The 128,771-nt window shown below is 44.6% G+C and overlaps 3 protein-coding genes across 5 annotated transcripts in view; 1 reads left to right on the top strand and 2 right to left on the bottom strand.

The window, feature by feature from the left end:
- LOC135394464 (ragulator complex protein LAMTOR1-like) overlaps window positions 1–5,480 on the bottom strand; it is an 11,320-nt gene extending 5,840 nt beyond the window's left edge. Inside the window, exons 1-3 of the mRNA XM_064625202.1 lie at window positions 5,332–5,480; window positions 4,976–5,043; window positions 2,055–2,144 (exon numbers count right to left, since the gene is read on the bottom strand). Coding sequence (XP_064481272.1) covers window positions 2,055–2,144; window positions 4,976–5,043; window positions 5,332–5,373 — 200 coding nt within the window. The 5' untranslated portion in view covers window positions 5,374–5,480. The remainder of the gene's footprint in view (window positions 1–2,054; window positions 2,145–4,975; window positions 5,044–5,331) is intronic.
- Window positions 5,481–5,639: 159 nt separating this feature from the next.
- On the top strand, window positions 5,640–19,541 carry LOC135394463 (asparaginyl-tRNA synthetase-like). Of its 2 annotated transcripts, XM_064625199.1 has the most exons (12): window positions 5,640–5,831; window positions 5,927–6,033; window positions 6,100–6,223; window positions 6,329–6,469; window positions 6,538–6,618; window positions 6,709–6,842; window positions 7,793–7,925; window positions 8,525–8,661; window positions 9,382–9,448; window positions 10,098–10,229; window positions 14,696–14,820; window positions 19,372–19,541. In XM_064625199.1, the coding sequence occupies exons 1-12, from the start codon at window positions 5,679–5,681 to the stop codon at window positions 19,514–19,516; spliced, it is 1,479 nt and encodes a 492-aa protein (XP_064481269.1). In that variant the 5' UTR covers window positions 5,640–5,678; the 3' UTR covers window positions 19,517–19,541. The 2 variants fall into 2 exon arrangements, with proteins under 2 accessions (XP_064481269.1, XP_064481270.1); XM_064625200.1 differs by lacking the exons at window positions 14,696–14,820; window positions 19,372–19,541 and adding an exon at window positions 12,314–14,633.
- A 6,456-nt stretch (window positions 19,542–25,997) lies between these two features.
- On the bottom strand, window positions 25,998–122,830 carry LOC135394462 (sister chromatid cohesion protein PDS5 homolog B-like). Of its 2 annotated transcripts, none has more exons than XM_064625197.1 (33): window positions 122,637–122,830; window positions 120,140–120,301; window positions 112,684–112,881; window positions 111,005–111,091; window positions 110,814–110,911; window positions 106,213–106,339; window positions 100,208–100,288; window positions 93,902–94,042; window positions 93,701–93,816; window positions 93,513–93,607; window positions 75,255–75,400; window positions 75,045–75,196; window positions 74,854–74,967; window positions 74,745–74,777; window positions 73,857–73,954; window positions 62,016–62,155; window positions 60,440–60,655; window positions 57,856–58,016; window positions 57,661–57,784; window positions 56,722–56,877; window positions 54,662–54,730; window positions 52,608–52,768; window positions 44,864–44,987; window positions 44,589–44,793; window positions 43,860–43,974; window positions 43,660–43,792; window positions 41,955–42,077; window positions 41,778–41,837; window positions 40,835–41,202; window positions 37,284–37,406; window positions 34,287–34,379; window positions 31,537–31,630; window positions 25,998–26,457 (listed from the first exon to the last, which is right to left on the bottom strand). In XM_064625197.1, exons 2-32 carry the CDS (start codon window positions 120,242–120,244, stop codon window positions 31,558–31,560), a joined length of 4,035 nt encoding a protein of 1,344 aa, XP_064481267.1. In that variant the 5' UTR covers window positions 120,245–120,301; window positions 122,637–122,830; the 3' UTR covers window positions 25,998–26,457; window positions 31,537–31,557. The 2 variants fall into 2 exon arrangements, with proteins under 2 accessions (XP_064481267.1, XP_064481268.1); XM_064625198.1 differs by lacking the exon at window positions 122,637–122,830 and adding an exon at window positions 122,360–122,509.
- Window positions 122,831–128,771: the final 5,941 nt, after the last annotated feature.

Raw genomic sequence — 128,771 nt, 5'->3', positions numbered from 1 at the left:
ATCGTACAGCTTGCCCTTTTACTTTTCAAGAAGAATTTTTGTTAGCGTGCTTTTTGGCATTCCCTACTTCATCACAAGTGCCATTCTCGAAATTGTTTAGAAGTTCAACGTTCCTTTGAAGAGGAAGGGCATGATGTATCTCTTTCTCCGATGCCATTAGAAATGGCGTTCAGCTAATTACGCTAATTATGAAAGTAGGAATATTTTTCACACCTATGAGGCATGGGGTACAGACTTCAATCACAGGGTGAGAGGGAACCTTTCAGAGCTCTTTTAGAACACATTGAATCAAGTGCAGTTGGACTAGTGTATAAAACGACACTGTACGCAAGCATCAACCCTTGATCTGAGTTTCACAGCAATGAGAATAAAGACGTGAATGTCAACTCTAAGCAGAACAAAACTGACGCCCCTCTGATATTATTTTGTGCCTCTAATTGTGCTGGTTTTCTGCAGAAAGCTAAAAAAAAAAAAAAGAAGAAGCACATTTCCAAAGCAGGGAAAAAAATAGTTGAGTGATCTATACTGCTGTCTATAAAACAATACAAAACTGTCTCTTGTTCTTGCTTTCCCATTTCTGTTGTAGGTGGGCATAAATCTGCCTTTCTACCTTCTTCACTGGATATACCACTTACATCTCAACATTTTCAAGCAGGGGCTTCAAATCACACACCTTGTTCACATACATCAGCTCTCGCAAAACATTTTCGTGTGAAGAATCAATTACACAAAGAAATATGATACTATCCTTGGGTAATACTGTTTGTGTGTGACCTATTGCTCGCATCTTAGAAGGATGGGCTACATGCCCCAATGCTCGCTCCTCACAGGTGCAACAATAATACATACCAATGCATCTGCGTACGTGATGCACTTCAAAAGTAAAATTTAAAAAAAAAGTGATACCCTAAAGCCAGAGTGAAGCCTTTCAACATCTGACAGCCCCTCTCTGCTATGCATAAAAGGTCATACTCTAATTCCTCAGAGACACCAAAGAATCCTGCTGACATCAAATTACACCAGCTTCTGCAATACAGTAGAGCCCGTTTATTACGATCTTTGATATAACGATAACTCCGATGTTACAATCAAATTCTTGGCTCCCGTCAGTTCACCAATTGAAGTACATGTAAACGAGACATCGATATAATGATCGCCACAAAAGCGTTTGCTCGCGTATAGCGATTAGAATTCTTCAGGCAGCCGGTAAATCGCGTGAAAATTGGAAAGCAAGATTCCACCTTTTCACTGAAAACAAATTACGGTCACATTTTCAAGAGCTTTAGCCTTCGTGAGCATTAATGTGAGAACGCAGTGCCTTTATCCGTGCATGACTGCCGGGGGTACAAGCTTGCGACTTCGAGGAGGTTCGTGAGACATAGACGAGGTTCTCTCTCCACATCATCCTCTCAACGTCGTTTTTTTTTATTTGCTGCATGCTACGATGGCATCCGCGGTTGCAAGACGTGTTGTGGCAAGGAAAGGCACGTAGCTCGACCCGAAGTTGCAAATGCTCGACGGATTTTGTACTGGTGCAAAACGTCATTGCAAGGTGCCATGGCTACCAAAATGTGAGTTGGCAGACAGTTACGTGTCGCCACCCAAACACGTGTCGACGAATTACCCGTGGACAAGGCGTGTGCTGATGGACAATGGAGTTCCGACAGTAAGAATGATGACAAGCACAGGACGAAGTCTTCTATATCAAAAAGTGCGGAGCCTCACGTGGTATTGGCGCGTATGTTGTCCTTAGAAAATTCTTTTTTCACAACAGTAACTGTCTCCTCTGTGATGTGATCCCAACCGGCGATTTCACGAAAGCTCGTTTTTAACCATACTCTGATATAACGATCGGATTTCACACTCTCATCAATATCGTTATAAACAGGCTCGACTGAATACCACCCAGTTTTTCCACACATTCTTATTCATAATAAGCGTGCTACAGAAGTCGACATTTTGTGCCATAGGATCCTCAACGTGTACAATAGAAAAGCATGGGCTTTGCACATTTCACATCACTTCCACTGTCCTAAGGGCATGGTATCACTTACGCAGCTGTCTGGTGCAGTATTCTGCTGAGTGCGTTCTGGTCATCCCCTTTGTGATGAGAATTGGCACCACGGACACCTCCATAGCCGTCACTGAAATATTGCAGAGTGGTTTAGCGTAACTTTTCACTGGATACATCTATATTTATTGACCGCTTTGTACGCATCCAATTTTCTTACTCCATCAAGCCAGAGCTCTTGCGGAGTTTCCTAACTAGTTACAGATGCCTAATGATAAAAAAAACAAGCTTTCCTCAGTTCATGTGACATTGTGTGTTACGATTGACATTCTGCGTGTATAGACAACTCTCTACGAGCTCACGAACCACACCCCCCTGTCCTCCGCTGTCTCTTGAAACGCTACTCATGTTCATGTACTTGCCTCCGTAAGTATTTTGCCCTCAGCCGTTCTCATTTTCGTCACTCCTACACATCATCAAATTTTTCATCGAACTTTGTCCCCTCAAGAAGTGGCCAAAGCGTTTGAGCTTTGGTTTCAGTACTTGTCATTCCAACAAATGAAAAGAGAGGAAATCATAGGCTACTGTAAACTATAAGTGTAGATTTTATTTGTTTAGGGCACAACTATGAAATACAGGAAGTTAAGGTCTTTGTAGCCATCCGTTCAAGGCTCGACTAGAACTACCAAATGCATAAAGTTGATATGTGGATATGCAAAACTCCCAGTAATTTTGACTCGCTTAAATAGAAGATGGGCTTTCTCAGTTTTCTTTTCAGGAAAATTTAAAAGGAGATAAATTTAAGCTGTCATTATTCAGTGATTAATACCCCTGTCAGAAGACAAACCCTAAGGCCTTTAGGGAATTGGTCTTTCTGAAAAATGACCTTTGACAACCCCGTCAGACGGCACGGTAAAACGGTGGCGGCGGCTCTTTTTAAAAATTGTCATTATGCCCAACGGAGCTCCCCAGCGGCCTCTACGATTCAAAACAGAGTACTCTCGACAACAGCACCCCCACCACATCGCTTCTGACAATGCTGAAGTGAAAGATAAAATATGTAGATGCGACAAAAAGAGCCCAGATCGAAATTACAACCATGTTGGCAAGGTATTGGTAAGATGACAACTTTAATACGGGGGTACAGAATGAAACAGAAACTAACTACATGGTGCAAGGAGTCGGCAACAACAGACTCCTGTACAGCTCGTCTGACAGGGGATACTCCATAAGGCCATTTCAAAATCGAAAGGCCCTTTATGTTAACTGTCATTTACAATACTATCTGACAGACAAAAATAAATTTATAAGAGACAAACCTTCACCATACGAATAAAAAGTGGAATAGCTTTTGTTTGATTGAACTCAAAAATGTAAAATATGAGGTATAACGAACTCTTCCAAAAGACCAGTTGACAGGACTGTCTAAATAAACAATTTTGACCTTGTTTATGCACTACATTTTACCAGAGCTACATATTTTGCATTTTCAGGATTGGAAATTTCTGGTAACTTTTCTGACGTAGAGGAAAACGGTAAAGGAGTTTTTCCCACTTTTTTTTCTTTCGTTTTGTCGGAGGAATCGCATCGCTCGACAAAACTGGCCATAGCAGTTCTTCTAAGATACATATCCCTTCCAATTTCATGGCTGCAATCACCCTCTTTCGCAATCTTTAAGCCCAAGAATACATTAGTTATCTGGAAATGTTATTAAAACTAAATACACTTTTAAGATTTTCCCCGCTGCACAACTGCACCATGATTGAAAAACAGCTGTGATGGGTTGCAAATTTGATTAGTGTTTCCAGAGAGATCAGAGAATTTCTGGTAAATGTCCTTTGCTAAAGGAGCATTGAGGTGACCACCCTTAATCTTTTTATTTTTCACTGCGTCATGTTCTGCAACAAATGAGCTCCTGCAAAAGAAGGACGAGTGCAGGTGACCTACAGAGCGTGCGTGAGGCCTTTGTTCCGCACACCTTTCCAAAAATCTCGACTTGTGAAAGGAGCATATCGGAGAACGAGAGAACGTCGTGACGTGACGTGGTCCCAAGGCACATGGCTCGTGACATAGAGCAGCACAGCTCAAGTAGGCATAAGTGGCGCGTGAGCTGAGAAGAAAGTGCACAAGAAAGAAAAGGAAAGGGAAAAAAAAACACACACAAAAACCAGTTACCCTAAGTAGCAACCGTGGAATTGCAGCTCGTAAAACGCAGCATGCTCTGAATGCTGCAAAATATTTTGCACATTGCTATAGTCGTGTTCGACTTAAGAAGCGTCAGCTCTCAAAATATTACTGTGCTGCAGATAGGATGGCTGGACAGACAGAGGCCACACTCCATCTTGTGCCATATATTGTAATCCATCATACTCTGCATCTGTATTACCTGTTAGGACTGGCCACATGACACTACACTGTGGCAGAAAGTGACCTCCCCTGTTGATGGCGCATGGTGGCGGCACAAACATGCTTAACAATTTCTGACTTGCTGCTTTAATTATGATCTGATACATGTATTGTGTTGGTGTGTTTGTCCACTGCTCTTCTGAGACAGTCTCGATATAAAGCAACCAACTAGCATCGACTAGCAAGTAGTTGCTTACAATTTCCACACAAAACAACAGATGACAGGCATGTTTTCCAAATACCAAACATGCATGGGCAACCATTTTCTGCCTCGTAAGAAACAAGCGGAATTGATGGATGAAAATGACTCAACTACATGTCAGGTATTACTCATACGACAGGTGAGGTAAATTATAATAGAGACATCAACACAATGGCATTACATGTAAGACGTCCCAGACAAAGCAGCAAAGAAGCAGTCGAGCTGGTGGTGACGAATTTTGAGATTTTGTTGCGGTTTTCTGATTTCTTCCGCAATCGCGGGATTTCAGTAATGGGGTGTGATACGACAACTTTTGTATGTGATTGTTCGTAAAACCAGACTTAGAAAATACTCACTTGTAAGGTTGTTGCGAGGAGTTGCCTACAGGATTAGCCAGTAATCGGGATGTTTCTGTGGGCTCGTCCTAAACGAAAACGCACGGATAACAATTGAAGTTCGGTGAATGCCAAGTGGAGGGAGGGTACAAACAGACTCCGCACTGACAGCAAACTGTTTGCTTTAGAGTTCCATACAGTCAGACCGGCATTCCATGACATTTAATCATGTGTCTTAAATATAATTCGACACGACATATCTATATCACAGTTTCCATAAAAGTACCGGACAGCGATACTACCCCAATGGTTCAGCTACTGAAAGACAACAAAGTCGAGCGCGAACCTATATTTCATTAATATATTCTGCCAATTACCTGGTCGCGTTTGTCCTCGTCGTTGCTAAAGCAGCAACCCATCTGGTTATTGTTGAAACACGAACTTTATTACAAGTAAACAAACTTCACAGCCCGTACAGCTATCCATGCGTGTCACATGACCATGCCTACGGAGCTGAGTACGCCTCGCACTTGTTCTTGTTATTTCACATGAGCTTTCAACCAGCTTCAATAATGCCGCAAAGAAAAAACAAAGAAGTAATAAGTTTCGTCTGTGCACCATAATAGTATTAATTCAAATCGCTTATAAGGATTTCACTTCGTTTGTATTTCCTTCAACCGCGCGGTACTTGGGAAATCAGTTCGTCGCTACACCGCTAGTCGAAATGCTTGTGTCTCGGTCGTTCTTCTGCATAAGACAAGTTGTAGATTGCTTAAAAAACAGTAAAAGACTGATAAGTAAATCATGCACACCAGGGACGGAAAGCGTTTCTCAATTAATATCCTCCCGAAAAGTTAACAGAAATGTAGAAATAAAGGTATGTGTAACTTCGCATTGAACCTATGTCGTGCCTGCTCTTGGGTGTAGTTACACGACGCTCGCTTCGACCTTAGCCCGAATGAATTATTTCAGGGATGGGTGAAAGCACTAAGAAAACACAAAGACGTTGTCTTCTTCGACGTGGTCGACGGAAGTTCTGCAGCAAAAGTCCAAGTTGTGCATCCCGCTTCTGCCGCTCAGTGAGTTGCGCGCATCTCCTGAGGCTATGTAAGCACTTATACGCGTATTTTTTATTCTTACCACAGACCAGAATTGAGCTACGGTTGTTCAGTAAAAGTAACGGGAGAGGTAATTCCCAGCAGGTCCAAGGGACAGGACGTTGAAATTCAAGCAGACGACGTTATCGTCCTGGGTTCATGCAATGTGGAGGTATATGCACTTGAACTTTAGTTATAAAAACGAACACTCATAACGTTTATGAAGCTGATTGGATTAGTAGAAATCCAGCATAATTTGGCAAGTATGCCTTCGCAGAAGTTTCCGTTTCGCCCAAGAAAAAGTTATCCCATCGAGCATGTGCGGCAGTACTTTCACCTGCGGCCTCGTCTGTCCAAGTATGCAGCCCTTCTGCGCATCCGCAATACATCTGCAATGGCAGTTCACTCCGCTTTCCAGGTTCGTTTACGAGAAAGCAGCTTTCTGAATTCAGTTACTTTCCTTGTGACATTCCGCAACTATTTCAGGAATCTGGATTTTACAATGTCCACACACCCATAATCACTTCGAATGACTGTGAAGGTGGTGGTGACGTATTTACGGTTTCAGTAAGCTCAGTTTCATTAATGGGTTTCTCTAATGCCTTGTACATGAATTCTGTATCAAGAACACACTAATAATGCAGCTTAACCGTACAGCCTCTGAGGCCACTTGGAACCGCTCCAAGGACAACACCAGATGGCATGGAAAAGGGATCAGACAACAGACATTTCTTTGGAGACCCAGCTTTTCTGACTGTATCAGCTCAACTTCACTTGGAAGCGTTAGCAATGTAAGTTTTGCATGTCTTATGCATCATTTTATGCACACATCCACATAAATACATTATGTATAGTGGTATGCTAGAATATGCAAACTTTTGAAACTTTTATTGGCAAATGCGACTTGTTGGTCTAAACCAAGCAACCAAACCTGCTACAGTGCAACAGAATCCAGCACAGAGGGACTGAGTCCGAATCCACCAAAGAAAAACAGCTATGCTTTGGCAAGGAGCCTGGTGGAAGTCAGCACATACATCCAGCAAACTCAACGGGTCCGCCGAATGCAAGATTCAGCCTTGCAAGATCTGGAATAATGACAATGATTCGTTGGAGTTCTGGCTGAATCAGGGCTTCCTCAGCAGAGCAGAATAAGCAAACATGTGAATTCAACCCGGATTGACTACTGAAACGCACCGCAGAGCAAAAAAAGCAACTCCTGATTGACCAGTCGAATTCACCATATGTGAAACATGCATAAAAGAGCGCAAAGTTTGGTCAATTTCACCGTGTATCCCATGCATTTACCACTGTTCATAGAGAATACTTAGGTATACGGTCAAACCTCGATAGAACGAAACGCTATACAATGCAGTACAGCGAAATAATTTGCATTCCCTCGCGCCACGGGCTGCCATATTTTATCAGTCTCCATACAGCGAAATAAATTGTGTTCCCCGCGAGTTTCGTTATATCGAGGTTCAACTATATTAACGGTCAATCATAATCTGGATCAAGAATTAGTTTTAAATGTTTGCTTGTATTTGGCACTATTTCAACATATAAGACCGAGTTTTTGAGGGGGAATAACAGTTGATAATACTATCAGATTTCATTGAAAGGAAACAAAATCGTTGGGATAATCATCAAGTTGCACACAAAGGATTGGCCATAAAAAGAGACCAATAACTGTTTGCAGGATCCTGCTGGTGATTGGTAATTGACGAAATGACCTCAAATGCAGGTCACTCTCGAAGGTGTACACCTTCAGTCCAACATTCAGGGCAGAGAACTGCAACACGAGACGTCACCTGTGTGAATTTCAGATGGTAGAAGCGGAGGAGGCTTTCATCGACACATTGGAGCCCCTACTTCATGTAAGACAGTCAACAACTTTTATGCGCTTGTAGGGGTGTTGGCAGTGTGGGTCAGAGTGTTTCCTCATTCAGAAAATTCAACTGTGTGTGTACTGCATGTAGACGTTCACCGCGAGGGTTTCTCATGGCGAATGTGAGGAGATACCGGCTTCAGGTATTGCACTGTAGCTTGCACCAAGCTTAAGTTTAATACGCAGTACCATAATTTGATAGTTGACAGTGCTTGTTGACAGCTTGTCTCACCCCACTACTCTTCTCTGTAATTCACTGTGACCTGAGGGTGAATAAAGAAAGAAAAGAAGAAAGTTGCAATGTCCCCTGCATAGTCATTTTCCAAAAGGAGAAAGAAATAGTGATCAGTCATCATAAATTAACTTGGTTGTTGCCCAAGAATATCAGCTATGGGATAAACAGCTCCTTCAGCTAATGTACCCATATGTTGCAACAGAGTACATTCCCTACAGAACACAAAACCTTTCATATGTGATGATGATGATGCACGTGGGTAAAAGCAAAGCAGAAAAGGTCAATGTGTTCGTCGTCCCTTTGAGTGCATTTTGTGCGTGCCACTGTAGATGCGTATTGCAACATACTTACAGATGACAGAAAAGTTAGTGAAAAGCTCATACAAGAGCATTATCGATGCCTCTCCAGAAGATATCCATTTGGTTTGCAAGGATGAGGCACCCAATTATGTAGACTCTATAGCTAAGGCAATGGACAAGCCGTTTCATCGGTAAGTAATTGGTAAAATTTTCATGATTGCAGATAACATTTGTACCACGTGATATGAGGCACGTCATGTTTGTTTAGCACTTGCCTGCTGTTAGGCTCTTGACAGTGGGTACTCTAAAAGTCAATAAAAAAAAAGGTAGTGCAAAGGCAAGTTAAATGACAACAACAATGATCTGCAGTTACAGCTATCACGATAGTCGCCTATTCAACGTGGTATTGTGAAGGTAGAATATTTTAGCACCACATCTCTCAGTGAATATAGCGTCATCTCTATCGTCCTCACAGCTCTCCACACTAACATTCAAGCACTTCAGGAACCCCATAGCAATGTCAACATGACACCATTATTGACAGTACTTGTTTACTGTTGATGGACACATTAGAAGTTATTTTCAAAGGGCTAACATTATCCCCAACACTCAATTCTCTCAACAAGTGGCTAGATTTTTCTGTCAATGCAGGGCATGACTCACAAAGCCCTACAGACCTTTAACCTATGCATTTAACCCAGCCCATTACATACACTTCCAAAGGTGGGGACAGTGCACAGTTGAAGGACAGTCTCTGTTCGAAATATTGGTGGCTCCCAGCATAAGAGTTTTGCTTGAGCCTACCTTCACTGGATCACTGGATTATCCACCCTTACTTTAATAGAGATGCTCAGACTTAATGTAGTTGTGTTGCATGAAGTTGTGCATGAGTTGTGTGGTTTATTTTTCAGGCTAACATACGACGAATGTGTGGATTTTCTGTCAGACCAGGCCAGCACACTTACATCTCCAATCAAGGTGAATACTTTGTGTAATGCAACAGGTGCATCAACAAAGCTCATACTTAGCTTTTACTTTTGTGCTCTTTGGTGAAAGAAATTACGAGGGTTGTTGAAGGTTGACCGAGACTTTTATTTCTTTCAAAACAATAGAAAATTTGGGAAGCACCAAATTACGTCAGTTTTTCAAAGGATGCACCGTGCGCATGTAGACACTGCTGCCATCACTGAATTCCGGATTCTGCGATTTTTGCCGCTGCTGCATGCGCACTGCTGACCTGAGAAGGATTGCACTTTGTCCTCCAAAAGTTTCATTCATTTCCATTTACTCACTGATTTTTCTCGAGCAAAAATCTCAGTCAGCCTTGAACGACCCTTGTACTACCTTCAATATTTCAGTAGTCTCTTTGCCTTTAGATTATGTTACTGCTGATTTAGTGAAACAACGAAACATGTAAGTCACCAGGTGCAAGCTGTGACTGTGAATTTGTTGCAAGCCACAGTGGTTTTGAGTGCTAGTACCTCGTGAATTATTTGTAGCCATTGCATGAGAATTTTGCACAGAGGGCCATCAGGCATTAGAAATATGACTATAGACATGACATAATAAATGTCATTTTTGAGTAACATTCCGAACAACAATCCCACAGTGTTTTTACAATACGCAGTGGGGAGAAGACTTCAAGGCTGAACATGAGCAGTTTATTGTCTCCTACTGTGGCAATCAACCTGTGTTTGTCACCCACTACCCAGCTTCTATCAAGCCCTTCTACATGAAACGTGACTCTACTGGAAGAAGGGTAAGCTAAAATGTAACAACTTGTAAGCGTGCTGTCAAGCTCTTCTATATCGAAGAAAAATTTTTCTGGTACAAGTCTTGGCAGAATACATTAGCAATTTGTGGGACATGAGCATTCATGTGCAAGTTCCTTCTAATAATTACTATTAACTCTCAAAATGGACATCCTTGTGTTGTGTATGCACCCCACTTTGGATGTTGGAATGTTGGTACTATATTTTGCCCCACATATTTAATGCCACAGAGATTCTACCCAGTGGCAAACTTAGCCTATGTCACGTGACAGGTTTGTCCGACTGCCATGAAGCTCCGATTTGTGTCCATAATTCCTATTCCTGACTGTAGCTGGGGCATATCTGCCTTTCTAGCAAAATCACCGGAATATCCGTGAAAATTGTTAAACAAGACTGAGCTCCAAAGTGTGGAGTGTGGCATCCAGGTGAACATATTCTTAAAAGAGTCCAGAAAGCCATCCAAAATATTTTTTGTTTCTGACGCATTACGAAAAGATGTGACTTGACTTGACAACCAACACAAAAATATTCTCTGTATACAACATTTTTCTTAGAAGAAAAAAAAGAAAACTTTCCCGAACATAGAAACATGCGTTCCTGCTCAACTCACTCTGAAGGACGAAACGAGGAGGAGGAGGAAGAAAAACGCCACCGGTGATGTCATTACAGTTGCAAGAGAGACCGCGCTCCAATTGGGGCCAGCACTTTCCAGTCTTTTTTTATTTATTCGTTTCTCTCCTAGTTCTCTCCCTGTGTAGCAGACGATATTTCTCCAAACCTCTTAGCGGCCTGTACCGATGTAACATCAAAGTGACTTGAGCGGCTAGTTACGGGCGTTGCCACCGTTGTGCACAGTCGCGATTTTTAAAATCGAATTCTGCGAACTTTGTGCATCTGTTGAATGAATCACTTCGCATGGTGTATTTTAGCAGTCAGGCTAAAAGCTTGGTATCAAAAATAGGTAGTGACTGAAGCACTTTCTATGCTTCTTTAAAATGTGTCAGAATGGAAAGAGTGGTCCATGGGAACCTCAGTCATTCCAGGGGACAACTGACCCTACTAGATGTGAAGAAAGGTGATGTAATGGAGCTCAGGTGCCTTCAGGGATGCATGGGTCATGTACAAAGTGGTTCGTTTTTGCCAGTCATTGTGGGAAGAAATACCCAGAGATAAATTTTTGTCAGATAAGCTGCACTGGTGTATGAGCCGCAGAGTAGCATCCAAAAGCTCTTTTAACTAGTGTTCCACGTCATGCAGAAAAACACCCGCATAATATTTTTTTGGAAATTCGGCATGTTCCGAAAAACTCCGGAGTACACTCTTTCATTGGTGCTACGTGCCGAAAATTCCGGTACCCGGTTGCACTTTTCTTCCTCCGGGGGCATCACATTTTCGTAAAGTAAAAACTTCACCTCGTTTCCAGGTAAAATGTGGGGAATACCGCCCCGCAGAGCTCCTAGCTTCTGGTTGAGTGAAAAACCTTCCCCTGTAACACTTTGATCAGTAGGTCAAGAGGGTTCAAGTACAAGTGGAACCCCTCCCAACAAAGGAAACAATATTCTTTGCGTTCTCAATCTCCTCCTACCAACCTGCTCTCCCTCCATAGTCCTTCTCCCTGATGATTATAGCTGCACATTTTTCAGCATCTATTTTAGTGAAGAAGAAAAACTCCTATTGAAAAGTGTTTTGAAGCAGAATATGATGCATTTGTTTAATGGAAAAAAAAAGTTCAGTTTTGGGAGTCTTCTTAAAGGACGATGGAAGCGAAAATAAGCTGCAAGGCTGTTTACTTCATATTGCAGTGTGTACCAAAACAATGCGGAAGTCGACTTAGATTTACGTACATTAGTTGAAATGCCGCCATAATCGCAATATAAAATTCGGCCGCGGAGCACTCTGAGCCCCTGGTGAGTGTTGCCGCGCCGCCGTAGCAGACCACGGAAGTGACGCACGCTGTTTCTCCTGATGGAGTTCCTGACTTTCATTTTGCGGTTGTTTTGCGATTGGAGGTTGATTTTCGTGACAAGAAAAATTGTGCATGCTTGTGAAGTGTTTCCTGGCTGTGCTACAGCATGTTGCAGACTTCCTTTCGGCAACGCGAGGACAGAGTGTTCCTTGGATGAACAACACACGGGTAGACAGCACAAACACAGCGTGAAACATCGACTGACGTTTATTACAAAGACAACACTACCGAGGCTGGCCCCCATTCTGATCTGGAGCTCATTCTCTCTAGGGGTGAGAGTCTTGCTGCTTACAGTGCTAGATGTCTTACCTTGCCTTAGGCCAGGATATGTTTCAGAACAAACACGCTGTACTAGTCTGTGGTTGTTTCCATGGCCGTATCGACCATTGATGCTCGACTGGCAATCTAAAGATGTGTAGTTCAAATTCCGGCCGTTGTCTCACTTTTTTATTACTAATATTTCAATTGTTTCCGAAAGACAGGAAACTTATTCTCACCGCGAATCCGTCTATGCCTACTTGGATACAGGTGAAACAAGACAAGTAGTGCGCAGACATATTGTTGACGAATGGTTCAAAACAAATCAGTAGGTGCTCATTAGCCTTGGCTTGTCAACGAAGTACATCAAGCTGAAAGAAGGAGAGGTTCCATCTGTATTTTCACGGAAATGTAAGGCACACACCTTTACCTCCACTTGGCCTTCCGGAGTACATCTTATTCCGGCTGCGGGAAAAAAAAAAGGAGAAGAAGAAACATAGATACGAACCCATCTCTCATCGGATATATCACCTTCAGACTTCCACGAGATTTCCGAATCGAACATCTTCAGGCGTTCGGAATTGGCCGTGTTTATCCCATTCAACGGGCAGCCGCACATGGAGCTCGAGAGATATTTGACGTCACACGCTCCTCAGATTCTCCCGCAATGCTTTGCGGCAGCGGGCACGCTCCATGGGCGATCGTGTCGGGTGGGCGACCCAGAGGGCTCGTAATCGTCAAAATTATGCCCATCCGTACACCGTGCTCACAAAATATTGGTGGCACCATAATACGTAAGATTTACACCTTCTTTGGATCCCTTCTTGCAATTGACGAATTTCGCTTCCATTGTCCTTTAAAGGGAGACTCCGCACCAAAAACGTGTTGAGTGCGACACCAATCCATACCGTAAGATATTTCAGTGAATACAATTTATCATCCTGGTGGTGGTGATGGTGAAAGGGCTCGCCGTTGTCGACCTCACAGAGGTGGGCAACGTCACGACTGACGCCCTGGGGAATGTGCATCCTGGGCCGACTCCTGCGGGAACTGTGCCGACATATGTGTTAAAGCGTCTAAGGAAAAACAGGAAAACCCACAGACAGCACAACCGTCACCAAGATTCGAACCCAGGTACCTCCCAGTCTCGACGTGACATGGCCAGCACGCTAACCACTGAGCCACGCGAGCTGGTCATCCCCAAGTGGCACAGATAATTAGAAAAAGGAATATTTTCCGTCGAGTGATTAGGCGCTCCTATACGGAAAAGCAGCCCAGCAACACTGGGCTTCAGCTCACCGGTATTCCTCGTGTACGGCTTACTCTAGGTTTCGCTCTTAGTGCTAGTGAATACTTTAGAACGAAATCGAGGAAACAGATGACTGGTCATCCATGTGGCACGAAGAAGTTACAAAGCGCGTGCCTGAAAAACAGGCGGTGGTCCACACCAGAGTACCGGAGTACTTCGAAACTCACGATCACAATCATCTGATAAGGCGTGAGTTCGGGTCTTGTTACGAACTGACGTGAAGGTCGACATGGTGTATCGGTGAGCTCGATCATGTCGCATATTAGTGCACTCACCGGATAATATCCCACTGATAAACAGAGCAAACGTGAGCAAAAGAGAGAACATTCAGAAGTTTTGGTTTCGTTTGAGATTCCCAGCCCTTTTGGCAACTGAAGAGTTCTCGATTGCCAAACCAACTTTGTTTCTCATTTTTGAAGAATGTATCAAACTTATTTACACAGCCGTTATAATAGTTTCGGATTGTCCTGAGTCTCCCTTTAAACGTAATTTATTTAACATATTGTTCATCGACTACAAGAAATACGTAAATTATCTAGTCTGAATTATTTCCATAAAGCTAAAGCAACAATCAAAAGCAAAACCATACTACTTGTAATGTAACAGTTCCTGTCTGAACTCTGTCCAGAGCAATGTAAACAAAGAAAAAAAAAACACCTGTCGGTCAATGAGGCTTTCGGAGGACTCCGGAAGTGCCAATTTGGAGAAATGTGGTTGGTGGATTCAAAAGATTCGATTCACCGTTTTGGGCACTGGGATTCGGATTCCCGAATCTCGAATCCCTGCCTAGGATTCGTGGATTCGAGGATTCGCAGATTCGATTGGCACATCCCTACTCGTAAGCTATGGCTTATGTATATTTTTGTACTACTACATGATATCTACCATGTGACCGAGTGTCACAACTGCTCCAATTACAGGCAGAATGTTTCGACTTCCTGCTGCCTTTTGGTGGTGAAGCATGTGGTGGAAGCCTACGTGAAGACTCCTACCAAGCTCTTCATGACAGAATGCAGCAAATGGGCATGGCAGATAATTTTTCTTGGTGAGAGAACAGTGCAACTTTAATCAATTTTGCAAAGCCTGACGTGGGGAAAGGCATGTGTCACCCACCACGCTTTATTATTTCCCAGAATGCATCTGGTAAGCTATGCATATAGTTGACAATATTGACAAGCCATAACAACAAGTGAATATAACTAGGGCCAGACTTTTTCGGGTTATATTTTCAGCAACATCGGGGGACAAATATTAGGTTATATTTCGCTTCAATAATTCAGGTGTAATCGGTAGTGTAATTCAACCCAATTCTGGTTGAATTGCATTGAATGAGGTGTAAATCATCGGTTTACTCTGCATAATATGCATGACACACCAGTAGACAGAGTATTTTTAGTCCATGTATCTAAGAGTCAGCAAAGTCTCTGTATTGACAGTTCATATGAGCGTATTTATGCATTTACAACACAGTTTCCAAACTTCTGTGTTAGTTGTGATGTCACACCCCCCTGGTCCAGCAGTCTTAAGAGAAATCTCGGGTTAAACTCTGTTCTTGCTGATTTGAATTGGGAGTAAATATATGACATAAACGGGTATAACCCTAAAAAGTCAGGCCCTAAATATAACCAACCACATGTACAGAGGTCGGCACTCGTGACTGCCGCTCACCCATTCCCTGCTCAGCTCTCCACTTGCTAACTCACTCCCCACCTAGCTCTTAGTATTGCTCACTTACTCGCTGCTCAGTTCATCATTTGCTCACTCGTGCTCGACTCGGTTTCCCGTCTCTGGTTGAGCACAGGCTGAGCTCCGGGTGCTCATGCTCCCTGGCACGGAGTTACCTCCCGTTGAACCTCTCCATCGGGGCCTCTGAGTGAGCGGGCAGCTTCGGCGTTCGCGTGATGCAGTGGTCCCCGTAGGTGGGCGCCTCTGGTGGGCGCCGGGCACTGCGCATGGCGGACAGAGGATGCGATGTTCTTCATCCGAATAAGGAATCGGTGGGTCAGCAGGGTGGCGAACCTCTAGAGTGGCTCCACGAAAAGGGGGTGGAACAGAACCCGGGTCTGTTCCTCGAAGAGGTCGTGGCTGTGCACTCCACTTGGAGCGAGAACACCAGGGTACCGGAAAATCTCTCTCTACGATCGTCCACGTCGCGACAGAATGAAGGCGACGACGTTCTGGAAAGCAGTCAGGATCGGATGGGGAGCCTCCACTTCGCGCATAACAACCACAAGCTGCTTGGGCGGACGATCCAAGAGCTTTACGGCGGCCCCTGCCACCACGACCTCTGGAAGGCATTGCGAAATTGCAGGAAAAAAAGGACCGTAAACATGAAAAACTGCCAGAAGACAACTTCGGCCGGATGGATCTGAAAAGTTCCTAAGAGTGAAGTTATCGTGAAACGACATTCACGGGTACAGCCAAATCTAACCGGAGCGCTAAGTAATAGCGACCAAGCTAATGGCAAGTGCGTAAATACGAAAATATGCAGCCACAGGAAAACCAAAAAGTCGGACAGGTACCTAGGCCAGCGTGAATTGCGACCGGATCACCTGCAAGGTATCTTTAATCCTGGGCATTTCACCGAAGGGCGCGAAAAGCGCGCCTTGATAACATATCGCAGCGGCTAGAACTGGGTGAAGGAAAGAAAGGAGTCTGTGAAGGCCCCTGCTTCTAATGATACGCTTCCATACCGAAAAATCTAGAGTAAAGACTAACGGCGTTGAGCACGAACAACGCGGTTAAAACGCCCGCTTAAATGAAGATACGACTCGACAATTCGAGACGCAATAAACTCGCCTAGAATAGAACAAATTCATCACGGCCCGTCTTCGAGGATATCAAAGGTAAAGGCTCCAATCTGAAGTGACATGAAGCCCTGGCACAGGGTCAATGCCACTTGGCATGCTCCAGTAGCACTAAGACGGCTCTGCAAGAACCGCGGGGCAAAACTGGGCTCTCCTCTAAATAGGCGGTTTGCATGGCCATCTTAATTCATCCGGATGCCATACCATTAAGGCGGCATACGGCAAGATCCAGGCAGGAACGGCACGGAACTGGGAACGGGAAAAAGTAAACAGCACAGAACAACGCAAAAGACACGCGGCTACAGTGCGACTACAGTGACACATTCCGAGCCTAAAACGTTACAGACCGTACCCTCCTCTCGCCAACGGACCCGGGCCCCACGTTGGGCGCCATCTGTGGGAATCCTACTGCCTCTTCTAGGCAGGCGAAACCCACAACCAGGACCCGCCGTCCGTTTACTGGCGAAAGGAGGTACTACACGAACAACACGTAATACAAAGGCAACGATGTATTACATACTAGCGAACGCAGGAAAAAACACAAGCGATACGAACAGTTCCCAGCAAGTTCCTCAAACAGCCGTCTGCCTGGTCCAGGGGAAAAGGAGCCTCTGCCCCAAGCTAGGCCACGAGCCTCGTTTTTCACCGTTTTGGCCCTGCCCCCTGTATGACCTTGCCTAGAACTTCGGCAGGTTTCACGTCAGCCACCTTCGTTCGCGACAGTTATCAGTCCTTTGATAACAAGAGTTCCACAGTACATGTATCGGTGTTGCATCACACTGCAAGTTAACGGGGTGTGAGTGGTACTCGTTCAGTTCACCCAGTTTGAGCATCATTTCGGCTAACTCATGCTCAGCTCATTTGCTACACTGAGCATGAATGAGCATTCTCATGAGTGAGTTTTGTTCATGCTCATATCCTCGTTTGCTCATTCTATGGTCACGTGTGAATTTTGCTCATGCTCTTATTCTCATTTGCTCACTTATGTTTACATACTCCCGATCAGCTCGCCTTTTCCAGCTCTCCTTTCTCCAGCCAAGCACTCATCTCGTGCTTGGCTCTCAGTTGGCTCACTCATGCTCAGCTCATTTCCCACATTGAGCATGAGTGAGCTTTGTTGAGGTATGTGTTCTTATGGACATACAGGGTCTTTCACCAAAAGTGATAAAAATTATAACTGGTGACGTACTTTCAAGGTCACTTTATTGACATATGTATAATTTACATCATTACAATCAGGACAGCAGGGCAAGCCCGCGAAGCTGTCCTTCATATAATGAAACATCAACTCATGTTCATATCTCCTTGTGGGAACACTATATTCTTGATTTACACATGTAAATTTACGCTTTATCTAAACAAAGGCATATGGCACATACTTTAAAACAAAGAAACAAGAAAAGAGAAAAAGGAAAACAAGAGAAAAAGAAATGGTAATACAAAATCAACTCTGGTTAGAACAGCATACATGCCGTGTCACCTTGTGTTTGAAACTATGTGTCGAGTTAGCCTGTCGCATATCTAATGGTAATTTATTCCAAACCTTAGCACCTGCGAAGGCAAGGGTGAACTGTCCAAAATTTGTTCTTGGAGCAGGTAATTGCGTAGTAAGTGAATCTGTTCTAAGCGAATAGGAAGTGGAGTTTAATGGTAATGTAATTATAGAAGAGTGACATAACCGATTTACAAATTTGTAAGTTAGAACAGCAAGTTTTATCTCTAAAAATTGGAAAATACTGTTAACTGACAGCAAAGAAAACGCAAATGTTACCGACGTGAGTGGATGTAGAGATAGAACAGACCTTAAAGCCTTCTTTTGTGCAATATATAGGCCATTCAAATTTGACTTGTATGTTAAACCATACACTTCTAATGCATAGCTGATGTGACTTTGAATCAGTGCATGAAATAATGGAAATGACTGTATCGGCAAAATGTTTTTAACCTTTGCAAGTGCAAAGAGCCCGGAAGATATCTAAGCATGAAAACTTGCGGGAAGATTGTGGGACTTTCGGCAATTAACTTCTAGAAACTTTTGCCGCCATTGAGGAAGGCTTTGGACAATTTGTAACTGAGGAACATTTTTTTTTTCCAATTGAACTTTGAAAATTGCCAAGCGAACCTCACTAACCTCACTTTTTTTTTTACAGAAATGTGAAGTCCTTCACGGACAACCGCTGACCCAACAAAAATTATGCACAGTATCGCAACAGAAATAGTAAAAAAAAAAGCAAAAATTACGCTTTAGCTTTAGGAAAAAATAAATTTTCCACAATTAAAAATTGTCCAAAACCTTCCTCAATGGTGGCAAAAGTTTCCAGAAGGTAATTGCCGAAAGTCCCGCAATCCTCCGGCGAGTACGTCGCCAGTTAGAATTGTTTATCACATTAGGTGAAACACCCTGTATAGTGTACATATGTGATATGTGCATGCAGGTCTTAGTGCGATGGAGCATTCACTTTGTTTTATACCCTCTCTTCTGGCGTTATTGGTCTTGAGAGTACAGCTTTGGAATGAATACCATCAGTTTGGGAGAGATATCGCTTCGATTCGATACTCGGATATAGAATCCCAATTCAATTCGGACTTCGAACCGTATGCACAATTACTTGTGTCGGTATTTAAAGAAGAAAAATATTAGCACGGCCTTCGAAAAATGTAAAAGGAATGCAGGTTTCTTGTAGAGAAATTTGTGAGCACTCTTACTGTAGATTCAGCTAAAGAAAGTGCATGAATACAATGTCTTGAATTCACTCATCATCTTTTAATTTATCAACTTTCCTTGACAGGTATTTGGACCTGAGGGAGTACGGATCTGTACCACATGGAGGCTTTGGTTTGGGCTTTGACCGCATGTTGCAGTACATCACAGCAACCCATAACATTAAAGACCTCGTGCCTTTCCCGAGATGGGCGAACCATTGTCAAACTTAGTGAATAAAAGTTTTTCAAAGGAGAACCTTTGCTGCTGTAGTTATAAAAAGGGTTTTTGTCTGCATTAGGCACCCTCTAAAGCAACAAGCTGTCTATATGGCTTGATGTACACTGTCAAATGCTCAAGTGAAAAAGTTTAGGCATCTCCAGACTACACACTGACAGCCACTGGCACTAGCATGCACATGCAATCCTGGGTACAGGTGAATTAGAAGCAGTGATGGAAAATAGTACTCAAGAACTACTTTAAGTACATTTCTGAGTATTCGTTCCTTCAAAGTACACTTCAAATTGTGTAGTTTGTATTTTGCCTTGAGTACCTTTCTCCAGTTTTTTTCTATCAAGCACTGAAGTACCCAACTGGTAATGCAAAACAAAAACTATAGAGTGTATCAATGAATAATTTGTGTGTCTGGAAGGGGCATTTTTGAAGAAAAATTAGATTGTTTGACAGTCATAAGGACTAGTACTTTGATACTGTGCAACAATTGAACCTCTGTATGCAATAAGGGGATAAGTCGAAAAATCCCAAAATGAGAAAAGGGGCCTGATCTGATTGTCCGTCCCATTGACACACATGCATTTCCCATGCTGTAACGGGCCAACAAATCGCAATATGGTCCTAAGTTTTCATTGGCAGGTGCATACTGGTACGTAGATGTCATTGCAACAAAAATAGTAAAAAGAGGATAAGTCGACTTATCCCCTTATTGCATACAGAGGTTCAATTAAAAGTTCGAAACACACTAGGTAGAGAGCTTGGTGGCTTGGGTTTGTATCATTTGTTTCATATTCTAACACATGGTTTTGGTTTACATTTTCCATTTTTTACGTGCTAGTGACATTGTAGTTTTGTCAGTAACAACAAAGCCACAGAAAAGGAGGAAGTTTCACATTGTGGTAGCCAAGATGGCGTAGACATAGACAAGCTGGTGGATCCATTTTTTAGTGGCTTAGTTTTCGTTTCTACAAAAGCGCGATATGTCAGACGGGAACCGGGAGTGTTAGAAAACGTCACTGTTGCCATGTGCCTCTTTTGTTTGAAAACATGCCTTCTTGGTTCATGTTATACCCAGAGACTAGCAGGAGCATACCGTGCACTGGGCAGAGGATTACTCCAGAAATAAGAATAGTTTGCACTAGCATAAGTGACTACCTGTGCACACGTACAAATTGTACCGTCATATCATATCATATGGACATATAAGAACATATCATCATAGGATGAATGAATCTAAAACATGCGTTATATCGTTCACCAAACGAATTAATGCAATTAATTTTCAGTATTCTCTATTACCTTCAACGATTAAGCGTGTAATCTCTATTCGTGACCTTGGGGTTGTTCTAGTGCAGTGTTTCTCAAACTGTGGGTCATGAGCCTTTTCCTGGGGGTCATGGAGGGTCCAAGCAGACATGCGATATGCCTTGATCAACGTACGTATTGATTTGCTTGTATCAAGAAAACAAACACATCCTCCTCATTAAAATACACGATTAAACCAATCCTTTTTAAAAACATTATTATGCATTTTTGGTACCTCTGTCTGTGGTTGATGTCTTTTAAATATATCACAATGGAAATATATCTGCATCATTGAAAAAAGTAAATTTTCGGAAGGCTTATAAAGGTGGGGGGTCAAGGTAGGTTTGGTACTACTGAAAGGGGTCATGGACTGGCAAAGTTTGAGAAACACTGTTCTAGAGTCTTCTTTATCACTCGCCTCTCACCTCGATAATATCACATCTGTTGCCATGAGAAAACTTTGCCTTATCTCACAGATAACACAGGGTTTTTCCAACCCCTCATTTTTCTTCAATTTGTATTTCTCCCTTGTTTTATCCCACTTAGAATTTGCATCCTCTTGCTGGAACCCCACTACTCTTACACGCAGTGAACAAATTGAACGTGTGCAAAGGAGGTTTATCAGAACCTTCTATGACAGATACATCAGCGTCACCACCCATCATGACTATGTATAACTATTTGCTTCAAAAATTAGGAAAGGTTGCTCTTTCTTGTTGGCGGCTGCACCATGATTTTATGTTTCTGCACAAGCTCCTCCATTTGCGGATTGATTGTCCTGAGCTTCTGCCATCTATTTCATTTCATGTACTGCCTAGATCCTTCAAATGTTACCCCACCTTTTATGTCAATACACAATGCAAACTTAGCCCTTTAAAATCCTGCTTGATTTCAACAACTTTAGTCGTCAACATAGTATCGATATCTTTGCTCATACTGCTCTTTGCTCATATGTTTCTGGCCACCCTTACGGGGTTTACTCAGGACCGACTTGGTTCATGATTACTATTATTTGCTCTTGTTGCTGCTCATTTTTGTATGCCTCAAAGTCTGTGTACGCTGCGTATATTGATTATTACTGTTCAACTTCTTTTCTTTCTTTGGTATCTTTTTTCTGTTTTCATTGTTTCTAGTGATTAAGTGTGCATTGTTACCCAGGCCTTTACCGGCTGTTCACAGGCACCTCAAAAATAAATTGAAAGTGAAATATCATTAGTCATCTATAAACCACACATGCTGTTTAACTACCACTTAGCAAAAATTTTGTGACAATACCAATCGACACACATAATTACACCACCACATTTTGTCATCACTAGAGTGCTAGGCTAAAAACTCCTGAAATATGCAGCAACTATGCACTTAAAATCTTCTAAATATGCAGTGAAAATCCTGAATACATGGAATGTTTTTCATTGTATAAGAACAAATGCATCGAATGTATATTCTAAAAAAATGAGCATTTTATTAGGGATCCCACTTTAAAATAAAGCTGCCTTCATTCTGCAGTGCACAAGGAAGAATATACTTGCACCACAGATATAAATCATGCAGACAGCTTCGTCAGAAGGCAGAAGGTCAGATGCAGAAGGCTTTGCGTTCAGCACCGCATCACAGTTCCGATTAAAATCCTGTCTTCATAACGGTAAAGTGGCAAAGGCAAAGAACAGCCCATCGGTCATGCCTGCAGTGGACGGTGGAGTAGTCTGGTTATGGGGCTGAACACCGCACCTCACCCCACCGAAACATCGAAAATATTCTATTCTAACCAGCAATTTTGCGAAACAGGACTCAGAGCTTTTCAACCAGCAAAACCATCCATTAAAAAAAAAAGGTAGTTGATGATGCTTAGGGTGTTTCATTGCCAGAGACGTATAATGCCAATATATTCCAATATATTTGGGGTATATTGGTATACCAAGCAATATACCCCATTGCTCGCTGTAATTTGGTGAAATTATAATAATGCGTCTCACAGCGAGGAACAAGGTCCTACGTTTTCCAAATGACACTACACTTTCAAGTCGAGCATGTGTTACAAGCCAAGCTACACAAGTCAAGCTATACCAAGCATTGTGTTATTCACTGTGTGCCCAACTGATGACAGATTAACATAGGTTCCCAAAGGGGCCTAAACCCAGATATTGTGAGCATTATATTGGGGACAATGCATTGCAACAATATTAGTTAAGGCCTCAGTTTTCTGCTGCGGCAAATTCAAAATTCCATGGCATCGACTTGTAACTTCCGCGATTTTCCGTGGCAAGCAGTCAGCAGCTGCTTGAAATGGGAAACACTTTATTTTATTGGATAATGTGGGAACAAAACATATTTTATAAAATTGCAGATTCAAAGCACTGTTGTGGCTCAGCATTACATACATGATATCTTGTGTTCTCCTTATAGGAACTTACAGGAAAACTTATCGGAACTTTATAGGAGGAAGTTTATGATACATGCCCTGGGGAAGTTACATCTTTAGGTCACCCTTTTTGTTCCTGGGCTGTAGGCATCATTTAAGAATCCTAACTTTTTTAAGGTCACCTCCAAGACATCAAATCAAAATCCCCCACTACCACCGCTAAACTGCACACGGGAGGGACGCCACCCTTTCCTCTGGCGAAGTATGCGCAGTAAACTTGGGCTAATGTTATCTTAAGCTAAACTACAATCTGTGTGTGTTTGTCCTGCACCACGGACAATTTCGTAAAACAGGTTTAAATTTTGTAGAGCAGGCTTCACCTCATGCAAGAAAGCGTCAGGTGAAGCCCACTTTCGGGAGGTGTCGTACGTATTCGTCGAGTAGTCGAATGTCCGGAAGCCCCAATATATTGGGTATTCGATTTGTGAATCGAATACTTCGAGTGACTGGTATTGGATCCGAATTAGAGAACGAATATCCGAATATCCGCACACCCCTTAAAATACGGGATTCCTTGAAATTCTGTGCCAAACGATGGATTCCGCGATTAATTCTGAATTTCGCGAAATTTTGCAGAATCGCGGAAAACCCAAGGGCCTCAATTATAGTATAATACAAGGGGTGTGCGAATATTCGAGTTCTCGAATTCGAATCGAATGTCCAATATTCGAATTTTCGAATATTTGACTATTCCACGAGTATGAATGAAACAACCCGAAAGTGGGCTTCACCTGATGCTTCCGTGCATGAGGTGAAGCCTGCTTTACGAAATTGCCCTTGCTGCAGGACCAACACAGGCGGGATGGTGTTTAGTTTGAGATAACGTTATCCAAAGTTAGTTTTGTAGACATCGTCTGTGGAAGGGGTGGCGCCCCTCCCACGTGCAGCTTAGCGGTGCCGACGAGGGAGTTTGATCTGATGTCTGTGAGGTTGCCTTTAAAAAAGTTAAGACCCTTGAATAATGACTACAGTCCACAAACAAGAAGGGCGTCTTAAAGATGTCCTTTACGTCTAAAATTTCAGTAGTGCAACTTCCTAGGGCGAGTGCAAAGAAACTAAAGGGTGTTCATGGCAAAGCTGAGGCAGGATGCCAATTCGTTTTTTTCACAAATGGCCCGTGGTTGTCTGAAGCAATTACAGCCTCATCCGTGTAACATGCTACTGCCTGACATAAAATTTTGAAATGAAGGTAACCACTCCAGTACTCCAGTACGTATAGGCTCACCTGGAAAGGAGGAAGCACTCTCATGTAAAATTAAAGAGTAGGGGCTTTACACAGAAGAATTGCATGTCTCTCTCGTGACAGTTAATGCCAGAAAAATTACACTAAAGCCATGGGCTACCAAATGGAAACTTTTAGTGCGAAAGCCACATATTGTAAATTTTGCACGAATATTCGATATTCGATTCCGTATTCGAAATTTTTTCCCCCCATTCGATTCGATATTCAGATTCGCACACTCCTATATAATACATTTGCATGTAACACTAGAAATGTATTACTATGGGCTCCAAGAAAGTACTATCACGATGCACACTTTTCAACTGGATATACTCAAATAGTATAGTACAGTCGACCCCCGTTTATCCGGACTTCATTTATCCGGATCCCGCGGTATCCGGACAAAAGGCACGGGAACGGATTTTCCTCCATGTATTTTGTTCTCGTTTATCCGGACTTCAGCTTCCGGACTCGGACAAGAATTCCAGGGAACGAAAGTCGAAAATTCTTGTAATCCAGCTTCAGTTATCCGAACTACCGTGAGTAAGAGGAGACACTGACCCCGCTTCGTCACCCTTTTCATGTGTTGGGATTATTCCCGTCACACGTTAGGGACCTACATTCCTCCGTAGTGGAGACAACCGTGCACGATGACCCCCTTTTCTATTTGTGTGCGTTGGGTCACGTTGACCAGTCGAGTCATTTGGAAATATCTCGAGCAACTGTCCGGTTCTAGAGGGGAAAACTCCAACCCGAGGGCCTGCTGCTTACGGCCCGTTGGCCGATGAAGACATTCCCCTAGGTGAGCTGCGATCCCTGATGCAGAGGCTCACTGTGACTGCCATAGATGATGCTGCGGTTTCTGACTACGTTGACGTTGATAAAGAGATGACGCGTGCGCAGCTATGACTGATGACGGGTGTGATTGCTGCTGTTGCCTCCGATGATGTGCAGCAAGACGGTGCCGATGACGGCAGTGAGAAACAAGGCTCCGACATTGACACTTTGCGTCCGCACTGACATTCTTCGAGCAGCACAACAGCGTGGCTCAACTCTATGCAATTAGCAAACGTTTGCAGGAATCGAGTGCCTACACTACTATGTAACAGCCCGTATCCGTATGTACCCGGTATCCGACGATTTCGCCAGGAACGGCAGCGTCCGGATAAACGGGGTCGACTGTACTAGTAATTTGTAAGGTCGAGTGCTGGGACAGATGGGAACCCCTTTTGATCTTTGTGCTGCTGCGCTGTTACTGTGTGTGTACTCTTGCAGATCATGAAGCTAGTTATTGTTTTTTACTTAGATTTCTAACCTTCTTAGCCTCTTCTTTCACTTGACTGTTTTCTCGTATCTTTTTATATCAGCTGACACGAGAGACATCTTTTAAATTTCTTGAACTCCGGTTCATGAATTTCAAATACTGGTTCATTTAGAACATACTTTTGCTTCGACCCACCTTTTCCCTAAAAGTACTTCAAGAACCATTCATGACAGATTAGTAAAACGATACAACACACAAACATTGTGCTCTTTCATCGGAAATGAATTTTATTTACATTAAAATGCAGCAACCATCATTCATACAGGTCTGGACACCTGAGCAAGCAGCTGGTCCGGTATGTGTACGCGTATATATATTACTGGGATTCATGCTAATAACCCCTGACAAAAACTGAAGGAAGAAAAGTCTGTGCAGGCAGAAAATTTCCGGAGCTCGCTAAAGTTTACCCAAAAGATAAAAGAGGGACATAAACTAAAATACACAATGACAATTACAGTGGCATGATCATTCAGGATACTGATGAAGACGTGAACGAGGCTAAAATTTTTTAAATACACATCCTAAAAAAAAAAAAGGCATCAGCATACTGTGGGTCATCAGCACACAAATGTATAAGTACACATGATGTCTGCGGCTAGCAAGCACATGAGATGAATTTTGTACAGCCCCCCTATTGGCTGATTCCAGGTTTCCACGCCACATCAGCCTGGAACGAAAAAGAAAGCAATATGCTGTCATGTTGCAGATGTTCAAGATGTGCAAAGAAGTGTCATGTGCAATATCAATGTCACTTGCACAATGTCAATTGCGTAGTGCCATGACAGACCCTCACTTGGTATCTATGTACAGTTGAACCTCTACAGGGTGTCCCAGAAAACGTGTCATTGAATTATAATAAAAAAACTACGCCACCTAGAATCATGCGGTCAACAGCATTTGTTCTTATTAGGTTTTTGCCACCTCCTAATGTGAATGTCATGTACTCCAAGTTTAATTATGTAAATATTTGCGAACTGAACTCGGAAATTTGCCAAGTAAAGGTCACTTTTTTACCCCACCAATATGAAGAGCGTGCCGAATTCACTCAGATTCGTGATAATTCACGGTGATACTCACGAGCTATCCCATCGGAAAAAATAGCCGAATATCATGCTTTTCGGAGCACCGGACCATAGCGCGCGATGACTTTTTGAGCGCAATCGCTCGCAGTGCGACGAAAGGAGGTTCCGAAGCCAGCCCACAGAGTGATAGTAGAAAAAGTAACATTTCCTAAAATTGGGAGAGGGAAAGCATTATCCCAGCGAAAGTCGGACGTGATAAGCCGTGCCTGTTTTATCTCTTTCTGCGATGTCGGGGAGAGCTGGGTTTCCAACTTCCTTTCGTCGGACTGACAAAGATTGCGCTGAAAAATTCATCGTGCGCTATTCTGTGCGACCTCCGTAGAGCATGATGTTCGGCTATTTTTTCCGATGGGATAGCTTCTGGATATCCCTGTCAATTATCATTAATTTGACTAAGTTAGACATGCTCTTCACATTGGTGGGGTAAAAAAGTGACCTTTACTAGGCAAATTTACGACTTAAGCTCGCAATAATTTACATAATTAAATTTACGTTACACAATATTCACACGAGGAGGTGGCAAAAACCCAGTAAGAACAAATGCCATTGACCGCATGACTCTAGGTGGTGTAGTTTTTTTTATTATAATTCAATGACACGTTTTCTGGGACACCCTGTATATAACGGGCTTGTAAATACTGGCTCTTTGCTTCGTTAAATAGAGAAATTCGTTAAATGGAACATGCCAAAGGCGGTCAATTTCGAGCACACATTTATTTACCCTCATTTTACCCCCCGAATTTAGAAAAAATATTTCCCGAAAACTTCAGACTCTACTTATAAGAGCATCACTTAAAAAGTCAATACTTGTGCCAGGGAATGAGGAACAAGTCACTGTAATGGTGCGCACAAACACGCGGAACAATGCTGCTTACTCGTGGTAGGCAAAGCAAGGAGTCTCGCCATTTTAAGAGGATCAAAACCCTTCCTGTTAACAACATGGCTAACAAAGAGGCGTGGATAACAGCCGATATCTGTGATCGGGTTTGTGGCTGTGTTGGGCTCAATGTCGCAAATGGTTTTGATTGAGTCGCGGCTGAAGAAACAAATGCAAGCACGTGTAACGGATGACTTTCTACTCTCAGGTGCTTTGATGCTTGCCGGTAAATAAATATTTTGGAAGGAATTATTCTCTTATATTACTGGCATCGCGTAACCACGAATGTGCGGCGAGGCCTGGCGAGTCATGATGAGTCTTCAATGCAGCTACTAGCAGAACCTCGCTAATTTGATCTCGCTTAATTCGAAATTCCAGTTAATTCGAAGGATTGCGGTGGTCCCGTCTTCGTGCTTTGCAATCTGATCGCATAATTTGGAGAAAACTGGCCAGTGTCCCGCTTAATTCGTAAGTTTCCTACCGAATTTCATCAACTTCCATTGGCTTCCAACCCACGCAACGAACGACCTGCCATAAAAACCATGTGCTTTCTCCCTTGCTGACTTCCCTTTCCCAGCTGCCAGTCCCGTGGCAGTGTCCCAGCTGTGCTGCCGTTACGGATTATGCGAATGCGTTTTGGTTTGCTTTCGTTTTGTGCTTTTGTTGAGGTCCACTTGGAAGTTCACTTTTTGCCTGTGAGCTGTGGAGACAGCCTGCAGGTGAAGTACAAGACGCTGAGGATGAAAGAAAATGTGGGGATCATCGCAGCCAGAAGATCTGCAACGTGCTGTAAGCTCCTGCAGGCGATGCAAGCTCGGAGGAGGGATTCGAGTCTTTCGAAGAGTACGCCAGGATAGAAGACATAGAACAGACCTGTGCCACAATCCACAGGGGGGACATCGTTCTGAACATAGCTTGCGCAAATGAACAGTGTGACGGTGGCGTTAAATCTGCACACGCGCAGTCGTTTTTGGAAGATTAAACCAACAGCGCGCATGCAGCGATATGATGGACTTCGTAGCCCGTCTTGAACGAACGGTGATGTGCGATGTCATTTTCCGAAAGCGGCAGACGAAGATAAGTGAATTCTTCAGCGAAAATAAATACATTTTCCTTCACCATGTGCCCAGGTTCGCTTAGTTCGAACGCCCGCTTGATTCAAGATTATTTCGATGCCCAGACGACTTCGAATTAACGAGGTTCTACTGTATGCGCTGCCAACTCATCAAGCACTCAATCAGAGCAGCTCACTTTAGTTTGGACTCCGCTTTAACCAAACACATTTTTGGTCCTCTTTGAGTTTACATTAATGGTATGAAACAGTGTTACATTAAGAAGAAAAATTTTTTTTCAAAGGGAACAAAAATTTGAGAATTGAGGATCTCAGTCACAATGAAGTTTTACTGTACGTACATACATACAATAAATCAAATTGCATAATACAGTAAAACCTGATTAAGTCAAACACCAGTTGAGAACAAAAATAGGCTTAAGTCGAACGCCCACGATGTCCCGTGCACGGCCTGTATTCCCGTAATGTAAATAATACCTGCTTTAGTCGAAATCATTTAAGTCGAAATCACAGCTAAGCCCAACAAATGTTTCGTCCCAGGCGACATTTTTCATCTGTTTAAGTCGAATTTCACTTCGGATCAGTAAACACCACCTTTCTCGTGATCGGCCAAGTTCTTCAAGCCAGCCAACACAATCCAATCCAAGTCTGCCTGATCGAGAGTTGACGGGATCGAGGCTTGCGTGATTCCAAAACTAGCGCGAGACGCTGTGCGTGGGCTAGGCTAGTTAGAAGACAGTAGTGGGGAAATGTTAAAATTTTTGCAAAGGGTTCGGGGGGGGGGGGGGGGGGAATATGTTTATTAAGAAAGGAAGAAAAGAAAGGAAAGGAAGGAAGGAAAGGAAGGCTTTGTAACACACAAGATGTATAGGAAGCAAGGAAAGATATCAGACTATTTCCAGAGCTGTTAGAGCGCAACTGCAATCAGTGGTTTGTAGTAATTGCAGCAGTAGTGGCATTGTTTGTAATCCTTGAAGTACAGTTGAACCTCTCAATAACGAACGTCGATTTAACGAAATCCTCTGTTTAACGAAAAATTTCTGTTGCACGAACGCATCCCTATAGACGCCAATGTATTTTTGCATTCGATTTAACGAAATACATTCGTTTGGTCACCTCTATTTAACGAAATCTCTGGGCTCTTCTGCGCGTGTCTTTCCCCTTCACCACGAAGAAGAGGAGGAGAAACCTTCCCTCTCTGTTGTCCTTAGGCAGCGTTCACACGGGGCAACTTTTTGCAGCAACTATGAGCAACTTTGGAGTTGCTGTCAGCCGGCAACCTCCAGCAACTCGAGTTGCTCCGAGTTGCTGCGAATCGCTCCCGGACCGAAAACTTGAGAAGTTGCTCGTGCATCGGCCAATCAGAGAGGGAAGCATTGCCACGTGACTCCCGATGGCGTTGTGGATTTCGTTCGTGGGTTCATAGGTTCAAATCCTGGAGGTGCAGCTAAAAAATAACTTTTTCTTTTTTACGAACTTCACGGAAACATATCAGTTGCCACTTCTGGACGGCAATAATGATCTATTGGAGCAATAAAACTGACTGAAATTTGATAAACAGCAGCTAAAGAAAAGATTCCACCAGTTCGATTCGAACCCACATTGTCCGGTCGCCATAAGGTTGCTTGTGGGTGGAGCTACAGAGTTGCTGCGTGTGAACGCGGACTCGAAATTGCTCAAAAGACGTTGGTTTGAGTTGCTTCGAGTTGCTGGGAAAAGTTGCCCCGTGTGAACGCTGGCTTACGCGAGTTTTCATTGGTTACTTCGGTTGTCACGTGCTGTAGGCACGAGCGTGCCGACATGTGCGTCTCCACCGCCGGTAATCGTTGCGCCGACGCTGTTTCGAAACCGGCGCGAGGGTCTCTTCGCACCTGTTTTCGGACAAGAAAACACGCATTGCTGACATCTCGCGAAGTCTAATTTGCTTGTGTTAATGAAGACGACAGTACGTTGCGGTTTTGTGCCTTTTCATTACTTGTTTTTGTTCGCGCCGCTGATGCTGACGGTGGTAAAATGGGCATGATGCCGCTGCCATTCAAGGTTCCATCGGCGCAGACGTCTACGTGACATGTACCCGTTTCTCGTTCTTTTCGGCGGTGTACGGTTGTTCTTTCCGGACGTCATGAGCGCAAGTGAACCAACCAAGAAACTTCGATACGCGATCGCGTAGGAGAAAGCAGTCGAGGTCATCCGGAGTTACGAAGGTTATGAATGCTCAGAACGATATTGTGCACAAATTACGCGTTACCTAGCGTTATGTAATGAATAAAGCTTGATATTTTGTGCCCTTCTTACCTTAGTACCTGTTTTATGACAAATGACGTTTTGCGGTACGCGTGGCGCTGGTAGTCCGGCGGCCATCTTTGTTTAACTTGGCGTGTTCCATTTAACGAATATCTCGATTTAACGAAACAAAGAGCCAGCATTTACAAATTCGTTATAATGAGGTTCAACTGTATATCTGCAGAGTATTGTGTGAGTTAAGTTATAACTACAAATAAAGGTGATATTGATCCATTTGTGGACTATGCAACAGGTTAGGGGCCAACTTTTATCACAATTTGGCAGTTGCTTGATAAGTCAAAATACTGCTTAAGTCAAACTAACTGGTTTGGATGGTGGGTGTTTGAGTTAATGAGATTTTACTACAATGGCAATCCTCAGATGACAAACAGCAGTAAAACTAGGGCTCAGCTGCTCAGGGATGGAACCTACCATTGTGGGTGGATACAGAGGCTATGCTGCAGTATTCTGGGAGCCACCACCAGGTGTTGCGTCTGTTCCGTTAGACACTTTGGAAGCAGATCGTCTGTAAAATTGAACAATGCCCCTTAATCATTGTTATCACAATATGTGTACATATTCTCTTCCTCTTACAGTTGAACATACAACGAACATCAATTTAACAAAATTCTCTATTTCACATATTATTTCTGTTGCACGTGCAGTTCTCCATAGAGGCCAATGCATTTCTGCGCTTGATTTAACCAAGTGTATTCCTTCGGTATGCTCTATTTAACGCAGCCTGCAGCACAATATTGCAGCACCGCATGTGCTGGTCCCCATATGAGGGGAGGAGGATATCTCAGGAGTGCCACACGCACTCTATGTGAGGGAGAGAGGAGTAACGTCAACATCACAGCGCATTCTTATTGGTTATTGACGTTGTCATGTGGAGTGACGGAATTGGCAGATCGGGCATCCATCTCATCGCTTTTGCTATGGAAGCCATGTAGTCACTTCCCGTGCAGCTTTCGTGTTGCGATGTGTTTCCAGTGGTTGTTTGAGATTAGTGCAGTCCAAAAACTAAAGCGTTTGTCAATTGGCAAGAAATTTATACACAGCCAAGCTCCTTCACAACGAAATTCAGGGGACCGTGAAATAAATTTGCAATAAAGGTATATTTGTTTAAAAAAAAGGTCTATTATTGGACCTATAGGGCTCCAGCGGGCCTGCGAAAAAAATTCGCTGTAGCGGTATTTTCGTTAAAAAGGCGTTTGCTATAAAGGGGTTTGGCTGCAATAGATGCCGTGTCCAAGGACGAAAACAAAAGCGACGGTGCTGTCCATGAGTTACGAACATTCTGTGCTTGTATCAGAAAGGACGGTCCAGGCTAAACTTTTGTTTTGGACACTCCCGAATGGCACTAAGTACGGCAATGACTTTTGGCTCAATAAAATGTGCCTGATATTAAAGAATAAGAGTTCTTTTTTTTAATTCAGTGCTTCTCGTCGCGAGACAACTCAAGAAAGTGTTTTTCATATTTTCAGCCCGTCTTAGGGCATGACGACATACGCTGCGGGCGTGTTCAACTTAAGAAGGAAAAGAAATATACAGTTGCCGACCCATATTTCCCATAGAGTTGATGTATAAGAACGTTCGAAATTTCGGACACCGTGCAGCCCCGTTGTTCGATTCTGTTTGCCTCTGATTGCCCAACCAGCAAATTTCTCTCTTGGGGTGATGGAAAATATTGGTATCATCCGAAATTCGTATAAAAAAAAACCACCAAACTAAAATATTGAGAGGAAAAAAATAGGCAATGATTGTTCATTTTCCATTCCTCTGAGTAGAAGAGGTCTGTCGTAACGCTTTTGGGTACTCGTTTTTGGCCAACGGCTTGATTAAAAAGGCCCAGCACATGCTGTCCACCCGCAAGTCGCGCAACAGCGCTGTAAAGCGAGTTTCACCTAAAACACAGAGGCATTAGGTGAAGTCGACTTGCGGAATGGTGGTGATGGCGGTGCTTCCGTCAGTGCACAGAGATGAAATGTGGCTTCAGGAAATACGTAGAAGCTGATGTTATCAGGCAGAGCTGGAAGCCCGTTAGGAAAGTATTGACAGCCTACAAGTACGAGGGGCGTTCAAGTCAAACCGGGACTTTCTGTCTCCTGAGTGTACAAATGGCTCCCGCTACTTCTTTTTCATCATTTTCACACGCGACAGGCCTCTGCGTTCACCACGTAGTGCTCCAAAGTTTGTGCAAAACAGAAGACACGTGCTAGACAAGATGTCCAACAACAAGGTGAGCGTGCACATCGAACAGTGAATTGTCATGAAGTTTCTCGTGCATGAAGGCGTAAAGTCATCTGAAATTCACAGAAGACTTCAGGCTCAGTATGGCCACGATACACTTAGCCGCAGCAAAGTGTTTGATTGGTGCAAACGGTTCCGAGAAGACCGTACATCAGTGCAGGACGATCCCGGCCGGGGCGCCTCAGAGCCCAGTGTCAGAGTTCCTGAGAACATCCAACTTGTGGAGCGCCTGATCCTCAAGGACCGACGGATAACATGTCTCGAACTGGCTCGAAAGACGAACCTTTGTGTGGGAACGTTGAACACTATCATTCATGAACACATCCAGTTTCGGAAAGCCGGGCCTCATCACCAAAGGAGTCCTCCTCCTACAGGACAATGCACGCCCGCATACCGCGCATCTCACGACACGCACCTTACAGGAACTTGGCTGGGAGTTGCTGCCACATCCCCCTTACAGTCCAGACCTGGCCCGGCCCAAGCGATTTCCATCTCTTCGGGCCACTGAAGGCGTTCCTTGGCGGCCGCCACTTCAGCTGCGACGACGAGGTCACGAATGCGGTCCGATCATGGCTGCTACGCGTCGGTAAGGATTTCTACGCTGCTGGCATCCAAGCCCTCGTGAAACGCTGGGACAAGTGCATTAGTGCAGCTGGAGATTACGTTGAAAAATAAAACTAATTTCTCGCCTGTAAGTTCATTTTACTTTTGCGAAAAATGAAAAGTCCCGGTTTGATTTGAACGCCCCTCGTACTTAGTAAAGTTGACTTTGAAGCAAAATTCGTTTTTTCGGACTGCTCGATTATTCGGACTTTTGCGCGATCCCCACAGAGTCCGATAAATCGGATGGCGACGGTATTCTATTTAGCAAACTAAGGTATGGTCATTTTCAATTTTGTTATATAGAGGTTCAACTGTACATCACTTACAGAGGCCTTCTGAGCTGTGTAAGTGTGGGAGCACTTTCATCAGCTGTGGAAGCTTCCAAGACCGTCCCTTGTGCATGCACTTCTCCAGCTGACCTACAGAAATGAAAAAAGTGCCTTTGAAACACAAATTAATTCTTTAAGGCAAGTGTCTTAGCAAAAGGCAGTGGCACAGGCGAAGGGTAAAAGGCAAGGCGAAGCACACATGGGTAAAACACGTTTTTATCCCCCAATTTGCATCACTGTCACTTGGCATAAAACCCAGAAAAACCCGAAAACTAACTTGGCAAAGTGCCAATTCAGCCACCAATACGGGCACTGCAAAATTAAGGGTTTATAGACTTCGTTATATGGAGGTTTGGCTCATTCGTTCCAGAATATTTGTTATAGGCAAGCATTAAGAGAGACCAGAACAGAAAATAACCTAGGCACTTGCATTCGTTTCTCCAGCCACGACTCTATAGACCAATTCCAACCGCGAACCCGACAAATGCGAACATCATCAACCCATTGGAGAGTATCGAATTGCTGCCTTTTTTTTGGCTGTGTAGTCAACAGGAACGGTCTTGATCCCCTTAAAACAGCAAGGCTTGCTGGCTTTCCCGCCGACAAAAGACATTGTTCTGTGCCTGTCACGTTTGCGTGCACGTTCCTTGCTCCTTATTCTTCTGGCAGAAGAAGCACTTTTATGAGAAGTGGACTTATAGTTACAGTGAACTTTCGTTAAGTCAAACACTGCTTAAGTAGAAATTTAGGCTTAAGGCGAACACCCCACGATGTCCCATGTACCTGCAGTATATCCGTAATGTAAAAAGTACCTTTTTAAGTCGAAATCGCATAACTCGAAATATCGGCTATCCCAAACGTTTATTTCATCCCAAGGAACATCTTTCATACTCATAACTCGAAATTTCTGCAAAACCCGTCAAAAACACGAATACAGCCACCATGTTAACTGAAGGGGACAAGTGGATCGACTCGTTGCCGACGCAATCCTATCCAAAGCGGGTGTCAAACCAGGTCACGTGACGGCCGCCAGCCGCGCCGAGGGAGACGCGAGACGCGGAAAGTTGGAGATCAGGAACGCGCGTTTTCTGTGCGTGCTGGTGTTGTTTTGGGCAGCATGTCACTTTCTACGTTAAAGCAACGGAAGCTGAAGACCCTCACACTTGCAAAGAAGTGTGAGGTCATAAAAGCCGTTGAAGCAGGTGAGAAATCAAAAGGACAGATTGCTTCGGAGTTTGGGATACCGAAGAGCACGCTATCGACAATTCTGTCGAAAAAGTTGGAAGATTTTGTTGAGCGCCAGCAGTGGATCATGCCTAGAACTAGAAAAAGGCTTCGAATGGGAAAGAACCCAAAGTTGGAAGAAGCTCTTGTACGTTGGATAGGAGTTGCACGCAGCAAGAACATCCCAATTGGTGGCCCGGTCATCAAAGAAAAGGCAACGGTGCTCGCCTTAAGGCTTGGAATCAGCGATTTCAAATGCAGCGAAGGCTGGCTGGCAGGATTTAAGGCAAGACATGGATTGACAGTTCGAACAGTTTCTGGAGAGGCCAAGTCAGTTGATATGAATGTGGTTGAAGACTGGGTGGCCACAGGGCTACAGCACTTGCTTCGAAAGTTCAAGCCAGATGATATATTTAATGCAGATGAAACTGGATTGTTCTATAAAATGCTGCCTAGTAAGACCATTGCCTTCAAGGATGATCCGTGCAAGGGAGGAAAGCTGAGCAAGGAAAGACTCACGGTCCTAGTGGGGTCGAACATGACTGGTACCGAAAAGCTTCGGCTTCTAATTGTAGGGAAATCCACCAAACCTAGATGCTTCCGTGGGATACGTTCCCTTCCTGCTGATTACGAGGCCAACAAGAATGCGTGGGTCACAAAGCTAATCTTCGAAAAGTGGCTAAGGAAACTTGATCGTGTGTACTCAGCGAAGGGCAGAAAGATTGCATTGATTGTGGACAATTGCTCCAGTCATTTTACTGTGGAAGGACTTAAGTCTGTCACGCTATGCTTTTTCTCCCCCAACACAACTTGCTTGTCACAACCAATGGACCAAGGAGTTATAAAAAACCTGAAGTACCATTACCGAAATAGGCTACTTTCGAGGATACTGGTGTCAATGGATGCTGGAAAAAGCTACCAAATTGATGTCCTAGGAGCTATACACATGCTAACAGCTTCTTGGGCAGCTGTTGAACCTCAAACCATCAGCAACTGCTTTAAGAAAGCAGGTTTCCTTGAAGCAGACGTGGTACATGAAGATGAATCAACTTCAGAACCAGAGCTTAGTGACCAGTTTCGTGCCAAGGGACTCCTGGACATGGACTTCAGTCATTATGTAACCTCAGATGATCATTTGGATGTGTGTGCTGAGGAATCCCTTGATGACCTATTTGACGAAGTTTGTTTTGCTCAGGTTTTGCTGCAAAACTATGTGGAGTTAGAGGATGAAAGTGGGGAAATTTTGCAGTCCCTACAAAGGGTTCAGGGCTTTGTAAGCAGAGTTATGTACACAAAGCAAAAGAAAATACGAGATTACTTCCAGAGCTGTGAAAGCATTGCCACATCCAGCACTGATTGGCATTAAATGTATTTTGTGATCAACGGAATGGTGAAAATAAAGTTCACGCTATAAGGCAATTGATTAATCAATCTTACTGGCCAGTGCAACAGTTTTGAGAGCAGTTTGCAACAAACCTTAAGGCAGGTTTGATAAGTCAAAACTCCCCTTAAGTCAAACTAAGATAGTGGATAGTGGGTGTTTGAGTTATCGAGAGTAACTAGAGCCGGAAGTTTTCGGGAAATATTCATTTCTACATCCGGGGGGTTAAAATCGGGTAAATAAACATTTGCACGTGTGCAAGTTCACTGAGTAGACTGTGCTCTCAGTTTCACTTTGAAAATATACCAAGCTGACAATGAAAGTTTCTCTATAATTTAAAAATGTGTCAAGTTCATTAAACAGGGAAGTACGACTGTGGTGCAACTTACTTTTTTGATGGAGGCTCCTCAACTGACTGTACTTGGCTCATGGCTGCAGTTCTCCTCGTTGGCCGTAACATACGTAACATCACTACTTGTTCGTTGCCTGCCTTGGCTACTGCTGCTCCTCCGCTGCACAACACGGGCAAAATCATTATGCCAGCAGTGGCTCCTACCCTTCTATTCAAATCACTGCTCAACATTCAGAGGGAGAAGCCCTACACTGAATGATCAATGTTCTGCAAACTTAGCCACAGGGTAGCATTTTTGACTTCTTATTCATGTTGGATGAATGGTGGAAAAGACAGGACAAGATGTAAACAATGTGAGTGATGAGGTATTCCTCAGCCCTCCTTAGTCGACAAAACACCTTCTAGGTCTGTCACTGAGAAGGTGGGGAGTCTTTCAGGAACGGGGGAACCCCCTCGAAAGTTGCCCTACGAGCTTCACCGTACACTGCTCAATAAATGCTATGTTGCCCTACTTATGCCTATCATGTGCATGCCCTATAGTGTCCCATAACTCTTTCACTTCTGGAGGTTCTCCGCTTGATTGCTTGTAATAAATTTTGTCCATTCATTTTTTGCCTTTATTGTCAACTTAGAAAGCTTTGATTTGGTGACGTCATTGGATTTTTCAACTTTACGCAGATACAGGGATGGAAGTGCCTCAAAGCGTTCTGGTGTAAGAAAACTCAAGTTTTGGCGCAGCTTCGCACTATGCCATTGAAGGGCCTCGGGCGTGCACGGATACTCATTTACGATGTGGAATGAGCGTTTTTCACGTTTAGTTTCAGTTGAATCATGTACAGGACAATTTTCCTCTCAATTTAGAGGCACGAAATCGGGAAGCCGCGAGGCCAGCCTACCGTAGCCGCTTCTGAGGAGTCAGTGCAGAGCGGGCGTGATTTGCATGTTTCGTGATTACTTTTATACGAAATATGCATGCATGCATGCATGAGGCTGGGATAAAATTTCATGCACCCCTCAATCATCTACAGAGAGGTTTACTTTCTGTTCTGCCGGGCAAACGACGCATCATATCACCTGTCAGTATCATGAGGCATTGTCCAGATCCTCATTCAATGCGCAGCCTGCTATGACGACAGTGTTGACTTTGGTATATCACGGTTTCTGTTTTTGGTTTGCTCCCGCGATCATGTTCCGAATTATGTGCAACACTGACAAAGCGAAAGTGCTTTATGTGGCTGTTCCTGGACAGACTTCACGAAGACACAGTGGACGCGAGCCACGCCTAACATTGTGTGAGTGACTGAAGGACCGGATTGGATGGATTCTTTCAATTATGTATTCGAATTATTATCATTGCATATACAGGGTGTTTCACCTAAAGTGATAAAAAATTCGAACTGGTGACATACCTGCCGGAGGATTGTGGGACTTTCGGCAATTATACCTTCTGGAAACTTTTGCCACCATTGAGGAAGGCTTTGGACAATTTTTAATTGCGGGAAATCTAGTTTTTCTCAATTGAACTTTGAAAATTGCCAAGCAAACCTCACTCTTTTTTTACAGAAGTATGAAGTCCTCCACGGATAACAACCAGACCCAACAAAAACTATGCACAGTATCGCAGCAAAAATACTCTAAAAGAGTTAGTAGAAATTCCGCTTTAGCCCGCCTGCTTGATTGTCCCAAAGAAGAGCTCAAGAAAGGTGCGCGGAGAGGACGCGTGGCTAAAGAGTAATGTTTGCTTAGTGTAATTCTCAATCTGACGCATATCTGCTTCTTCATTCCCGCAGTCAGCTCTGTTCATTTGCGCTTCTGAGAAGTACGGTCGATGAATGCTGTATGACTGCAGCAGCTCACTGTGACCGTATGGCCAAGGAGAGTGCTCTTTTTAGCGCGTCAGACAGGGGCATCATGAGTCACCCCGAAAGCAGGCCGGCATTGTGGCCGTTATCAGTCAGGAGACTGACGGTTCAGTGACGAACAGTCATAGTAGCGAGGGTAAATTACACGTGTTCGCCCCTTGTTGTGCAGGGAATACTGGTCATTATCATATAAATGAAATGTCATTAACTCACAAGAGTTACATGCGGAGGACACTGGGAGGGAACGGTTCCCAAGAAGAAGGGTCATAAAGCGGTAATGTCCTATTAACGAGGTTCGACTGTATACAGTCGCTGTCCGATTTTTCGGACTCGGCGGGGATCGCGCAAAAGCAGTTCAAAAAACGCATTTCACTTCAAAATAAACATTACTAAGCACTAGTAGGCTGGAAAAATTTGTCGATGCTTTCCTGACCTGCTTCCAGCTCTGCCTGATAGCATCAGCTTCCATTTTCCCGAAGCGACATTTCATCACTGTACACTGACAGAGGCACCGCCATCATCGAGTCTGCAAGTTGGCTTCACCTAACACATGCGTGCTTTAGGTGAAGCTCGCTTTACATCGCTGTCGCACGACTCAGGGACAGACTGCACGTTTTTGAATCAAGCTATTGGCCAAAAACGAAGACACAAAAGCCCTACGACAGACCTCTTCTACTCAGAGGAATGGAAAATGAACAATCACTGCTTTTTTTTTTTTCCCTCTATATTTTGGTTGATTGATTTCTTTTGATACCAATTTCGGATGATACCAATATTTTCCGTCACCCCAATTCGCTGGTTGGGCAAACAGAGTTCGAAATATTGAGCGACGGGGCTACACACCGTCCGAAATTTTGGACATTCTTGTTCATCAACTCTATGGGACCTGTGGCCGTTCCGCGAACAAGTCCGAATAGTCGAGGATGTCCAAAAAATCGGACAGCTACTGCATATAATATAATATAATATAATCTTATATGTGCTTGCTTTTGTTTTTTCTGTTGCGACTCTATAACAGTCGTTTGCGATGTTAAGCGCAACCCAATTGCGAACCCTGCGGACGCAAATATTGCCAACACAATTTGGGAAAATATCAGATTGCACCCGTTTCCTTGGCTGCGCAGTCAACAGGCTTGCTTGCTTCGTCCAAGACGAGTAAGCGGCATTGTTCCGTGCCGTTAATAAGTAAAGATGTCCCTGACATGCCAGCAGCGGGCCAGCTGGCGCTTCCGAGCCGATGCCTAGTCCGGCGTTCCTGGGCAATCTCTTTCGAATAAACCGTGGCACACATTCGTATGTTCGAATTACCAGGCTTTTCCCCACATAGAAATACGTTTGGCTTTCCCGGGGCATGAGCATCAGTTCCAATTGTCCGGATGTTTGAATCAAGAGATTTCGAATTAACGGGATTGCACTGTATTAATGAGGAAGATTTACACAGGGAGGGAATGGTTCTCGAGCAAAATGGCCATAAAGAGAGGATGCCAAATTAACGAGGTTCGACTAATTCCACTAACGTCTAATTAGCGCCTAATTTCTATGAAGCAGGAACCATATCCATTCATGACCCATACTTTGGACAAAGCTTCGCATAAAGCTTTCCGGAGTACATTGTGTGTAGGGCAAGTAGAAGACAGGCGGCCAATCTCTCTAATAACGTGATAACTAAAGAAAAGAATGGAGCCGTTAAAGGATCATATTACTGCAAAGTGTTAGGGATACGAACCCCTGTTGTTGCTCCTGCAACGTTGTGCCACCAGGTGCTGTAGATTGCAAAGTTGTTGCCTCTGTGGGAACTTCTGTTGGCACAGTGGTTGTTGCAGGCATAACCTCCAAATTCATTTCCATAGAGCCTTCTTCGGTTGGTGCCCCCTCTACATTAACAGTGTCATCCATGGCTGAAACGGTTACTTCCTGGACTTCCAGAGACACTGAGTTGTCAGGCAGTGGAGCTGCTGCATTCACTGGCTGGACAGCGGGGACGGCGGGTCGCATCGGTGCCGGTCGCCGAGCTGCGGAGGGTCGCTGTTGCTGGCGTGCCAGCTGGGGCCGAGGCCGCCTGCCGCCGTGCACTCCCATGTCAATGCCAGCATTCTGCAATCACATTTATTGCAAAGTTATGCACGGATGGACCTTGGAGCATCATGCCCTTCGAATGGGCAGCACCTGTCTATCACGTAATGACTGCCTTCCTTCCTTTCGCTTCACAGGTTGTGCTTTGTGGCTAGACACCAAGCACCTGCTTAGTGTAGATGCCTTACATCTGTGCCCCACTCCACCCGCATTACCGCAAGAGTCACAGTAATGAAGATGAAAAGGCAGAGCCCTAACTGTAAGTGCATTGTGTGACAACGGAGTTTATGGAATCCCACATCTTAGAGTATAACATTACAAATCAAGATGCCAGATTACCTGACTGTTACAAGAGTTCGTCGATTACTAGCATGAGATGTGGAGCCTGCGTACACAACGAAAAAGTAATGTGTGTACACGTTTCCGTTTGCTTTCATGTTCACGTCGTGATACCTAAGTTGCAGTTGGTATAGCGCATCTAATTTGTATTCTATTATTGACTTCAGATGCCTGAACAAAGCCTGATTAGACTATCAACACTTTTAGAACTCCTCTTAGGAAGTCTACCTTCCATGTCACCTTATGAAATGTCCTACCTTCGGAGTTGGGAATATCAGCTCAGGTGGCAGGTAAGTTTTCACGTTGGGCATTTGTAACTGAAATTGGATGCCAACAAATAAGCAAAAGCACAGCTCCATTCAACACATAACACACACTCTTCAGTGTCTACAGTTATTTTACAGTAGTAACTTAGAAAAATATATGACACTCACTTTGTCTGGCAATGTGTACAGTTTGGAAGGCAACACGGGTTCTTGAGGGAAATCTTTCAACACAAAGCTGGTGGTTTTTGTCATAACAAGACCCAGTGCCAGGTCACACACTGCATACAGCTTCTGCTCGCAACATGGGTAAAAAATAACAACTATGTTATAAGAAAGAAAGGAATACAATGACAACATACTGAAGGCACAACAAACTACAGTCAAACCTCGTTAGAACGAAACGCGATATAACGAAATTCGCGATAGAGCGAAATAATTTGGATTCCCCGGCAGAGGGCCATAGAGATCAATGTATTTTATCTCCCGCTACAACGAAATACTTTTTAGCCGCCTCCTCGATACAGCGAAAGAACGAGGTAAGGTTTATGACCCCAAAGCCGATTTCAGGGTCACGAAAACAAAGGGCGCAAGCTGCGCCCTGTTCCCGCGGCGAAGGATGACACGCGCGATTAGTGTCGGGAGGAGTCTGGTGCCTACAAAAGGAAGTCTGAGTCATGGGAAGGTTTGGAATTTTCCTTCTGAAGTTCCTCCTTTTCACGCTGGTTTTGAACTGTCTGAAAAGAGTACGAGACGCGAGGCGCCAATGCGCGCGTGTGGGATACACTTCGTTCGCATGGTTACCTATGTGACGAAATCAGCCAGATTTTCTTGACGGGGACAAACATGTTGTAGCAATGAAGAGCCTTACGGAAGACGCACTGTCACAGGCGTGCTTGGAAGGTGTGCGGGATCGCGACACGATATGGAGAACGCTTCGGAGGCTTTGGCGGCGTGCGAATAATGCGTGACAGCGCATCGTCTAGGCACGACGCAGGTGCGAGTAACTGGCTATTTCACGCACGAATGGAATACCGTAGGTGTTGTTTGGCTATGTATTTGTAGTTGTAATTTTTCAAGAAAAACTTATCCGTATCGTAGCGGGAGTTATCGACGCTTATGTACAGTACGCGCCCTCGCGAAGATCGCTATTCGTGACCTTCAATTCGATACAGCGAAATGTTCGATACAACGAAAGAAACTGCGGTCCCCGTGAGTTTCGTTATATCAAGGTTCGACTGTATGTATCCCATGTTGCCGAACAATTTTATATGTTGTGCAATAAAATGAAAAAAAAATAAGACAGACTTCATGTGACATCAGAGACATCACACTCATTGTCTTAACTACAAGGGACAACTCCATATTGCTGTAATCCTTATGAAATCATGATTTGTGATGCAACTTGAAGATCAAGGCTTAGATGTTCTTTCTTTGCATTTTCATTGCTATGGATTCAATGATGTGCTTTGCAAGTATGAGCATCTATTGAAACGCATAGCTGATCGATAATTAGGAGAGTGTGAGAACAACATGTAAGTAACATGTAGTAACATGTTGAACGCGTTCTTTTGCCACCCTTGGTGCCTTTTGCAATGGTGAAACATTGACAGAACGGCGCCTGTTATAGTGCACTGGCGAGAGTCGTCAATTTCGGGGAGTTTAGGGTTTTACCAGGTTTAACCCAAAAACACAAGGCTCTACGATTAAAGAGGAAACTGTACAGGTGCTACACAATCTCACCCCAATCTTCATCGTACATATATGAAAACTCTCTACTAAAGCTCTACCCCTGAATAAGGCACGAAAAGGTACAGGAATTTTACCACCTGTTCTTTGTTACGAACTAAACCATAGCTGCGACGGCAACACTTACCAACTGAGCTTGTCGGTCATCAGAACATTGACTGTCCCTCGTCTGCTTAATATTCTCAATGAGGCGCTTGAAAAAGCTGAAGCTGTAGTTCTCATTTTTGGTGATCAAGGGCTCCATGAGGAACCATAGACACCTGCGATAAAAATTAAAATGGCCCTTAAATAAAAATCCTGTAAAAAAGTGTAGTGAGCAACACTCACTCTTTAATCTCGTTGAGTGCTGGCACGTCGTCGTACGTTATTAGGCATGGGTTGTGGGCCAGTAGGTGAATGGCATATGGAATGATGTAGTCCGGTAGAATTGTGAATAGTTTCACTGGAAGTGCACAACAAAAACTGAGTGAGGCGACTAATATACGGGGCGCTATTCAGGATGTCTACCAAACTGCAGCCTTCAAATTTCCTGACTTTTCCATGTTTTCACTGACTAGGTATCGAGCGAGTTCCCTACCCAAAAGAAAAGGGGACTTGGTGCCTCCTGCTACATTTTCATACAGGTCCGTCATAAAAGTTATCCCTAAAAAAAAAAAAAAAAAAAAAAAAAACTGATCGTGCTGTGTGATTTGCGGAAGTCACTATCCGCTCATCCGCGTACTTGCAGATATTTAGGTCACAACGTCTCCACTTTAATTACGTAACGATTAGCAGGCCAATTACAACCAGGGTTGTAACGGGCGCTAATCATTGTGGCGATATGTTGTCGCTGCACTATGGGGATGTACAGATCTCTCATAACACTTATCCCTTATTGAGTATTAATGAGGTTGCCCTACTTTTCTGCCTCCGTGTGACTATGACGTGGAAATATTTTCTACTGCCGCGAATACGGGAAGCTATTGACGCTTAATCGCGGTCTTCACTAGGCCCAACGGTAGCGACGAACTGGTTCAACTAATGAGTGCTTACTGAAATACAGGGTAAACACAGTACCTGTGGTGATAGGATGCTGCTTAAGGTAATCCCTCCGCTTGCTGATGTTGGACAGAAGGTACTGTTTAAGCTGACTTTTAAAGGGACGTCTTTCTTCCATCCCACCCAGAGCAAATATGGCCATGAATTGCAGTGGCAGTCGCATTGAGAACAGATGCTTGTGCAGTTTAGCTGCAAATTTATCCCGCACATCCTCACATTCGTCCTGCCAAAGAGGTAAAGAAGTGCACTTGCGTTAACTTAACACTGTTTCTCTTTCTGGTGGAGCTACTTACCCTCAAAACGAGGGCTAGCTTCTGAAACTGCTCGTGGGTAAGCACATCTGCATAGGCAGGGCAGCAACAAATTTTAAGAATACAGGTAGCTGCAGCATATCGAAACCATGACTTCTCTACTGCACTGTAAAAGGGAAAGAAACAAAATTTGTCAAAACCTCTCTCCTGTGCTGCGGTGGTTCTGTGATTAAGACAGCATCACAAACGAACACTTGTAATCAAACTTAACCTATACTGAAAACTACAACTGTAACCTTTAGATGTTCACTGATTTTTTTTACGTAGAGCTCGGTCATTCTTTGCAGTACATATGGGGTGTCATGAGCATGGTCGGCGAATTCACTCATGATGGCAATCACCGGCATCTTTCACCATCACATACTTACCAGTTGGGAACATCCGAATTCAGGAGATTTCAAAAGCGGGAAAAGGGGGGTACATTTGTTGGCAAGTGGACTTGCTATGTTATATAGGAGAAAGCCGATGTTGGGAGGCTTTTATTTGCACATGTAACAGGGGCGCGCTTGACCCCAGCAGACACATCAGGCACAAGTTTTGCAGCAACAGACTTTGCCCTCTCCAAGAAACTATCTGGGTCTCTAGCTGTGACGAGGCCATGACACTTTCTCAATAGAACGTGAAGACACGAAACTATGTCCCTGTTCTCTTTGCCATACTCAACTGCCTCAGATTCGGGACTACTAGTTCACCACTGCCTCAGTAACGTGGCTAAACTTCAAAAGCCCATCTGGACTGCCCAGGAGTGCTACATAGTAGTTGTTGAACAGTTAGTTAACAAGTCATTCTAAAAGTAGATTGCATAATACGTCAGAACCATCAGTTACAGTTGTACATCGCTGTCGTCAGTTACATGAACAGCGACTGCAAACACTTTCCGTTCAGCGCGCTTATCATGAGCTCTGGTGCGCGGTTTCCCATTTCACCGACAATTGCAGCCGGCTTAGTTCGAGCACACATGTGCAGCTTCGCAACGTCGGGAGTTGCGAACACGGAGGAGAAGGGCCCGCACGGGTAATATTGTAGTCCGGCCCTTGTCTCGATTTCGGAAAAACTGATGGAGCTAGTACAGCTTGTATTTATATTTAAGGTGGTTCTTGTTGCTTTGGCTAGACACGAATATGGTACCCCAGTTTCAGTGTACCTGTCCTCGCGTCCTGTGATAATCTGGGTTTACCGGTAGCTGGGAGGTTCCAGTCGTATGCGTGACCTTGCTTCCGGTGGGTGGGAGGGAGGGAGGGGAAGGGGTGTTTGCTGTTCAGTGTTGTATTCAGACTTTGGAATCAGGGTCTCAGTTGGTGGGGCGGCACTGCACATGGATGGATGGCATCCTTAAGAAGCAGGGTTGACCTTGATGCTCTCGTGCTATTAGTTTTGCATCGCAGGTGTGGTCACTGTAGTGTAGAGTTTGCTCCAGGATAAAGACGCGTCTCGTTCGAGCTGTTATATCGGATATATCAGGCGTGTGGGGGTGGAGGGGAATAGACTTGCCGTTCAGCGCTGTATTTGGAGTGGGGGACTCAGTCGCGCTGCACTTGGATGGCATCCGCAAAGAACAGGAGCCGAGGGCTGACCTTATCGCTCTCGCGCTATTAGTTCTGCATCGCTTCAGAGCAGGTGTGGTGTGGAGGTGGGCGCCAGCGCATATTGTGGCGGCGCATTTGGGCTGTTATATCGGTTATGTAGATCAGAGTCTTCTGGCGCTCGCTTCTCTTTTTGTTACTGCTAGCACAGAAACATACCTGGTGTCTGGGCAAATGAGCGAGTAGATGAAAAACTGTGTGTGAACTCTGGATAGGTCACTGTCATGTGAACAAAATGATGTCAAGTGCCCAACATTGTTTTGGGCAACTAGAGCACATCATGCTTCCGTGCCATGATTTTACGTTGACGTTGCCGCACAAAATTATGCTTCCAAATAGCGTGACAGCTTTGTCTGATAATAATATAATTGCGGATAAATCTGTACTAAAAACTCCAGAAATATGCAACTACGTAGCAAAAATAATATGCGCTGAATATGCCCCTCGAAATATGCATTAAAAAGTGTTAATAGAAGTATTGTTTTCAACATTGTTAGTGCGAACTGTGAAGTCAATGACTTTTTGACAAAATCTGAGTACAGTGAAACCTCGTTAATACGCACCCGCTTACGCCGTAATTCCGCTTAAGCAGTAGTTGCGCTGAATCCCCGTCGCGACTCCCATTGAAACCAATGTATTTGCTACCCGCTTAAGCCGTAGCTGCTCGCAGCCTCAATATCGGTTAATGCGTGCTTTTAGTCCTGAAACAGACCGCACAGAACACAAAAACAAGCTCCTCCCCTACCAAGAACGAAGATATGGAAGCACGTGGCTCCTAAAGAGAGGGGGCGAGGCAGATACATCGCTCCTGCGAGGAGGAGAGGCCATTCTCCTGCAGAGTGGAGAGGGCAAGTAGGCCACAAACCTCCTTCCCCTCCTATAGTTTCATTTCTCACTTCTTTATCGCTTGTGTTGTGTCTCACTTTGTCATGGTGTGTCAAGGTTCAACAGTCGCCGAAGCTGCACAAGCATTGGATGCACTGCGGCAGTTTTCCAGAAAACGGGGACTTCTTGAACAGCTCGCCAGCAATGTTGGTGGACTTGAAACCGCGATCACTGCGTGCAAAGCCGCCTCAGCATCAAGCGAAAATCGGACTATCTTGTTGCAGAGTGCATAAATGGCGATATCTATCCTCATTTTGTGGAACATGTTCCATTTTTCTTCCATTAGGCAGGTACGTGGATTTGTATTTTGAGTTTTCGGTTAAGCCGTACTACCGCTTAGTACATAGTTTTTTCGCGTTCCCGCCAGGTACGCATTAACGAGGTCTCACTGCACTGTATCAAGCAGTAACAGGTGTGTTTAACATCAGGGTGTCTACGAAATAATACTTCCCAAATTCCCCGACCTTTCCAGGTTTTCCCTGACTAAACACTACTGACCATAGCCAAGGTTTCTGTCTATCGGTAATAGACGATTTCAGAAAATCTCAGTGTTCCTTGCATACGCATTGCATCCTGGGAGATTACTGGAATGAACTGATCTTCACGTTTTCACTGACCTTGACTCCTCGTGGACAATCTGCCTAGAGAGAAGGAACCGAAACAGCTTGGAGACCTTCTCCTCCTTTCTTGCCAGCAAATCTCCATAGTTCAAAGTGGCGCTAAGCGTTCTGGGATTTTCTGAAGTCGACTATTGCTATCATGTGATTAAGATTAGCTGCGTTGTCAAGCATGAGCTAGAGTTCCAGGCAACGGCCAGTGTGATAAGGTGTGTAAACGTGCGAACTTGCGCACTTTGGCCCAAAAGAGGAAAAGCATGGTGCCAGTCTCCCATGTGACTGAGAAGAGGCCCCCGAAATGTTCATCAAACATCATGTACATACTTGAAAGAGGAGCAGCAGTCGAGAAATAGAGATGCTGCTGAAGGTTCTTGAAGATGCCAATGTAATTTGTTTTCAGTGAAATGGTGCAATCTTGCTTTCTAATTTTCACACGTTTTACCGGCCGTCGTGAGAATTCCGATCGCTTTATGCGAGCAAGCGCTTTCGCGGCGATCGTTATATCGATGCTCTGTTTACATGTAGTTCAATGGGAGAGCTGACGGGAACCAGCAATTTGATCGCAATATCAGAGTTATTTTTCTATCGAAGATCATAATAAACAGGCTCGACTGCATAGAAGTTGTTCACAATGGAAACGAGGCACATTCATTGAAAAAAGCAGAACCCAAAACAAATTGGGGACACTCCAGGTGAAATTAACATTTCTTTAACCCTTCGAAAGGAATGGACGCACCGATGTGTTGGGAGCGACCACGCATCCAAAGGTCTCAGTTTGCATTTTCGTGCCCTCTCTTTATGCTGCTGCGGCGGTGCTTTGGGAGTGATATTATGACATTTTAATGGGTGACTTCAATTTGCCTTCTATATGTTGGAACACACTTGGACCTGGTTTACGTGATGGTGTCATAGGGCAGTCTCTAATCAATCTCGTGACAACCTTAGCCCTAGTTCAGATTGTCAACTGCCCAACCCGTACATAGCTTGGTACGTCATCAATCCTGGACTTGGTGTTTCTTACATCCAATATTGTTGTCAAGGGCTACACCTGTGACATCGTTGAAGGTCTTTCTGACCACCAAGCTGTTTTAGTGCGTGTCAATCTTAGAGTTCCCTCAGTTAAGAGAAGGGTGACCCAAGTTCTGGATTTCGCCAATGCCGATGACACGGCGATCATAGATAAGTAGAGCCTGAAGTTTTCAGGAAATATTTTTTTTTTAATTCGGGAGGTAAAAATCGGGTAAATAAACATGTGCACTAAGTTAATGCGAATTCGGGTGGAAAAACTTCCAGTATGCTAAATTCAGGGCAAAATCGGGCTCAGTTACTCAAACTAACTGTAGTGGTTTAGTACAAATGGTGATGTAACTGCATCTACTACGAAACAATTCAGTTAGTGCCTTCCTACAGACGTCCCAGTGAGGGCAGTTTGCCGGGTAAAAATCGGGTTTCACCCTAAAGAGGTAACCTTCAATTCGGGATGCAAATTCGGGGAAGAATCGGGTAGAAAACCCTAAAACTTCAGGCTCTATAGATAAGCTCTCCTTTGCCTTAGATAATTTTGTAACAATGAGCACTACATCTGATATCAACACCTTATACGAGGAATTTCCGAAGATTGTCGCTTCTTGTATCTCTCGCTTTGTCCCAGTAAAGTTTAAAAACCATATTACTGGAAAACCTTGGATAACACGAGACATCTTGCATCTTAGGCGTTGCCTCAGGAGGTTAAGGCGATCGCGTATTAGAGGTTCGCTGAATTATTCACATGACCTGTTTATTTCCTTAGTGCAGGATCTTAAAAGTAAAATGCAAGCTGCTAAACATTTTTACTTTAACACTTCTCTGTCTAATTTTTTGCGATCTAACCCGAGGAATTTCTGGCACTCAATTATTCCCAAGGAGCAATCACCTAAATCATTCATAGTAGGTGACATTCCAGGTTCAGATGATTATGCAATTGCTAATCACTTCAATGAATATTTCTCTTCGGTTTTTAACCGAGGGAATGGTTTTGCGAATGAACCTGAATTCTCAGATGAATCTACGATCCCTGAGATCAGCAACATTACTTTCTCAGCTTCTGGCATTTGCAATCAGTTATTGAAAGTAGACTGTAAGAAAAGTAGTGGCCCCAACACGATTCCGAATACATTCTTAGTGAGATATGCTGAATGGGTTTCTAAATATTTACACATAATATTTACCAAGTCCCTTTGTACTGGCAAAGTACCTAATATCTGGAAGAAGGCTTCTGAGTGGTGATAAGCAACTATTTACAAATTACCGTCCGATATCGTTGACTGCTTGTACCTGTAAAATGTTTGAACACATACTGTGCAACCATATTACTAGCTTTCTTGAATCACACTCTCTTTTGTCTCAGCCTCAACATGGTTTTCGTACAGGATACTCCACAGTCACCCAGCTCATTGAATTTGTTCATAGCTCAGCTTCCGGAATTAATGCTAATAGTCAAACTGATGTTGTATTTATAGATTTTAGTAAAGCGTTTGATCATGTCTGTCACCTTAAGCTAATGTATAAATTAAGACGCTTGTTTAACAACGATGTTATCGCTGCGTGGATTGAAGATTACTTTTTGGCCGCACGCAGAATGTCTTGTATAATGGCTGTATGTCTAATGAAACGCCTGTTCTTTCTGGAGTACCTCAAGGATCCGTTCTGGGGCCACTGCTTTTTTCTTTATTCATCAACGATATTGTAAAGGGGGCACCAGCAAAGATGAGATTATACGCTGACGACTGCGTCGTTTATACAACAGTCAATTCTTGCAGCGATCAGATCCTGCTCCAAGAATCTCTTAATAGAATTGTAAGGTGGTGTGACCAATGGGGCATGTCCATTAATTTCAGTAAATGAACAACTATGAGTTTCACTTGTTGCAGGTCGCCATTGTTATATCAGTGGAAAATCGATGGGGTATCGATAAGCAGAGTAAACTACTACAAATATTTTAGGGGTTACCTCAAATGCTAAGCTTTCTTGGTCTGAGCACATAGATGTTGTTTGTTCTAAGGCAATAAAGAAACTTGGATATCTGAAAAGATCACTGAAGTCCGCAAACACGGAAACTAAACTGCTGGCATATAAGACAATTATTCGTCCCGTTCTAGAATACGCATGTGAAGTGTGGGGACCCTATCGTAGATCTGACATTATAAAACTGGAATCTGTTCAGAAAAAGGCCATGCGCTTTATTTTACCTAGGTATCATCCCTTGTTCTCACCCAGTGCCGCGCTTCCGGGGCTTTCTCTAAGTCCACTCGAGACCAGATTCCGTGCAATTCATATGAGGACATTTCATGCTATTGTAAATCAGAACGTAATAATACCGACTGATCATTATCTCACCTTTGCTGGTCCTTCCTCTCTAAGAAGTGCGCATGTGTTAAATATCGTTCCATTTTGCTATAGAGTTGATTGCTTTAAGTTTAGCTTTTTTCCAAGATGTGTTGACGATTGAAATGCTCTTGAAGGTTCTGCTCGCGAGCTACCTTCTAACCAGTTCTTTCAGGCACTCCTGCAATAGTCTCCATTGAGACTGCGGTATATGTAAATAAATAAATAAATAAAATAAATAAATAAATATTTGGCTGCTCGAGGCTTCTCCGGGGAACTGTGGCGCTATCCGTGGGCTATTATTACAATTATACTGGTAATATCGTTGGAGGGTGAGTATCGCCCGTGCCTCGCACGGCCGCACAGGGAAGCCAAATGCGCAGGAGGCAGCGTCACGGTTGTTGAGACGCGCGTGCCAGATATCCGCACGCGAAAACACGGGTGCGCAAATTACAACATTTTTGTTTTCTTTTAATTTTTAGTGCTAAACTAGGGGTGTGCAAAACATGCGAATAAGTACATCAAAGGGTCACATGTACCTTGGAACAGTTGGGAGCGTGCACAGCATGCGCGTTTATCTGACACTCTTATGCGTGTGCGTGCAATACTTCTCCTGAGACCCTGTACATCGTAGTAACCGTCCACATCGCACCAATTGCGCCCTTCGACAAAATCCATTTCCTCAAAATTCCGTGCAGAAAGTCGTGAAATTTCGTGCGAAACGAAGGATTCCGGACTCCGCGAAATTATGCAGAATTGTGGTAAGCCCGGTCCTTCTCAAACAGCTTCAGGTTCCACATTTCTCATGACGTCACAACATCATCGCTACTGTGCCACAAGTGGCCAATGGAGCTATAGCGTAGAATAGATATTTGTACCAGACACACGTCTACATGCCTTGATATGCCCAGTCTCTGTGGGGAGTCAGGGTCTTGCAGAAATAAGTGTGAATTCTGCTTTGTACATGCACAATTCTGTTAGTTTCAATGCTTGTTCGGTTATTCAGTACATAAGAGATCCCAGACAACATTGAACTATGCCAGCGCAAACATGCGCACACATTCTATGGGAGATGAGAAACAGAAGTCACGACATCCTCAAGGTGTGAAGTACAGTAATTATGTTACGCTTACTGGGCCCAAAAAGTGCATGGTAGTGGTCCTTGTTTTTTTGTTGTTGTTATATACTTGATTTGAAAGCAGCATTTTAATCCTCACATTTGACTGTACAAGAGAAATCTCCCTTTCCACAGTACCACTTAATTTCAACTGCACTTACGATACATGGTCCCGCTCCATGAGGTCTCCATTATGAGTCAGGACCGTAACCAGTAAACGAAGGGTGGAGGTTGCCGAGGAAAAGGCAAGTTCGTTAGCTTTGCCGGTGCAGGTTCCTTTCATGCCTAGAAGCCACCGCACCATCATCTTCATGCCCTCCATCTGAAAATGATAACTTCGTAAACCCTGTGTTTCACAAGCAATACTACATGGACCATTTATAGGAGTCACACTCATGGCAAACACCACACAATGAAGGTTTCACCTGAAATAAATTCAAGGCACAATCGAAACTCACAAGGATCACAATTTCTTTCGTTGTACTGAGCCTAACGAAATATGGTAGCCAGTTGCTTCAGGGAATACAAATTATTTCGCTGTACTGTGAATTTCGTTATACAGTCAAGCCCGCTTAAAACGGCCCCATTTATAACGAACTTTCGTTTATTACGAACAATTCCTGATGTCCGTGCAACTTTTGCACAAACTACGGCAAGCTTCCCATTTTTAACGACCACCTTCGGCCACCTTCGGCCACCTTTTCGGTTAGTATGAACTGGACGAAGCGCAGATGGTCAGATTTCTCTGGCCTCGAAGGCACGCGCGGCAGAGGACGCGAGGGGAGGAGAGGGAGAAAGAGGAGGCGCTCCAGCCATGTGGGTGGTCTGTGCCTGCATGCATGCATGAGATGGCGGTTTGTCAGTTTTGGAACTTGTAGTCCGGCTGTGTCGTGCTCGCAAATCGTGATCGCAAAGGATCAATTCTATTTCTGAATAAAACATGCAATGGGTCACCATGTCAGAGGTCGAATCGCCGTCGTCGAAGAAACGCAAGTCCATAGCTATGGCTACAAAAGCTTTGATTATCGTAGGTGTCAACGCTGGTGCGAAGAATTGCGATGTGTATGGACAAGTATGGACTCTCAAAGCGAGCTCCTCCATCGCTCTCAGCTCTTAGCCTGCTCAACCATTTTGGAATGATGTTTCATGTTGGAGGAAGGAAGCGCATTCTTTTCAGTCTCCATGACGACGTAAGCTGTTGTACAGAGGGATACGGCCGGGAACTTCGGGCAAGTGTGCACACGTAAAACGTCACTTCCTCTTTGTCTGCCAATGTCTCTCAGTGCTGTTCAGTGCCACCATCGACGGTGGCTTGGAAAAAATGCCATTTTAAAAATCTAGTACATATATTAAAAAAAAAAAAAAAACACTCAAGTGAGGAATATGAGACTTTGCGTGTCGGCTCCATGGACTGCAACGTATGAAATGATGCTGTACATTTAGTGGGTTGCATTTGGTTTCTCAACTCCTTTATGTGCAAGGACCATGAATGTGCCAATCAGCGGACCAATACTTCTTGCCAAAGACTTTGCATTTTTGTTGGACATCCCCAAGTTCAACCCTGGCACAGCACGACATTGTCTGGTCCCCGTACGCCCAGTGTACACGGAGGGCTGGATTATGTGCACGTCGAGAGTCCAGTGAACCTTGAAAGTGCTGTCACTGGACCAGCATTGTTGAGGCAGACCAATATTACAGATTTTTTCCCAATAAACAGTGCACTCAGCTTTTGTGACTCGCGTGTGCAGTCAACTGCATTTTATGGTCACTTTTCAAAGTAAGTCCAGCTACAACGAACTCTGACAATAGCGAACACATTTTCCGTGACCGTGAGGTTCGTTATAAATGGGCTCGACTGTATCGAGGTTTCACTATTTCTGTCCACAACGCCTGCAATACTGCACACAGTGCAGCCTGAGTGGCATTGCCAGCACGACGTGGTGGTTCAAACCACATCCATAATAAAAGAAAATAATAGTAAAACACCCAATTTCACATGGGCATTATTTGTTATCCTTGGTATAAAAAGGATGACAAAAGAATCATAAGAGCAAGTGACTGAACAATTCACAAACATGCGGTTCCCAGCATGTGTTTATTTTCCTGCTTAAGTAAGCAATTTTGCCTCTTTTCATGGTGAGTATATTGTAGTGTAGTGTTTACTATAGACAAGCTGCCCTGTAATAAACTGATTATGAAAGGAAAATGCACTCACTTTAACTTTAGTTTCCTCTGGTAGAGACTCAAACTCATCCCAGTTTGTCTCTGTTAGCCTTGGCTCTTCCTAAAACAAAGACCATCAGAATTTCAAACACAGTAGAGCATCATCTCAGTTATTTAAGCAATAAGGCCCCTGGTTTTCTGCTGCGGCAAATTCAAAATTCCACAGCATCGACTTGTAAATTCTGCGATTTTCCGCAGCAATGAGTCAACGGCTGCTTCAAACGGGAAACACTTTATTTTCTTAGATAATGTGGAAAAAAAAGTATTTTATCAAATTACAGATTCAAAGCACTGTTGTGGCTCAGCATTATATGATATTTTGTGTCCTCCTCTGACAGAGAATGCTGTCTGTCGCCTACAATCATTTTATACCTGCTGAAAGATATTTCAACATCTACAGAGCTCATAGGACTTGACAAATACTTGATCGTAATAGACGCTAAATTCAGAGCAAGCACCCTCATTCCATTCCAAAACCCTATTTTGTCGAAGGCTTGAGGAGGTGCACTGCTCTGGTTAGACACTGATGAAGCCAAGTCCCGGTCCGCAGACTTCAGGTCCTTGGCTGTCTGCAGATAAAGTAGCCACTCCACCAGGAGGTTTGAACCTTCTGTTTCTATGGCTGGAATGTTCTTGAATTCGGTGAGTTCATGTGACAGAGACTTGACTCGTAGTGGTTCCAAGGCCCTCACGCTTTTGAAGAACTGCCAGCTCTAACTGTTTTCAAAGATCTCTTGCGCTTTCTGAGCTGCCTACTGCGTGCCTCTTTTTACCTTCTCCCGCTTGGATAGCTTCTTCCTCTTCTACTCCTTCCTGCCTCATTAGGGCAACATAATTCTCCAGCGATGCGGCTTTCAGATTTCCCATAATGCAAGCATGGCATTGAACACCTTGTGGGAAGCAACTTGCTGACCCACACCTGCCCAAAGCAGACCTGCGACCTTTTTGCCAAATACCGCTATGCAACAGGTAGAATACTCGAGCTCTTGCTGAGATGAGCACAAGGGCACACTTTGCTCTTTGAATGCCCGGGCTTGGGGCTTGGAGGGTCTGGATCTGCCCCTGCCTGGCAGGGACTAATCGAGAAGGGACCGCACGCATCGTCAAGGTTCGAGCGTCAGTCCTAGCACGCGCCATAGACAGACTGCTCACTAAAGTTCACCAAAGTGCTGATGTTAGCCGCACGTTACCGTTATGAAATAATTGCGTCGTTCAATCCAAACAGATTTCCGTGAACTTCCTGCAAAACCAAGAATTCAGCGAGATTTCAAGCAAAATATGGGATTCAGTGAAATTCCGTGCCAAACAAAGGATTCCGCGAGACTTCGCGGAAAACCGGGGGCCTTAGTAATATAATGCACTTTTAATGCAAAATGGTTTGAAGATTTCAGTTTAGTAAAGCAGTGGCGAGGATAAAAAAACATGCGCAGGGCACATTAACGCAACTTTAATATACACCTCTAGTTCCTGAGGATTGATGCGACAGGAAAGAAACTGCTCTGCGTAAACTCTGTTACTGTTGTCAGTGCCTGTCATTCTTAAACTTACAGTGCCTGTGGAATGTCAAGAGCATGCCCATACAGAGTAAAAGTTGAGCCTGAAGTTCTCGGGAAATATGTTTTCTAAATTCAGGGGTAAAAATAAGGTAAATTAACATGTGCTCAACATTATTGCGAATTCAGGTGAAAAAAACTTCCCGTATGCTAAATTCAAGCTCTAATAGGGGAAAAAAAAAAAAAAAAAAAAAAAAGAACTCTAGTGTATTGGTATATATGGTGATGTAATTGCATTTGCTGCCAAACAAGTTAGTGTGCATTCCTACTGACGCCTCAGTGAGGGCAATTTGCCGGGTAAAAATCTGGTTTCACCCTAAAGAGGCAACCTTCGATTCGGGGTGCAAATTTGGGGGAGAATTGGGTTTAAACCCTAAAACTTCAGGCTCTAAGTAAAAGCTGATTGTGGGTCCTCGCACATTTGTGAAATTCTGTACATTCCCACATACATTGAAAAGTAGCTTTTAACACTACACAGACGGAAACTAGGAATGCTTACCCTGTCAACCATGAGGAGCTCTTTGACCACTACCTTAGAGACTATACTTTTTATCTGTGCTCCGAAGAGATCGGGGCAGTGCATGGAAATGTGGCCGAGTGACACTAGGGCTGTCCTGAAGTACTGAGACTCCAACGTGAAATGCTGTTTCAAATGCTGAAAAGTCAAACGTGCCTTAGTCAGTCACAGTAGATATTGTGTGAACTGTCCCGATGAATATCTCACATACAGTATCCCATTGCAATCCTGCCAATATGGATTTGAAGGGGGCAGAAGTTTTGGTTGAACAAAGCGGAGTTTGAACTATAAGGGAGTTGCTCTGAATGAGGGCTTGATGCGCTGGCAGCACATATCAGATCAGGGACTCATCATGGCCCACTGGGCCTTGCTGCACGTTCACGGCCATGCAATTTCGGACACATAAGAGGCTCATCCATATTCCAAAATAGTTATTGACAGGTAAGCAACAAAACATTGCAGGGCTTAAAAATCATTTGTGATACACATTCTCATTTGTTTCAGAATAAATGAAGGGAGTTGGAATTAACAAGATCGCACTATACTCTTACAAAAGATTTAAAGAATTCCGTAACATACCGAATGATGTGACTCTCACTACGTGGAAGTCCTTTATTTCACAAAGTTTTTTTTTTTTTTTTGCATTTGTCCCCCAAAATTAACTTAAGTTCTTGCAAATATGTATGTTCATATGGCAACTAGACACGTTCAACACCAGGTATTAAGATGAGCTATGTTTCAGATAAATTATACGCTATTAGCTTTAGCATACTAGCAGAAATCTTTTCCACAGAACAGAAGCAACCATGCGGAAATGTGCAATATATATATCACTCAGAAAACAGCCACTGTAGCTCAAGCTCAACTGCAGAAACTATCACCACCACAATTTTCTGACAGGAATCAAAAGGCAAGACATACATCGATGACTTGACTGAAAATCCGCTCCTTGTTGGTGACAATTGTGTTGAGGCAAGCCACAGCATATTTTGCCTGCCGCACAGAGCCGTTCTCCACGAAGTTTTGCACTACAGGCAGGAGGCGCCTACCAACAAATGGAATTCATAATTCACTGTAATGCAGTGACATGTTGACAATTAAAAGAGTGCAACTCACAGGGCAATGTTTGGATACCGCTGGTCAATCTCTGTTCCGACATGAGTCAGAATCTGAAGAGTAAGCTCAGTGGCTGCCTCATCGTCAGAACTTAGAAACCCAAGCAGCTGGTTATATACTTCATCACCCACGAATGCAGCCGGAAATACCAGGGACAAGATCTGCGTAAAAGGTGCCATGCAGCATTATCGAGCAACCTTATGTTGCAAAACAACTGCTTGGAACACTTGCAGTCACAGCCCCGCTTTAGTCTGAATCAGTGCTTTCATTTCTGGGTGTCTACTTCTCTGGATTACATTTCTGGATGTGGCATTCTGATCAAAGCTGTAAACAATAACCGTGAAAAGATTTCTTTTTTTTAAAGTTTAGTGTTAGCACCACAAAGCAACTGTGGTTCCGAGTGGTGTACACAGACATGGACAGATAGAGGGAGGACAGCAGGAAGGAGTGGGGGACAGGGGAGGGGATTACCGTATTTACTCGAATCTAACGCGCACTTTTTCATAACTTTTTTCGCGAAAATAAGGGGTGCGCGTTAGAATAGAGAACGACCGCGCAAGATGGTGCAGCACCCGCACTTTGATCACGTTCACGTGGTGAAAAGCGAATACACGCGCCCTGTGGTTCTCTCGAAGATAGCAATCTCGGTTCACAGTTTTCTGAGTTCGTCGTGTGGCAAAAAGCAAGACCACGCATCTCGAAGTTCTCCCGAAGATAGCGATTTACGTTCCCCGTTTTCTGCGAAGATAGCGATCTTTACTAGTTTCAACCGCACCGGCTTTCAACAAACATAACAAAATACAGTTAACGTTTCGGGTCCCATTCGGGACCCATCATCAGAATGACGCTGTCCTGGTCGTCACCGGGTATTTACGTAGAAGAGGAGCGTAGCATCCTGGGAGGGGGCCTGGTTGTCGATTGATAGCTTCTTTTGTTTTCTTTATGTGCCATGACTCCAGCTGTCTCCTCACCCCCCCATTTGTTCTTTTTTGCCAGAATGCATGGGTTGTCCAGGTCTAACACGTGTCCTGTTTTGCGCGCGTGTTCACACAGTTCTGTTGGGTTTGTTGCTGACTTCATACACATACACGCGAAAAATGTACAGGCGGAAAGTAGTCAAGAAAGACCCACGTACGTTACCATCCCCTACCTGAAGGGTGTGTCAGAACCAATTAGACGGGTGCTCTCCCAGGTGAACATTAAAACTGCATTTAAGCCCACGACAACACTGAGGAACGTACTAAGCCACCCCAAGGACAGAACACCACCGGAAGAAGAACGAGGCGTTGTATACAAGGTATCGTGTCAAGATTGCCCTGCCGTGTACATCGGAGAAACAGGAAGGAAGACACGAACAAGAATGAAGGAACACAAGAAAGATATCGAGAAATCAGCAACAAACCCAACAGAACTGTGTGAACACGCGCGCAAAACAGGAGACGTGTTAGACCTGGACAACCCATGCATTCTGGCGAAAAAGAACAAATGGGGGGTGAGGAGACAGCTGGAGTCATGGCACATAAAGAAAACAAAAGAAGCTATCAATCGACAACCAGGCCCCCTCCCAGAATGCTACGCTCCTCTTCTACGTAAATACCCGGTGACGACCAGGACAGCGTCATTCTGATGATGGGTCCCGAATGGGACCCGAAACGTTAACTGTATTTTGTTATGTTTGCTGAAAGCCGGTGCGGTTGAAACTAGTAAAGATGTCTACTCCCGGCAATTGGACTATATTCAGAAGATAGCGATCGAGACCTGCTCCTCTGTCTCCTTTTTACAATCGGTTAAGATGGAGCAAGGGTGGGCCCACTACAAGGCCCCGTTTAAGCGAGAAGTCATTGATGTTACAGAAGAAAACGGGAATTATGGCGACAAGAGCTCTTTCAAGAAATATTGCGTTACGAAAGCGCTTAACGACACGGAGGATGACATGCCATGATGCAAAGTGAGTGGTGACTCTCACGATGACTGCGTGTAATAAATAGGTACTTTTCTTGTTGTTATCTACCTTATCCCTTGTGTTTACAGCGTATTTTTGCACCCTCAAGGATAATGCACGTTAGATTCGGAGGCACATTAGAATCGGGTTATTTCGCTTTTTTGTAGGTGCGTGTTACAATCGGGGCACATTAGATTCGAGTAAATACGGTAGTATGCATCCTAAGCCGACTTCGGGGGACTGAGCTGACATTCGTCTGGAAAGACTGCCACAAAACCCACGGGAAACCCTCAGACAGCGCAGGCAGTGGCAGGATTTGAACCCACTACCTCCCAGTCTTCAGCATGACCTTGGCTGCAACTAACGAGCAGATGCTTTTACCCAGTCTGTCACGTAGCGGGTGCAAACTATTATAAGGGCTACATTTCTCAAAATTTTAGAAGATGGAGCCAAGCCATCTAACTTCTTAGCCATTTAGCTACACAGCAATATCAAATGCATCACTATTGCATTGCCATGAACCCTTCCATCTAAGAGGCAGTGTGTTTAACACTTGACATTAAAATGTATTAGCATGCACATTTCAGCTCCACCTTTTCAATGAAAACAAATGATGGCACAGAGTTGCTTGAGTATACGAACATGCAAGAGACGCAGCCCTCTATTTGCAGATGATGTGACCCCTAGCTGCAAATCGATGTCTCCTGGACCAAGAAGGGAGTCACGCACATAGGACAGGACCTGCTTGACACCCGTATGGTCTACCATTACAGGGGCCACTCGTTCCAGCATCTGCCTAATTATCATGTAGAAACTGTTGGTCTGCACTGGATAGCCCAGAGCCTTGAGCACCTCTTTCTGCAAAAACAATTATTATCAGCCATAGACTAAAGTGTTGCTCTGCACCAACACTGTGCATGCTATTCCCGTAGCTAGGTACGTGATCATGAAATACAGAAAGGTATTGAGCGTTTGAAAAATATTTTCCCATAAAACAAGGGATCTTAATCAATAAACTTAAACCAGTATCAACAGGTTAGGTGTCACATTGTTACAGTCAATGCCACAGGCAAGAAACTTTTCGGAGCTAATTATCACGACAGATAAATGATTGTTCAAATTATTTCCCGCGAAAAAGCTCTTTCTAAGTGTTAGTCAGTATAACAGAGCTTTGCCATTTAAGAGTTTTGTAATTCATCAGTGTTCTCATATCCAGTACAATTGAGGAAAATGTGACCAAAATGCACTTCTCAATGACACTTGGACAAATGTGTAGGCTACATTTTAGTGTACTATGAACAGCAAGACTACGTAGCCCACAATGCCAGTACAAACAAAATGAAGTGTTGAGCAGATGGGACAGTGAAGAATCTGCCTTGGATAAGGGCCCAATGCCAGCTATTAACAGATTATGGAGATGTGTACAGATTTTGGCTCACGTTTTACACTTATGTATTGGTACCACAGCATTATGTTAGTTGTTGCTCCTTTAGGCATGGTGTTGACATTTACGAGTGGTAAGATCAAGGATAGGGACACACACTCACAAACAAATGTGCCAAAAGTGCTTGGGTGGGAGACAAATCCTTGTACAAAACCATGTCCTTTATAGCCATGAAGGCAACCCAATGCTAAGTTGTTGTTCTGGATTATGTTCAGTTGCTAAGGGCACAAAAGGTCTGTTCCTAGTGAACACTTTCCCAAATTCATGGGTTATAAATTTCCTTGTGAATCTACAATCCCCCCCCCCCCCCCCCCAAAAAAAGTGCATTTAAAATTGCGGGGATGGATTCGTTTTGGCAACTACTGGGATGGTCATGGGAATACTTTAGGACACGTCAACAAAAAGTGTCTAAGGCCCGGTTTCACCAATGCCGATGAACATTTGAACCGAGATCAATGGTCCCTTAACTTGAATTTAACGCTTAACTCTGCTTCATTAGAGGGAGTTATTGTCACTGAAACATTCATCATATCACCAACTAACTTCTGTAAAAAAGAATTGAGTGTTAAGTTTTAGCAACCCTTGATCTCGGTTCAAAGTTAACCAGCGTTGGTGAAACCGGGCCATAGAACCACATCGTTTTGCAGTCAATCTCTCAATTCAAGGCACTGCAAATTTTGTTGTGTTGTAGAGGTAATGCAGTTGTACAGCATATTTCCCCTTAGTATTTTGTCCTTTTCTCTGCGACTGGAAGGATACAAAGTAGCCACTTACAACACTGCGCTCTGCTTCTGCACACGAGGCTCCACCTTGGAGAACATTGTTCATGTGAATACGCAACCGTTGATTGTTTTCTAGGACATTGCAGAACTTCATGAGATACTCCTGTGCCTTCACAGAATCAGGCAGGTTCCCTGTCAAAGCAGAAAAAAGAAAAAGAAAAAAATGACATGTAGTGATAGGACAGGAACCGTTTTGTTACACTTACCGTATAAGCAACATTCAAATATTCAAATAGTGGGACACAACACTACTGATAACTGGTTCATCAATTGTCCACAACATTATGCATGAGTAATACTAAGTAGCACATTCTTCTTTCACTTTTCGGCATACTGCAAGTTCACATTCATGCTCGGTGATGCATACGTCTATAGAGTTGCACCACTGTGTATCGGGTGTAAAAAATACCCAGGATGTAAACACTGAAGCTTTGGTAAAAATTTTATTCAGCAAAGTTTTGATAAACAAAATACAGAAGCCGACACTGAAGATTTTTGTTTAAGTTTAATTTGTACAAGCTTTCGCGTGGAGGTCCACGCTTCCTCAGGTACAAAGTGAAGTGGTGACACACATAAGTATATATAGTATAGACACTGCTGTACAAAGAAAGGGAAGAGGAAAGGAGATATGGTGCCACATGTCTGTGTACAATGAATAGCTGGGCAGACGGATAAGTGACCTCTAACCGTTTAAGAACAGTAAAAGGTGTTGTTGTGAACAAAAAGGCTCGCCAACCCAGTTTCGCGGAAGGGGGGTCAGGAGTATGGGAAACGAGTGGCCCAGAATGGACAAAAGGGAAGGTTACGGATTATCTAACGGAGTACCAGACGATGACTGAAAGTGGGGATTCAAGAATTGTGCACAAATAAATATAGATATATAGCTACTAAATTTACATAAGCGGATATAACGAGCCAGGACTAAGATTCAGACCATTTGGTGTGAGACACTTGAATTGCGAAATTAAGTAGGACTCTCTATTCTTACGTTTAATGTCGGTGCGGAACCCAGATTCTAGCAATATAATTTTCAAATCAGTTTCAAAATCGTGATTAGGTTGATTGAAGTGAATGGCGACAGGAGTTTGGCGGGCATTTAGGATATCAAATTTGTGGCCATAAAATCTTTTTCTCATTGTGTTGGAGGTTTCACCGATGTATTGTGAATTGCACTTGCTGCAGAATATCAAGTAACAAATATTGGGTGAATTACAGTGGAGTGAATGACGAATTTTCAAACAGAAGTCACCCAAAGTGCTACGGGCAATGGTGGACGGCGCGATAAATTTACAGGTCTGGCACCGTGAACTACCACAGGGATAACAACCCGGCGAGCGCTTCATCATGCATGATGACGTGAGGATGTCGCGCAAATTTTTCGATCTACGGAATGCTACTAATGGGGGAGTGGGAAAAATTTCCTTTAATTGCTCGTCAGCATGTAATATATTGAGGTGGCGTCTAAGAATGGAATTGGTATTGACAAGTGATTTATGATATGTGGTGGATAAAACTACATTACTTAAGTCCTCTTTACGTTTCGGGGTGAATAAGGACTCCCTGGATAGGCTAGATGATTTGGCAAACGAGTCATGGATGAGTTCAAATGGGTAATTTCTTTTTTCGAAATCAGATACCATTTGCTGAGCATGTTTTACAAAATCAGTCTGATCTGAGCAGATTCGTTTCAGGCGCAAGAACTGACCATATGGAATACTCCTTTTCTGGTGATTGGGATGATAGCTTTCATAGTGGAGATACTGGCGCTTGTCCGTTGGTTTCTTGTATAGTTCAGTGGTCAGCCTACCAGATTTACATGACACTGTCACATCAAGGAAGTTGATGGATGACCTTGAATAGTTACAGGTAAATTTAATTTTGCTATGCAGAGAATTGAAGTGATCAAAAAATGACTGCAGAGATGCCTCATCACCAGACCAGAGGACAAAAATGTCGTCGATGAACCTGAGATATATAAGTGGCTTAAGGGGGAAAGAATTGAGGGCTGAGTTTTCAAAACGACCCATGAATAAATTGGCATAATTAGGTGAAACCCGGGAGCCCATGGCAGCGCCATGAATTTGGACGAAGTGTTGATCGTTGAATACGAAGTTATTACAGCTAAGAACTAGTTCTAAAAGGGGGATGATAGCGGGCATGGGAAGAATATCGGAAGGGTGAGAATTAAGGAAGTGTTCAACAGCAGAGAGACCTTCGTCATTGGGAATGTTAGTGTATAGCGAAACGACATCCATTGTTGCCAACAAAATGTCACTATGGTTACTGAAATGGTCATGGACAGCGTTAATTTTGGAAAGGAAATCGTTTGTGTCTTTGACAAAGGATGGGAGAAGGGGTGGGATATGTTTGATGCAGTGGTCAGCAACTAAGGATAATTTCTCTGTCGGTGTGTTTATTCCTGAAATAATGGGTCTCCCAGGGTTATTGGGTTTATGAACGTTGATCAAAAGATAAAAATTACCCGGTGTAACGTTCTTAGGACGCAAGAATTTGGAAATATGGGACGGGATAAGTTTACTAGTGACGAGTTCATCAATTTTCTTATTAATAAGAAGACAAAAGGAAGGGGTTGGATCCTGATCGATAGCTCTGTAGAATGAGCGGTCACTTAACTGCCTGTCTGCTTCCGCGATGTAGTCGGATGTATTGAGAACAACTATACCGCCACCCTTGTCCGCTGGTCTGATAATAATGTCATTACGGGCTTTAAGATTTCGTAGCGCTACTTTCTCACAATTAGACAAGTTATCAGTGTGTACAATAGATTTCGAATAATTTGTCTTGATATCCTTGTGAACGGCCTTGATGTAATTGTCAATAAGGGGGCTAGTTCTAGAGGAGTCCGGCGTCCAGCTAGAGGGGTTTCGGAAGGGCGCGGCATCTGAGCTAGGTTTATCGTGAAAGAAGGTTTTCAGGTGCATTCTCCTACCTAAGTTGTGCAGATCGTGCAGAATTTCAAATTCATCAATATTACGCTCCGTAGGTACAAAACTGAGACCTTTTGAGAGAACACCAAGTTCAGCCACGTCGAGGGTCACATCAGAAAGATTAAAGACGGTGTTATGGCCAGCCTTCGTGGAAGATGGTTCAGAATTTATCACGTCACAAATGCCATGCGCCAGTATCTCCACTATGAAAGCTATCATCCCAATCACCAGAAAAGGAGTATTCCATATGGTCAGTTCTTGCGCCTGAAACGAATCTGCTCAGATCAGACTGATTTTGTAAAACATGCTCAGCAAATGGTATCTGATTTCGAAAAAAGAAATTACCCATTTGAACTCATCCATGACTCGTTTGCCAAATCATCTAGCCTATCCAGGGAGTCCTTATTCACCCCGAAACGTAAAGAGGACTTAAGTAATGTAGTTTTATCCACCACATATCATAAATCACTTGTCAATACCAATTCCATTCTTAGACGCCACCTCAATATATTACATGCTGACGAGCAATTAAAGGAAATTTTTCCTACTCCCCCATTAGTAGCATTCCGTAGATCGAAAAATTTGCGCGACATCCTCACGTCATCATGCATGATGAAGCGCTCGCCGGGTTGTTATCCCTGTGGTAGTTCACGGTGCCAGACCTGTAAATTTATCGCGCCGTCCACCATTGCCCGTAGCACTTTGGGTGACTTCTGTTTGAAAATTCGTCATTCACTCCACTGTAATTCACCCAATATTTGTTACTTGATATTCTGCAGCAAGTGCAATTCACAATACATCGGTGAAACCTCCAACACAATGAGAAAAAGATTTTATGGCCACAAATTTGATATCCTAAATGCCCGCCAAACTCCTGTCGCCATTCACTTCAATCAACCTAATCACGATTTTGAAACTGATTTGAAAATTATATTGCTAGAATCTGGGTTCCGCACCGACATTAAACGTAAGAATAGAGAGTCCTACTTAATTTCGCAATTCAAGTGTCTCACACCAAATGGTCTGAATCTTAGTCCTGGCTCGTTATATCCGCTTATGTAAATTTAGTAGCTATATATCTATATTTATTTGTGCACAATTCTTGAATCCCCACTTTCAGTCATCGTCTGGTACTCCGTTAGATAATCCGTAACCTTCCCTTTTGTCCATTCTGGGCCACTCGTTTCCCATACTCCTGACCCCCCTTCCGCGAAACTGGGTTGGCGAGCCTTTTTGTTCACAACAACACCTTTTACTGTTCTTAAACGGTTAGAGGTCACTTATCCGTCTGCCCAGCTATTCATTGTACACAGACATGTGGCACCATATCTCCTTTCCTCTTCCCTTTCTTTGTACAGCAGTGTCTATACTATATATACTTATGTGTGTCACCACTTCACTTTGTACCTGAGGAAGCGTGGACCTCCACGCGAAAGCTTGTACAAATTAAACTTAAACAAAAATCTTCAGTGTCGGCTTCTGTATTTTGTTTATGTGATCTACAGGACTTGACTCCCCTCTTCGTATACGCATTTGTTACTTACCATGTCTCGTCCTGCGACACTGGAGATTTCATCACGCATTGCCATAATCGGCAACTCTCTTATCAAATTGGTGCCACAGTTTTTGAGTTCAACCAACATCTACATCAAGTCGGTGAGTGGCGGAAGAATTTTGGATTTCCTGAAAGTGGTGGATGATCTCCCTGGTGACTTTTCGGCGATTATATTGCAAATTTGCTCTATCGACGTGGCCACAGAACCTATCGCTACGACCATTGAGAGAATTGATTGCCTATTGTCGCACATCCGATCTTCACGACCGCAAACGCTGGTTGTATTCTCCAGTGTTCCACCTAGATTACCATCCTTCTACACAACCCGTGACCAGAGCCAGTTCCTACGGAATGTGAACCGCAACATCAGTCTCCTCAACCACCATTTCTGGTACTTATCCTTGCTAAACTCCGGAGTGGGAAGCATCCAGCACTTGCGGATGGACCAGTCACCTTGGAATTTCCTGGCTCTGGACGGCCACCACTTGAACCTTCGGGGCGCGAGGTGTTTGGCTTCCCACTACCGTAACTGCATCCTCACGCACATCTTGCAAGACCTCCCACCCCCAGCTGTGACGTCTTCCCCCTTTGAGCTGCGCCTGGAAGATTTCCCCCCCTTCCCCGTCGATCAGAGACCATCCACTTCTACAACCGACGCCACGACTGCGCGCTATGCCGACGTTCTTGCTCCACTTAACTCGTGCAACGACCAACCAGCCCCTTCTGCTTCCCATCCTGCGTTGGTTCCTACAACCCCTGTGCCCAAGACCTCTTCTCCACAAGCTCCAGCTTCACCCATCAACAGTCCCCCGGCCTCTTCTCCAGCCGCTGACAACGTAATCAGCTTCTCTCCTGCGGAGTGTGCTAACCATAGTGCCGGAGTCCACCTGCGATCCCCACTTCACCCCGATGCATCTCCAGGGGTGTCTGACTGTGTGAACGTGGGTTCTTCACCAAGGACTTTTTCTACTTCGCGTGGTGCGTCTGCTCAAGTACGCTCTTCTCCTCCAGCCAGGCCACAGAGGAGAGTTAGCCGTCGCTTCCCTATGACAACACGTAAGCAGTCTAGACAACGCAGGTCCGGCCGGACACAATGACTTGTACAGAACATTGAACGTCATTCAGTGCCCTTCTTGAAAGCGCGTAAACTTTTGGCTAGGAAAGCTAGATTCCTGTCTAATTTTAGTTTTTATACAGATTGTATATCTCAACGTATAATTCCCAAAGGTTTATCATTGTCCATCACGCCGTCTTTTAAGTTCCATTCCCCCTTGAGCTCTACGAAGTGGGCTACCGCTCTCAATAATGCGTCGCTCCAACTAGTTAAAATTCTCAGACAGGAAAGTTCTTACGTCTTGAAAGATATTGATAACCAGCTCAAACAGCTTGCTAACCAACTCTCTCAACATGAAGTTCTTAATCTCTCTGAATTCACTGCCAATAAGCTGAAGAAAATTCACGAAATCAAAACCAAAAAATCGAAACGTGATGATCTTATTCTATCTCCCATTTTAGCGCATGGCATTTGTGACGTGATAAATTCTGAACCATCTTCCACGAAGGCTGGCCATAACACCGTCTTTAATCTTTCTGATGTGACCCTCGACGTGGCTGAACTTGGTGTTCTCTCAAAAGGTCTCAGTTTTGTACCTACGGAGCGTAATATTGATGAATTTGAAATTCTGCACGATCTGCACAACTTAGGTAGGAGAATGCACCTGAAAACCTTCTTTCACGATAAACCTAGCTCAGATGCCGCGCCCTTCCGAAACCCCTCTAGCTGGACGCCGGACTCCTCTAGAACTAGCCCCCTTATTGACAATTACATCAAGGCCGTTCACAGGGATATCAAGACAAATTATTCGAAATCTATTGTACACACTGATAACTTGTCTAATTGTGAGAAAGTAGCGCTACGAAATCTTAAAGCCCGTAATGACATTATTATCAGACCAGCGGACAAGGGTGGCGGTATAGTTGTTCTCAATACATCCGACTACATCGCGGAAGCAGACAGGCAGTTAAGTGACCGCTCATTCTACAGAGCTATCGATCAGGATCCAACCCCTTCCTTTTGTCTTCTTATTAATAAGAAAATTGATGAACTCGTCACTAGTAAACTTATCCCGTCCCATATTTCCAAATTCTTGCGTCCTAAGAACGTTACACCGGGTAATTTTTATCTTTTGATCAAAGTTCATAAACCCAATAACCCTGGGAGACCCATTATTTCAGGAATAAACACACCGACAGAGAAATTATCCTTAGTTGCTGACCACTGCATCAAACATATCCCACCCCTTCTCCCATCCTTTGTCAAAGACACAAACGATTTCCTTTCCAAAATTAACGCTGTCCATGACCATTTCAGTAACCATAGTGACATTTTGTTGGCAACAATGGATGTCGTTTCGCTATACACTAACATTCCCAATGACGAAGGTCTCTCTGCTGTTGAACACTTCCTTAATTCTCACCCTTCCGATATTCTTCCCATGCCCGCTATCATCCCCCTTTTAGAACTAGTTCTTAGCTGTAATAACTTCGTATTCAACGATCAACACTTCGTCCAAATTCATGGCGCTGCCATGGGCTCCCGGGTTTCACCTAATTATGCCAATTTATTCATGGGTCGTTTTGAAAACTCAGCCCTCAATTCTTTCCCCCTTAAGCCACTTATATATCTCAGGTTCATCGACGACATTTTTGTCCTCTGGTCTGGTGATGAGGCATCTCTGCAGTCATTTTTTGATCACTTCAATTCTCTGCATAGCAAAATTAAATTTACCTGTAACTATTCAAGGTCATCCATCAACTTCCTTGATGTGACAGTGTCATGTAAATCTGGTAGGCTGACCACTGAACTATACAAGAAACCAACGGACAAGCGCCAGTATCTCCACTATGAAAGCTATCATCCCAATCACCAGAAAAGGAGTATTCCATATGGTCAGTTCTTGCGCCTGAAACGAATCTGCTCAGATCAGACTGATTTTGTAAAACATGCTCAGCAAATGGTATCTGATTTCGAAAAAAGAAATTACCCATTTGAACTCATCCATGACTCGTTTGCCAAATCATCTAGCCTATCCAGGGAGTCCTTATTCACCCCGAAACGTAAAGAGGACTTAAGTAATGTAGTTTTATCCACCACATATCATAAATCACTTGTCAATACCAATTCCATTCTTAGACGCCACCTCAATATATTACATGCTGACGAGCAATTAAAGGAAATTTTTCCCACTCCCCCATTAGTAGCATTCCGTAGATCGAAAAATTTGCGCGACATCCTCACGTCATCATGCATGATGAAGCGCTCGCCGGGTTGTTATCCCTGTGGTAGTTCACGGTGCCAGACCTGTAAATTTATCGCGCCGTCCACCATTGCCCGTAGCACTTTGGGTGACTTCTGTTTGAAAATTCGTCATTCACTCCACTGTAATTCACCCAATATTTGTTACTTGATATTCTGCAGCAAGTGCAATTCACAATACATCGGTGAAACCTCCAACACAATGAGAAAAAGATTTTATGGCCACAAATTTGATATCCTAAATGCCCGCCAAACTCCTGTCGCCATTCACTTCAATCAACCTAATCACGATTTTGAAACTGATTTGAAAATTATATTGCTAGAATCTGGGTTCCGCACCGACATTAAACGTAAGAATAGAGAGTCCTACTTAATTTCGCAATTCAAGTGTCTCACACCAAATGGTCTGAATCTTAGTCCTGGCTCGTTATATCCGCTTATGTAAATTTAGTAGCTATATATCTATATTTATTTGTGCACAATTCTTGAATCCCCACTTTCAGTCATCGTCTGGTACTCCGTTAGATAATCCGTAACCTTCCCTTTTGTCCATTCTGGGCCACTCGTTTCCCATACTCCTGACCCCCCTTCCGCGAAACTGGGTTGGCGAGCCTTTTTGTTCACAACAACACCTTTTACTGTTCTTAAACGGTTAGAGGTCACTTATCCGTCTGCCCAGCTATTCATTGTACACAGACATGTGGCACCATATCTCCTTTCCTCTTCCCTTTCTTTGTACAGCAGTGTCTATACTATATATACTTATGTGTGTCACCACTTCACTTTGTACCTGAGGAAGCGTGGACCTCCACGCGAAAGCTTGTACAAATTAAACTTAAACAAAAATCTTCAGTGTCGGCTTCTGTATTTTGTTTATGTGATCTACAGGACTTGACTCCCCTCTTCGTATACGCATTAGCAAAGTTTTGAGCGAGTCGCCACACGTGGTGAAAGCTTCTTGCAGACCAAAATAGGGTGACCTTTACTGAAATGTTCTGACGCGTATTGTTGAAGACAAATGACAACATGCTAGGAATATGAGCATACAGGTGCCGTACTTCTGAAGCGACAGCCTGCACCGAAAAACCAAAGTGGAGACAAAAATAAAATAAAAATAACTGGCTGTCACATGCTCTCAAGTAACTGTGCAAAATCTTTCAACAGCGTTTGCGGCAAATTTTTTATAGCCATGGTTTCCCCATCGTGACGTCATTGTTGGCAGTTTCCAGTCATTGTTCTGCAACGCATGGACGCCACCTTTACGCGTCAAAGCTTGTTCATTACGTTTCCCAAAATGATATCTCAAAAACAGTCTTCAATCACCCTTGCCCCACAACTGTGACATCCACAAAGATGCAGCATCCGCTGTTGCTTACATCACCGTACAACCGAAACCGGATGCAAACATGTGGCGCATTGCCTCGAGTTTGAGGTAAAACACATGAGAGGAGAGTGAAGAAAGCAACCAATGTCCAGAATACAGTAAACTTTGTTTAAGTCAAAAACGGTTTAGTCGAAATTCATGCCTAACTCAAACCAATTCAAATGCACCGTGCACATGCCGTATTACCTCTTTGCGAATAACCTACGCTTTAGTCGAACTAGCAGAACTCGAAATGACGCGTATCACAAACAAAAAGCCGGTCCCGAAGCACATTTTTCATACTTTGAAGTCGAAAACGACAGTCCTGACTGTACTGACTGCATAGTTGTGCAAGATTGCATAAGTCAAAATACTGCATAAGTCAAAAAGACTGCTCTGGATATTGGAGTTTGAGTTATCAGTAGTTTACTGTAATAATGATATGCAGCAAATCCAACAATGAAGCCTAAGTAGAAGTAAACAGGCCACCAAACATTTCTGAAATAATGATACCCCATGAAAGAACGCAGATCATAATACCCAAATATACATTTCGTTCGGCTCGTGCCAGCTCATTGACCCGTATAACTGCTTTCAAAGATGAGTTACCAGCGAGCCTCTCTCCACCACGCATACATCACATGGCTACGTAGCGTTTTGCCGTCCAATCGGGTTGCCGAGCTGCACACATGACGTTTCAAATTACCAATCAATACACATACTTCGTTATCAGCTGTGAGTCTGAGCGCTCAGTTTGTTTGTGTGAAACGACGTTTTGCGCTCCGTGGTTACGAAATTAACGTCATGACATCTTCAACATCTCCGGCTGGCGCAAACGTCAACAGTTGGGTTGCCATCACATGACGCGATTCGAACCCGGGTTCCTCCCAGTCACAACGTGACACGGCCAGCACGCTATCTACTGTACCACGCGAGCTGGTGACGCGATGCCGCGTGGCTCAAACCAAAGTACGGCAGCACAGTTGTCGGAACCATTCGAAGATGACGAAGATGTTCCATCGCGCACCTGCCTGATATTCATTCGCGCTCGTGGTGTGCTGCGTGCTACTGGCCAGAAAACGTAGTGTGCGTATGATACCTAAATTAAACGCATTTTTTTTTTCAGTTTGAGGCTGTAACTGTTTAGATTTTGAATAGAAGACGATTCACGTTCATCTAGTCAGATTCCGCATTTGAAATAAGATCATACGTGGAACACTCGATCATAATTGGTGAGGAAAGCACTACGTCAAAATGACGTAAAGTTAGAGCGCGGGGCGGAGCTAAATGCGAAAGAGTGCAGTGAATATTTCATCCGTATGCAAGCGCCTTTTGTTTTTGAGCGTTAGTAATTGCAAGGAGTTTCCTAAATTTCAATAATATAACACAAAGAAATGTGCACCTTTTGTACCTGTTTACGGCCCCTTTAATATTCACAAGCCACCCTCCCTTTCATGTAGTAGTCTACATTTCTTCAGGTGTGAAAACGCTTGCACAGTTTGCACAAGTGCATACAAAGAAGGTCCCACGTGAACAGTAAATGGAGAGAGGGAAAGAGAGAGAGAGGAAAAAAGGACAGACGGAGCTACTTCGTTATCTCCATCGCTGCTTCGTTACGCTGCCTTCACCCATTGTTTAGGGTCTGTACTCCTAGCTCAAGTCTAGACTGGTCACCTTGAGTTCGCGGAAACACCTTTTGTAGGATAATCCCTTCACCTCGACCATTTTCTCTCCTTGCCCAAACTCCGTCTGTAAACCAAGGTTACACATAGTGACGCCATACCTACATTTCCCCTTTTTTCCTCTCTCTCTTTTTCCCTCTCGCCATTTACTGTTCACGTGGGACCTCCTTTGTATATGCTTGTGCAAACTGTACAAACGTTTCGCACCTAAAGAAATGTAGACTACTACATGAAAGCTTGTGAACATTAAAGAAGGCTTCATTGTTGGATTTCCTGTAAAACACAGGACAAAAAACACACGACACTCATTTTTCTTGTCTTGGTGCAGTCATCCAGGATGTACAGTTGTAGATTTTTATTTTAAACTGAATTTCTCCTACCCAAAAAGTTCCACTTCGCATCATGTGCAAATAAACACAGTAATGCTCGTTTGTCTGTCATTCTAAGTCAGAGTGATCGGAACATGCTGTATTTACTCGCATAATCTGCACAGTTTTTCTCCAGAAAAAGTCTGAAAGTTAGGAGTGCACAATTTATGCAGGAACATTCATTGAACAAATTTCGAATGATGCAATACTCCCAAATTTATATCAGTCATGAGCTCCTGGTAGAGCTGACACTGACATTATCACTGAAATGTGCAAGCGCAAAGGAAATACAGTCAATAGGCAAAATAGTGGCCCCTACCGGCGACATCGACAGCAGCGCTGCCATGCTCCAACTACAGCGAGATGCTTCTGGAAGCCGATGCTTCCCACCAAGGGCGTGGCAAAAATCATGTGGTAAGTAGAAACCAGTCAGTGGGCCAGATAACCGCGTGCAAAACTGCGGGTGTGCAAATTACGCATTCCCCCCTTTTTATCAGTATTTTTCGTACCAGATTAGGGGTGCAAAAACTATGCGAGTAAATACCATAAATGTGGCTTCGTAGCCCTCGTACCATGCCAATACAAAACACAGTTAACTCACGTGACAGCATGGCAACACGAGTGAGTAACTGTTTCTCCCTTTCTTCACCAGCAGGCATAAGGAGAGCCTCCACCACACTCTTCATCTGGTTACGCACTCTGTAGGGAGAAAGAAATTAGCCCATCAGCATGTGTGTGTGAGACAACCTTTGCCTCCATTGTCTCTCAGGAGCTTCCCCTAACAAACAAGAAACCTCAAACCCTCGTGTACTGATATGCACATTCTGGTTGTCCACGGGCAGCTGCGGTAAACATTGCCTACAGAGTTCAAGAAAAATTCAATGAACCCCTAGTTTTGGCATATTTTGTTTTCCTATTGTTGTGTAGGCACACTCGTTGAACAAAATGTTTGCACAGGTTTGTTTTCATTTGGTGGCCTTTATTACTTCCCAATGTGCTTACCTACGTGAAGAAACCACAAAGTGGAATACGCATATTGAAAATACTCCGATGCAACTGTTTCTGCTCTCTCAGTGATTTCACATTTCATCGTAGCTAGCAGCCATGGACCGTAGCTGAAGAATCAATCTAAAGTGGCTTGACCCACAGTTGCCCGAAACCACTCTGGATACATGGTCTTGGCCATATCACGCCATTTGTGAGATCCCGTCCTGCCCGTGAAGTGGCTAACACCCTTTCCACTGGCCCCATCTTAGCAATAGCATTTTCCAAGTTTGGAATTCTCGATTTTGGAAAAGCGTGAATTTGCACAGTTTTGACAACTGCATCTTTGCAAGTTTTTGGAATGCATCAGGGCTTTGTTTAGTGATCGGGCTGCTCATTTAGCAAATAGGTCCTACTTTTCTGTAACTTCCATGAGGTTGACTATACTATAAACAGTCTCTTCTGTAGATGTACAAACATAAAAAAGCAAGTGACAGTAACTTACGAGCACTGGCACTTGAGAAGCTCGTTAAATGCCCTAGAAGAGAGAGAGAGAGTTAGCAAAACAGATGGGAAAGAGAAATACGTATTATGTCAAGCAATAGGTTACATACTTGACAGCGTGGTCGTCAACTGTTGCAAAGAGCTGATACAGCTTTTGCATCCGTTCCTCGATGGGGAGCTGATAAGGCACCAAGCATGTGTGCAAGATGCGTTCCACAAGCAATCTGCAATGGATAACAAAGCAATTAATTGAAATTAATGAAAGTGAAACAGTCTGTTTTACATCTGCAATTACACACACCTGTCCTCCAATGCAGTCTGGTAATACACGTGCAGCACTTTGTTTTTGATCCACGAGATGCAGTCAATTGTAGACTGTGGCAGCTCTTGACTGCTCATGTGCTGCTTGTACAACATAGCGAGCCCTAATAGTGCCTCGCGTCGAATTTTGAACTGAAATGGATAATAAACCACTGTAACTTGTTCCATAACTCTAGCTTTTCACACTCACTTTCTTGTCTAGAGTACGTTCCTTCACAAAGTTGAGCAGTTCTTCACTGATGGAGCTAAAGTCTTTCTTAGCTGCACTGATAATGGCCATCACCACTTCGTAGCGTACAGTTTCTTCTGGGTCATGTTGCCGTTGCCGAAGTGACTCTATTCGAGGAAAAATATAAGACATTTCTCGGATTAGTACCAGTTAATAAGCAGGAAGAATTAGCTCCCAGCACGAACTGATGTATCGTATGCCGTACCTGCCACAGCAGTTATGTACAGTCACCACAATGATTACAGCTTGATACCTGATAGGTGCAACCAACATCAGAACAACCTCCAAAAAAATATATTTTCTTTCTCTCAGGGCAGGGCATGTATTACAATACTTTGTATTATAATAGTATTACTGTAATACATTTTGTATTTGTATTACATATTATAATTAGGGAGTGACTTTTTCGGGTTAAACCCGATTTCTCTCCAAATTCCATTCACTATGAAATCCTCAAGTGACGTTTCCACTGAAGACAAACAAAGGTCGCCACGTGTAACACATGTAAGAGCGGATCACTTACGTTCCCAGCAATACACCCATGTGTGCCAACACTGTCTATGCCTCCGGGGATTACCGCGGGGAGGTCAAGATCCCGCAAAAAAAGGGAGATTAGGCAAGGACTTAATAGACAAGAGGAGAAACAAAAACACCCGATAGCACCCGAAGGCACAATTATCGCCCGATTTCTCCCCGAATTAGAGATTTAAAAATAGCGCCCGATTTTTACCCCCCGAATCTGACAAAGGCATTTAACCCGAAAAAGTCACCCTAGTTATAATACGCAAAAACGCGTCAAAATCCGAGAACTATTACTGGAGTATTATAATACTCCAGTAATACTTCTCGGATTTTGACGCGTTCGTTCACACCGTATGCGCTATCAGCACGGTGATAATCCGGTCAGGGAGGTCAGTACACCACACGTTTTAGGTAATCCGTTCTTTGAACACCTACTCCTCTCTGGATTAGTGAGCGTACCCTCTCTCGTCATAAAATTCCCGGGAAAGAAAGGAGCTATCAGAAGTGTTTCTAGCTCTGTGTCCAAGGCTAAGGTACGCACCAGGGCCGGCTTCTACTTCTGGTACGCGGGAAATTTAGAATGGTAACCACTCCGAATGGTAAATTTTTCGTGGTGGTTCATGAGGAACCGAGGCACGACTTGCAAGGCCGAGTGTCATTTCTTTCCTCTCAAGTTTCCTGTTAACGTTGCGAAGCAACTGTAGGTATGAACGGCCTACAGACATGGACAGGTGGTGAGAGACAGCAGAAAAGAGTGGCAGAAAGGAGGTTAACATGTGTCCTGGGCCAGGTCAGGGGAACTGTGCAGACATTTGCCTGGAAAGTCTTCGAAAAACCCAGGGAGAACCTGAAACCTAGATTCAAACCCGCGTGACCTATTGGTCTCGGCGAGGAAGGCTATCATCCTAACTGCTAATTGGGCTGGGAGACATCGCCAGGATGCGGTCTCTTTATCGTTCGTTCCTTTTGTATGTTCAGGTGCTACCGCTGCTATCTTCGCTGCCTGCTCCACACTACCGAGGGCCTTCTCTCAGCCTAACATGTTCCAACCAGTCACGTGTTGCCGAATTCTTATCGATCATTCCTGCATTGGTACCACCAGCACATCGCTGCCGGTTCAACGTCATCCGACATGAAGCGACCCTATAAAACTCCGGAGGCTGACAGCGACTGGTTCATTGGGCTCGGTGACGTCTCCAGGATGTGGTCTCTTTATCGTCTGTTCCTTTTGTATGTTCAGGTTTGTAATCGTCACTCCTTACTTGCTAGGAAATCTGACAATGTCTGTGTGGTGATGTTCCCGAGCCCCCATGCTTTGCTATCCATGTTCTGTGATTGCTACAATGTATCATCCTTGTTACTTGTTCAGTCTGGGGACGTAGAACTAAACCCAGGCCCTACGGTTACGGAAGAACAAATGTCTCGTTTACTCGACGCAATCGCAATACTCCCCCGCTTGGAGGTCGGGCAAGCCATTCTGTTGAACGACATGAAGGACATGAAAGAAAAACTGCACGCTGCAGATCAAGCGGTAATGAACCTCTCTACCAAAGTTGAAACAATTGAGACTGAATTAACATCCCTGAAAGTCATGCGAACTGATATTAGCAACATTCAGTTGACATCCGCCGATATGTCCAAACATATCACGAAGCTTGAGAACCAAATTGATGACATGGAAAACAGAATGTGCCGTTCCAACTTAATTTTCCATGGAATCACTGACGTTGCTGGAGAATCGTGGGCTCGGTCAGAGGCTAAAGTGATCGAGCTGTGTTCAGAAAAGCTAAATGTGAGTGTTTCCCATGATGAAATTGAACGTGCTCATCGATTAGGACGGTACCGTCCAGAAAGACATCGTCCTGTTGTCGTTAAGTTCAAATTTTTCAAGAGGAAGGAAGAAATTCTGTCTTTGGGACATAAATTGAAGCAGTCCGGGTACTCCATTAGCGGTGATCATTCACTCAAAGTGTGCGAAGCACGTTCCCAACTGCTTGCTTTTGCTAAGTCACTTGCACTGCCTTTCAAACTAAAATATGATAAACTGTTGGTTGATAACAAGTGCTATCGTTTTAACGAGAGTAATGAACAAATTGAGGAATGTAAATAGCAAATATTTCAACTTGCGGTATCGGCGCCCCCGCCTGTTCAATCCACGCTTCCTCTTTCTGTTGTGTTTACAAACATTAGGAGCCTTCTCCCTAAACAGGGAGACCCGTGAAACATTATCTTCTATCTCGTGCGATACTCTTGTCCTAACTGAAACCTGGTTACCGCCAGGCATTCTTGATACTGAACTTATTCGCGACTTCCCTCACTGTGTTTTATCGCCATGATCGCGAGGGTAGAAGGGGCGGTGGCGTTCTGATAGCCGTTAAAGAACACGTGCCATCCTTTTGTGTACCAGTATCTTCAGCATTGGAGATAATTTGGATTTGCATCGAGTGTTGTTTCACGAATTTACTACTTGGTGTGTGTTATAGGCCTCCAACCTGTATCGATAGCTTTGTATCAGATATGCAAGTTGTTGTGAGTGATATTGTAGCACGTTACCCAACCCATAAATTGCATTTGCGTGGTGATTTCAGCTTTCCTGCTGTTCACTGGGAAACACTTTCTATAAAACCAGGCTCAGGTGCCATTGCAAGGGATTTCTTAGATTTCTGTGCTGATTTCAACTTTAGCCAAATGGTTACTTGTCCTACTAGAATTTCATCATCATCGACGACCACTCTCGACTTAATCCTGACAAATCATCCCGACACGATTGCTGACATCACTTCACTTGGTCCTCTCAGTGATCACCAGGTTATCCATTTCTTAGTGTCGGTCACGTTGCCTAAGCGGCAACTAAGAAAGAAAGTAATACGCGACTACAACAGAGCTGACTTTCCAGCCATAAACGAAGGTTTGTCAAACTACCTGGATTACTTTGTCTCCACCTTTTCCACTCGGTCCGTAGAGGACAACTGGTCTCTTTTCAAAGACAAAATCACTGAGCTAGTCGAGAAACACATTCCACTTATTATCATAGTCGTTTCGTCGACAGCTCCTTGGTTCAACCGTACCATTAGGTCCTTGTTAAATAAAAAGAAGCGGCTTTTCAGACGGGCCAACTTCATAAATACTGATGCTGCTGGGGAGAAGTATAACTCTTGTGCATGTGCATACAAGAAAGCTGTTCGTCAATCCAAAGAAAAATTTTATGGTCAAGACCTAGCTACGTTCATCAACACTGACCCCAAAAAGTTCTGGCACGCGATAAATCCTAGGCATACTCCCGAAGCATCCTTGACAGACGATCGAGGCAACAAGATCCCTGAAAATGCACGCCCGAATATATTCAGCAAGGTCTTCGCCAGCGTGTTTACTTCTGAAGACACAAACGACCTGCCATCCCTTTCTAAGGTAAATACCGACTCGATGGGTTCAATTGCCATCTCTCCGTCTGGCATTGTGAAAGTAATTGAGTCACTTAAAATTTCATCATCGTGTGGTCTCGACAACATAAACTCTAAAATCTTAAAAGGTACGAAGCAACTGTCGAGCCTTTTTTTGTCTATTATATTCCAGCAGTCGCTAGACCATGGTTACGTCCCTCATGACTGGCGCACTGCTAATGTTATACCGCTTTATAAATCGGGCGACAGACTACCGACAGACTACCCTCAGAACTACCGTCCGATATCCCTTACAAGCATTCCATCTAAAATATTGGAACACATCATTCATTCTAACATAATTAGGTACTTGGAGGCAAACTCCCTAATTTTCCCACAGCAACACGGTTTTCGTAAGGGTCACTCATGTGAGACGCAACTTTCTGTATTCGTCCATGATATTCATCAAGCTCTTGACAATCGCCTTCAACTCGACGCCATCTTTCTCGACTTTTCTAAAGCTTTTGACAGAGTTCCACACAAGTGCCTTTTATTAAAACTATCCCATCTAAACATTGACCCTACTATTCTCTCCTGGATATCTGCGTTTCTCACATCCCGTTCACAGCATGTCACTGTTATCCAGTTCTCTTCGGATTTCTGCCCTGTCACTTCCGGAATTCCCCAGGGTTCCGTCCTCGGCCCCCTTCTGTTCCTCATATACATAAATGATTTACCTGCTTCTATTTCTAGTTCTATTCGCTTGTTCGCTGATGATTGCGGTTTATACCGTGTAATATCCTCTGATGCTTAGCAAATCGCCCTACAAAAAGACCTAACCTTAGTCCATAACTGGTGTGAAAAATGGCTAATGTCATTAAATATTGATAAATGTGTTCATGTGTGCTTTCGCCGAATTACATCACCGTCCTTGCGCACATATTCCATCAACGGGCGCCCTATTCCATGTTCCTCTTGTCTGTTATCTGGGATCCGCAAAATAAATGTTTAATCACTGAAATCGAAAAAATTCAAAACCGGGCTGCCCGATTCATTACATCTGATTATTCTCCTTTCTCTAGTGTATCCCAGATAAAGCAACGCCTTCAGCTAGCTGACCTCTCTCATCGTCGCCGGATTTCTCGTCTCTGTCTCTTCAACCACATTTATCGTTCGAACTCGTTACGCCCCCATTACATATTACCTCCTACTCGCATTTCAGCTCAACTCGATCATTCTTACAAGGTTTCCCGTATTCAGTCTCACACCACTTGTTTCAGTAAATCATTCTTTCCTAACACTATCATCGACTGGAACAACTTACCTCAGGACACTGTCAATGTCACCGACCCTCATCAGTTCCGCATTGCATTACAGCGTCACTTCGCTGTGTCATAAACATTTTCTATTTTGTACAAAATTTTTTCGTGTTATTTCCCTCCAGTTCCTTTTTTTTTTCTTTTTTGTTGTTGTACACTTGTTGTTGAGTATGTACATGTTGCCTGGCCCACCCTCCCTTATGTAATGCACTCTGGGCCCTTGAGGTGTATGGAAATAAAATAAATAAATAAATAACTGCAACGCTACGTGAGCTGATAATGTCGGATATGCCACAAGATGTTCTTTGCTTCGACCATACAGGAGAGCACTCGGATTGAATTTTTGAGAAAATATTATAATTAAAGCCAAATAGCCAGTAATATATCTATTTTTGCATACAACAGGCACTGTAAATTATGAAACAAATGTCTGGTACGCCCTGGGCTTTTAAAAAAAGTTATGTATTTCTTTATTACCGTAATACAGTCGAACCTCGATATAACGAAACCCACGGGGACTGCAATTTCTTTCGTTGTATCGAACATTTCGTTGTACCGAATTGAAGGTCACAGATCGCGACCTTTGCAAGGGCGCGCGCTATACATAAGCGTCGATAACACCCGCTACGATGCGGAAAAGTTTTTTGTGGAAAATGCCAGCAACTACAAATACAGTGCCAAAGTGCACCTATGGTATTTTATTCTTGCGTGAAATAGCCGGTTATACGCGTCTGCGTCATGCCTAGAAGACGCAGTGCCACACATTGTTCGTACGCCGCCGAAGCCTCCGCAGCTTTCTCCATATCGTGTTGCGATCTCCCGCAAACCTTCTACGTCTATGACAGTGCGTTTTCCGCAAGGCTCTCCGTTGCTACGGCATGTCTGTTGCCGGCGTCTCGTGCTCTTTTTACTTGGCTGCAACCGGACAGTTCAAAACAAGCGCGAAAAGGAGAAGCCTCGGAAGAAAATCCCTAACCTTCCAATGACACAGACTTCCTTCTGTAAGCACCAGATTCCTCCCGACCCTAATCACGCGTGCCATCTTTCGCCGCGGGAACAGGACGCTGCTTGCGCCCTTTGTTTTCATGACCCTAAAGTCGGCTTTGGGCTCATAAACCTGATCTCGTTCTTTCGCTGTATCGAGGCCGCGGCTAAAGTGTTTCGTTGTAGCAGGAGTTAAAATACATTGATCTCTATGGCCCTCTGCCGGGGAATCCAAATTATTTCGCTCTATCGCGTTTTGTTGTAACGAGGTTTGACTGTATGAGTATATATTACAGTATGAGTATTATTATGTATTAAATTACACATTTTCAAAAAGTATTTGCATTAGTATTATAATACGTGTTTTTGTGGTGTATTATGTGTTAGTATTATAATACGAAAAAATAGTATTACTGGCCACCCCTGCCTCTCGGCATGGCCAGCAATGGCAAGTATGACAAACAAAAGAAGATTGCAGGATTACATCACATGTCCAGACCCAGATACAGTAGAAACTCGTTAATTCGAAATCACTTAATTCGAACCTCCGGATAATTCGAACTTTCGTCCGGGTCCCGTCCAAGCCACATGGATTTCAATGGGGTGAAAGTCCCGGTAATTCGAATGGACGAGCATATACATTGAATAATTCGCGAACACTTGCATTCTCCCTCCGCCCCCCTTCTCTTTCTCTCTTCCTCTTGAGGCTGTGAAGGGTGGAGGTGCGTTCGCATGCCGGCACTTGCTTTTATGACTTCGCGACTGTCAATATCATCCTACAACCCGTTCACTGTCATCATTTATTTCCCTAACTGGCACTATGTCAGGGTAGATGACGGCGTGGAGACTGGGCTCTTGACTGACGCGGACTGATCATCGACACCACGTGCACCAGTTGAACTAGACCAGAGGATGGTAGCGACCCCAGCCATGAACCAGTGCCTGTACCTAGTGCATCTGAGGTAGAATCAGTGCTGGATATGACAGTGTGCTATTTTTCTTCTGAGGAAAATGCTGACGCCGCGCTTGAACTTGTGTTCAAATCGAAAGCGATGCTAACAGTCCCGCTCCAGGAAACTGTTGCAGGAGCAAATTACTGTCTGCTTTCAACGAGACATGTATGTCTCGAGGAAGTTACGTTGCTGAAATTTTGAACGTAAGGGACACCTTTATGACACCCTTTTTGTTCCTGGGTTGTAGGCCCTACTTAAGAGGGGATATCACCGAGGAGCCATCTCCGATTCACGACTTTGTCGCATGTAGATGGCGCCACACAAACATCCGGGTCTCATCAAGGTGAAAGCTCTAATGAATACCCCTGTTACGAGTTTCTCCTCCGCGGGATGGTGTAGTTCCATAAACACGTGTGACCTCCTTGACTATTGAGGTGCAGGGATCTCCCGTCTTGTGTGGGTTGCCAAGGTCAACTGAGCTAAACGAAAAAAGACAGGGCCGACCAAGGCGAATTCTTCTTCATTGTCCCTTTTTGGACAGCATCTCCTGACTTCTGGGGTTGATGTTATCTTAGCTTTCCTAAGCTTTCCATGTCTGAGTTCTTCGACACCAGCACGCAAAGTCGAAGTGTTACGTTTCGTTCGCCGCGCTTATTTCTTTAAAATTATATTGACCTGCTGATGTTTCTTTGGCTGGGAGTTGCAAAACATTTCGCAGATAGAAGCTAGGCTTTCGTAAAGCCAAGTGGTGTGTATTCACAGAAAAAATGTGGTGCATTGATTGATTGATTGATTGATTGATTACATTACCATATAGAATTTCTCCAATCTGCAAAACACACGCAAGCGAACCTATGCTTTATTAACGATGAAAGGAGAAAGTCACTGAAAAGGTTAATAAGCTGTAGGACTCGAACCCACATCTTAGTTCTTTCATGTCTATGCTTGATGTTTACGAGTCTCGGGATCCGGACAAAATGTCCCCGGACAAAACGTCCCCGGACAAAACGTCCCCGGACAAAACGTCCCCGAAAATGTCCCCAGATGCCGTCCGGTTGCACAGCCGTTGGTACCTCAAATGTGACATGGTTTTCATGCTATCATGTGCAGGGTTGATTGATTTAAATCAGCCAGATTTAAACCACCGATTTTAATTGCGATTTAAGTCATGAATATTAATCAAGATTTAAATCACCTCCCTTATGTTATGTTTGAATTCGAATAGTAACATAAAACTGGAGACGCTGGGGAAGTTGAGACTGAGCCTGGGAATGAACCACAGCCTGAAATATATTATACTTCAGTGACTTTTAGCACAAACAGCGTCACGTGACCCCTTCAATGGCTCTCCGGCACACTGGCAAACAATTTGGTTACACATGGCGGGTGGTCATTCCACGAGCGTAGAACTTTTCCAGTTATTTCTTTTTCCTATTACTATTCGGTGTAATTCATAATATATAGTTTTCAAATAAAGATCTCCATTTGCATTAGCTAGTAACTGTTAGCCGCACTGTTAGAAGTCTAGACGCCCTTCTTTGTATGTGCTCAAAAAGTGATTTCGCTACTACGAGGTGGCACACGGAAGCCATGAGGTGAAGATCTGTCTTAGAAGACAAAAATCAACTCAGTGATTTAATCAATATTCACCATATTTAAATAAAAAAAAATCAGAATAATTTGATTTTTTAATTCTCCGAACAAGAACGCAGTTGAGGACTCTCAGACGGCTGAGTGACGGCAGCTGGGGACATTTTGTAAGGGGCCTTTTCGGGGGACATTTTGTCCGGGGACATTTGAACCCACAGAAGAAAAAGAAAAGGCCATGGCAGTAAAGGAGTCGCAGTCGGTAAAAATGTGAGCGATATCGTTGAGTGAGCTCTTGTCCGATGAGCGATTGTCGGCGCCCTGGTGAACTTCATTCCGATAGAAATTAATTCGCAGGGGCACTACATGCGAAACGAATTGTAAATAGCTGTATTCGAAACGAATATGCGAGATTTTTCTTCTTTTTTTTGTTTGTTTGGTTTTTCAGCTGAAGAGGGGAGACCACTGGTTATTTTCATATCTTTGTCATTCACGAACAGCACAGCGGAATAGAACAGTGCGGAACAATCACGCATACCAGTAGGACACATATTGAAAAAAAAAATGACCCCAAGCTGGGAGCAACCTCTACATTTTCTGGGCACCTTTTTCATTGGTAGGGAAAGATCTGAAATGGGATAGCGATATGTGCGCGTAAGCTACCCGAAATCTGCGGGTGCTACGAAGATAATTTCGCCATGGTACAACGAAAAATAATGAATTAACACCCATATAAAACCTTAGTTCAACGTTGTTTATGGTATGCATCTGCAGTCTTTTTCGATTTTCGGATTCGGTGAATCTGCGTTTGATGAAACGTTCATTCGACGTTCATTCAGCCTTAGTTGGGCCGTTCTTTTTGGTTACGCCCCATTTCGTCCAAACGTTTATTTCGTCAAAGTACTCACAACGTCCAAATATTTAATTCGTCCGAAAAAAAATCGGACGTACTGAACACTTGGACGAAATGAACAGGCGGGGAGAAACTTGCCCAGCACGTTCAATACCCGTACCGTCCAATAGCCCGTTTCGTCCAAATGGGGAAATTCCCAAAGGCTCTGCTCCTTTCGGCAGACGACTGCCTAAAGCTCTGCTCCTTTCGGCAGGCGACTGCCTGGCTGCATTCATGAAAGCACAGGCCATTTTGACACTGGGTGAATGGCAGGTGACTGTATTCATGAAAGCAAATGGATTATTGATCAAACGGGGACTCACAGAAAACACAAACCCGTTCACAGGACCGCTGACCTATACAGTGACCGTCCAGTTAACGATGTGTTGTTTTCTATAACTGTGTTCTCGCTACGTACCGCGTTTCCCAATGTCAGTGATCTTTCTTGGAAACATCTAGGGATCTGAAAGGAAACTTGCGGTCCTTTGCCTTTACGTAGACTACTTCGAGCGGCTGTGGCTTACCAACGTTCATCTCTGGAATTAGTTTGCGGATGAGGACGATCTCTGCACAAACAATCACGGCGAAGGGTGGCATAATTCGCTGCGCATGAAATTCAAGAGCCAACCCCACATGACGTTACGGACGGCATAAGGCCCAAGTGACCAAAACGTCCACATGTTCATAAGACCCCAAAAAAATTGGGCCTTTTGCGCATTTGGGTCAAATGAGCAGGACAGGATAAGGTGTCCAGAAGGCCCTAACGTCCAGAAGGCCCAAATGGTCATATGGCACGAAAACCAGAAAGGAAGACTCACAGTGTATTTTTTCGACCGTATTTTTCAGTGTATAAGCGCCGTTATACATTGAAAGAAGTTCTCTGAAGAAATCCTGCGCGTCATCTAATGTCATCATATGCGCGTCATCATCCTGCGCAGGACTTCTTCAGAGAACTTTTTTTATATATAACGGAGCTTGTACACAGAAAAATGCGGTACTTTTTTCAGTGCGAGTTATATGCGAGAAATACTTTTCTGTAAAATCGCTTTTCAGGTGTGACTGCGCAGGAATTCCACACTTTGCCGAGAATCGCTACGGCTTGGTATTTTGCTCGGGACTGGGATTTATTATGTTCATCAAGCAGTGCCCATTTTGGACAATTGCACTCGGTCACTCAGTGGAATATGCTCCTTCTGCAGCGCGCATCTCACGTGAACACAAACAATGCGCTTCTTCCGTTTTGTGAAATGTAGTCTCCAAAGAATTCAGTTACAGAAGCAATTCGAAGGTGTCCGCCTATTTGATAGAGCGCCATTTGGTCGAACGGCCCCGAAAAAATGGTCCCGGAAAATTTGGTGATGGAACAAATGGTCTCGAAAAAAATTACACCGATGGGAGCCGTTCGTTTTAGAGAACCTCGTTTTAGCGAACCTCGATTTAGAGATCCCGTTTTAGAGAGCCTCGTTTTAGAGAATATCGTTTTAGAGAAGATGGCGATAGGGAAGCCTATCAAAAGGCCGAAAATCATAAGGCCGAACTATCAGAAGGCCGAAAGTCAAAAGGCCGAAAAATCATAAGGCCGAACTATCAGAAGGCCGAAAGTCAAAAGGCCGAAAAATCAGAAGGCCGAAAGCCCAAAGGCCGAAAAATCAGAACGCCGAAGTATCATAAGACCGAAAGCCAAATACCGAACGATCAAAAGGCCGAGACAAGATCTCTATATTTTTTTATTTTATTTTATTTATTTTTTCGGTTAGCCTGCAACTTTCTGTACCGTTCTATTACACTAGCCACTGTAGTTCTATTTCAAGAACTGTGTAATGACCACGCGCTTGTCACCGGCTACTCACCCTATTTATCCAGAGGCCGAACAATTAGATGCAGTTCTGAATCAGTGCTGATGATACCGAACTGGTTTTAGGAATGACCTGGGTTGAAGCCGTTGTTGAAAATGGGTCACCGGGAAACGTTACCGGCCTCTCCCTATTCGTGGAGAGTTGACTGGACCGTCGTCAGTTGATCAGCTAGTCATGGAAGGCGTAGCACTACGGCGACTATCTTCTCAGAAAGGTAACGTTAAAATTGTTTGCGACGATGGCTATGTGTATATTCTAGACAGAACGAAAAGTACTCGACATTATTGGCGTTGTGAGCGCAAAACGGAATGCAAAGGCCGCATCATTACGGAGCTGGTGCACGAGGAGCACATTCTGACGAAGAAAACGAGGAGCCATTTTCATGCCCCTGATATCTGCAGAGGAGACGTCTTAGACGCGAGGACTGCAATTAAGAATTCGGCATCGATTTCTCGTGAAGCCCCAGTGAGGATTGTGCAGCAAGTGTCAAGCGCGATGAATAGCACGACGAGGCTACAGCTCCCAAGTGACAGCGCAATGAGGCAACTGGTTCGAAGAGCAAGAAGAGTCGGTCTTCCACGCGAACCGGACTGCATCGATGATTTAGTGCTTGGTGACGACCACAGGCGCTCGCTACAAGGGAAGTTATTTCTGCGCTACGACACCATTTGCGACGACGGTTCGAGGGTCATTGTGTTCTGCACAGACGAGAACTTGGCGTACCTTGAATCCTCGACAACGTGGCTTATGGACGGTACATTTAAGACTGTGTCTAGGTTGTTTGAGCAATTGTACACGATCCACGCTTACGTGCAAGGGTCTCTCTTCCCTTTAGTGTACTGTCTGATGTCGCGGAGAACGCAGCTAGCTTACCAGCAGCTTTTGCGCGACGTCGTTGACCTCGCGGCAGAGCAGCAAATATTGCTGTCGCCAAGAGCTATTGTTGTGGATTTTGAGGTTGCAGCCATCAATGCTGTTCGGGTGGAGCTGCCTGATACCAACGTCTATGGGTGTTTTTTTCACTTGTGTCAAATACTGTGGCGGAGGGTGCAGCACCTGGGATTGTCAAGACTGTACGTCGAGAACGTTGACGACTTCGCAATTAAGGTACGACAGCTCGCCGCGTTGGCCTTTCTGCCACTCGACGAAGTGAGGGAGGCCTACTTCAGCTTGAAGACACTTTTCCCATCGGATGCGTCGCCACTGCTGGACTGGTGGGAAATTAACTACATGTTGGGTAGGCCAATACGACGTACGACTGCTGATGGGCAACCAGTCGTCATTAGGAGCACGCCCACGTATCCACCCTCTCTTTGGAACTTATCATGCCTCACAGACGACGAACGACCACGGACCACAAACGGGGTTGAGGCCTGGCATCGCCGGTGGAACACATTAATTGGCTGCGATCACGTCAGCGTTTTCAGGCTCATAACTGCTATGCAAGAGGAGCAGGAGACCACAGAGACCACCATAGAGCGGCTTATCCGAGGAGAAGCCCCCCCTCGTCCGCGCAAGCAGCAAAGGCTTCGCGAAGATCGTCTCATGCGCGTTTTGAGTGAGAGGAATACCCGAGACGTTCAGCAGTTCCTCCGGGGTATAGCTCATAATTTTTCATTTTAACTTGCTGCCATTGTGTACAATAAACGCATCAATAACACAGTGGTTCGTATGTCTACTTTTCCTTTTTGTGTGCCCCTAAGTGATGGGAAGTGCGTCATTAACGCGAAGTTCGGTGAAAGTATTTGTGATGTTAATTCACAACATGTCTACCCTACCTAAATTGTGGAGCTAATTTTTTATCGCAGTTGTAAAAAGTTTTCGTATATTTGCTTCCTTATTTTTCGATAATATATTAATTTAAATTTAAATAATTCAAAATAAATAAATAAATTTAAATAATTTAAATTTAATTTCGATTTCGATAATTCGGTTTTCTGACTTTTCGGTCTTCTGAATTTTCGGCCTTCTGATTGTTCGGCGTTATGACTTTTCGGTCTTCTGGTTTTCGGCCTTATGATTGTTCGGTGTTTTGACTTTTCGGCCTTATGAGTTTCGGCCTTTTGATAGTTCGGCCTTATGAGTTTCGGCCTTATGATTGCCACCCTGGCGAGGTTACGTTTCAGCGAAAGCCGTTTTAGAGAATACCGTTTTAGCGAAATACAACGCGATTTCTGTTTCGGTTTCGCTCTTTCCAATCATCAACGTATGTGTATGACTGCATCCTAATTAATTTAGGATGCTAATTTAGGGTCTTTTTTATACTGTGAGCTATATACAGTAGATAATGTCCTTGCTATTTTATCGTCATCATTGATTTTCTTTCATTTGTAATAGAACGCTCTGTGATGTGTTTAAAAATATATATGACAAGCCTTGTATTTTCACGGAGAGGATGACATTTCAAAATTATTTGACGGGAACTAGAATCGGAGAACTCTATTATGGAATGCATAAGACCCGCTAAAACGAGGACGATCTCCGCACAAACAATCACGCCGAAGGGGGGCATAATTCGCTGCGCATGAAATTCAAGAGCCAACCCCACATGACGTTTTCGAAGTTCCTCGTCGAATTTGAGTCAACCATACACAATGTGAGCAGGTAAGCAACAAATTCGCATAATCAGGGAACATCATCATGATAATTAATAGAATATAGCATATATACTTCCTCGCTTGCTCTCTTTGTATTCATGCTTCTTACCGCCATTTGCAGGTACGCATTCGGGTGCTGTTGAACGGGGCTTCGCCAAGCAGGAGACGAGGCAATTTCGTGGCGAACAACGCGACGATACAAGAGGCTCGCTCTTCCTTCTCATGGGTGTACGGAAAATACAGCTCAGGGGAAATGATGCTGGGAAACGAAGCACCCTTCACAGACGTAACAGAGCAGTTTGCTCATGTCATCAAGGCATACCTGCAGCGCATGTCCCACTTGCTGGGCCATGCTAACTAATAAGTCAGTTGTTGGAATGAAAAAAAAAGAAAGAAAAATAAATAAACAGAGCAGGCTGAGCATTTGTTTTTCGTTTTACTTGGTGTATGGCATGACATCTTTCGGTGTGAATGTTTAAATCCTATCTTCAATCGTAAACGAAGCAATTGTTCACTCGCATTCGTAGATCCCCCTCCCTTTTCGGACGAAACAAGCGTTTGGACGGTACAGTTATTTGGACGGGTTGGTCAAGTTGCCCCCCCTTTGGTTCAGTTCATCCAATGCCCACTATGTCCAATTTTTTTCGGACGTGCTGAGTACTTGGACGTTGTGAATACTTGGACGAAATAAACATTTGGACGAATCGGGGTGCTACCGGCATTCGGAGATCCCCCTCCCTTTTCGGACGAAACAAGCTTTTGGACGGTACGGTTATTTGGACGGGTTGGTCAAGTTTTCCCCCCTTTGGTTCAGTTCGTCCAATGCCCACTATGTCCAATTTTTTTCGGACGTGCTGAGTACTTGGACGTTGTGAATACTTGGACGAAATAAACATTTGGACGAATCGGGGTGCTACCGTTCTTTTTTAGTGACTCTAGTTCTACTATAGCAAGCGGAGGTCATTGTAATAACGTTCTGGAATCTCAGGGTCGCTCTCCCAAATCCCTTCCTACACCAGAGGTGTGGTACATGAAGCTTTTGGGGTTTAGTGAGTCATGGGGAAGTTCCACGCAATGTTCTCAATGTTCAATCGGGTCAATGGCTTCCGGGGCCATAAATACAGTAGCCGTACAGATCTACCTCTTCTACGCGTTTGCGCTTTTTGCTGTTCTTCAGCTGTTCCGCTGTTGAACAGCTTTTTCTTTCTTTCTTTTCTTCTTTTTTTTTTTCTTGAGGCACACAAGGATGGGTATAATTTGCGTGAATGTAGAGTAACGACCGGAGTAACGCGTTACTTTTCTACTCGATACTCAATCAAATTCGGAGTCGAGTAATTGGTAACGGTAATCAATGACTTTTGTCGAGTAACGGGCACAAGACTGCTTGAGGGGCCATTTTTTGTCGACCATTTTTTTCTACACCCGTACGCATGGTATCCACCACATGCGAAATCATTATTCAGCATGAAACGGACGTAATCTTTAAATTTCCTTATCAACTTAGCTTATCTTGCTACAATTTACCTAGACGTTTCGTGTCCTCCGTTGCTTTCCATGCTGGAGCAGCGCTCACATTATTTTATGCCCTCTAGTCTAACGTATGCAGCTTCGACATTATTGAAATGTTTCTCCCTGGTTTTCTTTTAAATAATCAATCAATCAATTATTGAAATGTGTTCGGTTTGGAAGAAACATCGATGCGATTAGGAATTCGAACGTTGAATTGCATGTTTGATTCGGAATTCAAACAGAATATACGACTACTCGCTTCGGTTGACCTTTCCTTTTTTCCCTTTTTCTTTAATTCATCTTCATATCCCCCCCCCCCCCCCCCCGTGTTTATTCACACTGTAGCAAAAAGCCGACGTCCAAAGTGAACAATCCCACGCGCATCAATATTGGATGTCCCTCAGGGGACATTTTTTGTGTGCACATTTCTTCCAGCTGATAATTTTTTCGGTGGCATTTTGATTATTTGGGGGTGGGGGCATTTTTTCCTAAAACCCTGCACCGGAGCAACTAATAACAAAAGCAGTGCCGATTTTCATACTCAGTGCAATTAAAAACTTGTATGCTTTCAAAGACAGCACCATATACAAGTAGGATACATGGTCCTTTCACCGAAAAATTGGCGGCCACTGTGCACAGAAAACAAACAAGGGTGATCGACATAGCTGCAGACTTGCCTGCCGGAAAACTTGCATTGCCATACCGATCAGGTCGGAAAAACCCTAGGCAGAGAACAGACTGGGAGATTGCGACACACATACTATCTCCAACAATCCCAAACAGCAGACGCTTTTGTCATTCCCTTACCTAATCTCCCATAAAGAGCTGTTTCCAAGACTTCATGAGAGGGAATGGAACCTTTCAGGAAAGGGAATCTAGGATGGGGTGTTGGATTTACGCTGCTGTGTGGCGGAGGGATTCTTTGTACCCCTTTAGCCCGCGATATGGCGCCACAGGAAGGCGCAAAATGCAGCGCGTTACCAACCTTCACATTTTATCATATATCGAGAGAACAGATAATCGGATGTGGATGATCCTCGTGTTAAAATGCTCTAGAAAGATTTTTGCTTTGCCGCTCCAGGAAAATTTCCGCATAGGTCTCTTAGTTTTTTTATCAGAGCGTGTCAAAGCTTGAGTGTCCAATTTTGGTAATTTTTTGTACTTCAATAACGCGTTTAGAAAAATGTCTTGAGAAAAGCAATATTTTTTCCTGAAGCGACAAAGCGCATTTCCGAATACTATCCAACAAGACCAGTCTCGTGAAAATCCGTTCATTATTTACCGAAAGAGACTGCAAAGTTTGTCCCATAGAAAATACATGGGGCCGCCGGAGGTGGTATCCCCTCTTAAGTCTTATGTTTTTAAAGGCAACCTCCCAGACCTCAAATCAAAATCCCTGGCTGGCACCGCTAAGCTGCACACGGGAGGGATGCCGGCCCTTCCTCAGACCAAGTATGCACAATAAACTTGGGCTAATGTTGTCTTAAGCTAAACTACAGTCTGTCTGTGTTGGTGCTGCAGCATGGGCAATTTCGTAAATCAGGCTTCACCTCATGCAGGGAAGCGTCAGGAGTTGCCCGCTTTCGGGAGGTGTCGTTCATATTCTGCAAATAGTCGAATATTCGGAAAATCGAATATTAGGTATTCGATTCGCGACTAGAATACTTTGAGTGTGTGATATTAGATTCGAATTTGAGAGTGTCGATTATTCGCACACCCCTAGTAAAAATTCAAGCGCATAACCCGCAACAGCTTGGTAATAAGCTGGTATGATATTCAAAACATTCCAACATTTGAGAAAAATTTGAATATCGATTTTCAAATACAAATACGAATCGAATCGAATCTCGAAAATCTTAGATTCATATTAAAAATTTCGAATAGTCGCTTTTTTAATTAATACTGGAGAGCACAGCCAGCTTTCTGCTGGGAGGTGTGCGTGGCCCACCCTGCCACAAAGGTTTACAGAACGTGCTCCGGCGCGTTCCTTCCTCCGAGTGACACGCTAGCGGCGAATGGGACTGTACGGACTTCCAGACATGTACCTATGTAACCCAGTCACCTGTTTGTAAGTCCATATGGTACCATTCCCTGCTAGGTTGTCACTCTGAGGAAGGAATACGCCGGAGTGTGTTCCGTGAACTTCTGTCCAGCACTGTACTACCATACTTGCCAGGTTGCCAACTTCGTAGCACAGGAGGAGCTGGGTTCAGACGTCTGGCAACGTCTTGGAGAAAGGCAATTTGCCGGGTATTAATCTGGTTTAACCAGAGAAGGGTGAACCACAATGCGGGGTGCAAATTTGGGAAATAATCGGGTCAAACCCAAAACTTCAGGTTCTAGTCATCGTGTCTTTTGTAACGTTGTAGTGGACGAGGCAATTAAACCGAGAAGGACAAACACAACAGAAGCCTCACAAATGAATGACGCAGGTGAAGAAAAGGCACCAGGAGTGGGATTCGAAACCACACCCTCTGACTGTCGGCCAGAGGTACTGCTGGTATAATTGCTAGCATCTCTAACCCCAAATCAGAGGGCGTGGGTTCGAAAAACCAGTGCTGGTGCATTTTCTTCAACAGTCATCATTCAACAGTGTCTTTCTAACTATCTCTCATCTCACCTGTGATGTCCGTTCGGAGCCTGGGATGATTGATGAGGAAGTGCATAGAGTACTGGACGCACCGCATGCGAACCTGGACACTTATGTCATTGAATCTGTGACAAAAGAGCCACATTTTATATGCAATTTATAAAATTATAGAATTTATAAAAAAATGTATGCGATAATTTTTAGATTGCGATACAAACCTGCCCAAAAAACAGTTCCACAGGGGCGGATTCTGTGCTGCCAGGTCAGAATTTTTGTCCGAGAACATGCGTGCCAGTAATTTCGTCACGCTTAATCTTTCCCGTTCATCATTACACTGCAGGAGAATAAAAACAAGGTTGATCAGTGTTACAACAATGTGTATGATGCTCCATAAGTGCGTGGAATCAGGTGTGCCTTACCTTCAGTTTAAACTCCAACTGAGGCAGTACAGCCGTCAACATGCTGGGACAAAGAATGTTTAACTCGTAGATTAATTCGTACAAATGGTTGCCCAAGGCACTGTCGGATGTCCTGCCCAGCACCAGGGCATTGTTGAAGAACTACAAGAAATGTAATTGACAAAATTTGACGAAACTTTGGACAAAACCTGTTGTTCAGTGTACAAAATATTTAGGGCCCTCAGTTTTCTGGGATAAACGGGATAACAGGACTTCAAACGGGATAAAGCCCGTTTTTACCCCCCCCCCCCCCCCCGATTTACATAAAAATAGTTCGGGTTTAACCCGTAAACCGGGCTTGCGAAAGCGGAAACCAAGGACGTGATCCACACACGCGCGAACTACGGCAATCGCGCGACCGCTCCCGACTTGCTCCCGACCGCGGCACATCTTGCTGGTGAAGTTGTCAGAGAAAGAGGTAGACTAGACACAGGTTGCCGTGAGAGCCAGGCCAGTCGAACTAGGGCCCGAGCTGGCCGAGGCAAAGGTTTTTATTACCCGCGCGCCTAGGTTATTGGTGCGCGGGAATGGTAATGGCGATGCCGCTACAGGGCTCCCCCCCTAGTGAGGCGTCGGAAGATGTCGAGCGATACATAGCTGTGGGGCCCAGGTGACGTGTCGGCGGCGGGGGGGAGGCGATGAAGTCGAGGGTGGAGAGTGAAGTGCGGACGAAGTGGCAGGAAGAATTGGCGTCGGCCCTGTGTCGGAGTTAACGGCGCTGGGGGACGTCGCAGGAACATCGAGGAAGGCGGGCTTCAATCGCTGCAGGGCGACAGTCTCCTCTCGGTTCTTTACCAGGATGGTGTAATGCGTAGGAGATCTTCGCACGACAGCGTACGGGCCGGAGTATGGGTGCTGAAGGGGCCTCTTGACTGCGTCGCACCTGAGGAAGACGTGTGAGCACGTTTCGAGTTCGGGGTGCTGGTACGTCGCAGCAGAGCGTGGCACACGCGGGGGGATCGGGTGGAGGGCGGCCATTGTTTGGCGAAGGCGGGACACGTAGTCGGCTGGTGATGGAGACGGGAAGTCGGGAGGTGGGTCGATGATATCGCGAGGCAAGCGAAGAGACGTCCCGAAAACTAATTCCGCCGATGTGCAGCCTAAGTCTGGCTTATAAGCCGACCGAACTCCCAGCAGAGCTAGGGGCAGGACTTCTGTCCAAGGAAGGTCAGATGAGGTCCGGAGCGCGGCTTTCAGCTGGCGGTGAAAGCGCTCAACGAGGCCGTTGGAAGCCGGGTGGTAGGCGGTTGTTCGAATACGTTTGGTGCCAAGGGCTTGCGTGAGGTTGGAAAACAGGATGGACTCGAACTGCGCGCCCCGGTCTGTGGTGATGATTGACGGAACACCGAACCGCGATACCCAGGTGGAGATGAAGGCTGAGGCGACGGTGGCGGCGGTAGCGTCGTGAATGGGAATGGCTTCGGGCCACCGGGTGAAGCGATCGACGATGGTCAGAATATACCGGTGGCCAGCACATACCGGAAGCGGTCCAACCAGATCAATGTGGAGATGTGCGAAACGGTCGTCGGGGGGCAAGAACCTTTCTGGTGCTCTGCGGACGCGCCGTTGCACTTTGCTGCGCTGACAGGGAAGGCAAACGCGCACCCAGTTCTTGACGTCCTTGTTCATGTGCGGCCAGACATACCGTTGGGAAATCAAGCGCAGAGAAGCGCGGGCGCCGGGGTGAGAGAGCGCATGGTACGTCTCGAAGATGCGACGTCGCAGGGAAGAGGGGACGAAAGGTCGGGGCCGTCCCTGAGAAGTGTCGCAGGCAACCAGAGTGGAGGAACCGGGTAAGGCGACATCTTCGATGGTCAAAGAAGCCGCGCCAGAATGGTACTTAGCCAGCTCGGCGTCTGTGCTTGGGCCAGGGCGTCGAGAGAGAGTGCAGGCAGCGATCCGAGAGCGTTCACGCGACTGAGAGCATCCGCCGCTGCATTGTCAGCACCGCTGACGTGTTGAATGTCGGTGGTGAATTCCGCGACGAACGCAAGGTGACGGGTTTCGCGAGGACTGTATTTGGTACCTGATGCAGAGAAGGCATATACAAGGGGCTTGTGGTCAGTAAGCACTGTAAATGCACGGCCTTCCAAGAAAGGGCGGAAGTGCTTTATCGTGAGGTAGATGGCTAAAAGTTCTCGTCCAAAGGTGCTGTACCTCGTCTCTGGCGGTTTGAGCTTGCGAGAGAAGAACGCCGAGGGGCGCCACGCTCCTCTGATACGCTGTTGAAGCACGGCGCCGACGGCTGTGCTGGAGGCGTCAACCATAATGGACGTTTCGGCGTCATGGCAGGGGTGGAAAAGGAGCGATGCGCTCGCAAGTTCTTCCTTAATGGCCTTGAACGCGGCAGTGGCTTCTTCGGTCCATGATAGAGGCGGTGGGGACATAGTACGTTTAGAAGTAAGCATGGCTTCGAGTGGAATAAGCTTGGCCGCGCACGACGGAATGAAGCGCCGGAAAAAGTTGATTAACCCAAGGAACTGGTGCAGCTTGGTCAAGGAAGTGGGAAGTCCTGGATGGCCGCAACTCTGGAAGGCAAAGGCAGGATTCCCTGGCTGTTGACACGGTGCCCGAGGAAATCGAGTTCCGGAACGCCGAACTCGCTCTTCGCTGCGTTAATGATGATTCCATAGTCGTGAAGACGGGAGAACAGCGCACGAAGGTGTTGCTCGTGTTCGGCCGGCGAACGACTTGCGACGAGGATATCATCAATATACGCATAGACGAAGAGGAGGCCGCGGATGATGTTGTCCACAAACCGCTTGAACGTCTGAGCGGCGTTCCGCAACCCGAAGGGCATCCGCAGAAACTCGAATAATCCGAAAGGTGTTGTGATCGCGGTTTTGGCTATGTCCTCTTCGGCCATCGGGATCTGGTGGTACGCACGGACAAGATCTATTTTGGAGAATACTGTGGCGCCCTCCAGCTGTGCAGCAAAATCCAAGATGTGCGGTATGGGGTATCTGTCCGGGATAGTGGCTTGATTCAAAGCGCGATAGTCGCCGCACGGTCTCCAATCTCCGGTCTTTTTGGGCACCATGTGCAATGGCGACGACCAGGTGCTTGATGACGGCCGGACGATTCCGAGCTCAAGCATGTGGTCGAATTCTGCTTTGGCTACCCGGAACTTCTCGAGTGCCAGACGACGCGGGCGAAAGTGGACCGGTGGGCCACGGGTGGTGATGTGGTGGACCACGTCGTGCTGCACAGGCCTGGTCCAGTCAGGTGGCTGGGTGAGTGCCGGGAATTCCTTCAGTATGGCGGCGAAGGGTGATTCAGCTGGTGATTCAGGCACGGCACAGGCCAAGACACGCAACGGTGGAGTCGATAGACGTAGTCCGTGCACTGACAAGGAAGTAGTCCTGTCGATCAGACGCTTCCCGTGAACGTCTACCAGCAACTTGAAGTGATTTAAAAAGTCGGATCCGAGGATGGCTTGTGTGACGTCTGCAAGCAGGAAAAGCCATCGGAAGTCTCTTCTGAGCCCAATGTTGAGAGTGAGCGACTGCTGGCCATAAACCGGGATAATGGAACCGTTGGCGGCCTTGAGTGTGGAGCAAGGTTGTCGGGAACGAGAATAGCGCGCACCAGCGGGGATGACGCTGACCTCGGCGCCCGTATCGACCAGGAGCCTTAAGCCCGATACACGGTCTACGATACGAAAGAGGCGGCTGTCGCCGAGGCCGAATCCGCTTGCCGCCATTAGTGGGGGGCCGGCGGGTTTCCCGTCCAAGAACAGGGGAGCAAGCAGTGGTGGGCTTCGGCACCGAAGCGATGGTGGTACCAACAGAGGCCATCCTGATTCGCGGAACGAGATCGCGATCGCCGTGGCGACGGGGAACCTCTGCGGAACCTTGGGCGACGGGGGCTCGGGGATCGTGGGCGAGCAACAAGCGTCGCAACCAATTGCGTAAGGCTATTAACCTGCTGGAGTATAGCTTCGGTGGCTGGAGTGGGTTGGGAAACCGAAGGACAAGATTCTGGGATGGGCGGAATGGCTGGGGGAACCGCTCGCCCTCTAGTCTGGGTAGTTGGTTGCTCGAGAACGGAAAGAGAAGGAGATGAGGCAACCTCCATGACAGCATCCGCGAGGGTGGCGAGCTCGTCGATGGGAAGATTCGCGGCTGCTGCCAAGACCATCTGCACGTTATTGGGTAAGCGCTGCATGAACAGCTGACACAAGAATTTGTCGCCGGCCTGCGGAGCGTCATCTCCCAAGAGCTGCTTCATGCGGCGCAAGAGCTGGGTAGGCCGCCTGTCACCGAGCTCTTCCGCCGATAAGAGCTGCCTCAGACGGTCACGGTCGGAGGCGGACGTACGCTTCAGCAGGGCAGACTTGAGTTGGTCACACGCGTTCTGCGTTGGGGGAGAGATTATCAGATCTTGTACTTCCTCGGCGGCCGCGGGAGACAGGGCGGAGATGACATGATAGAAACGAGTGGTCTGAGCAGCCACACCGGCCAGATGGAACTGGGCGTCCGCCTGGGCGAACCAGATAGCTGGATTGCGATCCCAGTAGGCTGGAAGTTTAACGGCGATGGCTCCTACATGGTGCTGTTGTCCGTCAGAGTTGGGCTGTAGGGAACCTGTGCTAGACGACGACGGAGGTGGGTCGCCTTGATGCATCGCCGACGGAAAAGGGAAAGTAGCGTCGTTCCAGAAAGGAACGTCCGGGTCACCAATGTCAGAGAAAGAGGTAGACTAGACACAGGTTGCCGTGAGAGCCAGGCCAGTCGAACTAGGGCCCGAGCTGGCCGAGGCAAAGGTTTTTACTACCCGCGCGCCTAGGTTATTGGTGCGCGGGAATGGTAATGGCGATGCCACTACAAAGTAAACAAAACACGTCGGGTTTGGATTTGTGGACGCTTGCATGTAGGTCCGTTTTCTAGCGTGAAAAATGTTCCTTTGCTAGGCGTCACCATTTGAAAGTTGGCTTCACCTAACACTTCCGTGTATTGCGGTCAAGCCCACTTCAACAAATGCTTAGTGTCGTACGTTTGTAGATTTAGTGGAACTTTCCGATTCATTTATTTGTGTTACGGGAAAGCCATCTTTAACCTATGACATCATACACTTTGTTTAGTGATATATTAGGTTAGATTAGGGCGGCTGTGCCAGCTTGCCTCGCACTCCCAGCTTCATTATCGAAGCGGCCATGGCCCTATTAATCTAACCTAACTTCACTAAACTAACCTAAGACATCATCAACTTGGTTAGTTTAGTGATAAGTTAGATTAATGGGATCCATGACAGCTTCCCTTGTCCCTCAAAATCAGTTTCGATAATGAGGTGAAGCCTCCTTGCAGAATAGCAATGTAATACCAAAGTAATACCCGGGTTTCGTACCAAAAATGCCCTATGTTTTTCACACCCGAAGAAATGTAGTCTGCTACATACATGTAGACAGCTTGTGTCAATAAGTAAGTTGAAAACTGTTGTGTTGTGTCAGTGTTGAATTTTTGTGCTGTTAGTGCTTTCCGTGGACGTCGACGAGACCCTTTCTTGTGCTGTTACCAAAAATAGCAAAGGAATCAGGAAAAATCACGCTAAACAGCGAAGAAACAAAGAGTTACGCAACGCTCAGCGTTCCTTGAAGTGGGGTTTGCACGCAATACACGGAAGTGTTAGGTGAAGCCAACTTTCAAATCTTGTAGGGAGTACCTAGTATCTTGTATCAGCAAAGTACGCGGAGTAGTAAAGAGGATGCAGCAACAGCCAACGATATACGAGGCATACCAACGCGAGCATGCTCTCAATGCTCATCAATGGATGATGCTTTACTGAACATGCAACTTATTCTTTTTATACACAGGGGCCAGTGCAAGCCTTAGTGGTTATACAGTGAATTATCTACCAGACTCTTAATAAATATTCTTTCTCTTAATTTCAACACTCCACAGACCAACCGCTGTGGTGTCGCTCATGATCTCAGTTGTCTCGCGACGTAAACCCCCAATTATTAATTAATTAATTTCAACACATAAAAGTATCTTTTTTTTTTCACCCGAAAATACATCACTTCTCAGTATATCACCCGATTTTACCCTGTTTGGCAGGTCCTGATTTTCAACCCGATATTTATCCCCGATTTTCACAAAAAATAAAACCCGAAAACTGAGGGCCCTAAAAATATTCATGCAGAAATTGGGTATTGCTTTTACATCTGACGAGAAGAATAGAGCAATGGAATCATAGAAGAAATACTAGCTATACAATGAGACACTGCAGCATTGTGATCCTTTTTAAGTAAAGCCAAAGACTACTCACTGACTGTATGTAGGGCTCTATGGTACTCAGTGTCCTCTTCAGAATATCCTTTGCCAACCCATAAGCATTCTTGTTGTGCGTCTGAGTTAGGCAAACAACATGTTAGAGACAATGTTTTTTGCACACATCATTTCTGAGTGAAGGACAGACACATGCTGCGTAAGTTATACAGTGTACACTATACTACTGCGTCTTCTAACACGTGGAACATTTACGTAGGCAACGTATAGAAAGACAAATAAGTGGGTTGCTTCAAAAATAATGCTTCCTAATATATTTTGCATGCCCATGATATCAAAGGAAGTTTCCAGTTCCTGTATCAGGTTTGAAGATTCCCACCATGGCCTCAGAAACTTTGTTGCCATCTTGCAAATGACAGGACAGGAGTGTGTTCAGAGCTGTGTCTTCAAGGGGTTGAGAAACCACATGGATAGAACTTTCTAAAGAATAAAGATCTCACTACATGCTAGAAATCTCACTACATGCAATTTCGTATGCATAGTCCCACCTCCCACATCCTATTATTTTTTACGCTACTGAGTTTTAAAAATCTCCCATTTTCGAGGCCTCCACCGACCTTGGTGCCAAGTGGTGCAGGGCAGCTCCATGAAATGAACAGGAAGTGACGCCTTGTGCTTTGACTGGTTGCTCTATGGCTCTACGTCATAGTTAGACCCCAGATTCCTAGGCAAATGCCTTTTTTTTTTCGTGTGGTTGTAATAGTGCCTTTTCAATATACCGGAGCACAAACTGGGTGTTGGGGAACCTCCTGTATTGATTTAACAGTGCTACAAGTGCCTATTTTGGTGTATATTAAAAACCCCGATTAAACCCCGATTAAACATAGAAAAATACCTATAATGGCACTAAAGCGGCGACGAAACTCCGTACTCTTGAAATCATTGATTGCTTGAAAAAGCGAGTACAGTAGAATCTCGTTAATTCGAAATCTCTTAATTCGAACCTCCGGATAATTCGAACTCTCGTCCGAGTCCCGTCCAAACCACATGTATTTCAATGGTGAGACACTCCCGGTAATTCAAACAGACGAGCGTATACATCGCATAATTCGAACCAACAGCGCTCGCGCGTCAGACAGGAACGGGTCACAGCGCCCCATATCTCCCTGGTTATTGACCTTCCGTACGCTTCCCGTCCTCTTTCCGCATTTTGCGCTGTTCAAGGACGCTCTCTCCTCTCCACGACAGCAAGGAGTTTACGCGAACGCTTGCATTCTCCCTTTGTCCCTCTCCTCTTTCTCTCTCTACCTATTGAGGCCGTCAAGGGTGGAGGAGGTGTGTTCGCGTGCCGTCACTCATTTTTAGGACTTCGCGACTGTCGATATCGTTCTACAACCCGTTCACAGCCATCCTTTATTTCCCTAACTTGCACCATGTCAGCAGAGACGACGGCGTAGAGACTGGGCTCTTAACTGACGCAGACATCGTCGACGCCGCGTGCGCCAGCCAAACTAGGCCAGAGGACCGTAGGGAGTGTAGCGACGAAGATTCAGACGACCCAAGCCGCGAACCTGTCTCTCGCGAACCAGTGCCTTTACCAAGTGCATCTGGTGTAGCATCGGCGCTGGATATGACAGTGCGCCATTTTTCTTCCGAGAAAAATGCGGATATATGCCACGCTTGAACTTGTGTCCGAATCAAAAGCGATGCTAACAGTCCCGCTAAAGGAAACAGTCGCAAGAGCGAAATACTGACTGCTTTCAACCCTAAGTTGCTTCATAATTTCTGTAAGTGAATTCTTGTGAACATATAAGTCCTGTATTTCCTTGAAAGTCGTAACGCGGCCAGAGCGACGCCACGGTCCTTTGATACTCTCTCTGGTCACGAAACTCCGCCGGAAAGTTAGCCTAGGGACCGGAGCTGCCGCGCGGCGGCGCGCGCGTAAGCAGCAGGTGGTGACGGTCGCGTCTGGCTCATCATAGCCGTACGTTCGCGCGTGGGCTGTGCTGGCCGTTTCGGGTGGTTTTGAGCACAACAAACCAAATAATGTTGTTCAACGTTTTTGACTTTTGTTTTATTTTACACGTGCACGGGTGTGCAGCGATATATAGCTCTCTGAGCAGCATAATCGGCTGCGGACGGAGGAGAACTTTCAGCTAGAAATGGCTTTCACATACCGACGTCCAAATGGGACTGATAGCAGATTTGCAGCGGCGCTTTGTCACTTAAAAACGCTGTGTTTAGGCAGTTATCTCATCGACACGCTTTACTGTAAGTGTTTCGATCGCGTTTAATGTCTGAAAAAATGAAGACTCCACCTGCGCTACAGCAATGAACCCAATCATCATTTATTGCAAATTTACTATTTTAGGTAGCAGAACTCCACAGTACTGCTATTGCAACATGTTTCCATGGAGGCTTTCATTAACTACATTTTATGACTGTATTATACATTTTATGATTCGCGAAACAACAGTGATCATAATCAGCGGCACTGGCAATGAGGACTTTATATCACAGAACATCAATGGCAGTGAGTGACTGGGCTTTACATAATCAATTATGATAATCGGCAGAAACAATTTTCCAGGGCAACTCATGAAATGACCAAATGCCTTACGGCCTTGGATGGCCAGACTTATTTGCACTGTTCACCGACAGTGGTGAATCTTTCCTGCCACCTGCAACAGGGCGTGATCTGGGTGTAGCCAGGTTAAGCTTCTTGTTTTTTTCTTCTTCTTTTTTGTTTTTTGCGGGCAAAGAAGTGCAGCCGACATCTAAAAAAAATTAAGCTCTTCAGTTGTTTTCTGGATTTAGTGCGCACTGCATCCAACGCTAGGACCCGGACATATATATATGTGTGAGGTACATGTGACACCTTGAAGACTGCACAGACCTGTGCCAACTTTCTCAGCAGGGTGTACTGCTTCTATTGTGTGTCCCACAGCTTCCGCTTTATTTGGTCAAGTTCTGCTTTTATGCACACATGTGAATCAGTCCGACAGGAATTGTTGCAAGTTTTACTGCAGGCCAGAAAAGATAAATTAATGAATGCGTGTTATTATGGCCTCTTGTTGGCTGCATTGCATTCATATGTTACAACAGAGAAGTTTCAAAGGGCTTCTATGAATAGTAACGCACATTCTACTCTGATGCGCCTAGCTGTCTGTCTTGAACGCAGAGTTCTCCTGTTCCAACGTCAATGAGAGGCGCCGAGCTTCTACCACCACAACTCATCAGTTTCCTTTTCGAGAACGGTTTCGCTGCTGGCAGCCTCGTCGTTGCACAACTTTTAGGTTTTGGGGTTCTCTAGTATTGCGGACACCCGTCAAAAATTCGTGGCACGGCTTCAGGACGCAGCTTTGACCTGTCGCGAGGCATGGTGACCTTCTCTTTGCTTGCGGTGTCATTCAGAGCTTCGCGTGTCATGAGGAATTCGTCCGCTCTGACAATGTCGGATGTGCCAAAGTGCTTCTCGCACACACGTGTCCACTTTGACTCAAAGCTGAAACGCGAGTCCTCTTTCTGAGGTATCGAACGCTTCCACTTGTCTCGCTTGATGGCATCAGTCGGCAACGCGAAAAACGATACTTTTTCACCAGAATTATCATATCCCGAGCGACACGCTGGGATACAACACGTCTGTGGCATGCATAGATTAGCCGAAATCTATTCACAGTTTAAAGATGCACGTGGATTTCAGGAAGAAGTGTCTACACTGGTAGAAACGCAGGCAAAAGAAGAGGCATTTACCCGTATCAGCTGGCGTTTTCTCCCCAAGTAGCAACGCGCGCGCCTCCGCGCGGCGGCGGTTCCCCCTAGGCAAACCTGACCTATTGTTCTCCGGCAGAGTTTCGTGACCAGAGAGAGCATCAATGGACCGTGGCGACACTCTGGGAGTTTTCTCCGCTGTAACATCGGTTCGGCATCGGGAGCATAACGGGAACGTAACAATGGTAGCGGCGGAGTTCGGCAGCAGTAACGATTTGAATTACGCCAATATAAATGCGTCTTGAAGTGACACCGGTACCGCGAACGTAAAACACAACTCGAAGTGCGTTGCTACACATCTGCATGCGCTCCCTCCGCCCAAGCCCCCTTCCAGGAGAGCGTCTCCCGTTAGTTCGAACTCCGGTTTATTCCAACAAATACCCCGGCCCCCTCGAGTTCGAATTAACGAGAGTCCACTGTATCTCAAACGTGCTGGAATGCACACTGAGAACCGAAAATCAGTTATTCGGTACAGTCGTCTGCTCATTCTTTCTCTACCTTCCAGCAATGTGTTGTACCGTGGGTCGTTGTCATAAAATATAGACATGAAAGAACTGATGTTCTAACCTTTTAGGCTAACCTTTTCAGTGACTTTCATCTTTCATCGATAAAATATAGGCCTGTTTCGTAACGGTTTCGTCGCAATCTAGAACTCGCAGAGCTATTGCCTCTTTACGTCTAGAAGCGTCCCCGAAGATATTTTTATTTCTTCTTCTTTTTTTACAACAAATTTGACACACTGTAAAATGCTGAGGAGGGGGTGTGGCATAAGAAGGCAAGTTCAGGTCCAGTACAACCCCCACAGTCTGGCAACCTGAGGAAGCCATCTTCCTCATGGGCAGTCAGGCCCACGGTTACACGAGCAGAAGTGACACCACGTCCAGTGGGAGCAGACTTGATCCCACATATTTCCCTGCTATTGTAACCCTCGTGGTAATGCCAAAAATGAAATCTAGAAGGTGAAGCTTAAAAATTTTGAGGACAAAGAAATCTGCGAGTATGACTAAAGCCTCCAATGCTCGAAGCCCATCCCGTATATCACCAGTACGCTAGTCCTAAGAAGTGTCGTGGAACCCGTGGCAATGGCTAGAAGCCTTGTGACTTTAGTAGGATGTAAAAGTTTTGCATTTTGTGCAGCAAAAATTTACGGTAACCCATTTACGGCATTGTTCCCACAGATGGAACTGATGTACAGTAGAACCCCATTAACTCTGATATCTCTAAATTCAGGATAACTTCAAGTTTTTCTCTCATCAGAGAATATTCCCTTATTGTTGCCATGTATTTGGCTCTTCTTATCTCAAGGGACTTTGGGGGAAAAACCGGATAACTCAAAATCTCTTTATCGGGAAGCCTCTGGACCTGTTCGTGCATTCTTCCCTTCACCACGCAAAGAGGAGGATAAGGAGGGCAAAGCCCAAAGAAGCCGCATTACACATTCCACCCCTTCCATCCTTTTGTACCACTTTCATGAAAAAGACGCTTTCTCTTACAAATGCTTGTAAACTCTCTGGAAATCTGAGTCACGTGAAGGAGTGGAGGTGCCAGTGATGGAAGTGCCTAGAAGTGTTCTGGCGCAAGAAAAATCAAGTTTTGGCGCAGCTTAGCAACTCGCCATTGAAGGGTCTCGGGCGTGTGACTCTACCCTGGACAGCTGTCACTCCAAGAAATGACCGGCACTTTGACGAACTCATCTGCACCAGCAGGAAGATTACAAATAGGGCCTAAGGTTGTCGGGTTTTACCTGATTCTTCCCCAAATTTTCCCCACTTCTTGGAGCCCATGAAGGACAGACCACGTGAGCAACATTTCCCTGATAACGACGACATTACTGTAGCTGTGGGAAAGAGGCTGAAATCTGTTGGTGCATATATTTATGAACGTGACACGAAGGCACACGTTCATTGCTGGCAAAAATGCATCGCCAATAGTGGCGACTGCAAAAAAGTTTGTACCTGAAGACCAGCTCAATTCAATTCAATCAATTCAATGGAATTATTGTTATCCCTGCATCTGTTGTGCTTTTCACATTAAAAATTTAGAGGCGTTATTTTCGAAGCAACCCTCATCACTGAGCCTAACAAAGCCACCAAGTAGCAAAGTAGCATCAATGTAGATGACGAAGAAAAGAACAGGCCTGGTTCAAGTTACTACTTTAATTTTGTTAATTTCAAATTGTCGGTTGAGGGAGAACTCAAGTGAGGCATATGGCTGTACCAAAAACATGCTTCTTACTGTTAGAACATGCTCTGAAAAGGAAGCTGAAAGACATACTTTTTGAGGTTCAATAATTTGTAGCAAAATGATGTCCAGTAGCCCCTGAGAAACAGTGTCGGCTTCTGTGATGAGAGGGCACATCATGTCCAGCATGAAGCTCTTCACTTTGCTTGAGTGGTTGTCACTGCACGCAATTGGTGCAACATATTATACAGGGAACCAGTGCATGGAAACAAGTTTCGAGGTAAGTGGAAAAAGTACATTCTGTGTTGGAGATAGAGAACCTTTGCACATCAGGCCACATAGCTAGCGAAAATGAGTTTCAAAAATGATAATTCACTGCGAACCACACTGAATTGCCGTATTGATTTGCATCATTAATGTACATTTTAACCCAAAAATCTACTGCTGTAGAGGGGAAGCGATAATTATGCAAGGAGAAAACTTTGTTGTTCATTTGATCTTTGGCCCAAACATCTTGTATGCAGGACATTTGTGGATTGCATACAGAAGTCCTGATCAAACGACCACAAACACTTCATGATGGGAATGCAAAGTAATCGCGATGTACAGTAGTTGATGCTGTGTGTTGTTAAGACGATCAGTTTGTGCTGGCTAACATAATTTATGTAATGCTATCAATGCTCATTGATAATGGTTTGCATTGTGCATATCTCCAAACTCAGACTCCTTTGTGAGAAGCTTTGCTAGATGTTTGCCTTTGTTGCACTGTGGAAATATAAGAGCCATGCACACAGCCATGTCACTGGCCTGCAGTGGCCTACAAACAAAATACTGTGGAACACCACTTGAACGAAAGTCACTTGAACAAACTACTCAGACCACCAACCATGGTAGAATCCCCCGCCATATGCTATTGTATCCGATGCAAATAAATTTCCAGTTTAACGAACTGAAGCTTGACAAATTTTGGTTCTATCAATCTTTTTTACTGATCTACTGCACACCTCTTGCTCCATGTTGGACGCTGCCATGTTGGCTTTGAACTAGAATGGCCAGCTGGATCTTCCATGTCTGGAACTATAATCACTTTTCTTGTCTAGCATGCTAAATTTGCATCATAGCCATAGCCATGCACAGACACAGCAGGCACATGCAGCAGAGTGACGCGAAAATTCTCAGTCTTTCGTCGCTCTTCTTAGTATTGTGCATGCTGGAGCGAGCGACTGTTCTTCTGTGCAAAATATAAGCGTGACATGGAACAGTCTGTCTGGAAGAACGCTAATCAGACATTGCGAAACGACATTACAACTTTTGCTGTGCCAAAGTGCCAAGTTCCAAGTACCAGAAAGCATCTGAGTGCATTTGTGAATAATAGAGATCAATCAGTATCTGCTAAGTACTGCATCTCTTAATATTATTGTCATCATGATGTGTGTACGATTTTATTTTCTAAGTGGCCTCAGTCTGCAGTATTATGGAGCGTACAGAATGCTTTTGTTTGTTTGTTTGTCACAAGGGTCTGGACCTTGCCCATTGTTAACAAAACCACACCTGGGACGACACGCTAATCGGTTAGAGTTGCTGTGTCGTGGTTGGGACTTTAGACTGAAGGAGTGACAAAGACGACTGGCCACGTGAAGGTTGACTTTCTTTATACGTATACTAGAAAGAGTGTCTGGGAACAGGCTAATCCGCTGTTTCCGTATGGTTTATGGATTGCCACTAATGGACTTGCATTAAGTCATGACAACTGTGTTTATGGCTTGGTGTATTTTTGAGTAAGCTCTTCCAGGGTGGATCTTATTGGCTGCACGGATTTTAATGTGCCGAATCAGAGCATTGGGAAAGTGAAGTTGTCACTGTGATTCGTTGAGGACGTTTGGCCGGTACTCTGATGTCTGTAAATAAAAAGGCCCGGACGAACAACAGAAAGAAAACAAACTCGACAGCACAAGACTACATCCGAGTTTGAGAAGAGACGGTCAGTCTCGACCTGAGGTAACGCGTACCATGTATACAGGGTGTCCCAGAAAACGTGTCATTGAATTATAATAAAAAAACTACGCCACCTAGAATCATGCGGTCAACAGCATTTGTTCTTATTAGGTTTTTGCCACCTCCTAATGTGAATGTCATGTACTTAGAATTTAATTATGTAGATATTTGCGAACTGAACTCGGAAATTTGCCAAGTAAAGGTCACTTTTTTACCCCACCAATATCAAGAGCGTGCCGAATTCACTCAAGTTCATGATAATTCACAGTGATATTCACGGAGTATCCCATCGGGAAAAATAGCCGAATATCATGCTTTTCAGAGCACCGGACCATAGCGCGCGATGACTTTTTGAGCGCAATCGCTCTTAGTGCGACGAAAGGAGGTTCCAAAGCCAGCCCACAGAGTGATAGTAGAAAAAGTAACAGTTCCTAAAATTGGGAGAGGGAAAGCATTATTCCAGCGAAAGTCGGACGTGATAAGCCGTGCTTGCTTTATCTCTTTCTGCGATGTCAGGGAGGGCTGGGTTTCCAACCTCCTTTCGTCGGACTGACAAAGATTGCGCTGAAAAATTCATCGTGCGCTATTCTGTGCGACCTCTGTAGAGCATGATATTCGGCTATTTTTTCCGATGGGATAGCTCCTGAGTATCCCTGTCAATTATCATTAATTTGACTAAATTAGACACGCCCTTCACATTGGTGGGGCAAAAAGGTGACCTTTACTAGGCAAATTTCCGACTTAAGCCCGCAAAAATTGACATAATTAAACTTACGTTACACGACATTCACATGAGGAGGTGGCAAAAACTCAGTACGAACAAATGCCGTTGACCGCATGACTCTAGGTGGTGTAGTTTTTTTATTATAATTCAATGACACGTTTTCTGGGACACCGTGTATACTGTAATTAAACAGTTATTGTAGCTAGTAGGTCATCCCCCTACCACCACCCTTTCACGATAACTTTTGTCAGGGCGTCTTTGTTTCATCAACGGTGGAATCTACGGCAGAAAGTTGACTATCACTTAAACACCTTGTTTTTATAGCAATTTGTGACAGCAGTGTACTCCATACTCACTTCAGCTTAGCAAACTTTCCCTTAAGTGAACTCTTTCTTGATATACCGTATTTGCAAGATTCTCACGTGCCCTCGATTCTAACGTGCAGGTGCGTTTTGCCCCCAAAACTGGAAAAAGCTCATTCATTGAGGATTCTACTGCTGAAAAAATCAATATCAAAAATCAAAATGTCTTTTATATGTCACAGAAAGAGGTTAGAACGTAGCGCTGCTACATGTCACTGTCAGAGTCTGACGAAAGTTCTTTGTCACTTTCCACTGACAGTCTTCGCTTCCGTCCAACACGTTGGACGTGCCACATACCTTTAATGAGTGCGCAACCATCAGTGGCGGTAGTGCCTTCCAAACGTTGCGAACCCAGTTTGCCAACTCTCCAAGCATCACTTCTCTTCAAGCGCCCAGCCGCTGTTAGAGCGTGCTAGTCATTTAGGAGCCAGTCGTTGTACGCCGCACGCACGTGGTCCTTTATTGGCTTCTCTTGTTTAAGCACACGTCGAGTGGCTGTAACTGAGACGTCATTCCGCCAGGGATGATGACAAGGGCAGTGTGTGAGAGAGAGAGTTTGTCTTTCACACGGTTGCCGATGTGATGCGTGAAGGAATCCACTACCACCATAGCGTGCACCCCCAAGTCAGCCCCTGGTCGCTTGTCTTCCCGGTGAAAGTCTTCCTCTTGAAGATGAGATATGGTTTCAGCTTGTGTCCGCCCACTGTGCAGGAGAGCATGGCTGTGACGCGGTTCTTCTCGCTGCCGGACAAAAGAATCCGTACCTGGCTGGTGCCCTTTGACTCCACAGTGTAACTGAAGGTCATATAAAAAATATCAGAGTTTGGTCGGCGTCACCGATCTGTCCAGCCATATAATTGTGTGATCGTCGAAGCCTGATCACGAACTGCTGGAACACAATCAACTTTTCTTCATAGCAGCTGGCAGTTTCTGGCAAATGCTCGTCCGCCACCGCAGTGAAAATCCCTTTCGCCTCATGAATTTCCAAATACAACCCCTGCTCCATTTGAAGAGAGATCGGGGTAACCTCTGGCTGTCGGCAAGCTGCAATGCCGTGACTCTGATGGTGTCCGAAGACGCTGGCAGCTGGCAAAACTCCTTTACGTAGCCTGCCAGCGCTTCTTTCAACTCTGGGGAACGGCCATGCTTCGGTGCATTGAACCCTTTCCTGGAGCCTTTGCAGGAGAAAATGTTTTCCTTCTGCTTTCTCCAGTCATGGATGCACGTGATGCTGCTCAGTTTCTGTCCTTCTCCGCCAGAAGAATTGCCTTCTGCTTGAACGTTGCATAGTAGCGAAATTGCTTCTGTGACGTGGCTGGATACTGCACGAGGCGCGACTCCACACAAATGTCGTGTGTCACTCTCGTATTCCGAACAAAACAAAAGAAATGACTTAACCGTTGTGACGTGATCGCTACGAAAACGCGATGCGTACGGCCATGCAGGCGGCCAGCTTTTGCCAGGCCCACAGGCGGTTTTGAAAGCATATTTTGACCCAAAAAAATGTGCGGTACAATCGTGCAAACACGGTACCTTGAAGTTTGTTCAAGTGAAGTTTCACTATATACGGCTGAATTCTGCCCATCATGAAAGAGAACCTAAGAAGGACTTACTTGACAATTGAAAATATGAGTGAGAAAAGGTGTCTAAAAATGGTCTGGTTCTCTTCCAGTTCAATGCAAATGTTGAAGGACTTGACCCATGCCAGGTTCTGATGTATGAGAAGATGCAAAGTATAAGAATATGTGAGTACATATGTGTATAATTTCTACAATAAACAATAAAATCGGGACACTTAACCTACCTCAAGTAGATAAAAATAGCGTTTGAATGTTGGGTCCTTAGGATCTTCGAGGCCTCGCAGTTGTTCAATAAAAAACATGAAGATAGTCTACCAAAGAAAAAACAAAGTAGCCTGTCATTAGTACAGTCTCACGTCCTTACGGTCAGCAGTAACTCATTTCACAAGTTAAAGCGAAGACTGCTAGACCAGTTTGTTGTATGCATCATTTGTGCATATTCACATCAAACGTATGTTACCTTTGTAGAAAATACCCAATTTGTGAATGTACTTTGCGTTTCTAATGTATACGCAGGCCACAGGAAGAAATACAGAGTATTGCCGTTACAATACATGCTATAATTTAAGAACAATCTCTTACAGAGCAAAACCTCAATTTTTGCTAAAACAAATGTGGTTTTCATAATAAAAGGAAATTCGCAAGTGGTTATGCTTTCTCGTTCTTCGTGTTCTACTTAAAGGAAGAACCTTGTACAGCAACATGTTACACATTGTACAGTAAAACACCACTTGAACGAACGTCACTTCCACGAACTATTCAGATGAACGAACTTTGCTAGAATCCCCCACCGAAACTCTATCGTACCCAATATAAATAATCTCCAGTTTAACGAATCCTAATGTAGTGCAAATTTCAGTTCTACGTATCTTTTCTACGGCCCCACTGCATGCTTTTTTATTCATCGTGGCCTCCGCCATGTTGGCTTTCGACTAGAACTTCATTAGAACGCCAAATTTGTGTCGTAGCCAAAGGGCAGTCAGAATGCAGTCACATGCAGCAGAATGGCGCGTAACAGACCAGAATGAATGTTCCCATTCTTTCCTCGTTTCTGTGATGTGTGTGCTTTGTGACCTTTTGTTTTCCTCAGAAAAATATGTGCATTACACAAACAAGCCCGTCATTAGATGAGAGACAAAGTTTTATGAGGTTGGGATTACGAAAAGTGCGAAGCGGACATTGTGAAACAGCATCACGGTCTGATTTGCGAAAGTGATGGTTTCTGCTAAGTACTACCGGATATCTCAGTGCACTTGTGAATAATGAAAAATAAATATCTTTAAATATCATTTACACACCACAGCTTTATTTTAATTCGTGACAGTAAGCTACCCTGTACTCATTTCAGTTTAGTGAACTTTCACTTAAGTGAACTCTTGAAGTTAGTTCAAGTGAATTTTCACTGTATCATGCAGAACCAAGAGGCCCAAAGATTTACACTCTTGATGTCACAAAATTTGATGCTACATTACTAACAATGCAACAGGGCAAATCCTCTCTGTCAAATACGCCTCATACAGACTAAATTAGTGAAAGCACTACCGCCCGGTTTCACCAATGCCGATTAACATTTTAACTGAGATCAACGATCCCTTAACTTGAATTTAATGCTCAACTCTGCTTCACTAAGGGGAGTTATTGTCACTGAAACATTAGTCACGTCACCATCTAACACTTGCAAAAAAAAAAAAAAAAAAAAATGCAGTGTGAACTTCAAGCTTTAGCAACCCATGATCTCGGTTCACCAGTTCAAGTTAACTGGCATTGGTGAAACCGGGCCCTAGTCACCCTGAACAGAGAACGCGAGTAGTCATCACATCCTCACACACCTCATTTACAGCTTCGATGCAAATGCACATCAACCTGACAAGTTTCTGTAGGATGATGTAACGCATATAATTACCTTGAGCTGTTGCGGATCTTTATATGGAGCCTCTGGTGCAAACACACGAAAGACGTCTGCAATGCAGCAAGCAACCAGGAGTCGAACGTCTTTGCTGCTGTGCTCCATGAAGCCCTCCCCTGCCAGATGTAACGCAAGCCCAACATATCGACTGTTGTCATCGTCCTGGCTCATATTTTGGAATGCCTGTGCACATTCCTACAAATAACAATGCAAGGCACATGAGAAAATCAAGCCAAGATTCCAAACTCTTCCGTAACGAAACTCTGGAGACCACGAGAAGGACTTGAAGTAAAGGTAAATTAGTTAAAGGACATGCACCATATTCACGCAGTACAAAATCAGTCTTATTTAGCGACTTACTCAATTCATTGTATTGTGAAAGATACAGTTGAGCAACCGTTTTTGTTCCCTCCTAAAATGCAGTCTCAAAGTGCAACTTGTCTAGATACCATAGTTTAGCATTTCAGAAAGTAGTTTTGAGAAAAAGAAAGCACATTCACGAATATGATGTATTAATTACGGTTGTTAGACATTTCCTCAGTAAGCACTTATAAGTATTCCAGTCAGCTCCAGGGACTGAGAAATCGCATAAACTCATGAATAAGTAGGGCCTTGAGGTTCGGAGTTTTATGTTTTTTTTTAAATCACTCGGTAAAAATCTGGGAGCCGTGAAACAGGGTAAAATTGAGGTGATATCTTGCAAAAAAGGAGATTTTCGGGTAGAACATAAGAAAGAGATAGTCTCGCATTTGAGATGAACACAAGATGCAGAACAGCTGTGCTGAATGTGTGGTACTTAGCACTCTCTAGTGGCCACATTCGTGGCTTAGTTGGCAAGCTAGTTTCAGGTCTGCTTGCCAAGTCAGGATTGTTCAGGTTTTACCCTGAGTAACGATGATGCAGATCGGGGGCAGGGGGGTTAAAACGGGGTTTATCTCATTTAACCTGAACACACAATAACATGCCCACTGAATAACGCTCTATGAATAAGGCATTGAGAAGTGCGAACAGTCACACCGAATCAGTCTGTTTACTATTGTGCTTTGAGATTGACCAGTCATCGAAATGATAATTTCCTTTCTGGCTAGCTTTCTAATACTCTTTTAACTTTCTTACTTTCTAACTTTTTCAAATTTTCTAACCAGCTTTCTGGCAAAATGACTGCCATAAAATTGTTGCTACAGACCAACGAAGCTTCCAGCAAGTTCCAACGAGGAAATGAAACCAACCATGAAAACAACAATTTTCGCTGCTAAGATCCTGAAACAGTTTCTCCTGGCCTTCTTACGCAGATGATTGTGCGCTGCCTTTGTCTCTTGATCTTGAAGACTGCACCACTCGCAGATGGGGAAACGGCAGCTTAGCGCTGGGCTACCTTAATACCTAAGGGCTTACGCCTGGCTTAATACCTACTGGGAAAGGTGGTTGCAGCGAGCAGGAGCAAAGAAAGAATGTCAACAAAGATGTCAAACAACTGATGATCCGAGAAGGGTGCTTAGGAAGAAGTGATCCAAGGCTGGCATTATTCATCAAAGAGAGGAAGCCAAAGACCAGGGAAAACTTGTCCGTGTTAGCGGACCAGTTCATGAACTCGCAAGGGCAACCTAGGGAAGAATAGTAGTGAAAGCGGAGTTTCAGAGAAGCAAGTCGCTCCCACGTTGGGAAAAAGAGGAACCGACGGGAAAGGCACCAGGTCAGCGATGCCTGATCTGCAATAGGTTCCGACACAAAGCCTCTAATTGTCGTACAAACATATCTCGAGGAAACTCTCACATAATTTGCTACAAATGTGGACGTAGAGGGCACAAGAGCTCCAAGTTTCAGGAGTAACGGTACTGCAAAGAAGGATAGGGCCAAAAATTCTGTACTGACATGCGTTCAGAGAGCATACGTGGAGCTCAAGAGCGGAGAGAATTTGCCTGTGGTAAATGCTGCATGCAAGGGCAAATGTCCGCCAGAGGAGAACAGCTTGCCGGCTGTGGAAGGCATCATAGATGGGAAACACGTCAGTTCTCTGAGGTACAGGTTGTAACACTTTCATTGTCAACAAGGCACTGATTACGGCCAAGCAGCTGACAGGAAAGACGATGACTGTATATCTACATGATCACAAGGTCAGGATGCTACCTGTGGGCACCATTCACATTCAATCACAATACTACATGGAGGAGATAGAGGCAGGATGCATGGAGGATCCTTTATTTGACGTCATACTAGGAATGCGCTGCATTGACGAACATGATCCAAACTAGAAAAAAGAATAAAAATAACAAAGACGGTTAAGAGCATCAACTGTTTACTATATGCATAAAAACAGGACTTTCGTGCAGTAGGCTGCACTTCTTCAGGTTTGAGGACCTGTTACAAGTGGTGAAGCATACAGGGTGTCCCAGAAAATGTGTCATTGAATTATAATAAAAAAAACTACACTGGCTACTGTGCCTATTCATGTGATGTTCATTGGTTGACTCCACGTACAACTCCGACTCGTCTGTATGTCTGTCTGACCTTGTCCAGCCACCTCCTATTCATTGCATTTTGTTTTTCATTTTTGTTGATATTTGTATTGCGTTTGTAGTTCTCTTCACCCTTACCCTTTTCTCTTGTACCATGTGACTCGGTTTTTGATATATGCTTCACCACTTGTAACAGGTCCTCAAACCTGAAGAAGTGCAGCCTACTGCACGAAAGTCTTGTTTTTATGTATATAGTAAACAGTTGATGCTCTTAACAGTCTTTGTTATTTGTGATTCTGCATCGCCGGAAACTTGTACATTGTTTTTTCTTCACGTTCTAGAAAAAAGAACCCCAAAACGGAGTAGCTGCTGGCTCAAAGGAACATTCAAGAGCTAGAAAAGAATGTGCCGAGTGTAGTGAAAGGCAAACCGGTTCTCAAATAAGTCCCTTATAAGATACCTGCGGTGAGTACTAGACAACAGTCCAAAAAAGCAATGGGAAGATTTCCTGCAGTTGAGAACTCCACTCCTAAGCAAAGGCATATCGAGCGAAGCCATCAGTTAAGAGCAGAAGGAAGATCAGACTTTGCAAAAGTTTTTACACCCATCGGAAAACAGTTCAAGAGCAAGAATCGGCGTCAAGGCAGCTATCTACTTTATGAAGAAAAAGATTTGCTTCATTGGAAGTACAAATCGTCTAGCAAGGAGACAATTCAGCTAATAGTACCTGAGAACTTCAGGCTTATGGTTTTGGAATTGTCACATAATGGAATAATGGCTGGACATCAAGGAGCAAAATGGACAACAGAAAGAATTATGACAGAATTTTACTAGCGACTGACAATTTTGGAACAGTTATGGGGTGGAGCACAGATTGGTAAAGAGGTGAAGAAACATGTCAAATCACCCAGAAGAACTGAAGAACGTGTCCCAGTGATACAAAACAGACAATATAAACGAGAGGATAGAGAGGTAGAGGTAGCAAGCGAGCCATAACTTAAAAACCCGAGACTGGGGGACACAGACAAAGTCAGTCAGTATAACCAGAGACCGACAACTCCAGGCGCGAGACGAGTCCTACTGTCACTTTCAACGGAAGGCAATAAATTAATGATGCAATGGAAAGGACCCTTCAAAGTAATTGAAAAGAAGGGGGAAGCTGACTACATTATTGACCTTGGACACAAAAAGCTATTCCATGGAAACATGCTGAAGATGTATAAACAAACAGAACCCGCACCACAGGTAACCACCATGTTGGCGTCAGTTAGTGTGAGGAATTAATATGAAGTGGACAATGATGGGACCCGTCAACATGGGGTTTCCAACCACATTACGAGAAATGAGAGAAGATGTAATTGCCGCAGAGGAGCTAAGCACACAACAGAGGAGTGACATGCGGAAGCGCATCAAAAAATATTGTACGACTTGCCCGGCGGCACTAATTCGGTGGAATGCAACTTACTGACTGCATCAGACTGTCCTGTGCGCGTGAAGAAATATCCTCTTCCTTTCGCCGTACGAGAGATGGAGGGAACGCTTCAGCTGTGAGTTATAGAAAAGTCCAATTCTTCCTACCATTCTTCAGTTCTGATCAAAAAGAAACCCAAAGGAACAAACAAAGTTTGCACTGATTTTCGAAGGCCCAATGCCATCCTTGTTGCTCGCATCCTTGAGATTGTCTGATGCATATATGCCTTCACTAAACTCAACCTTGCCAGGGGGAAGATTGAAGTGAAGTGTCAAAAACAAAAACAGCATTTTCGACACCAAGTGGCCTGTATCAGTTGAGGTACATGCAATTCAGCTTGAGGACAGCCTCAGCAATAGTTGCAAAACTCACGAGAAAACTCTAGCCTCTCTCCACCGCGCATACATCACATGGCTACGTAGCGTTTTGCCGTCCAATCGGGGGGCCAAGCTGCGCACATAACGTTTCAAATTACCAGCCTATAAACATACTTCGTTATCAGCTGTGAGTCGGAGCACTCAATTTGTTTGTGTGAAACGACGTTTTGCGCTCCGTGGTTCCGAAATTCAACGTCATGACATCTTCAACATCTCCGGCTGGCGCAAACGTCAACAGTTGGGCTGCTGTCACATGACGCGATTCGAACCCGGGTTCCTCCCAGTCACGACGTGACATTGCCAGCACGCTATCCACTGTAACACGCGAGCTGGTGATGCGATGCCGCGTGGCTCAAACCAAAGTACGGCAGCACAGTTGTCTGAACCATTCGAAGATGTTCCATCGCGCACCTACCTAAGATTCCGGAACTGTAGTCCCGGATATTCATTTGCGCTCGTGGTGTGCTGCGTGCTACTGCCCAGAAAATGTAGTGGGCGTATTATACCTAAATTAAATGCATTTCTTTTTCAGTTTGAGGCTGTAACTGTTTAGATTTTGAATAGAAGAGGATTCACGTTCATCTAGTCCAATTCCGCATTTGAAATAAAATCATACGTGTAACACTCGATCGTAATTGGTGAGGAAAGCGCTACGTCAAAATGGACGTAAAGTTAGAGCGCGGGGCGGAGCTAAACGCGAAAGAGTGCAGTGAATATTTCATACGTATGCAAGCGCCTTTTGTTTTTGGGCGCTAGTAATTGCAAGGGGTTTTCACTGCATCAGTTTCAATAATATAACACAAAGAAATGTGCACCTTTTGCACCTGTTTACAGCCCCTTTAATGTGTTACACGGTTACCCATTTATGCTCTTTATTGTACCGCACTGTAAATGTTCTCTTAGTTATTTTCATTAGCTTTACTGTGTACAGGACATGTGCATCTGCAATGCAGTGGAATAAGCCATGTGTATGCATGTGTCATATACAGAGCTTTTCAAAATGTCATCCCATTGTGTTATTCGAGATGTGCTAAGCTTTCACGTGTTCCGTCGAAAGCTGGTGTGATTACACAGTTTGAACCTCGTCCTCAGCGAGGTTTGAAGTGTTAACTCATTAATATCCTTGAAAGAGGGGGCAGTGCGACAAATCAGTGATTCCGGAGTTTGGGAACTTTTTGAACAAGGGCTGTGGAGCCAAAAGTACAGCAGCTGAGGGCTGCCGTTGTCTTTTTACATCATGCACTTTGTCTAGACGACGAAATGGCCCTTTTCCTGGGAAAAGCAATTTGCGTTTATGTTTGGGGACCGAACATTGGGGAGAGCAGTAGGCCCCTGGCCCTGTGGTCACGAGTGTCAAATGACAGCAACGAGTGTGCGTGCGTGTGGAAATCCTCCTTCCTGGTACTGAAGAAAAAGTACAGAACAAGCAAAATAAGCAGTGAACCAGACCCAGGAACCTCAGTCATGGTTTAGAAGCCTGTGGCAGCGTCAGTCCCCAAGGGGAGATGTCGGTGAGTTCGTTTGTTCTGGTGCATCGTGGAAGAAACTGCAGGGACAACAGACGAAGACAAGGACCCTGCCTCAATACACAACTCATCACGGCACCATCCTGACAACGGACATTCAGACCTTCTGTGCAAAACAGCTAAGACTTTGAAATTATCCGTTGTACTGTCAAAAACGTGTACTTAAAGGGACTATGAAATTTCCCGAACCCCCATACTTTTTTTCGATGGAAACTGTTCTTCCCGCAGAGAAACTAATATGCCACAAATTTTTCCGGACGAAATCGCTCCACTCTGCGAGGAGCGCGCGCTGGAAATGTCTCTTCCGCGTTCGTCCTCTCCCGCGCATATTTCCCTGCCGATGGTGTAACTGTACGGACCGCTCTTCGGTTCCCCGTTACGTCACCGGTGTTGCACAATGGCAAGTAATGCCGCGAGCTCGCGCTGTGGCTGCCGCCACTGCCGAAATCTGCCGATCGCGCGAAAGCTGCTGTCTTGGAGATTTCCACTCCCGATGAACGCATACGCGGGATCCTACGGCGCATGCTCCTGGCAGGATTCCTCGGCTCGGCAACACGTCACGATGACGTGTTGCTGAGCCGGCCGTGGTCGCGTCAAGTTACCCGTTGTGTCTCCGCTCGGCAGCTCGTCACGGCGCGGCGCCATCTGTCCTCCCTTCGCCGCTCCGTTTAAATTCGCTCCCGAGAAATCCGCTCGCGCGACGAAAGTAAAATTTCGGTTCTAGACTCAGAAAAATGTCTTCTTTCGAACGAAACGGAGAAAAAAATCGTTTCATAGTCCCTTTAAGACCATTTCTATGTAAATTGTGTGTTTCTTAATCTATGTTGCTTGTTCTTAACCTCATTGCAATTGTTGAAGCATTCAAACCTACTGTTTCTTTCTAGCTTTGTAAGGTACATAAGCATTAGTAAAACGCTGTGTTGGATTGTTACCATTGTGCCCTGAGTCATGCATTTGATGAGTGCACCATCGTGCTCTAAAGAGTGTTGATCTCTCTGTCAGTAGCTCCAGAGTGTGGGCCGGCGAGTGCATAAATCTCTGAGTCTTGGAAATCGAGCGCTTAACGGAGAACGTGGTGTTTATGACCACATCGACCTCCAAATCCTCATAGATTTGGAAATCAATGAGATTTTGACAGTGGAACTGCCTGCTCTGAAGAAAGGTTTCCGACACACCATTACATACCACTCAAGACAAGGACAATGGGTACCAAAGCAGTGCTGCCAGATCATATACCAGACTTATACCTGGATTTCACGCAATATTTACACTCTGCACCAATCTATAATTTGGTTCATAGATAGATAGAAGTTTTCGAGAAATATTTTTTTTCCCAATTCTCAGGGTTTTACATTATGCATAAACTGTACTGGTTTCATACAAATGGCATTTGCTGCCAAAGAAGCTAGTGTGCACTCCTACAGATGAGGACAATATGCCAGGTAAAAATCGGGTTTGACCCTAAAACTTGAGGCTCTATTCATAGAGTACATGTGATGCACAATTTTGGTACTTGAGCTGGATTCATTTCACCAGAAACACCATGGTTCTAATTCCTACATCATTCCAACTTTAGCGTATCGACCCACGTCCACAACACAACAAGCTCTCGTGATGACATACCTTGAGTCGTCGCACCAAGTCATCGGTGCTGAGGTCGTCGGACACCTCTTTTACCCCCGTGGGGTAGAAGACTCGCGTAGGTGTTGGTTGCACAGCCTTAGGCATGGCTGCTTCGCCCTTCTTGTTTCACCACACCATTATGCCAATACCCGTCACACCAGTCTGCAACATTGAATTAGGGAATATGTTAACTTCAGGTACACTTTGTAACAACACTCGCAAAGGATTAAAAAATTGCGATTTTGTTCAGTCAGGTGTAAGTATCTAAAAGATTTGTCCCGATGCTAGATACAGGTTTACGAAATCTAGCTCTAGCTAATCCAACCTTTAAGTGAATGTGCACTTTAGCACATTAATTGACAGTACTAGACACTGTACTCTTTTACAGTGAATTAGAACACATTATTAGAGACAGGTGCTAAATGGAAACACATAACAATTAAAAAGCAGCAGCACAGTTATGGCCAAAGGTCTCAAATCACTGGAACAGTAGGGTGAATCGAACAACGTTGGTTGGCCCGGGGTAATTCGTGGTACAGATCCCGACAAAAGTTTACGGAACATCAGTGTGGCGCATTTCTTTATCTCAGCGACAGTGTAGCAGCGAACGTAATGGTGCATGTCTGGAACTCCATCTCCTCCCATTTGCTGCAACGGTATCGCTACGATGACGATATACACCACTCTGTAAACATTTGTCAGGACCTGTACTTCGCAGAGCTCAGCTTGTGGCTTGCATTTGCAATCTGAGACGCTTCTAGCGTGCTTTTTCTAAAATTTGGACAGCAACAGTACACTATGCAAGTAGACCAGCTGTCTATGCAGCACCTCAGTCTCCATCTCTCCCCTAGTGCCTCATTTGCCCCTCTCCCAAGTAAGGGGGTAACTGCCAACAGTTCGAGGTGCATGTGGTTTCTTCAGTGGACCCACGCGGAGAACCATGCCAGTCTATAAATGCCCCCTTAGTGCTGTCTTGTAAATGAAAAGAGACTTTGTAACGTGGCTTCTCCAAATTTACCCTCTCCCTTGTGTGGCGACAAACTGTTGTCGCTTACAGGTAACTTCTACACAGCTGTTCCTGCATGCTATATGCAGATGTCCTGCTCTCTGATTCGCCATGTTAAGTCAACTTATAACTAGTTGATGGTTACCATGAGACTGACTGCAGCTGTATTCTGACGCAGTTTCGTGGCAGTAACATTTCACGTGGACACGGCTGGCATACATGACGATATGACAAAATGATAGATGACACTACTGTGTAACCCTACACAGAATGCACAAAATATGTTGGATGCACTACCGACACGGGACTATTTGCCATCACTGTGTACGACAGAAGGAAAACATGAACTATCAAAGGGATGTTTCAACATTAAAAGCTCCGAAAACTGCTCAATATTAGGGGACCGGATATAGAGTAGTGACTCGAAACAATTCTAATATATTCAGTCTCACAGCACATTATTCAATTCTGATATGGGAATTCGTATTTCAATGTTCACATCTGGATAATGAAGCCTAGAACGACATTAAGCTTCAGTGTCAAGGCCTGATAGTCCGCACCTGAGCAGTGTCTGAAGAAATATGAAGCTGCAGAACCAACGTTCGCATGATGGCAGCGTTACAAGTGTTGTTCTGAGGTCATCCTGACAATCCTGTGGCTGTGCTGCAACTTACTAGAGCAGCCACTGTAAATGTATTAAGCATGCATAAAATGTGTTCCCAATATCACAAAGCAGCCATGATGTCAAGTGCATTCTTCGTGCAAATCTGTAGAAGTAAAGATATGCAGCACGATGAGAATGAAGCAGGCTGCTCTATGATATTATACGATGCAGAGCACAGACTTCATTACTTTTGTGTCGCTTTAACTCTTGTGACGATAGCAAGCAGTCAAGCCCCATGAAAACTCCAATTACGAGACTGCCGTGCAGTTGAGTGACATCTCACGTAACCAATGTATAACTAACAATAGCTAAACGACTGCTAGTTCTGTGGTTGTTGACTGCTGACGTATGACACACAGGTGACTGGCTCGATTGTTGACGAGAGAAGCCAAGCAAGATGTGTTCATTTCGTAACAAGGAGCTAGGAACGGCTAACAGCTCAAGGCGCAAAAACGCGATGTGTAGCAGACCTGGCTGCTATACCGAATGCAGCACTCTTCGCCACTTGTTGTACGGCTTCTAAAACCAAATAACGAACACAAACACAGACCGAAACTGTAGTTCACTCTCGATGTCCTGATGTGGCAGATCCAAGTGTTATGCACACAGAGACTACAATCCTGAATCAGGGGACACACGAATAAGCACACTCGGTTATCATACAGATCGTCTGTTTTTCCCTTTTCACAAAATGTTTCTGTGACTACTCTAACATCGTTTGTTATGATGCGGGCCAGTGCTTAGGCTTAGCATTTGTGCCATACAACTAGGCCAATGGCCGCAAAGTTCACAGTTTCCACCGGCAGACGTTTGTTGTCGTTACTTACAAGCGTTTCAGGAATGCCCAATTTGTGTTCGCTTTCAATCGGTCGTTTATCAATGCCAGGAAGGTTGATTATTCCACAAATGTGCAGGAAAAACTGCTTGACACCACCAACAAAAACACATCAAGCGTACACCTTTGAATCAAAATGGCGCCAAACAGCGCAACACCGTGGATGCTTTTGCTAACAGCAGTTGCTTCCTAAGAGGAAGAACGCTAGATGGCGGGCCGCTCGCAAATTGCGCATGCGCAGATCAGTCGTTCTCGCTACCAGATGGCGCCAAGGTGGCTCTGCGAAGCACAGAAGGGCGCATTTGCAGGGAGAGAAGCCAATTTCTCGACCGCAATTTTTCGTAAGCCGCACAGGGCACATATTTCGTGAAACCAAGATGCAAAAGTTCGTGGCATGATTATCTCACTTTGTGATGTGCCAAAGATTGCCCAAACTACATTTAATTAATTAAAGCCGCATTGCAGTTCAAATGCTTACTTGCAACCAAGTGTGAAAATAAACGATGAAAGATGAGGCTTTGTTTGTATTTGTCCCTTCCATGTTGTTCCAGCCTCAGAACATCAGTTTCTCTCTTGTGAAAATAAAGTTTGCGATAGTATGATTGTTTTCGCTCGAAATTTTCGCATGTCCTCAAAAATTAAAAGAAATCAGGGGCGCGTGGAAAATATTTTACAGTGTTCCCTTTTCACAGGATAAGCTGTGGTATTCGCAATGAAACTAGAATGAATATATGATTGCTTAGGAGTCTAACCGTGGTTGCAAGACGTATAGTGCTTTGGAATCTACCTACTTTGGGTAGAGTGTCCCAGCCCATAATCTGGTACTGTTCTTGTGCAACAACCACAACTTTATTTTCCTAGAACTCCGAATTGACCTGTTGGTAATCCATCGAGTACTAAAAGGGCTAAACACACACAAAGAGCGTGTTTTTAGTGCTTTTGGTACTCCAACTTTATTTTGATGATGTTGATGATTGGGCTTCTTTACTGTTCTTGTGCAGGTGTACCGACTGTCCCGAGCTTCCAGAAGATATTAATTTAGCGGTAGCTGCTCCTGCATGAGTCAAAAGGTCGGAATTACTTGCAGTCCTATACCCTGCGGCATGTGCAACATGTCGCCACACTGGGCAGACAAACCTTACGTGTAACGTCACGACACCATTATTATTCATGAGTGAACAACGCATCATATCTCTTGCGATTATCACCGGAGATATCAGATCGTTTAGAATACATGATGGAAAGTTGTTATGTCTGCTTAAAGGTTTTGATCGCTTCGATTCATTACCGTACAAATGAGGAAGGCACAATAATGTGCACGGGCCCGTTAAAATAACGTTAGAGGACCGAAAAACAATTACAGTAATATTGTAAACAGTAAACGTTTTGAATAGCCGGAACAGAAGATAATATAACACCGTTGATGTACGGGGAGTTCGCGCGAATAAGAGTGTTAACTAGAGAACATTAGTGCTGAGCCGTTATTATAAAGTCAACATTATTAGTCATTATTGTTAGAGTCATTACTATCAGAGTCATTAGTTCATTAGCCTTATTAGAGAACAATCGAGTTCATTAGAGAGTTCGCGCCGGGGGAGGCATACTACGCTTTGCAAGGATTACTAGTTTAGGCTGCCAAGGGGGACGTCGGACAAAGTAGGAGACACGACAACAGAAACAGCTTACTCTCAACTGACGAAATTTAATGCAAGGAACAAAAAAACATCAGAACTACAAGATATGATGACGTCAACAGCAATGACAGCAGGGTTAGCACACTCAAACGGCGATATCACGATCTGTGCGACTGTTAGTTAGACAACCACATTCCGCAGAAGACAAGGCTATTGAAGGCGAGCTAACACAATCGGGACCATGCTGAAAAATGTTGAAGGCCTCGTGTATCTCCCTCACTGTCTGATTGGGATGCTTGGCAAGCGTGCACGTGCGGTCAAATAACGATGTACAACCGCAATCCGTGGTTCACACTACAACTTCTCTCCGTTGCGGTTACGGTGCGGATCCAGTGCGGAGGCGACTGTCGTACGACACGCTGTTCAGACATATGCGTTCTTGATACGTCAAACGCTTGTGGTTGACCAATCACGTCTCCACTCCACCACGTCTCCATTCCACAGGCAGCCATGAACGGGCAACGTGATGTGGTCGGCGAAACTTTGAATCTCTGAATGAATCTCTGTACTCGGCTCGGCGTGGGTCGTAGAGCCACGGGTATTTCTCGACCTCTGAAATTAGAGCTTCTTGTTTTGCCAACGTGCTTTCACCGGAGGCAGCCATGTTGGAAAAGCACGCGACAGCACAGCAGTGATGCGCTTGCGCGGAGCGCGTTCGCTCATTGGTCAGCTGCATCTCCGCAGGTAGCCCGTACCGCATGGACTTCGGTCGAGCTCAACTCTTGCGGTGCGTGTGCTTTTCGGAGTGTCGTGCTTCGTTGTCATGACAATCGTGTCGCGCCGCATCCGTAACGCATGAAAATGCAACAGTGTGAACCAGGCATTACATGTAGTGCAAGGTGACCACTGGGCGTGTTTTTTAGTGCAGCCGCATGTTCAAGTAACCTAACATTAAGGCACCTTCCAGTCTGCCCTATATAGTACTTGCCGCAGGTCAAAGGGATTTTATAAACCAAAGATGTGTCACATTTTACGAAAGGCCTCTTATGCTGGACTTCACAACCCCGGCGAGGCTTAGGGTTATTGACTCTGGAGCACAGCTGTTGTAGCCTAGCTGCCTAAACTAGTAATGTCACACCAACTACCCCAACTTTGCACTTTGCTTTGCAAGGAGGAAGACTGTTGGGTCGTAGGTAGAGTCGTGCGTGCAGCCCTGTGCTCCGCAGAAAGGTGATGAGAAAAAGAGACTGCGAATAAAAAATAAAAAGAAATAATCTCACGAACATGGTCTTGTTCGAGTGCGTCTTTCTTGTTCCTACTTTCGCAGTGTCGTAGCCAGAAAAATATTGCGGGAAGGGTTCTACGAGGACTTTAAATGGGGGTGAAGGGTTTCACCCTCATCTCCCGCTACAAAATGCACTACCAAAGGTGCGATTTGGGGGAGGGGGATTCGAAACACCCTGGAAAACCCCCTGAAACACCCTCGCTATGCCACTGCACTCTGGGATTTTTTTCTTTATGGATGTATAGCAGGCAAAATTAGAGCGCCAGGGTGAGGCTACACTGTGCTCGTTTTCTGTGAAGCAACAAATACATGTGAAGATAGGATGAGATGCTTTCTGTGAATGTGACGTCTTATCAATTGAAAACAAGCGCACCCTTTCCACAAACAGAAAATCTATTTGCGATGTCATCGTCAGTGTCGAAAGTTTAAAGGAGTACAAAGGGCCATCCAAAAAAAAAAATTCAGATTAAGACGTCGGATGAAAGTGTGTGTGTCATTTTACCGAATAGCGCGAAAGGTTTTGATGTATGCAATTTCTTTCCCAGAAAAAAACTCACATAAACGTGGCTCCGCGCGTTCACTCTTAACTCGCCACTCCAGCTATAACGAGGATGAGGAGGTATGATGCCACGTCACCGATGACGCTATAAGGAGAACTCGTTGTGGTTCGCCGGTCGGTGGGGGATTGGGGAAAGAAGGAGCGGCCGAAGCATTACCGAGCCTGGAGAAAGGCTTTTTCGGAACTCCGAACAGCCGAGTAGCAGACAACATTTCTCTAGGCCAATCAGCGTGCGTTCTCCTTAGCGTCAGCGCGAGGTTCCAGGCAGATCACAGGCTGGTCTGCTCTTCACCACCGTTGCGCACGGTCGCTTTTTGCGGCGTACTTTAAATTCAATTTCCGCGATAATTATGACTCTGTGGTGTAAATTACTTCGCATGGTGCATCTTACTGGCCTACTTAACAGTGCGTCCCAATGTTGCGGATTTAACGAGTCAAATCGGATTTAAATCAAATGCATGTTTTTCAGAACACCGCAACTTAAATCCAAATCAAGTCCGGATTTAAACTTGAGGCGATAAATCAAATCATTTTAAATCCGGATTTGTTTTTCGTGTGCTAAATCAAATCCGGTATTAAATCCAGATTTATCAAATCCGTCAACGAATCCGAGGACCAAAGTTCCCGAAATAACTGTAGCATGCAGCTGAGTATGTCTACAAAGTACAATTAGTGCATGCATTCGCATGGGTAAGACCCGTACAAACACTTATAAATCTCACCTGCAGCGGAGAGTATGAACAGCCAACATAGCGATGCGAACGTTGAAGCTGACATTTTATTTTCACGTGGATATCGTACTATAACATTTGTCAAATACGCCTACTCGACACATATGATAAAGCCACCTGTCGGGAATTATGTTACTTTAAATGTGGTGGCTGCGTGCTGCACACCGCGGGTCTGTTATAACAAACTCAATATTACATCCGCCCAACACGCGTAAGCAGTCTTCTTCTCTCAGGTTCTTATTTAGAAAGACCAGCTGCTCCAATGTAGCTGGATACAGCCTGCTTCTTTTCGCGGTCTTGATCAGGCTGGCTGCAGAGAACACTCGTTCAACTGCTCCAGAACTTGCAGGTACTGCAAATACATGTTTCGCTACTTCCGAAAGCAGCGGGTAGCGGGCCACTCCGGACATCCAATAACCGAGAGGGGAAACATCATCATCTACTGTGCACTCGCTTAAATAGAGGACTATTTCGGAGGAATATCTAGGACACCAGAACGCGACATCAGTCGCAGTCCAGAACCAACAAAACAAATAAAATACGTGTATGGTAGTCCTTTTCTCGAACGTACATTGCACAAGGTCAGCGAACCAATGGTGTGCTCTCTCCAATGCGTTCCATTTCTAAGAAATCATAGAAAGCTGTGATACCGTTGTGAATTAGACGTCGAACTGCCCATGTGATTATGATTATGATGAGCATTGCATGACGTATACCCTTAGTGCTCGGAAGGGAAGATGTCTACAGGCCTCAGAGTCAGAGGTGGCCTGTCTGACAGACAGACCAACTCTTAAGCTTGAAGCGGTCTACAGACAGTGTCCGTAGTCTGCTTCACGCAATCAAAAAGTCACAGAATTGCACCCACTACTTCACAACTTGCCTCCGCTCAAAGCTCTTCTGACATTTCTGGACACCATCGGACTTCGATCGTTATTGTGACGGGGCTCGTTATTTTATTCCCCCCATTCCCACACTCTTAAAAATGAACTTCACCGCAAAGCACGCTCCTAGCCAACCATAATCTCTAATGATACCGTTATCTGCCGTGATTTGCTGAAAACGGGAGGCGTACGCCTTTTTTGTGACAATTATGAACAACATAAGTGTCACAGAAAAGGCGTACGCCTCCCGTTTTCAACAAATCAGGCCAGATAACGATATCATTCGAGATTATGGTTGGATAGGAGCGTGCTATGCGGTGAAGTTCATTTTTAAGAGTGCACCAGTAATGGGGTAGAGTATCGCCTGTGGCGATAAACCTGCCCACTCTCCAAAGCCAAAATAAAGTTGTTGTTCACAGAATTTCTTTTTGAACGAAACGGAACTTTCGGCGGGACATAGGGAACCGAGATGGCGGGATGCAAGCCAAGCCATCTCAAATCCAAACCTTTTTTAAACCTTCTCCTCATTAAAGGAGCTACAGTCTAAAAACAGAACTTCATCGCATAGCACGCTGTGAGGCAACCATTGCCACGAATGATAAGGTTGTCGCTTCTGATTCGAAGGGAGAGGTGGGCGTACGCCTTTTAGTGGCAATTTGGATATATGAAAATTTCCACAAAAAGGCGTACGGGCGTCGCTCTTCGAATCGGAAGCAATAACCCTATCATTCTTGGCAATGGTTGGCGCACAGCGTGCTATGCGGTGAAGTTCTGTTTTTAGAGTGTATGAACTGTACCAAGCGAGCCCGCCGACTGTGGCGGCTCCAAACGGCGATTTCAACGTGTTGTCTGTGACACCTTTTGTATAGGTGAATTTGATAGGTGCGTATCTTCAGCACATAGCACGCTCCTAGCCAACCATCTTCCCGAATGACAACGTTCTCGCCCATGATTTGTTGATAACGAGAGGCGAAGCCTATTATGTATCTATTATGCGCGGCTTCAAAATAGGGGCACGCCTCTCGTTTTCAACAAAT

This window comes from Ornithodoros turicata, chromosome 5 (genome assembly GCF_037126465.1).
Source record: "Ornithodoros turicata isolate Travis chromosome 5, ASM3712646v1, whole genome shotgun sequence".
NCBI lineage: Eukaryota > Metazoa > Arthropoda > Arachnida > Ixodida > Argasidae > Ornithodoros > Ornithodoros turicata.
Note: the sequence above shows the minus strand (reverse complement) of the source record. Positions and strands in the feature narration are given on the sequence as shown.

What these genes read in the sequence shown, in the direction of transcription:
- LOC135394462 (XM_064625197.1), bottom strand. Translation starts at nt 120,244, where the DNA reads ATGCCTAAGGCTGTGCAACCAACACCTACGCGAGTCTTCTACCCCACG. An exon ending in CAGAAGCAGAGCGCAGTGTT is followed by an intron (nt 60,656 to 62,015) that starts GTAAGTGGCTAC and finishes TTGTTTTTGCAG; the next exon opens with AAAGAGGTGCTCAAGGCTCT. An exon ending in AGCTCCTCATGGTTGACAGG is followed by an intron (nt 54,731 to 56,721) that starts GTAAGCATTCCT and finishes TCTTTGTTTTAG; the next exon opens with GAAGAGCCAAGGCTAACAGA.
- LOC135394463 (XM_064625199.1), top strand. Translation starts at nt 5,679, where the DNA reads ATGCTTGTGTCTCGGTCGTTCTTCTGCATAAGACAAGTTGTAGATTGC. An exon ending in GTGACGTATTTACGGTTTCA is followed by an intron (nt 6,619 to 6,708) that starts GTAAGCTCAGTT and finishes TTAACCGTACAG; the next exon opens with CCTCTGAGGCCACTTGGAAC. An exon ending in CATTGGAGCCCCTACTTCAT is followed by an intron (nt 7,926 to 8,524) that starts GTAAGACAGTCA and finishes ACATACTTACAG; the next exon opens with ATGACAGAAAAGTTAGTGAA.